The 144179-nt window shown below is 37.3% G+C and overlaps 6 protein-coding genes across 6 annotated transcripts in view; 2 read left to right on the forward strand and 4 right to left on the reverse strand.

Moving 5' to 3' along the window:
• Positions 1-3561: 3561 nt before the first annotated feature.
• Positions 3562-37149, reverse strand: LOC145781066 (slit homolog 1 protein-like). Its single transcript, XM_082592802.1, has 34 exons — positions 37040-37149; positions 36510-36581; positions 33640-33711; positions 30839-30982; positions 30514-30677; positions 29731-29869; positions 29430-29501; positions 28552-28623; positions 28385-28456; positions 27841-27912; positions 25895-25966; positions 25083-25249; positions 23732-23876; positions 23072-23218; positions 22266-22337; positions 21642-21785; positions 20842-21077; positions 20414-20558; positions 19808-19951; positions 19280-19351; positions 18957-19120; positions 18487-18603; positions 18174-18273; positions 17608-17745; positions 17089-17199; positions 16222-16368; positions 15694-15859; positions 15456-15560; positions 14744-14905; positions 6535-6727; positions 6188-6394; positions 5033-5146; positions 4676-4810; positions 3562-4384 (listed from the first exon to the last, which is right to left on the reverse strand). Exons 1-34 carry the CDS (start codon positions 37087-37089, stop codon positions 4065-4067), a joined length of 4452 nt encoding a protein of 1483 aa, XP_082448928.1. The 5' UTR covers positions 37090-37149; the 3' UTR covers positions 3562-4064.
• A 3391-nt stretch (positions 37150-40540) lies between these two features.
• LOC145772871 (multiple PDZ domain protein-like) lies at positions 40541-59763 on the reverse strand. Its single transcript, XM_082584758.1, has 13 exons — positions 59759-59763; positions 58647-58863; positions 52605-52786; positions 48861-49048; positions 48383-48439; positions 47385-47489; positions 46757-46904; positions 45757-45939; positions 45450-45566; positions 44953-45060; positions 44644-44768; positions 44173-44357; positions 40541-43116 (listed from the first exon to the last, which is right to left on the reverse strand). Exons 3-13 carry the CDS (start codon positions 52734-52736, stop codon positions 43025-43027), a joined length of 1440 nt encoding a protein of 479 aa, XP_082440884.1. The 5' UTR covers positions 52737-52786; positions 58647-58863; positions 59759-59763; the 3' UTR covers positions 40541-43024.
• Positions 59764-64877: 5114 nt separating this feature from the next.
• LOC145781072 (DEP domain-containing protein 1A-like) lies at positions 64878-81009 on the forward strand. The gene is made up of 21 exons (XM_082592815.1): positions 64878-65143; positions 66488-66637; positions 67019-67134; positions 67495-67642; positions 67770-67900; positions 68029-68243; positions 68513-68677; positions 68857-69009; positions 69276-69321; positions 69728-69841; positions 70536-70708; positions 71126-71683; positions 71940-72174; positions 75155-75339; positions 75818-75896; positions 76257-76347; positions 78083-78259; positions 78725-78802; positions 79424-79549; positions 79679-79800; positions 79971-81009. The coding sequence occupies exons 1-21, from the start codon at positions 65087-65089 to the stop codon at positions 79975-79977; spliced, it is 3126 nt and encodes a 1041-aa protein (XP_082448941.1). The 5' UTR covers positions 64878-65086; the 3' UTR covers positions 79978-81009.
• Positions 81010-84829: 3820 nt separating this feature from the next.
• On the reverse strand, positions 84830-99889 carry LOC145766380 (divergent protein kinase domain 2B-like). The gene is made up of 10 exons (XM_082578082.1): positions 99687-99889; positions 99169-99242; positions 96107-96210; positions 91561-91672; positions 89902-90150; positions 89491-89684; positions 88128-88274; positions 87094-87253; positions 85925-86118; positions 84830-85298 (listed from the first exon to the last, which is right to left on the reverse strand). The coding sequence occupies exons 1-10, from the start codon at positions 99887-99889 to the stop codon at positions 85047-85049; spliced, it is 1689 nt and encodes a 562-aa protein (XP_082434208.1). The 3' UTR covers positions 84830-85046.
• Positions 99890-114897: 15008 nt separating this feature from the next.
• Positions 114898-116909, reverse strand: LOC145781197 (serine/threonine-protein phosphatase 2A 56 kDa regulatory subunit alpha isoform-like). The gene is made up of 2 exons (XM_082592978.1): positions 115767-116909; positions 114898-115384 (listed from the first exon to the last, which is right to left on the reverse strand). The coding sequence occupies exons 1-2, from the start codon at positions 116730-116732 to the stop codon at positions 115037-115039; spliced, it is 1314 nt and encodes a 437-aa protein (XP_082449104.1). The 5' UTR covers positions 116733-116909; the 3' UTR covers positions 114898-115036.
• A 23311-nt stretch (positions 116910-140220) lies between these two features.
• The window catches only part of LOC145775535 (uncharacterized), a 12616-nt gene continuing 8657 nt past the window's right edge, over positions 140221-144179 (forward strand). The window contains exon 1 of the mRNA XM_082586835.1: positions 140221-140676. Coding sequence (XP_082442961.1) covers positions 140263-140676 — 414 coding nt within the window. The 5' untranslated portion in view covers positions 140221-140262. The remainder of the gene's footprint in view (positions 140677-144179) is intronic.

Consider the following 144179-nt stretch of genomic DNA (forward strand, 5'->3'; position numbering starts at 1 on the left):
TGAGAAGCACTGAGTTAGGCTGTAGCGCCCGAGCACCCTCTCTCTGACGTCACGCGCGCTGGAGTTTATACTTGATTAGTACAAATAGCCTACCGATAGCTTTTAGCACAATCCTATGCGTCTTGCTTAGAAATCTAGGGAATTGAATTTAGGAAATTGTATAAGCAATGAATTTTTGGAAGAATGCCTAATCGCATTCTGACTAGTTCTTCATGAACACATCGATTTGCCGTTATGTTACATTGTATGGTTGTGTAGTGTACAGCGTTTGCATTGCCCTCAGTACCGGTAGCGCTTTACCAACCAAGACTGGGATCCTTAAGAAACTATAACCATGATTCCTGACTCACCTTTGTTACTTAATCTGACTTAGAGACAGGCCTATTCACTTTTACTCAGAAGAATTCTTAATTTCTGAAGTCAAGCTAACCATGTAGGACGACAGCGTATTGTGCTGAGTTCTGGTGGTGGAATCGTTAGTTGTTCTGGTGTTTTCATTTCTGTTCTTGTTGGATTCTGTCGTTCAGCGCTACTCAGTTAAAATAAGTCAATAAACGAATCATTAGTGAAGTCCTGGTGTTCCGGTCGCAAAGTTTTTTTCCCACAAACTTTTTGTTACTTCACATAGAGTTTGTATTTATAGCCTACAGTGTGAATGCAAACATTTTTCGCTGGCGTGTTTGGTTCAGTGGTTTCGTCTTTTGCCTTATAATCGTGAGGACATCGGCTCGACGCCAATCGAAGTCGATTTTTTTTCTTCAAATTAATTTTTGCGGTGCACAAAAGCTTTTCAAAAAAAAGTAGGGTTAAAGTTAATTCTTAATCAATTCGGAAAATCTTACTTTTAGAGTGACCAGAATCAATTTTTTTTCTCAACTTTTTTAAACTTGACTAGACTAGGCGTGTCTCCAGGCTACGCTTTTTTTCAAGTTCAATGTTTAGATTTGGACCTGAAGCATGAGTATCGGCTGAAAATCGGCTGCTGTGAGGGCGAAAATTGGTAAAAACAATTACGGTAATGGCTACACTTATGGATTTATGCAAATGAGACAAAAGTTCGTGAAAAAAAGGTCACTGCTCACCATTCAATCATGCCGAGGAGTGTCGCCTTCCTATTGACGCCTGTGTATGGGCGGGCATGATAATCAGCAGCGTCCACTACAAGGCCAACACTAACACAGCGATGTCACGTAGCCTAGTGGGTAGGCCTACCATATTTTCATCATCCAAAAAGAGGACATGTTTAGTAAGCAAGTAAAATGCAGTGGATTTTTACGTTTAAACAATTTTTACATCTTCTTAGATGATTATAGGCTTATGTACCGTAGCAAAAGTACCGTAGCAAAAGTGACAAGTCTGTTCAGGGGCGCCGGAACAAATTTTGACTGGGGGGGGCAGGATTACGAAAAAAGGGCACTTTTGTTTACTAAAAGGCCAATTTATTTTCAAGTTTTAAGATAAGACATAGCGATAATGCTAATCTATCAGCTCACTGTGTATTGAGTAACTTAATGATAGCCTACAAGTGTCCGGTATACAAAGAAGGGCATCATGCTATGTTACTGTATAATGATGTAACCTACTGTCAAGCCTTAAAGCAGCCTGCGGCCATGGCCGCTAAGTAGTAGGCTACTTGAATGACCGTCGATGCTACCTCCTCAATCGGCCAAGTTTGACCGCTGGTTTCTTCTAGCCAATTACTTAATTTCGCAATAGAATGATCGTGGATTAAACTGTCGAAAATATGTAGTATCAAAGAGTGACGCAAAATTAGGTCAGCGCGTCATAATCGCCACTGTTGTATTGTGCGGGAATATTTGTTATTGATGGAATATATCCATCTGCGATCACCAGCGCCGTAAGTCTTGTTTGTAATTCCCGACGTTTATTTTAACAAAGTGTTAATCCGAAGTGCTAATTTACATCGGCTGGCAATATTGTCGTTTTTATGTCGATTCGATGTTGTCGGACATTGAATCGTTGTTAAAAAGGAGAACTAGGTTAGTTGACATCCGAGGGGAAAACAATTTTTGATCATATTTTGCAAAAATTATGCTTCATTTAGTAATGTCCTTCACATCATTGAAATACTTATTACCTTGCCGTCACCGTCAACACATGTCGAACGTTGTTTTTCGTTGCTAAAAAGAATTCTAGGGGAGTGTCAAACTTCTTTAAAATCAGCCACATTGAAGACACTCGTGCGAGTGTCGTTAGATGGCCCCGCAGTACTGGATTACAATCCCGATAAAGCAGTTATTGCGTGGTGCAACGATTCTATTGTAGGACGTCGCCCAGACTTCAACAACACTAAGTGATCATTTTGGCATTGTTGCAAGACAGTTTAATTCTATTTACTTGTGCTATCGTTATTTTGGCCTCCAAGCGCGCAGATTTGGCCGCCGAGAAGGAGCTCTCGGTAGGCCACGATTGCTGACGAAAAAAACGAATTTTAAGGCCTGTAGCCTACTGTGTTGTAAAATTTTGTGCCGTAAATATTATTTTGAGGCAAAAATGAAAGATTATAATTAGGCTAAAAGCGAATAGCAGAAATTGTTATATTGCGAAATGTGCAGTAGCTTAGGCCTACATGACTTTAAAAGGGCACCATTGCCCCCTGCCCCTCCATCTGCAGAACAATTGAGGGAAGGGGGGCATCCGCCCCCCCTTCCCCCCGCTTCCAGCGCCCCTGAGTCTGTTGCAGATAAAGAATTGCTCGACTTTTAACACTTTATAAAAAAAAAATCTATAGTTCTGCAAGGTTTGAACTACTGTATTCTGTCCATTCTCTAATGTGCCATCATTTAAAAAAGCTAATGCAAGCTAGCTATCAGGTTTAAGACGCCTTTGCACTAGCTTTGGTATGGATCGAACAATTTAACCTCATCAATGCCAACATTTTTGTCTGACAAAAAAGAGGACATTTGAGCATTTTCAAGTGTCCTCGGAGGACAATTCATTTTTTATGAAAAAAGAGGACAAATCTTTCTAAAAGAGGACATATGGTAGCCCTACTAGTAGGCAAACTACGCATAGGCTATGCATCAGCACACCATGAACTATGATAATTAAGTGGCAAACTTTGAGGTTCAAAACGTGGGAGCACCTGGATTTGAACAACCGCATTTTTTTTGGTGCTATCAGAGTGGAGTTTTAACATCAATAAAAGTGATAAGTTATGTTTCCTTCGCTACATTGAAATGAATGTGGAGCTGTACTGAAATAAACTTGATTGATATTGCCTAGTTTGAGTCGGTACGGAAGTTAAAATAATGAGTAGCAAGAGGTGAAGGTAGTTCTTTCATGAAGTTGTTGAGGTTGGCTACTCATTAAATGCAATCAATAGTTTATATTTAACACTGGTTAGTGGTAGTTGACTGCATATAGTTTAGCCTTAGCTTATCCTACGCATGTTAGATAATATAAGCTTAATCTTTTTTTTAAAAAAAGGAATAGACCTGACTAAGATTTCAACATAGACCAATAGGCTACCGCCCGGTACCTTAATCAAAAATATTTTCTTTATCAAAATTATCCAATTTTTTTTTTCAGACTGCTGTTGAGGAATCTTACCGAGTTGAAAATGATTAGTAGACAACAAAAACTAAATTTTGCAGTCAATAAGCCTACACTGATATCTGCGAAAATACTTCTAGCCAATGATGAAAAAATGAAACTCTCAACTATCCAGCGGAAGTTAGTAATTGAAGATCGTAAACGGTCAAATATAAGCGCATGCAAAAATATACAAAACTCTTAAAGGACACTTCATTTGGAACATCAAAACTAAAACATCACAATAGGTTATATGTTATAGAAAGGCTACTTTCAGGTATGCGGTCAATATCACTAAAATGTATCGTAGTTCCCAGATACTGTGCTAAAAGTGTGCTAGTCCTTGGCAATTTGTTTAATGCCTTTTGTCTTGTCTGGCGTTAGAAAGGTTTTTTGAAGTTGAAATTGCAAGCTTCAAAAACTGCAACCCAAACCTTTAGTGCTTCAAGTCAGTCGGTGAACTACTACGGACATTCTAACTATGTTCTCAGCAACAAGTAGCGATTGTTTTATGAACAAGATTGGCAGCCGCACCGTCGGACTTTTTGCACAACTTGAGTTGCCTCTGTCCCATCGTCACACGTCAGTCGAATTGTTCTCGTTACGGTACGCATGGGTCGACAACATGATGAACCGGGGACATCAGAAAGTCCGAAAACAACCCCCCGACTTAGTTTTCTTCTTTTGACAAAACAAAAGCCGTCACAAACAATGTTTGTAAATCGCTTTCGGCTTTGGCAGTTTGTCATGCCATTATCTGTCCCATTAGAAGTGGTTCGACTGTCACGATAAAATTGTCGTATTCTCCGACCTAGACATTGTCGAATACCTGAAATTATACTTGCAAGATATGAATCATTTCAGTTGTATCGTATGCTAAGCCACTTCATAGCCTATATAGCTTGTAATTAAACATTCATACTGTAAGATTGCAGAATAATCTCCTACTCAAACTATTGAGCTATAGGCCTATTAGCTAAAATACAGTATTTCAGATGAATAAAGTTGCTAACACTACCAAACCAAATCTCTACCAAATTCTGAGCACAAGTTAAGCTTATTCAATTGAGTGTAATATTTTCGCATAAATTGTATAAGTGAGAAAAACATTGATAGTTACGTTTCTTGCAATTGTGTCCAGTAAAGTGTTTTTTGCACTTGCAATGGAATCCTTTAGATGCGGGAATACAAGTTCCCCTTCCACAGTCTACACCGCTGCAAACGTCCTGCCTGCTACAATAGGTGCCACTGAAGCCTGAATAAAAACATTTCTATTTTTAACAAAAAATGGTACCGTTAATATGTTGTTAACCAACGCATCACTACACCAACTCACAGCACAGCTTAAGTTACATATGGTCAGCTCAATGAATGTACATTGTACAGTGTACAGTACACTGTACACTGTACAGACTTATATGACAAATTTTTATTATACACTATGAGTGTAGTAGGCTACAAATACACTACAGCTTACCGATGTTGCATTTGCATAAATACGATTTGCCGTTTTCTCTGCAAGTACCATGTTGACATCTATGATTGTCACATGGTGAGAGTGTAACATAGCTTCTTTGATCACATCGTTGCCCTAAATCCAAAGACATGTCTTGTACAATGTAGGCCTACATCTTACAAATTTATTTATGATAACCATGGCCACCTGGAAATGCGGCCTAATTTGTCACATTTTACAGATTTTGATTACAGCTGCTGCTAGTGCTTGACTGACATTTTTTTTAGATGTTTTTACTTTTTGCGGTTTCCTAATGACAAAAAACTTTTTTGTTGCCTTGGGGAAGCAGTAGCAAATGAGAAAAACTAAGTTGAAAAACGCAAAATCAGACTGTTATTGAAAATTAACAGTCTGACTAAAATTTTCGAAATTAAATTTTCTTTGTTTTTCAACATGTAAAGATGTTAAAACCTATCGTGTCATCTGGGGAAAAGAATAAAGAAAGCGTAAAAATCTAATTTTTAGAAAAATTTATTTAAACGTTCGCCCAAAGTTAGAAAAACCTGGAAATTTCTGCAAAATGTGACAAATCAGGCCGTATTTTTAGGTGGCCATGTGATAACTTAATTTAGCTACATATTTAAACAATTCGAGGCTGTAAAAGATGCCAGACCCTTCTTGAAGGAGAAATCATAAATTATGATCAAACATGCAAATATTTTTTGTGTATTAAATTCAAAAAATCTTATAACTAAATCTAGAAAAGCAAAAACGATCAAAGAACTGTCTACACGCACAGTTGACACAAAGTATTGCGACGTCTGCAGGTGATGTGAACTCTTGGTCAAAAGATTTTTTCCTGTGGTTATCAGCAAAATGGCAGTTTTTTCTTTTTTCCACATATTATATTTGTTAATTTAGTTTAGACATAAAGGTATGTAGATAGAGGAAACGGGAATGTACAAAATAAACATGGAAAGAACAGGTAAAGAATGAGGCAGACAAGGTCGGACTAAAGGAAGAAGATGCGATGGACAGAACGAGATGGAGAATAGGAGTGAAGGTAATGCTGCAAGGAAAGAATTGGCCACCCTCACTAGGGGACAAAACCGAAGTTGTATGACGATGATGATGATCATGACGATGATGATGATGATAAAAGCTCAGAGCACTCACCAGAGTAATCGGCATCACATTGACACACAATTCCACGACCACTCACAAACCCACATTTCCCGTGGTCGCATCTTGCTTTTGAGCACAACTCTGATTGGTCGTGACGCACACAACCAGGCCGTACGTCATGTGATGCGTCTTCAGCATCAGGAATGAGATCACCAAAGTTTATTTGAGTGTCGTTGATATACAAAGCATGAATGCATCCTGTAAAAAGTTTGGATTTTTAGCTTTTTCTGGTTCTTTCGATGAATGCTAGCATGGAGATCAACTAAAATCCCTTATTCTCATACATAATAAAAGATTTCAATCTACCAAAGCCTCTAACTTCTAGCATAGTAGCATACCAATGAAGCTAGTGGTTTTTCGAATATGCCACATGCTCCGAGCTGACTTGAGAAAGTTGGTTTTCAAACCACCAACAAAGACACGAGAGTGGACATTCAAGATGCTGGTCGGTCCAGGTTTAGTCGCTTCTTCAAGTGCAGAGTTATCATCGATTTTCAACGATATTCTGGAGTTCCAAATGGAAACTTCAATCTTGATAAGAGAAAGCTTTAGTTATTACACTATTGTATTTACCATCCACCTACTGTTAGAAACGATTCCCCGCCCATTTAATATTATTGTGGTATCTCCGCTCCATTCTATTTTCATGCTTGAGTGACCCGGCCATGCATTAACAATTTTGGCTAGTTGATCTTTCTTTTTACGTTTTGGCATGGACTGGAGTGGTCATTGTTTTATAAATCTGGAGAACTGGAGATTTGGAGTGACTAGGGAATATGTAAGAATTCGGTAAGCAACTGTTTGTTTCGTTTTATTATTGTCGTTTTCAATACACCATTTCTTCTAATAAGTAAGGCCTGCACTTTATCCAGTCTAGGCAAAAAACGTTTTAGACATCATTTATAAAACATACCTTTGCTTGGTGCAAGGTTATGCCTGTCTAGTTAACTCTAGCTAGTTGTGTAATTTGTTTGTTATCCTAGGGTAGTCTTTTCAGGTCTGCCAAGGATTCATTTATGGTATGTGCCTTTGTCTAGCTCACTTTAGCTAGTTGTGTAATTTGTTTTGTTATCCTAGGGTAGTCTTGTCAGGTCTGCCAAGGATTCACTATTGGTTTGTGCCTTTGAGCCTGCCATGCTGTAAAGTTTGTTTGAATTTTGTAATTTGTTTGTTATCCTAGGGTAGTCTTTTCAGGTCTGCCTAGGATTCATTTTGTTGGTGTGTGCCTTTGAGCCTGCCATGCTGTAAAGTTTCTTTGAACTTTGTAACTAGTTGTTTGTTATCCTAGGGTAGTCTTTTCAGGTCTGCCAAGGATTCATTTTTTGGTTTGTGCCTTTGAGCCCGCCACGTTGTAAACTTTGTTTAAATTTTGTAAATAGATCTTCACTTTGGGCAGTCTTGTCAGGTCTGCCAAAGATTGAAGCTTCTAAGCCTGTACTCTGTCAGGCCATTGTTCTAGTCAGGTAGAACTGGTTACCGTTAAACCCTGTAATTTTAGTAGGTTGCTTACTGACATTCTCCGTAATATCGTGAAGGTCAATTGTCACCTCACCTAAGGTAAGTACCATACAGATTTTGTTTTTTGTAGCTGGTATATTGCTGTGTGTTAATTATGGCTCGTAAAAGGCCCAAGCAAACCCCAAGACGGGGTAAGCCAAATGGTTATGCTAGTGGCTCAACAGAGCAGCATGAGGCCGCCTCTAATATTAGTGGTCAACATGACAGTAGCGAAGAGCTGCCAGGTCTCGTTGTGTTAGAACAAGAGCTGGTTGAAATCGAGCTTGGCATAACTTCCATCGACATGGAGCTATGCTCAAGTGATGATTTCCTGAGTTCTTCTGAAGTTTTGGAGGTAAAGAAAAGATGCCTTGAACTTCAAAGGAAGCTCTCCCTTAAACGTTTAGATTTACTCAAATGCAAACCACAGCAATCAGGCTCAATAGAATCTAGGATGAACCGTATGGGGGAAAGCATTTATGGTTTGCTTGAAGCATGCTCTACCCTCATTCGAAGCTGTCGAGAGCAATCCAAGCAAGTGTCACATCAAACATCATCGGTAGTTATGGATGCAGGCAGTGACACAGGCAAAGCTGCTGAGTCTAGCAGTCACGTGACACCCCGTGAGAGTGGTGTAAAGATACCACCTGTAAAAGCAGAACAGGGTATCCTTCAGGGCAGCAGTAGTGCTAGTAATATTCTTAATCCTTACACATCTCCCTTTCGCACTGAAGCTAATAATAGTAGTGAATTTCCCATCGTCGTGCCTCAACCCCAGCTCAGTGCAGGGTTTCAAAATGTTCATGGTCCTCGGTTGTCGCTGGAGAAGTTTGACGGCAATGTGTTAAAGTTCTTTAACTTTAAAAGGCGTTTTGAACGATACATTGAGTCAAACTATCTAAGCTTTGAAGATCGCATCGCCTTTTTGGAGGACAATTGTGTAGGCCAGGCCTTGGAAGTAATTTCTGGCCTGAGTTGCTTGCAAAATAGTGAAAGAGCATATGGAATGGCATGGGATAGATTGAGAAAAAGGTTTGGCAACCCTGGAAAACTCATGGCCAAAGTGAAGGAAGATTTGCTGCAAGGACCCCCTATTTCAGAGTGGGATGCGCCGGGCCTCACAAAGCTTTGCGACAAGATGTATAAGTGTGAAGTCAGTTTCGATGGCTGGGGTAAGTCTCACCTTTTAAACAGTGACGAGGTGCTTCAACGGCTGTTCCTGCGACTTCCTTATAAGTTAAAGGAGCAGTTTGTTCATGTTAATCACTTAGGATCGGACTGTGCCACGTTTGGTGATTTAAGAGTCTTGGTCGAGGATGCAGCCTCTCGAGCCGACAGCCAATATGGCCATCTTATGCAACCAGGCAAAGATGTTAAGAGAGCTCCACAACCATCGCTGGCTCGATCTAATCCGCAAGGTGGCTACAAGCGTGCTTCGGTTTGCACAACCCAAGAGCAGATTTCCCCATCTGCCAACCATAAGCGAGAGTCCTGTTGTTTGTGTGCAGAGTCGCATGCCCTATGGAAGTGTGAGATGTTTAAACAAAAGCCTGTTACAGAAAGAAGAACTCTGGTGCAAAAGCATAGACTGTGTTTCTGTTGCTTGAGAGCAGGCCACAGAGTGGTTGATTGCAGATTTAAGAAATCTTGTGCAACGTGTGGATCGAGGCATAATTCACTTCTGCATGTAAACCGTGTGGAAGAGGAAAGCCCCTCTGCTCTGAAGAAGGGCATCTCAGCAACAACGTCCGCAACTGTGCCAGCAACATCTGGGACAACAATTTTTAAGGTTTTGCCAGTTAAGGTATGGGCTGGGGACCCCTCCAACTATACCTATACTTATGCTTTTATCGATGAAGGTTCTAGCGTCAGTCTATGCTCCTCAAGCCTCGTATCTCGCTTAGGGGTTGCTGCGACAAAAAGCAATGTGGAGTTGCTGACCACCAATGCTGTCTCCTTTCATGACAAGAAAATTGATTTTTTGGCTGTGCAGGGAATGGAAGAGCAGGCTGTGTTTTCCGTTGCAGATGCTCTGGTGATGGACCAGATTGTGGATGTCAGCCACAGTATTCCCACCGAAGCACTTAGTAGTGCATATAGTCATTTGGAGGACTTAAAGTTCCCTGAACTAAAAGATAGGAAGGTTGAGTTGTTATTGGGTAGCGATCTTCACCAGGCTTATCTTTTGCAGGAAGTTCGTACTGGCGCACCAGGAGAACCATGCGGACTGCACACCCTTTTGGGTTGGACCATTTATGGGAAAGATGGTGGCGATAGGCAGCTCAACTCACCAGTAATGGTAAACTTTCTTAGCGTAAAGGAGTCTTGCGATGGTATGTTAAATGTATTGTTGCAGGATTTTAATGACATCGATGAGCCACAGGTACCCTGTCCTTCAATCGAGGATAAACGTGCGCTGCAGATCATGCAGGACACGGTGAAGAAGGTGGATGGACACTATTCTGTAGGGCTGTTGTGGAAGGATGAGGACCCAGACCTGTGCAATAATCGCTCTATGGCACTCAAGCGCTTAGAGGGAATGAAGCGGCGATTTATTGCTGACCCGGAGTTATTCAATAAGTATCGTGGTAAAATGCAGGAATATGTTAAATGTGGCTATGCTGTGCCACTTGAAACTGGTGTGGTAGACACACCAGGGAAGACGTGCTATGTGCCCCATCACTGCACGACCAATGCGGCCAAGTTTAGAGTCGTTTTCGACTGCAGCGCGAAGTTTAAAGGCGTGTCATTAAATGACAAGCTGCTTCATGGCCCAGATCTCACCAATAACCTTGTAGGAACATTGTTTCGCTTCAGGCAACATCCGATCGCTGTTGTGGGCGATATTAAGGCCATGTTTTCCCAAGTACGCGTAGACGAAGGGGACAGGGATGCCTTTCGATTCTTATGGTATCCGGACGACGATCTCAAGCGGGAACCTATCGACTACCGCATGCAAACACATGTGTTTGGAGCAAAGTCGTCGCCATGCTGTGCTGCCTTCGCGCTTCGGATGACTGCCAAAGACAATGAAACAGGTGCCGATCAAAACACTGTTAACTCAGTTTTAAAAAATGTTTATGTTGACGATATTTGTCATTCATGTGAATCGCCGGACCAGGCTATCGAACTAATACAACAACTGCGTGAACTATTACAAAGTGGCGGCTTCCATTTAACTAAATTCCTGTCTAACAGTGCAGAGGTCTTGAGTTCTGTGTTGCAGGAAGACTTGGCGTCGAAGGTCGATTTGCCTCAGTGCCAGCTTCCAACGCAGAAAACCCTTGGTGTTGTGTGGAATGCTGCGAGCGATTGCATGGAGGTGAGGGTGAGTATCCAACAAAAGCCTAACACCCGGAGAGGCGTTCTCTCCATGATTTCGCAAACATACGACCCACTAGGTCTAATACAACCCTTCATTTTACCTGCTAGGCAACTCCTGCAGCAGGCATGTGACGCTCAACTTGATTGGGATGAACCCCTTAATGGCCTTGGGCCAGTAAACATTAATTGGGAAGCTTGGTTAAAGGCCCTTCCAGAGCTTGAATGTGTTTCCATCGCTAGAAGCCTGACTCTTTTTGGTAAATGTGCTATCCGCTTTGAATTGCATGGTTTTTGTGATGCCAGTACCAGTGGCTATGGGGTCGTGTTTTATGTTAAAGTGTTTTATGATGATTCTGTAGTAATTTGTAATTTTCTATTTGGCAAGGCTCGAGTGGCTCCATTAAAGCCTGTTAGCGTACCTCGCCTGGAGCTCACTGCTGCTGTGCTCGCTGCCAAAGTCTGCAATTTTATCCTGACGGAGTGTGATTTTAAATTCAATTGTGTTGTCTTATGGACAGACTCAACTGTTGTGCTGCGTTACATTAATAATACTTCGACTCGTTTCCACACCTTTGTGGCTAATAGGCTGAGCACTATTCACATGCTTACCAGTGTCAATCAATGGCATTATGTACCGACTACTTTAAACCCCGCTGACCTCGCGTCTCGGGGAGTTTGGCCTGATAAAGTTAATACCGCTAAGCTTTGGTTTAATGGTCCTAAGTTTTTGCATGATGTCACGAGCAATTGGCCAAACCAGCCCGACTTTGTTGGCGGAATTTCGTCAGACGATCCAGAGGTTAAAAGCATTGAACATTGCTCAGCTCAGCAACACGCGATTACGGACTCAGACTCTCTCTGTCGGTTGTTTACCCGCTACTCGCATTTCCACGATCTGCAAAGAACGGTTGCATGGTTGCTTCGCTTCAAATTGTACCTGAAAAGGAAATGCCGAGATGACTCCTTGACTGTTAAGACAGATTCGCTCAGTGTCGAGGAGATGGACGAAGCTGAACTTGCCATTGTCACAGCCGCCCAGCATCAAGCATACCCGACGGTGTTCGCAGTTCTCCATAACCACCCAGGATTTGACGCCCCGGTGGAACTCGTGTCCGACCTGCAGTTGAAGAAGCATGTGGCTTTGAAGGAGCTACAGTCCCTAAACCCCTATGTTGTTAACGAAACGTTAAGAGTTGGTGGGCGATTGCAACAATCTTCTCTGTCAAGCGGAAGAAGGCATCCGATCATTCTCCCATATCAGCACCCAATCACCGATCTAGTGATCATGAGGTATCACGAACGAGAAGGACACATGGGATGCTCACAAGTCCTTACCGCCATTGCTTCCCGTTATTGGATTGTCAAAGGGCGATCAGCTGTCAAAGGGGTCTTGCATTCCTGTATGAACTGTCGTTTTTGGAAAGCTACCGCCGGAAAACAGCAGATGGGCAACTTACCTGCTCCACGCGTAAACAAATCCATTCCTTTTCAAGCTGCTGGCACTGACCTTCTTGGTCCATTGATGGTAAAGAGCGGCCGCAGCAGTGTTAAGCGATATGTTTGTATTTTTAATTGTTTGGCGACCCGTGCTGTGCACTTTGAGGTCGTGCAATCCCTGGAGGCAAGTGCGTTCATTCAAGCCTACCGAAGATTCTGCAGCCGTAGAAACGTTTGTCCTACTGATCTGTACAGTGACAACGGAGGAAACTTTGTTGCTGCAGACCGCGAACTTCGGCAAGGACTCAAGAACCTCCATCAAAAGAAAGTCACCGATGCCTTACTTCGGCATGAAACGAACTGGCACTTCAACCCTCCGCGTGCTTCACATCAAGGCGGCTTCTACGAAATATTTTTTCGTTTATTAAGAAAATTGATGCGGTCGCTGGTAGGAAACGCTACGTTGGATGAGTTCGACCTTCTAACGCTGGTAGCAGAGATTGAAAGAATTTTAAACGATCGTCCCATCACTTCGCTCCCATCGTCACCAGATGATCTGCAAGCCCTGACTCCAAGTATGATACTCACCGGATCAGCTTGTGACACCCTACCGCCAGATGTTTTTATGAAGGCTGACGGTTATCGACGCTCTTGGAGAAAGACCCAATACCTCACAAACAAGTTTTGGGAACAATGGCTGTTGCAATATCTCCCTCTGTTGCAGCCCCGACAAAAGTGGTTTGGCACATCTCCAAGCTTGAAACCAGGCGATTTGGTACTGGTAACGGACGAGGCAACTAAACGTGGGCACTGGCCCAAGGCTATTGTAAAGGAAGTTATGCCGGACACTAATAAACTTGTCAGACGCGTGCGAGTAAAGGTTGCTGACGGTACAGAGTTTGTTCGCGACATCAGAAAGATCTGCCTGCTAGAGGGCAGTATGGACTTTTAAAATGACAATTTTGTTTTCTAGGCTGGCTGGTTGGCACGATTGCACAACTGACATTGCTCATGCTGCTTAGGTTTCATATTTGAATTGTATTGCGTGTTTGTGTTTATTTTACTATTATTATTCTTTTGCTCCTCACTACCGCAGCTAGCGCGGCGTCGTCGATGCATTTGCATCCAGCAGTTCTGCCATAACTGTGTTATTGACTCCCATCAATAGTGTTGTTTCTATTTGCATCCTGCAGTTATTCACACTGTAGTAGTCTAGCTCTGTTTTTGGTCTGACTATTTCACACACCTGTCTCACTACTAAAGCTTTTGCTATGTGCGATATTACTATTATTTTATTTTTTGTGTTTAGTCAATTCATTGCTTAACTATCACGACTCGACTTAACAGTCGCGTGTTATTTCTGGTACTTTTGCTCTGACCTTAATGTCACTTGCGTTAGTCATAGCATTGCGCAGTATTAGGTTGTATGTGTGCTTTTGTTTATGCCATATCCCCACTTTTGCCACTGGTACCATGTATGCTATCATTTGTTTTTCGTGTATCCGTTTATGCTGACTTCCAGTTGTCGGTAGACTTATGTTTTTGTGCTTAATTTTAGCAATCGCTAAGCATGTTGGTCAAAAGGGTTTTTTAACTCCTCTTGGGCGTGTCTTCGATGTCCTTCTGTAGGCTACTGTTATGCATGTTCTATTAAGTTTGTGTGTAATGCAAGCCAGCCTTTATGTTGCAATTGTGATCCTTGCTAACCGCGAATATTTTTGATTCTGGTCGACATTTGCATAATTCATGTCAATTGTCGTTTATGTGGCCACCTTGTGGCAATTAATTGGTTTGTGTTTTGCTTCATTTTAATCGTTTTACATTGGTAAAACCCTCATTTGTTAAACTCTGGTTTTGGGGGTGGGTATGTTAGAAACGATTCCCCGCCCATTTAATATTATTGTGGTATCTCCGCTCCATTCTATTTTCATGCTTGAGTGACCCGGCCATGCATTAACAATTTTGGCTAGTTGATCTTTCTTTTTACGTTTTGGCATGGACTGGAGTGGTCATTGTTTTATAAATCTGGAGAACTGGAGATTTGGAGTGACTAGGGAATATGTAAGAATTCGGTAAGCAACTGTTTGTTTCGTTTTATTATTGTCGTTTTCAATACACCATTTCTTCTAATAAGTAAGGCCTGCACTTTATCCAGTCTAGGCAAAAAACGTTTTAGACACCTACTGTTTACACTGTTGTAACAACTATGTAAGGAAATTGAATCGAGACAAACGATACGATTTATCATCTAAGTTGTTACAATAATTTAGCATGTTTCGCTAGAGTTACCTTATGAGTTTCTCCATCATTAATTGGAATTTGACTAAATATAGTCGATCCAGGAAATTTTCCGAGATCGTAACTCAACCTCACGTGACCGGAAAACAACTCGATAGTAATGTGTTCCCTTGTCAGAGATTCTTCGCCGTTGTACAATACAACTCCGTTAGGCTGAATGAAAACGCTTAGTGTTACAACAAGAGAGGTACCAGAACTTGAATGAGCAAAATTCCGATTTTCACATCACCAAACATTGTTTGGATTTGCTTCGATCTAGTAAAGCTACAGAAAATAAATTCGCTTAGCAGAAATATTGCTTTCCTTGAAGAGAAACAGTAACTCAGGCCATATAGCTACATGCTCAGGCTTTCTTGTATGAAATCGAGTGCAACTTTAGCACGACTGACCTAAAGACATTACATCAGAAGTCACAAAAGCTTCACATATAATTTAATCTATTTTGTTGTTTTATTGTTAAATTCAAGTAGAAGCAACTCATCAAAGACTAGAAAACAATTTTGAACAATAAATGAAGACCAATGACTGAATGCCTTCTGGTAGGCTAAGAGAAACATTACCAAAGGGAGATGATAAAAGGATAGACCCTGGGTTCAATAGATGACAACGAAAGGCTGATAGCACTAATTGCCAATCCGAAGTTATAATTTAAAACAAGTAAACGCAATGAAAATTATGTCACAACCTACATAAACCCACCAACCTGTATAGTTGAGAGCAACAAAGTAATGTTTGTCTTTTTGAAGCCGCCCAAGGAGCCAGGAAGTTGGACGTAGCTACCATTGCGATGAAAACTAACACTAAGCAGCTGAAATATAAAACAAATCTAGATTAAAAAAAACACAAAAAATAATTTTGTTTTTACATTGATAAAAAAAGTCTTGAAACCCTGTATTATGAAACAAATTAAGAGAATCACAAAAGTTTGTTTCAGAAAGCACCTTTTCACATTTTTTTCCTGAGTAGCCAATCAAGCAACGGCATTCAAAGTCAGAAGCACCAGGAACAATGTGACATTCAGCTCCATTTACACAATCATGCTGGGAACATGGATCATCCTGCAGTAGCTCTACCGAGGCGCCAGGTGTAAACGTGCAGTACTGACCACTAGAAAGTATTAACACTTAAAGTCAGAATTTTTTATTGTCGATGTGGTCGTATATGCTATTGCTATTGTATTCGTTGATTGATTTTCGTTGCCAGTTTTGTTTGTAACTTAGGCTACAACCCCCGGCTAAAACCGTTAATATTTTCTACTTTGAAAGTTTTAAAATCAATGATTAAGCCTATTTGTTTTTTAAAACCTATCTGTGTCTTTAATTGTGGTTTTGAAAGGTCTATGGTTCGACTAAAGGTTGAGTAATCATAGCAAAATCGATGAAAAACATCAGAACTGGAAAAGGACACACCACTGCGTTACTGTACATATAGGCCATTTATGAAAGTTGGCCATTACAATAGAAACTAACCTGTATTCTCTCTGGCAGTTGCATTGGTAGCCAACGGCTGCTTCTCTATTAATCTCACAGCGACCTCCATTTTCGCACTTGTGGTTCAAACAAGGATCGTAACGTTTGCTGCAGTTGACACCACGAAAACCAGGCTCACATGCACACCTGAAAGGCTTTCATTGTTCTGTTAAACTGAAGTTAACTGTTGCGGTGCCACACACGAAGCAAGTTTGGACATAGAGACTACATGAAACGAACTGAGTTAACAACGCGTGCGAAGTCAATGTATCTCCAAACATTGTCATTTAGTCAGCAGAATCATTTTTCAAAAAAAGTGTTTAGGCTACTGATATGAATTTATATCTATGATACTTACATAAAGATCATTCCAGACAAATCAGCAAATTAACATGCTTAAAACAAACGCATAACTGATTCCATCCTAACTCAGTTATGTTCTGCCAAGTTTGTTATAAAAACTAAAATTTATTATCAGGTTATTTAAGTCACATATTTATAACAATTTTTGGGATAAAAAGCAGAAGTACTTACCATCCCACAGGGACAATATACTGTACTTTTGCTAATATTTTCAAGTTTGTTTACCTTTCGTAAATTTATAGATAGACGTAGGCCTGGCCTAAGTAATCGCAGGTCAAATGATCTTTTTGTTAGAAAGACAAAAGAATTTATAAAGATCGTTTTGCATGGTGTCGGTGAAGTGTTTTTGTTGCTTTTTAGCATTTAAAGGTAGAAAAAGTGTTTAACTGCGCTGCAGATTAGTCAAGACTGCCTTAATAGGCTTCTGGTAATCGTTAAAAAAATTCTGAAGGCATTATTGAACTTATTTTTGAACAATTTTTTTTTTTAATGAAATTATTTTACCTGTATGATATGGAATCAATGTTTAGTTCAGGAATGCAAGTGGCTCCATTCAAGCAGGGTCGAAGTAGGGAACATATGTCTTCTGCTCTTATGTCACAATTATCACCTGCCCTGAAAAAAAAATGCTCTGTTTTTTTTTTACAAAAACTTTTCAAGATGGCTCTAATTTTGCTATTTTGACTGCATCAAGCATTGCATAAATAAAAACGGTCATTTTTATCGTTGTGTACTGTAGTTCGGCTTGTTAGAAACTTGAGGAAAGCATTAACTATCAAATTGTTTAGAAATATATTTACTCTTGGGAGTACTTGCTGAATTTAAATTTGCAGACAGGCGATCTTATCATCTTATGCATAGAAGGTTTTAGTAGACAAGCTGCAGAAATCTGCCCTGCAAAAATCTTACTACATAAGTTTTGAAGATAATTAAAGCTTCCCAAAGCGCAAGAAAAAAGTGCAAAAGTAGCTAAGTTATAACATTAATTAAGCAACGCATAGTTAAAACTAAATTTTTTCTCACCACCCGGGTACACACTGACACGAGAACTGATTGATGCCATCTTCACAGGTGGTATTAGGCGATGTACAGGGATCGGAAGAACATTCATCGATATTTACTTCGCAATTTTCTCCTTCAAACCCTGGAGCACACTCGCATCTGAACAAAGCTTATTGTTTAAAGCTGAATAAAAGAAACTTCAGTTTTCGTTACAAATTATATTTTTCGACGTTGTGCTGTCGTAGGAAATTGTAAGCACTCACACAAGGAAAGCAAAAAGGATAAAAAAGTAACTATTTTGTCGATTAATGTTTATATAACAGATGCTACGTTGGTTTGTTAACACAAAGTGACATCTGTCATAAAAATAGAAATTTTCCTCGTGACGAAATGATGCATTATATTAAATGAAATTTTTTTTTTCAAATCATTGAGTTTTAATAGGCTAAAACTATACTTTAGAAGAGACTTATTGATAAATTAGGCAGCTTTATACCGATCTTTCAAACTTTCCTTGTATAAATTAAACCAGTCTTGTATTTACAGTTTTCTAAATAATAAACTTGATAGACAAAATTTGTACTCACGAGTAAACAGTATCATCTCTTGATCGACAACCCCCTCCATTCAAACAAGGCTGCAACAGACAAGGATCTATAGCAGTCTCGCAATTCTTCCCTTTAAAACCTAAATGCATGATTTACAAAGACATGCTTTCAATTAGTCTGTTTTGGATAGTCAGTTATGCAGTCAAAAGAAGTATTTAATTACAACATATCTGAAGTAGGCCACATTTTAAATTTGACAGTACGTGTATGTCCCCTAACTCAGGATGTCTGAACTGCTTGTACAGTAGCCTATATAGGTACACAAAGCATAATCCGCTTATTACAGTAATACCTGGTTGGCAGTGGCACTGATAATGTTGAGTGGGGTGGACGGCACATGCTGAATTATGAAGGCAGGGCGATGACAGGCAAGGGTTACATTTCACTGCTATTGAAATATCCAATGGACCTGGAAGAGATGACATTTTCTTAAGACAGTGTCGATTTTTTCTTACAAATATCAAACGGAAACAAAGCATATCCTGACAACAAGGCGTTTAAAGTACCGTGCGCTATGCAACAATAGTTTGTTAACAAATATCAGCATTTTAAGCAAAGGCAGATAACTTTTGGATTAATATAAAATAATTCAACAATTTTAAGCTGCAGCTTATCAAAACAAAACAATTTTTGTAATAAAAGATAAACAAAAACCGTTAATTGCTCAAAGCTCGAATTTCAATTTTACTTCAACAGAACGAAAAATTTATTGTAACTATAAATAGTCTACTTAGCCTAACTGATGTCTAGATTTTAGACTACCTTGACAAATAAAAGTTTTGAGAGACGATGAGAGAATTAGCCGGCCTCCCATGCGCTCAGGCCCAGAACAACGAGCTATTCCAGATTCAAGGTTTCGAGATTGGACCCAATTTGCAAACCATCGTAAATTGCAATCGCAGTACCAAGGATTATCTCCAAAACCACTGAAATGTAACGGTGTTACAAATTGAAAGTAACGTTAATGCATAAAAATACAGCTAAATTTAATTACTTACGAAAATGAAATGTGGCCTATCGTTTTGACTCAACAAGCTAGACTATTTCATAGACTGACGTAGTTGAACGCTGGACTTAGAACTTACACGTTTGAAAGAGACGACAAGTCGTCAAAAGTTCCCTCTGGTAATGTCGATAAATCGTTGCTATGAAGTGATCTACAAAATGGATATAAACAATTATTCTTGAAAATTGTATTTTTTTGAGGCTTTGGAGAAGCACACAATGGCTATATACAGTACTGTGAAGCAACTGAAAAGAACTTCGACTGAATTTTGGAACACAGTGTGTTGAATGTTATGTTTATAAAGACAAAACTACACAGACTTTAAAATTTACACAGCAAACAAAAACAGAAACCCTCCACTCTTTTAACGTAGCTCAGACATTGAGAGTAAATTTAATAGGTTAGTGTAAATGATGTGCCATTTCACATTGTATCTGTAAACAGATGAGTTGAACTTGAAGAATTCTTTTTAGCATTATTATTATTTTTTTTTAAATATGTACCTGTTCAACGTATGCAAAATACAAAGGTCGGAATGCAACTTTTCTAGACTAAACAAACTTTTCATTTTCTGATAACAAAATAAACAGCAATACAAAATATTTACAATATCCTGAGAGAACGAAGCCCAGCGAATGCTTTTGGCGGAATGCATCGAAGTCGGTTGTAAGATAAAATCAGGGTTGAAAGTTGAGTAAGATTAGAAAATACCCGATTGCTGACAGATGAGATTTCATTATTACTGAGATCTCTGAAACATAATTGAAGAGTTTCAATGTGCTAAGTTTATTTAATTTAATTGAAAAAACTTAATTTAAACTTATTTAATTGTTTTAAGCGACGTACCTAAGAATGAAACTTAGAACGTAGCCTCGCTTAGACTATTTATAACACTCACTGGACATTGCTCAGCTTATTGTGCAGTGTTGCAACTTAAAAAGATTAACACTTCATCAAAAACTTAGCCCATAAGCTAACCTTCCGAGTTCTCTGGAGATTGTAACAGCAATACAAATAACAATTAGGCTATTACAGCAATTTATCAAAATACAGTCCGTTATACAAACGTTTCAACTTTTTAACAATAAAAAAATTCTTTCAAAACGTTATAGCACTGTAAATTTATTTTTAAAGTTTTTACAAATTTATTTCATCGAATGATACTTTTAAAATACAATAAACTGTAATTCAATAAGAAAATAATTTCCCATACAGAGTAGTTAAATAAATGAACTTTGTCAAGGAAGTCGGAATTTCTTGGATCGAATTCATTTCCAAATACAATTCGGTGACATCGTTTGGTATATCATTGACAGGCACTGTGCTCAAACCTCGGTTGCCACAACGGACAATGGTTCCTGAATGACATTTATTGCAGTTTGAAGTGATAAATTATTGGAGGACAATTTCTTAAATTAAAAAAATAGGCCTATAGTTTTAATATTTACACGTTAATCGCCATCTTGTGCTTTTTAACAATGCACAGCTTTTATTACGAGGCCTAGATTATTTTAAGACGTACATCCCCAAACAGCAAAATCCATCATTTTTACATTGATTCAACGTCTGCGGACGACTGACGTTGACTTGACGTTGACTTAATGTAAAAATGATGGATTTTGTTATCTGAGTGCTAGCCACCTTCGCAGTTGCATCGCTTCGGACATTTTTTCTCGAGAAAGCAAGTGGGAGGAGGCAAGGACGTTTGCTCTGAACTACAAACAAAATCTTGTCGATTGATGTCTCCGACTGGTAAACCCCTTAGAAAATTGGGCTCAGCACATCGAGGGTTGCCGGCTGCCACTGAACCGCGTCGAAGCCAAGTAGACATCCACGCCAAATGGCAATCACAATTCAGGCGATTTGAAAGAAGATTTCTGAAAAATTAGAGGTGAGTGATCTGCATATTGAAAAACAAAATGTAGCTTGAAATTTCATGGCCAGAGTGAGATTAGAATACATGAACTTTGAACAGGATTCAACCATTAGCGATTTTCTACGATTTCAAATTAAACATTTGGATATCGTAATAAATTACAAACATCACTTCACTTCACTTTATTGATTGCTTTTTATCCTCAGACTGGGAAACCTTCTTTGAGAGCTTCATCTTAGCATTTTTGCATACCTACAGAAGGTTTGAATCCTTGACGCAGACCCTGCCACCGACATTGACAGAGTGAAGTTTCGCTTGTTGTTGCCGGAAAATTATTCCATCCAACTGGTGCCGCTGAATGGAGAGCAGCTCTGAAATGCCCACACCCCCAGAGCCGAACCAGAGTCGCTTGATCTTGAGTCGGGTGCTTAACCACAGAGCTAACGCGGCGTACATGCAACGTAAATTTTAAGATAAGTTGCTTTTTGCATTTGACGGAAGCCTGAGTTAAAAAAATATTTTACTTGATATCAAAAGCGTAGTGCCAACGACAATAGTGCCTTACAAGGTGATCAAGGAGCTCATCTCTTCAAAAGCCCCACTTAGAACTGCAGATATCTGATTTGCATAAAGAGACAAGTAACTGACTGTCGACAAACCCGCAAAAGTGTGGTTACCGATGCATGACAACCTGTTGTTTCGCAGCATTCTGTAAAAAGTAAAACTACGATAATTTCCGAAAAATAACTTTTTTTCGTCTTGAAATGCCTTTTGAATTGAAAGGGTGAATAATAATAAAGAACTACAGGTAGCCTAGCGCCCAAGCAGGCTATACGTTTTAGCAAAATTAGAATTAATCAAAGTGACCGTTTCAAATTTAAATCGAAGCAATGGAGCAATTCTGATTTGTTATTGATGTTACTCACATCAGTGATCAGTTTCACTGTATAGGCATCAAGTGTAAGCCCACCTCTGCTTTTTTACACCAGTAGGAGAGAAACATGAGAAGATATCGATTTTTAGAGTAGATAACTCCGATGAAAAACAGAAGAGCCTACTTAAATGCTTAGATTGATGTGCTTAGATTTTCTAATGATGTCGAATTTAAGTTTATTGTGCAGCAAAAGAAATAAAGTATCTTGCAGACAACAGATTCATGAACATAAAGCAGAAAAAAAGCTCAACTCACAAAAATCTTAAATTGCCCAAGCCATTGAACATAGTTCCTCGAATATCAGCTAACATGTTGTTGTTAAGCCATCTGCAAATACAAATAGTTTACGTAGAATTTACGTCAAATGACGACTTGCCTGGATTGTAAAAAACATTTGTTTCAACTGTAAGCTATTCGCTCAAAAAGTAATAATACATTGTATTTGTCATGGTGCAGATATTAAACCAAACGTAAAATTCATTACTAACGATCGATTTTAAAATTGTCATCTGGTTTACGACAGCACCAATGTCATGGTTGATACAAAAATCTATCAATAACAGCCTGAGATCCTATTGCAATAAACACTACCATGACAAAACAGAATTTCTTGCTTGAGGAAACAGGAATAGGTTTTTATAGATCACGTCAAGGTGGCATAAAGTGCAAAAATTTGCACAACAATTTCTGATGCTTGCTGGCTGTTTTTTCTATTAGTGTGAACGGTCTATTTTTAAAACACCATGACCAATTATATCGGTTACAAGTCAGCCAAGAAGTATAGAAAACAAATCGGGAAGATTTGATTATATTGGTTCAGAAGCTTAATTGAGACAATTTACCCATGACAGTTAAATGACCAATTTGGAATGATAATCTTTATATTTTTCTACTTTTTATTTTTGTTTTGTGCTTTGAACTCATAGGTCTGCAGTCCCAGCAACTTTAAGTTAAATGAAAACTTTATAAATCTAAATAGGCAGCCATCTTGCTTAAAATACCTTGAAATAGCCGCATGGTGTGAACTACATGCTATCATGAAGAAAAACAAAGCAACTTACAGAGTGACGACACCAGCAGCTCCAGAAAAGGCCCCGTCATCGATTCGAGTTAATCGATTGCTTGATAGATCAATTTTCTTGAGATTGTGTAATTTTGTAAAAGCTGCCGATTTGGTGACAGCTTCTATTTCATTGTTGTTCAAAATCCTAAACAAAACAATAAAGTAGCCTACTTAGGAATGTTCATATGCAACTGCAAGTATGAATCATGGCTTTGACATAGCAAGTTCAAAAAAGCATAGAAAGAAAGTTAGAAATCCTTCTCCTTTTAAATTCATTGAGCATATAAATTCAGGGTTGGTCATTCAGCTGTTCATTTACCTTTATGACTCAAAGTACTTCTTGTGATATATTAATAGCGTAGCCTGCGTAGGCTACCCATTTATGAAACCAACAAACCGAAAAAACAAACACCACATTGACCTAATACACACAGCAAACAACGGAGAATGTGGGAAACTTTTCATGCAAGAAAGAGGCAGTCAATGCTTGGAATCAAGTGCGACAATAAAAGAAGGCTACTAATCCTTGCTTTTTCGCATGTTGCTTTGTTCTGTAGACGTCGGTTACAGTAGGCTACTTGTGTTGCGTCGGTTGTGAATATTGCAACGAAAAAGAACTAAACTGCTAAAGCTCCTTATGCCTATTCATAGAACTTACAATTCCACTGCGTATGGAGGAATGTTATCAGGCACTGATGTTAAACGTTGACCTGAACAATCAACCGTCGTGCCCTCACATCTACAGTTACTCGGACACTCTGCTTCTGGGGTGCATTCAGCAGACAGAGCAGCCCTGCTGATTCCTGAAAAAAGTAAAATAACATTACTAAACGTTTTAAAAACAATATCTTAATTATTTTTTAAATTTTTCAAAGCGTTGTTGTTTCATGCCACGTGCTACAAGCATGATTCAGGTAAGACCAGGTTCAATACTAATAGTCTTTGTTAAGATTGGGATCAATCTTTCATTTGATTAGACGTTCATGCTAGACGAAATATACAGTACTTTAACGCCTGCCAACGATGAAGTGATATAACATAAAGGAAGAGCAAAACCAGCTAACGTTATCAACTGAAGCTGATTGCAAACTATAGTCTCGACATGTTTTCAACATGCTGTTAGGCTACTGCATTATTATTTCATCTATCGCTAAGGTCCAGCGTAATTTGAGCAGTGCTTCAATGATATCAATGGCAGATAATAAAATAAACAAGCACCAAACAAACCAAACCAAGTCCAGAGATGGCAATTATGTTGTTATGTTATCAGATCACAACGTGCGATAAAAAAGATGTAACAAATTTACATCCAGCTAACTATCTTAACTTTCCGCAGGCATCAAACACACTTTTCTCAACTCAAATAAAATGAAGAGTTTAACCATCCTTTATTTGTTATTCCCTTCAACAACATCAAGTTATTTCTGATACGATACATGGCTTCAAGGTGTTATGTATTATGTATTCTTAGGTTTGGTGGCCGTGCTTTAGGTTTGGTGGCCGTGCTTAATTTACTTTCGTGTACGTAACCTTTAAATTTGCATCGCATGCACGTTTTAAACTTTTGTAGTTTTGCCACCTTTTCCTTTTGTTGGTTTTGTTCCCGTTCACTATTTGTAACTTTATCATTACTGTTGTTTTCCGACAAAGAAAAATAAATTGAATTGAATTGTATCAGAAAATTAAGATAAACCACCGTGAAGTGAACAACAATATGATGTCGGTAGTGCGACGCTAGAGCGCGGTGTTGTGTAAGGTTTCTGACCTTCAGGTTTTGATTTCTATTCAAGTTTTGAACTTGATTTGGTTTTTGATCTGAATTATTTCAAAAAGTAATCGAATTGGTATTGACACGATATTTTTGCAGTTACTGTACTTGCCCTTGCAACATGTAAAAACATTTACAAGCTTGTGCTGATATTCATTAATGCCAGGAGTTAAAGCAAGTAGGCTCACTGAAAGACATCGTGTTGTATAAAAGCTCTTTTCTAAACGCACTAGTATCTTACCTGAGGAACAACGATATCTCTTGCTTTTAACAAGAGCAATCTTCTTGCTTGCTAATCTCCGTGGTCCAACACATCTTGCACCGGATGTTTCAACAGGGTATTTTTTGAGATATTTTGCCAACCACTTCAAATTGCAATCACAAATAAACGGATTTTGAGCCAAGTGTCTGAATTCAGCAAAGTTTTGAAACAAAACTGATGTTTTTGCATACTCGATCATACAAATATACAAAATTCTACTTTATAGATTAATTATATTAAAGTCGTATTTTCGTAAAGCGGGACATGATCGCTATAAAAAACATGTTGCAGATGTATTGCTGTTAGCTTTCAGCTCAGCTGTAGGCTACAGTATACAGACGCGCAGCAAAGTATATCATTATCTAGGCTACTACACCACTCATTCAACGCTAAGTGCAAAGTGGAAATGAATTCTTTTGTTTTCATAATTTTTTGTTTATTTTTGTAACTTTTTAATATGGACCGGTTTGACCAGGTTTTAAATCTAAAGTTACCGATTTACAGAATTTATATTCAAGGCCAATCAGTCAGTTTGAATCGCCAGTTAAAATTCTATGTAGTTAGTCAGGAAAGTTTGAAAAATTTCATATGATTCTACTGTACAGTAGCCTACATCTTGCATGAACATACCATGAAAATACATGAAAATACCAGTACTTTGGTATTACCAGTAGTTTGGTATTACCAGTAGTTTGGTATTACCAGTAGTTTGGTATTTTTCTTCTCATTATACATTTAGAATCTGTATTGTTAATAATGTTATAAATTTAGTTCACTAGCCAATAACTTACAAAGTTTCAATAGAACCCAAGGAATCAAATGTCCCTCTGGACAGCGACTGAAGCTTGTTGTCGTACAAAGATCTGCAATATCAAGTCACAAACAGTAAAAATACGGTACATGCTCTACGCTTTTAGGCAAGTTCAGCAAAAATTTTTGACAGAAAATCAACTTGTGTTTTTCAGTTCACAGGTGATTTGTAAATCTGCACTAACGAAAAGATAATGCCATAAAATGTAATCTAACATCGTGTCCGGGTACGTTCTTAGTCATTTTCATAAATCTTCTTCAAAAAGTCATGAAAGTTGTCTTAATACCAGACATTGCGAATTTTATTTATTCAGTTTCATAAAACAGATGGCCTTTCGCTTCATGTAATCGTAAGTCAATTTCGAAGATAGACATTATACAAACGCAAATTTCCTAACGTGATTCTTTGTGCGTTATGACAAATGAAGAAGCAATTTTTCTCTCACTTTTTGCATCATAACCTACAGCCTTGAGAAGGTGTTTTTAGCGTTGCTCGTTTTGAAATGTAATATAGCATACAGTAAGACTATAAAACAATTAAGCAATGCAATTTTAACAGTGTTTCTATCTGTATTTCTCATTTACACAATGACTCATGGATCTTACGCACGACTATAACTCCCGTTATTTCAGCAAGTATGCTAGTCTGTTAAAAACTGCTTTTAGACATTATCTCTCAGAATGCATGGTTTTAATTTGAATTTTGGAGAGGTATAATTTAGTACAAACTGTACAAGCAGGTTCAACAAAGCACTGGGAATATAAAGTCATGAAAAACACAGGCCTAACACTTGTAAGGTCTGCAAAGCAAAACCGTTCTTGTTTCTTTAAAAAAGAAATTATCAAGTGAGGCTTTATTTACTCTAAGCAGATTTTAAACAGAAGCGTCGGTTGGTTCCTTGGTTTGCGAAACACATCGTGCCATGCTATCTCGCTTTGACAAACAGATCACCAAAAATATCAAAGCTTTTTCGCTTTTTTATGGGACGAGGTGGAACGCCATATCTCCTGCACATACTTTTATGACCGCGATATCTTGATTAATGCTGAATTATCTCAGAGTCATACTCAAACAGTGATTTTTCACCCTAATGAACATCTTGAGATGCGCAAGTTTACTGCACGTGCTTATCAGATAATATGCAATGTAATATTAGGGGAAAAATGCTCTTTTAAAATCTTCATTAATAAATGTTAAAGCTACATTATTGAAGCAACGGTATGTACGTGAGCGAATATGCGTTCGTCTGCACAACATCCTGCAGTAAGTGGATGTTTTTGCCTCGTATCATTCCAAAGAAAAAACCTCTTGAGAAGTAAAATGTTGCGATAAACACACATTCAATTTTTTTTTAATTTGTAGACAATGGTTATCAAGACGTTATACAAACGCCCAAATCAAAACCTAATAAAAACTGAATGGCGTTTAATGTTTGTGTGCTGTGTATGCCATTATCACAAACACTTCAAACTACATTTGAAAAATCTGTATAGACATATATAATTCAAGTCGAAGCAATAAATAAACAAACATCAGTGGGTACTTACCTGATTTCACGTCTGAAAGAACTCGTAAGAATATGTTTGACTGTCGTTTAAAAAGTCCAATGTAACGTTAAGTAACCTCGAAATTCTACACTTTTCGACCACACAGACCAATTGAATGTCAATCATCTAATACTATAAAAACCTGCATGGAACGTACAGTATAATAGCCTACTAGGACAAGGCAAAAAATACTCAACGCATGAACCAAAACAAAAAAAATTGTTTGGATACGTATTAAGTTGCGCAATGAAAATTACGTTATTTTTTGGTCAATCAAATAACGCTTTTCAAGCATTTTCTCATAATAAGCAGCTAAAATTTGCAAGGTAAAACGTATAAGTGGTTTCAAACCACGCAGCGAATATAACTTCATACTTACAGCAATGTCAGCGATGTGAGGCCTTGGAAAATATCTCTTCTAAGACAGCTTATTGCATTTGCGTTTAACAACCTGAAACAACGCAAAAAAAAATTATGTTGAAGTCTCTCTCGCAACTTGTGACAACCAAACATAACGCAACCCTTATCGCGTATTCAGTTTGACTCATATAGAAGTAGCCTACACCTTAGCCAATGGAGTGAAACGTCAAACTGCTAGTTTCAGCATGTGTGTTGTATATTTACGTTCACTCAGAAATGTCATAATTTATTTTAGACACGCCACAAACAGTCAATAGATTTGTCCGTCTTTTTGAATGACGTTAATTTGCCCTTTTCTGAAAAAAAATATTTAATTTAATTTGTTCGCCTGTGCTTTTGTTAGCTCAGCACCAAGTTACATAAATTTGGTAAAATACTTCACTGCTCTCAAAATATCGAAACAAAAGCTTTCTTTTTGTCAACTATGCAATTGCGTTTCGAAAATTTACGATCATGTTTACCCACAGCAGATGGCCACATAAAAACTTTGACGTGTTACTCACAAAAGTTGAAGACTTCTAAGGTCATCAAATATTCCTTCAGGTAATGATGTGATTTTGTTGCCGTATACAACTCTGCAGGAGGAAAACATTTTTTTTTGTAACATTATTCGCATCGTTGTATGACAAATAGCTAACAAAAGAAATTGCTGATGACGTAATAAACTTACAGTGATCGTAACTGGGTTAGTCCTTTAAAAGCGTTGCTTTCTATTTCTTGAATTTCATTGTTGCTTAAATCTCTGTGGATGAAAAACATAACAATGTCAATAGGACGTCTCGTCATCCAAGCATGACATTATCAAGAAAATGTTGAAAAGCAAACGGAGGATAATTTGTTCAAATATTTGAAGAAACTTTTCAGCAATCGATCTTAAATCGGAACAAATAAAACACTTAGACCGATGTTCAAATTAATGGCACAGAAGGAAACAAGTTGTAATGAAACGTTGGAGGCTTCTTGGCCGTTTTCAATGCTTAATCAATAGTGATAGTTTGATTTACCAGGATCTTGCTTGCTCAGTGATTTGTAATTGATCCTGCTTAACCGTTTGTAGATTTCTGACCTCTGATTATCTATTTGCGTGAAATGTTCCACACGCGTGTGTGACCACACAAGGTTCTAATTCAACAGGCAAATATGTTTTATACGTAATTACAACGTCTGACGACACTTAAACGACATGAAAAAGGGCAACTTTTGCTACCTGGGAAACGGAAAGCAAGTTTCAAGATTTTTTTAGAGAATTTTAAAAGTACAAGGAAGATAAATTTTTTACCATGGTTTATCAATGATTTGATAACACTAGATAAAGCCAGCAACTGTGAAAAACCAACAGATTATTTTAATTTAAAATACCGTATGCATTACTCAGTATGGGACTTATTGACCCACGCAAACATAGTAGAGTTGATAAAATTTTGATATAAAGAACTTGCAGTAACGTAACACTGACTTATTTGATGCGGAAATCGACGTCGTTTTCATGTCAAAGATTGATATATGGCGAATATGATAATTCTGCAAATTTTATCATTATGTACTTACATGCGCCTGAGATTGGAATAGGACGAAAACGCCAAAGATGGTATCACTTCAATGTTGTTCTGTTCTAGCCGCCTGTAAAGGGCTAAAAGGTTTAAAAAAGTAATAAATTAAAAATTGATTTAACAAAAATTCCAGAAATGTTGTAAGCTAGTAAAATTGCAACAACATTGGGACATTTTTCAACTTTCAGTCACAAAGCTAAAAGTTTTTGAATTAAAACAGATATATAGCTACTTTGCAAAATCAAATTGCATAGTTCAATTGACAACCATCAAGATAATTTCTATTTTGTTCAACTCACAGTTCAGTCACGTCAGTCGGAAAAGATACGGGCAACACTGTTAGTCCGCTGTCTCGGCAATCCACCACTCCATCGCTGCATGCACATTGGGAGGGGCAAAACATTAGCTCACACGAAGGCGGGCTTTGAGCAGTTAGCACTGCAAGGATACACGATAGGTTTGAAATACAAATAGTAAATGCAATCTCATACTAATGTAGACTCCATAGTTCTTGCAAAGATCTCTCCAGTGCTTTCAAAGCCTTGCTGCATTTTCAACTCCGAATTTTTTACGTTGTTCAAAAGTCACAAAGCTGTAGAAATGTGATCATAAAATCGTCAAAATTATTTCGATATTTTGCACGAAACATTGTTTTTTTTTCAATATAAAGTCACACGCAACAAAGATTGCTTATTCCTAAAGTGATTTGACGATGAATTGGATTTCACGCTACATTGTACTTTCGCGTTGCGTATCAGAACGAATAACTCGCAGTTCCGGAGATCCTTCCAGCAAGTAAATCAATAATTGTTTACATCGATGTAACGTCCGAATGTAATAAAAAGACTGATTTTCTGGCTGGAGTATGTCCCTGGTATGTAAACGAAATATTTTCCCTATCGGCTACATCGTGCATAAAAATGCTCCAGGCTCAAACGTTGAAAGGCATGCAAACTACAATTGAAAAGAAGCAATAGCCATTTATGTTTATGAGGTGCTGAAAATGTCTAAGTGATTATGCAACGTTTTTGTTGTCATTTCACTGCAAAGAACATTAAAAGATAAATTGACAACGCACTTACTATTGCAAGTAAAATCTGACACAGGGGCCACTGCCACGTTAACACCTCGTAAAGCTGACGGTTCGTGGCACTGTGTAAAGACTGCCATTGTGACTCGAAGCTTCAGCCACTCAGCCAGCCAAGCCAGGTGGCAATCGCAGCGAAGAGGGTTGCCATGCATGCGACTGAAATATGCAGAACAGTGGCTTAAAAAGTAACAATGAAGAACTTGTACTAGATTTCAGAAAACCTAATTTTGGCAAAAAAAAAAGATTATTACAAGAAAAGTAAAATCAACTCATTTCAATTATACAAAACTTAACAAAAAAAAGATGGATTTTCTTACAAAGTTCTTAGATTGTCTTTTCCTTGCAGAACTTCTGGTGCAAGAGTGGTGATATTGTTGTTATTTAACGTCAGAAATTCCAAGTCTGTCAATGAACTGAACGTACTGGTTTTGATGCATGAAATGCGGTTATTGTTCAGGAGTCTGTAAAAAAAACATCGAAGTCGTTTAAAAAATATGATGAAGTTTTCAAGGTATCAAAAATTTACAAAACTTGATTATTATTAACGTGTATCCAGCAGTGCGACCTTAAATCTTCCCAAGCTGCTTTTATAACGCCAAGAAATACAAAGATCGGAACTTTACGTAGTTTGTAACAAGATGTTCTGATCCAATATCTGGTTCTTTTTTTAATTTCGAACACTTTAAAACCCAGTTTGTACGAATCGGTTCAAAATACCTAAATCCTACCATTAGGAGTATCACCACTTTTTTACAGTAGATTAAATTGAAGCCTTCGAAACAACAAGATCTAATATGCATCTTCCGTTGTAGCATAGATGACTTATAGCAAGTAAATCTAAGAAGATTAAGTAGGCTACGCCTTTTCACAGTACAAACTGCTTTTCAGCTTAGGCTACTGGCTACTATTTCGTACAATCTAACAAACAAAAAATCTTACTAACAAAAAAAAAATACGATATAGCTCCAAAGAGAAGAAGCTACCAACAGAAATTTATGCATTCGGCACATAAATGTCAGCATGAAAAGAAACTCATTTGACGCTGTCAGTTTTAAAAAGTAATAAGAATCCATCAGTCAATACATTGAGGTGGACGTGACGTGACAGTATCCAGACTGCAAGAAGACGAGTTTTTGCTCGGTGGTTTGACCAAGAGAAACAGGGACCTCTGCCAAATCAATTGCCTTGTGATAGCGTGCTACAGGAAGAACAGCATCACCCAAAGTGACTTGAATTCAACAAAATGAATTTAATGCTATTGGTGATCATCAGTTTTATGAACTTTGTGTTGTAGAATGTAGACGAAAGTAATCGGTCTTAAAAATCAAAATTCAATTGAAAGCGAAATAAGCGATGGCTGTTTCAGTTATGAGATTTCTCGTTCGTGGAACAATTGATAACTATAGTTTTTCAATGTGCTCATTATATCGAGAATAGTTGCTGACAAGGAACTATCACGGAGACGCTGGCGCTTAAACAATTGAAATTCCAGTAAGATAAAACGAACAAAAGTGAATCACTTGCAACAAAAATGACATGTAATTTACACAAAGCAATAATTTTGAAAAATCAAACGACGCCCATCAAATATTATCTCGAATTAATCAGAAGCAAACCACGAATCATAGTCACACACTGGAATGTCATGTTTCTTTAGTCTGGCCGACTCCATGTATCAAATTGTTTTGCGTACGGTAATTCTAAAATGTTTGACTGAAACCAAAGTGAAACGCACCAAACCAACGTGAAACGCAATTTGGAAGAAGATTTGCCTGGTATTAGCATGCATAATAGAGCAAGGCATTACAATCTTTCCACAAAATGTCACAATTACCATTCAACACTCTGACAAAAAGTCTAGAGAAACACTGCCCATAATTAACGTTCTACTTAAAAAACATTAGGATAATATACCGCACTTAGCACATGATCATTTAAACCAGTGCATCGTTTGATGACGTCATATCTAATGTTTACTTGTGGTTGTAACACACACGAGCAGGCTCGAATTACGATACTATAACACCAAAACGATGAGAAATGCTTTTCTCTACATTAAAAATTCAACAATAGCTGTCTTACGCCGTTTACCTACTTCACCATATCACAATCTTTGTAAGTTGTTACACGCGCTCACGAGGCAGCATAGCGTAGTGGAGAGAAATAATTCTGTTGTACTTTCACCTTTTGTGAAAATGACTTTTTCTACTCTATTTTTTGTTTTGATCATGACTAATTTTTAAATGCAGGCTATGATCAACCCAATACACTAAAAAAGGAGGAGTCAATGATTTTTTTTCCTTTTTTGTTCCGCAATGAAGGATATAAAGGTACTCACAACTCACCATATCCGGCCATACGTGAGAGGCCAACAAGTGTACTACTTGCATGCAGCCTCGCCACACGCAGCCACTGACAACCTACTGGTCGTGATGAACAGGTGTTGGCAAGCCCTTCATCGTAATAAAGTTCAAAGAACAATATCTGCAAACAGAGCCTCTGATTCGACCTTTTGGGTCTCATCAATGCAGTGATTGGTGGAGTTGTTTTTAAAAGTGTGTCAATCTGTGGTGTATCAAGTAATTCTCAGAAGGTCTTATTGTCTTATTGAAAAATAAACAAACAAACAAACAAACAACAGGTCGAAGCAAAAGCTCAGTCTGCAGTTAATGTTCTCTTAATGAAATATCGACTATTTATTGCATGAAAACAGTCAAGGATGAATTTCTATGTGTTATGTTGATTTATGTGAAATTTTCAAACAAGATTTTTTTGATCTCCCTTCCACTGTCCCTCTAATACCAAAGTATCACCAGTATTGACCAGGATACGGCAGCCCATTCTGTAGTTACAGCATATTCTATGTTCTTTAAGCTCAGTAGATAGGTGTTGCAATAAGATTGGGCGATTTCAATAAAATCTTGCCGATTTGGGCAAATTTGCCATTTGAGCCCTCCCAACATACTTTGATTTTGTACGGTTATGCACGAACTTCATATCAAAGTACGCTAAGAGATAGACTACTCCATTCCTTGATTAATTTAAAGCAATTTCCCATCTTATCCCAGTTACGTATTTCGCCCCAATGCATTTGACCCGACAATATAGAGAAACTTACAGAAATCTCAAAGATGTTAAGTGGTCAAAGGCTTGATGATCAATTGATGAGATTCGATTGTCGTGAAGTTGTCTGAAAAATAACAAAGCAAATGACCAGCTAACGACAATAAATGCAAAGAAAACAGCTCAAGAGCAAATATGAGAATAGAAATATAGATTTTCCCCCTGACGTTAAATAAAACTTTCAGAAAAATATTTTTAACTAGTTGCGAAATGCCAAGAGTCACTCCAAGCAACAGTTCTGTATTGATTGCAATGTCCAAAGCTAGTCATTTTACATCCAAGTGAAAAAAACGATTGCTTTCGCCTGCTGAGGTGATAGAGATCTTTCTCTAAGTTGCTGGATGTTGCAAGAAATAGACGGAAAAACAAATATTGAGTAGGCTACTAAAGTATTCCTAAACGGTGAACTCTATTCATCAACAACTCAGTTCAAGTAAAAGGCGTTTTCATCTATGGACTGCGGAAAGCAATATGATGCATCAGAGGAAAGCAGTTTTTAAGAGCCTTAATCCATACTCAAGCAAAATTAGGAAAATGAATAATTAGCTAGCAGTACGTAATTATAGGTAACCAATCAAAATAACTTAGACAGCTTTTCTTTTCAATTAGGTAAACAGTTGAAATGTAAATTTCTTACGTCTATTGAATTTGTGCTTCATTGCGATTATCTTGATTTGAGAGACGAGCAACTTTACATCAAATCACAACGAAAAGAAATAACTCAGAACATAAGCTTGATGTTAATAAGCTAAGGCAGTGGTTCTCAACCGGGGTGCCATTTACGCTTTGCAAGGGTGCCGCAAGTTATTAGAGTAGCGTTATCAAATATGCGCCCAGACATTGAAAGGGTTTGCGCTAAAACCCAGCACAAATTTCGCACTGACTTTGTTTGAAACGAACTGTATTAAATTGTACATGATATGATACGGAGCTGTAGTTAGTTTTGTTTTTGCGAAAACTCTTTTCAAAATTATTTTTATTTAATGCAGAAACTTTTTGGTTTCACTATGGGTGCCGCCAAATTATTTGGTTGTTTGCAGGGTGCCGTAAGCCGAAAAAGGTTGAGAGCCCCTGAGCTAAGGTATCATTTGTGATACTAAAGTGCGTTAATGCAATTTAAATACGAATGTGATTACAACTCCATGTGTTTGAGTGCAACGCTTGAAGTTCATTTCTCACACAAAGTCATTATCAGGCATAGTTTGTGATGCGTAATGAAGACAAAGAAAATAGTCGTTTCAACAAGACAAACACAATACACCGTTTTTTATCCAAGCCTGCAAATCGGTCCTTTTTAACGTTGATTTAACGTTTGCAGACAAAACAAAAAACAAAAGAATCAACCAACAAACAAATCATCAAACAGACAGACAATCAATGAATCAACTGTTGGATCGACGTTAAAAAGAATTGATCTTCTGGCTGAAGAGTTTGCTAAAAGTCTACCAAAGAACTCATGTGTCATCATTAGAGGCTTCCCAAAGCATGAAAATAACTTTGCAAAGAGATACATTTTGTGTACATACATTAAAGTAAGTTAGAAAAATGCGTTAAAAATCACATAATTAAATTAACTCCTGGCAAGCCGTGTAGTAGCAGACATAGAGTAAACTTTCAATGCAAACGTTCTGTTCTTAAATTTTATTTAAAAGAAAGTAGCCTTGTTTGTTTAAGTTTGAGGCAATGAGACATTTAATCAGTGAAGCTTATTTCGCCTAAATAAGCATGAAATTTACTTCCAGTTGTCAACAACCAGCAATGTTTATAGCAATGCTTCATTAAGACCACAATTTTTTTTTGGTTAAAATAAGAACTATTTTACTATATGAAAAGCCGGTTCAAATCGAAAAGTCGTTGCAAATAATTCTCGGATCAATTTTGCTCAAAACACTCGCTGGCCTGAATTCATGTTATCAATCGACAAAACATAGTACAAGGCCACAAGCACTTAGATTGCTTTCTGCATTCAGATATTCTGTTCTGTTTCATTTTTTTGTTTCGAGTTCGCAACAATTGTTTTTCGAAGCTCGTCTTCTTTGACATGAATAATTATGACTTGTAACAATCAACAAAACATCAATGCAAGCGGACGTTTTTGTTTTGAAAAGTACGAAAAATCAAGGCATTTGAATAAAGTTTTGTATACAGTAAGTGGAACTTATTGACACAGAAAAGCAGAGGCGGCAACTTTCGTGATACAAGCATTAGTTAAGAAAATATAATGCTTGCTGGAGTGGTCGCTTTGTAAATAACCACAGATCTACACTTTTAGATTTTACTAGACCGTCCTTGCAAGAGCATGCAGATATAAAATATCATTGAAAACACGCACACACGTGAATATTCAAAGAGAAGTTAGTGAGATGGTTGATTGCGTTCAAACAGGTGATTGAAAGAGCAAAAGCTATGAATGATGAACACGCACATAACATAATGAACACGCACAGTCGCACACGCTGGTGAAAAATAGCTGGAAGAAGAGGAAGGACTGCACAAACTGTGAGAAAGAGCCGCACGTTGTAACAGAATGAACATAACTCATTCAGTCAGGTGCCGAAGGTTGAAATGTTCAAAAATGCACAATTAAACCGACAGCTCTTTATTTTCAAGCGGGAGGCAAACGAAAATGATTTTGAAGAGTAAGAAAAGCCTTAGAACAATTATTGCATATTTTACTATTTTTATATCATTTTAAGAGATCAGCCTCTCTTTCATTTTGCAAACAGCCAGAAGTTGAAAGATTTAAGCAATGAAATCACAAACGAGCTCATATTTCTTTTCCAGATATAATGAACCACACAATCCACACATGTTGCTCCAAAGATAATGGGATCAATTTTTAGATAAAAAATCCATTCAACTTACAGTTTTTGAAGCTTTTTCAAGCCAATAAAATCCGTGCGACTTATTTGAGAAATGTTATTGAGCTGCAATTCTCTGCAAAAACAAAGCACGCAGCAATGAACAACTTTAGTTTACGTTACAAAAATGCAAATAAATAATTGAAACTACTTTTCAATTCAGACTAGACGAGAAGTAATTGAGTTGCATAACTATTCAAATTACGTAGAAACTAAAACTGAGAGCAATTTCCAAGTTTTGTGGAACAAATAACCAGCTGCTTTGAAAAACAGTCGTAACAATAAATAAAATGAGAAAAATGCAACTTCTGCTAATCAAACCAGTATTAGGCTATTAGGCCTTCTTATCATACTAAAAAAGTTTGATAAATTTAACAAGAAAATACAAACCGTTGGCTTATTCTATTCATTTAGAAGTGTAGGCTAAGTTTGCAAAATTGACCGCTTAGTTGTAAACATTTAGACCCTTTTTTGAGATGTAGCCTACAGTAACACGATTCTACTCTTGAAAATTATTCAACAATGTTTACTTACAGTTTTTCTGTGTCTTCTGGAATATTCTTTGGAACAAAAGCTAATCCCATGGAAACACAAGAAACCCGTTTTCCGATGCATTGACACTTTCGAGGACACGACAGTGCGAGTCCGACTTCACAGTAAAAAATTGACAGCAAAATGACACTCAAAGTTAAAGAGATCAAAAAACTTCCACAGCGAAATGAACTTACGCTCTTAAAATCACTCATGATGGCATTGCAGTTACAATAAAACTTTAAAACTTAACCTTGTGTGGTTGCTCCTTCCACAAATTACAAATAGTTGCAATGTTTTGTTTTTTTTGAATAACAACGTCGTAGGCTACTCGATTGTAACTCAAGAAATTATTGATGAATGATGTAACTTAAACAAGTTCTTTCACCTCTCAAACTCCACTTTTTGCGTCAGCAGTAAGTTACTTTACAAAAATCTAGGCCATTTGCCCAAAGATGTAGAATTTTAGATAAACTGCAGAACAACAGTTGTTCTCAACAATACAACAATCAAACAGCACTAAAGTGATAGTAAAAAACCGCTTCTACCCTTCCGCTTGAGCATCGCACGCGGCTCAGTGTGAGTGACACAAATAGAAAAAACGCAATTGAGCGACTCTGTCTGTCATATCTTAACCTTTTCTAATGGAAGGAAAAAAAGCACGGAGTATAAAACAAGACCTGGACCATAAGTTGATGGCGACATAGTCTACGCTTTACAAATATACGTTTTGGAAACAAGCCTACATTATGATACACCTGATGAGAAGGACGATAAGCAACAGTACGTCACTTACATCTCACTAAATCTTAACTAACTGAACCCAGTAGGCTACATGATGGAACTGCAGTAGCAAAGTATCAATCTGCTGTGCATGGCACAAAGGTACAAAAATCAGGTAAAAGTAGTTAAATCTGTAAATTATTGTTTCTGAAACGAGGTTGATACTTGACAAAGTTAACTTGATGACGAGTAGCCTAAAGGACTTGGTTACCGACGTTTATACGTATTCTTATTTCTTATTAGGACAAGCGGTACATGGAGCTATACGCCCACTTAGTAGGGTAAGCAGGAAACTGGGCCCAGGCAAGTATATTAAAACGTAAGACTATGATCCATAACTTTTAATCCATTCATCTGTAGTTTTTCTTTCAGATCATTTTTTTGCAACAAGGCGCCAAATTTATATGTTTTTAAGTCAGGGGTCACTACTGCCACCGATTTATGTGTGGCCCGTGGAGGCAACAACATACAAGTATAACCAAAAATACCAATCAGATTGTAGTTCTAGAAGGACGTCGGTTAAAATTACTGTAATCAAATACGATATTGATGACCTCTGTTCTAAGTCTTTTAGAAAAGCGTTGGCTACAAAAAGATATTTTCCTATTTAGCCAGTGGCCATTCAATAAATTTGGCATAAAACGAACCATTGTTCAAATTAGGCCATAAACAAAGCTATTTTCAATTTTCTGCTCAAATTTAAACAAGGTTAAATAAATTTTATATTGTTTCTGAAAATACGACAATGCGATCACATGCACATTGTTCTCTCCACAGCCACAGTTAAAAAGCGAACACGTCGCGTGGCGCAGTAGCTATCTGATGGGTGCAACTTGTGGTGTTTGATAACATGATGCGTTCTACTGGTGCAAACAATGTTTTTTTTTTAAATAAATGCCTAGTGAACAACCTCATTCAATTTTGAGGTGTTTGACTTGCAGAAGCACCTCTAAAACAGTTACATTAACCTTAAGTTAGTGTTCTTTTGACTGCCTATAAACAATGACCTTGTTCATTTAACTGCCAATGGGCTGGTCTGGTGGCGCACGGCATGCTCCGTTTCATGCGTCATCCAATTAACTACTATGATTAGTTGCATGCGTCAAACCGTAGCGTACTACTATCGCACTACCTACAGTAGGCTTATCTTTCAATAGGCCTAGTTGCAGACTTAATTCTTGCACTTTGCCAAGTTTTACAGAAAGGGAGTTAAGTTCAACCACTAAATGGCATCTAAAGTAGGTTTTACAACTGCACCATGTCCAAAGAAGAAAAGGTGCTTTGAGCGATCTGCGAGTGGTTCTGAAAATCAAATAAAAGTTGTTACTTTGCAATTTGCCGTGTTATTTGTTTTCAATGCAACCACTATCTTAGTGGTTCTCAAACAGGGCGCCGCTGCGCCCTGGTGCGCCGCAAGGTTTTACCAAGGACGCCGTGTAAATGTGGGAAAACTGTTGAGTTGATGTTTTGTTCGCATCTGCAAGAACATGAATTTAAGTATATTTTGGTCACAAAGTTGTGTTTCAAAAATGAATACAAACTATTCACGCCATGTTTAGCTGTAAGAAAATTGACGTTCACCTTTTCGAACGGCTCCACATGTATTCGTCAAATGTTAGCCTATTTAAGCTAATTTTATTACGAAGACGCAATCACCTTATGTTTTCAAAAACTTTAAAAAAAAGAAAAAAAAAAAAATTTTTTTTTCAGAGCGGCCTGTTTCTCAGTTTTCCTGCGCAATCGGACTAGTTTTGTTTCCGACACGCAGAATAAATTTAGCAGTTGTGATTTGTTCGTTGACCTGTTTACTTTCGTTCATTTCGAATCGACTTTCATAGAATAAATACCAGTTCTAATTGCAAATTTAAAACAAAATGTCATGGAAACTCCAATATAGTTTTGTACATTAAACAGAACCCAATACGTTTTTATTTATGTATTTATTTTCCTATTTATTTTGAAATATTGGTTTTCATTAAAACTGGCTTAGCGTTTGTATAGTAGGCTTAGCCTACTTTGTAGTAGGCTTACTACTTCACTACTTTACAAAAAACTGTAACTTTAACAACAAAATATTTTAGCGTGCACGTGCAAATCACTAAATCGACTCCGAACCGGTCGGTTTTGGCGTATCAAATCTACCATGGTAAAGTGCAGATACAATACACGTATTAGCGGCACCAAGCCCCAATTAACAGAACATTTTGTGTGCCCTCAGTTCACCATCCAATGCAGTAGGTTGGACTTTTTAGAATACAACTCTGTCGCAGAAGAATGTGTCAATTTGTGACGTATCAAATTCAGATTGGCTAGTAAAAGAAACGACAAAAATTGCCTATCACTAGTAGCCTACTGTAGGTGTAATTTGCTCTGTTCCTTTTGATTGCTTTTTCAGTAAGTCTATTGTATGCCACATCGTCTCATTAAATGCTCAAAGCGTCACAAGCCTTGCTGCTTTGTTCTGAGTATGTTGTATGTATATACAGTATAGCAGTCAGGCTATTTTCTACTTATTTCTTTCCTCTTTAGTCATTAATTTTAAGCCACCAGCCTAAGTTCGTCCTCTCCTGTAACATTTACAGCACCTTGAAGCATTTCTTGATGGTCCACAAATGGTCCAATTATTTAATATAAAAGCAAATATTTAAAAAGTGAACCTGTCAGACTGCTGAAGCTGTCAGTGAATCAAATCCACTAAACCAACGGTTTGTTTCTTTCTGGTGTATAAATTTAATGCCGAAAAAGGTTAAGGTAAACAAAAATTCAGGGACAATTATTATTGTATAACAGCAGGAAACCACATCGCAGCTGAAGAAAATCAAAGGATAACATGAGGTTGGAGAAGATTGTGTCATGGTTTTGTTTGTTTGAAGAATCAGTATACTGTAGCTATTATTGCAATTAGTTTGAAAGGAATGATCATGGCCAATGTAATATTCGTTACCATCATTGATCTATGGAGCAGAAACGTGGTCACTTAATGAGCGACAAACAAGAAATTTGGCAACAACCCAAACAAGCATGAAGAGAAAAATACTGAACACAAACAGAAGATCACAAATGGGATCATCAGAAAAGAGCACACATCAAAAATGTTGCACAGACAGCGAAACAGTCTAAACTTCTAAAGTGGCCACATGCGAACTATGTGCAGGTTGCAAAAACGAGAAGCAACACATTGGCTAAACTAAATAAAAGCTGAAGTGCTATCTCGTAGTTTCTAAATTTACCGTCTGCAATTGCATTAATAGCTTTTTATGTAGGCCTAGTTCAAAAAGGTCTGCTTTGAAGACAAAAATATGTTTAGCCTGTGCAAACGATTTTGCAATGCCAAAAGCAATGTGGTAGCCTATGTGTGTTATTGCAACGCTGGTCGGCCTACAGTTTCTTGCTTAGTGGATTTAACCAACTGGACATGTATGCAGAAAAGGAGACAAGTGTTACTTGCAAGTGTAACCAAAATGTGACCGGAAGGTCAATTTACGTTTCCCTGCGAATGCAGATGATGCACATATTCAAAATAACACTGGTATTTCGTCCATGATGCAGCGAGGAACAACAGGCGGTCGTAACGTGGTGATGTGTGAATAAGATACAAAAACAACGTTTGAAAAAATACATTCCCAAAAATACTCGTGATTGAAGAGCTACAGTACTATAAGCAATCATACCATCGCTGTTATTGTATTGAGACGACAAACTGCTTTGCATGGCGAAATATAATGTTAATTTAATTGCATTTCATAACAACATTTTATAATAAAAAAGATTCGAAGTAGGAATGAATCAAGCCAGGTCAGTTAAGCAAAGAAAAGTTCGACTGCACGAAGCTCGAGAAAAACTGTCAGTCATGAAGAAATCTATTTAAACAAAACTTGTAGCGTTGAAACGATGTCAAAATTGAAAATAAACTTACAAACAAATTTTTTATTGGAAACATGAAATTAATTACTTTTCACCTCGCTTGGACAATAATTTGTCAACTGGTTTGAGCAGATACAGAACATAACTAGCCGAAAAATTCTTTTCTACACCATACCAACGCGGCTAGACATTGAAATTATGCAAAGATGGCAATTTTTATTGGCTGGGTGAGAGTGTTGTCAGTGGAAGTTGAACAAAGGCTTTTTGTGATATCCACATAGCCTCAACAAGCGGATAGTTCACTGAATTTTTCTAACGATACAATTTTAAAGATACCGAGGTTTAATAGATTGTATATCTGTTCTACATCGAAATGATATGTTTTTCAACAATTTTATGACTCAAAAATGGCTTAGTTTAAATCTCAATCACAACAATTTTTCTACCTGCGAAATGTAGGGTGCATGCAGTCAGCATAATCAAATCAACTGTTCTGTAGACAAGATACAGTAGCCTGAAAAGCTACAAAATTCAAACCGTCAATAATATATGGTGATTATAAAATATCAAAACATTACTTTCTTGATTTCAAACGATCGGATCATCAGTCACGAATGGTGATAACTGAACATCAAATAGCGCATGTTTGTAAACGAAAGCTCAACAGTTCACAATGAAAAACAAACTTTAGTAGGTTATTTGTAGACTCGATCCTAACAAATCGATTATCCTAACAGTTTCTGTAATCTTGTGAAGTTGTACTGTCTAAAATTTCTGCTTATACAGGCTGCAGTTATTCACCAGGCATTAAAGTTTTAGATTTTTCCGCAGTTGAGATCATTCAAGTTTTAACTCATGGGCTTCCAGAGAGACCTTGAACCAACGACTTATCTTAACACCAAATATGGCTTGAGCAACAACGCCACATGCATTTATTTATTTTAATTGCTTGCATCAAAAATCAAGACATTACTTTATAAATTATCTTAGTTTCGCCACTTTATTTCCTGATTAAAGCACGACGTAAACTCTTTAGCTCAATTCGGTTAAAATGCTATTGTAAGCAGTAGCTTAATTTAATACATTGAAATACTGTAGTTTGAAATAGAAATAATCTGGTTTGAAAGCAACAAAATACAAAAAAATTAAAAATGGGCCATCTGGAAAAGAGAGCCAAACTTTCACATAAAAATGAACGAATATGCATTGAGCAAGACCAAGCTTATATTCACAAAAACTACAGTTCCGAAAATCAAACAAATAAAGCATAAAAGTAATTTTTCAACAAGTTGCAGCTTAAAAAAAAAAATTTGAACAAACAGCTGTACAAATAGGAATGGCTTAAGCAGGGATAATCCCAAGGATTACTAAATTAGCTTTCCGCTTGAGCACGCGTGCTGCTTCTTCATGAGTGTAGCCGTCCAGCTTTTCACCTAAGGATTGTTAAATGTTTGTGATATATTTTAAACACAAAAAGTAGCGTACTGTAGGCCTATATTCCTTTCACAGGTGAGCGAAGTTACATTTTTATAAACAATCGTTTTAAAAGATACCAGTAGGCCTATCGCTGGGTGTAGGCTCTAAGTTTCCGTTGGTGTATACAAACCTGTTTTAAAAGCGTTTGATGAAAAAACCAGAGATAAAACCTTGTTACATGAATTAAAGGTAGGCTAAATATAAAACAAATAGTAACCACATCACCTGATAAAGAAGAAGAAATTAAAAGAAAAATTACATTTGGTTGGCAGGCATTTGGAAGAGCGAGCTCAATATTTAAAAGTAAATTACCGATCTCAATGAAAAGAAAAGTATATAATCAATGCATTCTCCCAACAATGACATACGGAGCAGAAACATGGAACTTAACGAAAGCACTAACACTCAAACTACGCACTGCGCAAAGATCACATGAAAAAGTACTCTTAGGCATTACATGGAAAGACAGGAAACCAGCCAAATGGATACGACAACAAACACAAATCAAAGATATCATTCAAACAATAAAAAGTTTAAAGTGGAATTGGGCAGGACATATCATGCGAACAACTGACAACAGATGGACAAGAAGAGCTACTGATTGGATACCGCTTGGCAATAAACGCAAAAGAGGGAAACAGAAAACTAGATGGCGAGACGAACTCTACCAATTCGACAAACACTGGACACAAACGTGCAAAGACAGACAAAATTATAAAGATATGGGGAAGGCCTTCATCCTGCAGTGGAACAACAATGGCTGACAATGATGATGATGATGATGAAATATAAAACCATGCTTGATTAGGCTACTAAAAGTTGGATTAAACCTATACAGAAATTACGTTTTCCCAGTTAAAAAACAGCATTTTTCATTGATTCAACGTGTGCTGATGACTGTACAATTTTGTGCCAACTAGGTTTTAACAACTTTTAGTCTGGAGAAAGCTTAGTGTTGCCCATAATTTTTATCCAATTCAGTTTTCTTGAAATGCACAACTAATTTTACCTACCATTAACTTCCACTAGTTGATCTCCGCTTTTGAGCCGCCCGTCAGCTGCAGCTGCTCCTTCAGTGAAAATGTTTTTCACAAAGATGGGGAGGTTGCCTTTGGGTGATGCCATCCCCCCAACAATGCTGAACCCTAAACCTTCAGGTACTCTGTGAAGCTCAATAGTTGTCTGTGGTTTCTTTGATCTGAAATTGTGTAGGCTACTATTTAAGTGTATTAAACGGGCAGATAACGTACTTTTATATAAATGTTACAATAGTTTTTGCAAGAAAAAATCGTTTTATAAATATTATTTTAAGACAATTCCAGAAAAATATTTTTTTATAGTTTGAGATTTTAGTAATATCTCAATAATTAGAGTTGTGAATTTGTGTAGTATCTCATGATAATAAATTGATTAAGCAGACAAAAGTAATATGGAAATGGAATATTTTTCCCGCAGAAAAAATTCCAAGTAAAAAAATTATTTACTTTGTGAATTGTAGGTCTGTTTCTGCATTCGTCAACGAGGATGATTTGTCAAAAGTATTGAATGTACTTGAAGCTTGCTCTAAATATTCGCACAGCTTTTGAATTTGCTTCCCTCCATCTTGCACCTAAATAACAAAATTCAAATTATTTTATTTCACCATCTTCAAAACGTCAACGATTTGCCACAAAACAAACAATTTCACCAGTGTTGCCAATCATGTTCTTCACCATAAAGAAACAACAGAAGTGGATTACATTAAACGTAGGATATGAATATGTTGGATATGGTTGAGTTGAGTATGGCTATACCTGCATCAAGAAAATTTTATCATCGGTTTTCTTCATCATTTCGACTACTTCGTCGTGACTTTTACCATCTGTGCTCTGCCCATTGACACTAAGGATTTTGTCTCCAGCCTGAAATAAATATATCAAGTCACAAGATAGAAGTGCAATCTGATTTATTATTTAGTTTAAGTAATCGACAAATAGTAGGCTGCTGAATACTGAAGGTACTTGCTGCATTCGAGGTTGACTGAAAAAGCTTATTTCCTTGTTGCGGGATGCTTTAATGAGGATCATGTCTCTCTGTACGCAGAGGTCGAGTTGATTAATTAAAAATCTTAAAGTCGGCCATTAAACTAAAGATATGATTATGTTTTCTTCTTGACAGGCTACCAACATTATCAGCTCTCAAATAGTGAATTTGAAAATGTGATTAGGCCACACAAGTAAAGCATAACTTATAAAAATAAATCAAGGCATGGTATTATTTTCAACAGTAGATAGCGATATAGATTGGCAACCTTTAGCTTTCTGACAGCAGCTCCGCTTTCATGTACCACCGCAACAAATATAGGCACATCTCCGAAAGGTGAACCTATTCCTCCAGCAACACTAATGCCAAGCGACGAGTTTGGCGTCTAAAAAAGAAAGAAAAATCAAAGACGAAAAGAGGTTTTCACACTTGAACTAATTGATGCCTTGTAGGCTATCAATGAAAAAAAAAGAAAACTAAAATGACGGATTAGAAGCAAAAGTTATTCATCATTCACACGTAGGAGCTTTGTGTGAATAAAAATATGACTAAACAAATTATGAAGAAGTGATTACTTTCTCGATTTCTACAAATCTTGAATTGTGTTCTTCCCTTTCCACAGTTGTGATGGACGGTAGGACGAGCTCTTCTGACGATGAACTCGAAGTGAAAGTCATTTTGGGCAGCACAGCAAGGTCTGTGGGAATGCCGGTCTTTGGTCGCCCCATCTTTAATTTCACGCTACCTCCTTTTGCATTCTGCAAAATTAAAATAAACTTACTGACCAAACAAGCAAAACGCAAAACATTCGGTCACGGTTACCGGCGCGCTATTGTTAGTCATGACAAATAAATACGCAAACTGTAAGTTCAAAACTGCTGGTTGGATTAAACAAGGCTGAAAATTTCACGTCAGGTCTGCTTCGACAGCTCATACAATTTAGCAACCTATAGTTAAGAAAGAACGGCACGATCATGGATCAACTCTCTCAACTCAACTTACAGACAACACCAACCCAACAAGAGGACCTTTACTTAGTCAATTTCAGTGAGTTTGCGTCAGTGGTTTAAAATCTCAACTAATATGCGAAAGTGGCAGGATTAAGCTTTCGAAAAAGTTTTATCAGCCCGATAGTTTCCACAATCAATCACATGCGTTGATGATTATTAGAAAAATAGAGTTTTTTCTGACTAGTAACGAAAATATTGAGCAAATACTTGTACGGTATGTTATCTTGCACATCACTCATTGCTACTTTTGTTAAACCTTCAGGGTTGGGTTATGTTGTACTTTCGTAAATAAAAATCTGTGGAAATTATCATTTTACGTCGTACGGTCGTGTTAGTCCTTGGCATGCTGCTTGTTCTTCTGGAGAAGTGAGAATCATATCAATTTTGGTTAATAACATTGTTTTATTTTGTGCCCATTGCGATAACATACACCTACTTTTCACGGCAATTACAAGCGTAACACAACAAAAAAGAAGCAGCGAAGGGACATATCGTCATCGAATCTACTGTTCCCAATTGTTTTGGCGTGACTTTCGTGTCCATTTTAGCGAAAAAAAACTCTTACTTTGAGAAGTTGAGCTCCCACTTCTTGGTTGGCCATTCTGATGTCCGCTCCGTTTATAGCCAGTATTTGATCTCCTTTCTGCATCGTGCCTTCCTTGTCAGCAGCACCGCCTCGAATCACTTCATTTACGAACACTCCAGGGTCGTTTCTGGAAGTGAGGTCAAGGTTTAATAGTGAGATAAAAATTCCAATACTAATAAGACCGTTGATTTTGGTCGTTTGGGGAGATAGTATGTCCATGATAAGATTACGTTAAAGGCATTGTGGAAATAGTAACGGGCACAGTAAAGCTTAACTGTTTTCATCGCAGAAATATGAGAAATGAAATATATTTCTACAATAGTTTTTGTTGGCGTTTTTTAGGTTTTTAGCAACTATTGCTTGAAAGCGTTAAATACATCTTTCTTTTTAAGACAGTTAATCACATAAAGAAGAAAGCACTTGGAAACCATTTAATCTTTCTTGCATAAATATTAATACTGTATTATGATTTGGGATAAACAGAATGTGCAAATGACTGTGTGATAACTGACAGCTTGTCACGTGGTTAAATGGCAACAAATCCCCACCGCTAGTCGTTATGTGTAAGAATTAAAAAAAAACTGTTATCAAGCGACATCGCAATTACCTTCTGCCAACAATGCTCAAACCAAAACTTTTTCCATTTTTCTTTGTTAGTTGAACATCGTATAAATCATAAAAATCTTTATCGTTATTGCTGTTAATTCTTTCCCTGCATTGTAAAAAATCTCATATAAATTAAACGTAATTTGATTCACAATTGTAACGTATCCAATCATCTTAATGGATTCCAAATTGAAGCAGGGGTCTAATTTTGATAGCGTGATACAGATGAAAGAATTTGCAAAAAGATTTCATAGTTTGCAGAACAAATTCGTTTTGCTTCAATAAAGTTTGCACACAAAAAGATTACAATATATTATATGAGACGGTTAGTTTACAGTTTGTGAATAAAAAGTTTTGGTTTCATCTGCCTTTGAATTGACTCTCAAGCTAGCAAGAACATTTTGTTTGTAATCGTTCCATATCATAGGTATAAGTTTGTCGCTTTAGTGGTTTGGCTGCAATCTGCAGCAAGTCGAAAGGCTCATGCTTCCAATAAATAGCTCGGAAATTATTAGCAAACCGGAGATAAACATCTTTCTATTAATTATGTTGAGATTTACGTCTATTAATCTGTAGTTATCGCAAGAGGAGGGGGACATCCATGATCTCTACTGATTGTAGGTTGTTTGTTTTTAAATGAGATCAACTGCACAATTTTATAATATTGCACAAGATTACACATTCCTTTAAAAAAATTAAGACATGCAGAATAGTAATTGCTACCACTTTAATTGACGGTAAATTTCAATTTCACTGAATTACTTTCCAAAAAATCGTGTCTTTTAAAGGCAACAAACAAATATTTAGTTTAAGTGGAGAAAAATTGCATCTTTCAATTTGTAATTTCAGTCTTTTAATTGGTTTACAATGCATCTATAAATCATTTGTCTGCCGAGTCTACGATTTTATTTCTGATCAATTAATTGTATATAATGCTGAATCACTTCCATTTCACATCTACTTTAAACCTCATGCAAGCAATACTAAAGCGTATATCACCAGTAGGACATCGTTGGCAATTTGATTTTTTTCTGATATTTATGAAACCGCTTGGACCTGTTAAATATGTTGAAATTTTCCGTTAGATAAAATGACTTAACCTATTGCCAAAAAGATACCGTAACTTAATTTGATAGTTTTGATCTAATTCCTCAATTTTTGATACATTGCAATAAAATTTTAAAGCTTTCTAAATGACGGTTTCTAGACCTAATTAGCCTTGTGTTAATTAGAAAAAACACATAAGTACGGTGCCGTAAGAAAATGACAGGTTGACATTAAAGCCACAACACAATTTAGTTTATTTATCTTCAAATGAAAACTTTATGGTTAAGACCTAGTCTATGTATCTGCAATAGCAATATCATTAAAGTATTAAAAGCTTTTGTACTTATGTACCTATCTATTAGCAGCTTAGCTGTTAGATTGAGTATCGTTATTAAGCCTGTCATTGATAAACTTTCAGCTTTTTACAGACCTGCTTTCATCTCGTAGCACAATCAGATGAAACTTTCCCGTTGCTTGACGTAATGTCTCTGTTGCTTCATCATGTGTCGCATGTCTCAAGTCTCGATTGTTGACTGACAATAGTTTGTCACCTGGCCACAGACGACCGTCTTTAGCCGCTGCCCCATCATCGTACACTGAATGCACTAGAATCGAGTTCTGTCAGAAAAGTTGCTTTACAAAGCCGGCTTCAAATTAAGCAAAGCTGGAATCGTATTTGATCAGCACTTTACATTTTGGGATGGACGACAAGTGGCTACTCGTGCCCCATCCTGTGAGTAACATCTGCACCTAAGCAGATGCCAAGCGAAACTTGTCAACTAAGAGCTTCCACCCGGACAGCACAGGTGAAGGGGGCAATGGACAAGTTCAGACGCCCCACCATCCCGCAGCTCAACATAGAAGGCTTCCTAACAAGCAAGATCAAAGTTGTGGAGCAGCTTGCCTATACCAACCGGGCACTCGTCATCCTCCTCCAGGAGACCTACTGCAACTCTGCAGATAAGCTAGCTATCCACAATTACACGCTTGTCGGGTCTACCCTAAGCAGGAAGCACGGAATTGCCACGTTTATGCATGAGAGCCTGAAGTGGACCTTTGTCGATCAGTCTCCGACTGATGCCGAGATTGAGTGGGTGTCCGTATGTACTCAGACTACAACATCGTTAATATCTACAACCCTCCACCATCGCGAATTTTGTTATCATCTCTCCCAATCTTTCTTTCCCCCAGTCTCTACGCTGGCGACTTTAACTGCCAGCGCATCGACTGGGGCTACAACAAAACAAGCAGCGACGGAGAATCGCTAGTTGACTGGGCCTCCACGAATCATCTTGCCTTCCTATTCAACCCAAAGGAATCAGCCAGTTTCCACTCTGGTCACTGGGGAACTGCGACAAATCCTGACTTGGCCTTCACGAGTTTGTTTGTTTGTTTGTTTATCTTTATCCTGCATTGCGAGAAAGCGAACGATTGGTGTACGCCTTCCGACGTACACCTGACCCACGCTGCAGCCGACGGCAATGTCTGTTTCCGGTTGTCTACTCTACTTACGACTTAAATTTGGTACTATCGGTAAATTTGGTAAATTTGGTACTTTACTCGAAATTACTCACTGGGTAGGCTACAAGTCAAGTATCCATTACTCGAAATCGATCACTGGGTAGAGGCAATTATCGTAAAGTTTCTTGCCCAGAGAAACAACAGCAAGTGCGGGTGGCTGGAGTCGAACATGCAGGCTCTCGACTGCGAGCCCAACGCGCTAACCACTCGGTCACTGCTGCCGACAAAGTGCCGACAGCTTTCTTCCAGACAGACGTGTGCTTGAAAAGTTTCCACAGTTCCAACATCGGGCATCCCTTATTATCACCCTAAAACTCGTGGCACTTGTCTCGAGTGCACCGATGAAGCAATGGTACTTCAAAAAAGACGATTAAAATCAACACAGCCCCTTGACCAACGAGTCTACTGCACAGCTACCATCACCTGAAACGTGCAACACAGACGAGGCAAACCAGGACTTCTGCAACGCCATAATATTTGCGGCAAAGGCCACAATACCATATGGCCGCCAAACCAGCTACCCACCATGCTGGGACTCTGAGTGTGAAACTCTCTACCCCTCCTACCTAAACGCTACACATGGTACTGCTTCTAACGCTGCTGCTACCGGATTACTTGAGCAGCTGGATGCAAAAAAGCTTGAGCGATGGAACAAAGCCGTCCAATACATTAACTTCTCACACTCAAGACACAAAGCATGGAGCATCAACAACCTCACTGGGCCCTCATCAAACTCTTTTCGCTAGTGCCCCGTTTCTGCAAATGCCATCGCTTCCCAGCTAATGCAAAACAGGGTTTACAAGACAAAGGACTGCAAGGCATCCCGCCTTGTCACTAAGGAGGCACTTGCTCTCTGGCGAGTGGAAACACCACAAAAAGAAACAATCTCTGAAGACTTCACTCAAGAGGAATTCACCATTGCCTTCCGCCTAGTGAAACCACACAAGTCTCCAGAGCCGGACAAGGTCTTCCCTGATTTTGTGTTCCATGCTGGCCCTACCCTAAAGTCCTGATTACATCGATTCCTTTCATCCTGCTTGCACCACATCACAATTCCAAAATCTGGAGAAGAGCTTTAGTGGTTGCTATCCATAAGCATCAAAAGCCACCAGAGGATCCAAGGGGTTATCGCCCGATATCTCTCCTTTGTTTTTCCTTCAAAAATCTTGAAAGGCTAATCTATTCCTGCGTCAACCCAATCATTAACCCGCTCCTCCTAACGGAACAAGATAGGTTCCGGCGCGGAATATCCATTGTACATCAAGACACACTCGACCCAAGACTTGCAAGCTGCTTCGTCTGCTTCCAGACCGACATATGGTCCACATAATCATGGAGCTTGTCAGGAATCGAAGCTTCACTCTCACCACCGGCAACTCACGACAAACGACAAAGCAGACTGGGACGCATGAAAAATGGTGTCCCACAGGGATCAGTTCTAGCTCCTCTTCCTTTTAACATCTACACCCACAACCTGCCAGGCACGGTCTCCGCAAAATACGCATATGCGGATGACCTGGCAATTCTCCATTCAACAAAGTTATGGGAAAACCTAGAAGACACCCTGAGGGTTATAAGCGAATTTTTCGTAAACAATTCTTCGTAAAACAATTGTTCGTAAACAGTTGTTGGTGAAATGAAATCCCTAAAAGAATTTTTCGTAAAGCATTTCTTCGTATACATCAAATCTCCATTGCATGCACGAATAAATGCTTTGGGAAGAATTGTTTTACAAAGAATTAACTTTACGAAGAATTGTTTTACGAAAAATTGCTTACGAAGAATTCCTTTACGAAGAACTGTTTACGAAAAAAACGTCGGACACCCACCCTGAGCCAGGACACAAAAACCCTCTCAGCTTATCTCCAGAAATGGCGACTGAAACTCAGCGAAATCAAAACTGTGGTAGCAGATTTCTATCAACACAATCGGGAAGCTGATCGTGAGCTGAATATCCATAATAATGGAAAACGTATGTCTTTCTGCCCCGAACCAAGATACCTTGGGGTGACATTAGAAGATCGCTCATGTACCGCCACCATTTGGTGTCACTACGCAAGAAACTGTCATCACGCGTTGCGCTACTCAAGCGCCTGGCAGGTTCCAGCTGGGGAGCGACATTGGACAATTTCCCTATTCTTGCAGCCATACAACCCACTGAGCGTCGCCGCGAAGAAGCCACTTGGTCTCTCGGCCAACAGGAGAATCGTGAATTTGGAGTGGAAAAAGGATAAACCCTCGGCCCCAGATGCTCATACGACGACGACGAGCATATTTTACAAATACAAACAATCACTGTGTATGATTAAATCTTACAGCATTGGACTTAAACAGAAACACTGCTTTCTTAATAATGTGCTAAATTAACAAAAATCTTTAAAAAACATCTTGGGCATAACAATTATAAACAATCACGATAAGTACCGGAACCAACAGCATTACAAATATCAAGGATTTGGTCTGGCATCCACAAACGTGATGCCTTTTGTGAAATTATTCAATTCATTTCAAAAAGGTTTAAAGCAAAACCGTTAAGTTATATTTTTATATAGCTTCGTCCACAACTATCCACACCCAATACGGAAAATATTAATAACACACCAAGTAGGCGATCGTAAAGTTAAAATACAGAAATTATTTTCTATAGACTCACCAAAAGACTGTCCGACCCTCCAACGATGCTCACCCCTAGGCCAGAATGCCCCCTGCTTATTTCTATTGTTGTCTCGTGACCAGGTAGGATGGGACATGTTGATGGGTTCACATTCTCTTGGTTTGCCATCATCGATATAGGGCTTAATGCTCTGCTTTGTCCTGATGATACTTCAGACTCATCTGAAGATAAAGACATAACATCATCGTCAGATTTCTTTGCTACCAACTCAGCTAAGGCAAATTTTTCCTTTTGGGCGTCTACGCTAGACATTTCCTTTGGTGGATCCACTACGAATTTGGTAATAGGGACAAAGATTGGTTCACTGCTTGTTATAGGCATAATCTTTTGGAACGATGTGACTGTTGATGTACGAGTAGAGTTGTTGGAGTTTGTGCTGTTGGATTTGATAAAGAGTTTTTCAGCTTTTGTTTCCACCACTTCTACTTTGTGTTTTGTAGAAGAAGATGTCGTTTCAATTAAAGACACTGGCCGAGTTTTCATATTATTGTTGGCTTTCACCCATCCATCGACATTAACGGTGTTACTAGAGCTACTCAGAACATCTGTGGTGGAATAATGCGAATGAGATATCATTGACATGGATTTCGGTCTGAACCGTTCCTGGTGCTTTTCGCTTGTGCTCCGACTTCTGCGTAATAGAGGCTGAGTGCTGTTATCAGTGTATGATAGTTGAATAGTTTCTTTTCCAAGCAAAGGTTTAAATTCAGTCATTCTAGACGTGTTTGAACATTTTTATCAATGAAACAGTAAAGAAAAATGTTCACAAGCTGATGTTTAAAATATGAGTAAAAACATAACTTTATGAACCACTTTAGGCATTTTCAAAAACTTGCATTTCAAACAGTTTGTAGGCTATCCTGCTTATGATAATCCTGCTCGTCATTATTCATCATCTTTCGAAAGTCAAAAAGGTACAGCTTTGTAATAATGTGCAGTGGTTTTCTGTTTTGTATCACCAAAAAAAATTGCATGGCCTGCTATCAATGCCATATCGATAAGCTATGTCAGGGTGGTCCAAGACTGCGAACATGAAGGGCCACATTAGGGTCTGAGAAAAACTTCACGGGCCGCATAGTGAAAAATGATAACGCGTTGCTGAAAGTAGAAACGTTGTTAAATAAAAACTTAACTAGGTTGCGACTTTGAACTTCTTTTCTATAGATTTCGATCTGTTTTAGCTACATTCTTACTGTTCGCAGGCTATGAACATTAACAAATCTTGTCGCTGACAAAATACATTTGCAATGAAAAGACTGAGTTTGCTGTTCTAATCGACCTAATGTTTTGCTGCACGCCTAACTTACTTTTTAACCTCTGCTTGCGACTCAAAAAGTGATTTTCAGCTAGTAAAAAAGATACGATACAATTAGTGTTGGGCGATATTGCAAAAATCGATACGATATTTGAAAAAATACTCGATATTTCGATACTTTTTGATATTTTTGTTCTAATTAAGAAAAGAGTTTCTCTGTCTTCGAAATTAGTGCCGGCAATTGCGGAGGTGATTGCCGACGCAGATGCATAAATGGCACATTAGCGTCGGCAATAAAAATGCCGAGGCCAAACGAGCGCTTGTAAGGTTAGGGTTACACATTCCTCCCAGTTGTTATGCCACAGCCATAGATTTGCTCCGTAGTCAACACCCTGATGGAGCTCTACGAAAGAGGCGTGTGGATGGGTATCAAAGCAAGAAAGTGGCAAAACGTGGACGCTTCATTGCGAACGGCGAAGACAGTGTAGATTTACAACCAAGCGATGAGCCTCTTGATGTGTCGGATTCCAGTGATGACACGACAACCTCATCCTCCGATACAGCTTTTGATGATTCCGATTCTGACAGCTAGTTCTTCATCAAACAGACTTTGTGTTGCTCGCAGTATCCCAATTGTGCCGAAATTATGTGAGTGTATACGTAAATCGAGGCAATCTTCTCGCAGGGAGCTATTGATTTGTTACCGGTCGGTACTTAGTTGAGCAATTCACGTTATTTTATGATAAGTCAACGTCGCTAGATGTCGAATTAATGTAAAACAAACGTAAATTTCTTATTGGGCATTGTTGTTACGCAATATAACCCGACGGGAAAATTAAATCGATTTGTGCTGACTAGAACGTTGAATCAACCCAAGATTAACTTACTTTTCCTCCCCGTGAGTTATTTAACGTGAATTACCGTAACAGCTTGCGTATCGCGTTGTTCGCTTTATCCCTACTTTTGGTATTATTACATCACAATAAATCAAACAGTGCGGTCGTGATAGACTATTCAACTTTTCGCTTCTCGTTTTACATGTTTTGGTACAATTTTTTTCGTAATAAACGTTCACAGCAATTGCCGAGGCAATTTCAACTTTTGCCGTTTGGCCTTGGCAACGTTTTTGTAGGGGTTTGCAGTTACAAGTTATAGCTGTAATAGTTAAAATATCGAACGATATTGAAATAAATATCGATATTGAAAAGATATCGTATCGTATCGAAAATTCGATATATCGCCCAACACTAGATACAATACATAACACGTCAACAAATTAGCAAACCAAAACAATTTATTGTCTTTTGCTTTTGCATATAGTGTCGATCTCTGGTTTAAATTCAGTGGTCGACAGACGTAAGCAGGCATCCAGGGTTTCATCAGCCATTCTGTTCCGTGTTTCGCTTTTTAATCGCTTCATAACGGAGAAAGTGCCTTCATAACGGAGAAAGTGCTAGCAACAAGAGCAAAATATCAACGCACGTTTGTGTCGTCACAAACGGACATTGTTCCCTTATAGTTACCTATTGACCTGATTAATGATTATGCGCGACTTATTTAGGGTTGTGGTGAATGTAATGTATTTATAAAACGTAGGTGTATTTTTAAACCTTGGATTTAGCACTGATAATTCCGGGCATGCACAAAGTGTTCGCGGGCCGCACAAAAGCTTCACGCGGGCCGCATGCGGCCCGCGTGCCAGAGTTTGGACCACTCTGAGCTATGTCAAGTAGATGACAACGAACCGGGTCTGAAAAACCCGAGTTACAATCTTGATTAAAAACATTTGGTTGGCGCATTTTTTTTTAACAAAAACATTTTACTTTAGTTTCTTATCTTCAGCCTCAGGGTAAAACAAAAGCTGGCAGCTTATCACTCGTTACTTGATATCACTAGTTTACTTATGTCAAGAATTTTGCATGTTGAATATTAACTGGCAAATGCGTCATCAACAAAGTCAATCAAAGATTGTTTCTTTCACTGTTGTCTTTGCGCACATTAGCAGAACTAGCTTTGTGACTTAGAAGCTTTTTGGCGTAGGAAACTATCCAAACCATAAGCGACTACTCTTGGGTTTTAAAAAATATATATGTACAGTATATCTACCACCCAAAGATCTTTACTTTTTTGAGCTGTTTACGAAATTGCATAATTATGTGAAGATTAGTTTTGAATTAGTAGCTTACACAGACACAGTTTCCACAACTCAGCAAATACAAGATATCCTTCAATAAAAAAAGCTTGTTTTTGCTGAGCATGCGTTGTGCTATATCAAAAATATCTAGTTGCATATAGTATGCTACTCCACTACATCTGCAAAAAATATTTCATCTATGCAGGACTTTTATTCTAAAAGATTGCAGATAGTTGGTTGTAATCATTGCCAAAAAACGGAAAATAAGATTTGGACGTAGGCCTACTTAATGTTGAAAAGATGGAAAACTAATTACAAACAGATTTTAAAACTTTTTCCAAGTTCTGACTGCTTGGTATAGGCTACTCTTCATCAACTTGGATTACTTCTCTTGCCTGTCTGTGATTAGATCTAACCTAAAAGCCAGACGAAAAGTAACAAAAACAAAGTTTGCTCAAAAGTGATGCAAAATTTATAGACAGAGACCGAACTACTCTTTGACTCATATAAAATATTGTAATGCTGATACCTTGCCACAAAAAGCTATTTTATGATTGATTTTACGAAATGTCCAACGTGTCCAACCATTGAATTGTTCTGATAGAATCAATAAACTGATATAACTTTTTCAAACTTTCACTATCTTCCAACTTGAGTAGCAACGTATAACGAAGAAATATTTTGGTAGAAGACTAATATTCTTCGATGGCTTTGTTGATTTAAGCTGACAATAAAGATAGTTTAGTTCAAGACACGACACGCCTTTGTTTGCTTCGTAAGCTATTTGTCAATACTCAATAGCTGTTTTTACAAAAACTAGAATATTTCGAGTTCTTCTCTACTCAGCTCTTTGTGTTTTATATAATGCAGTACAAGTGTAAACGCAGCTTAAAATGCAGCCTACGCAAGTGTAAACGCAGCCTTTACATTGCAAAATAGAAATTTAGTTTCTTGCACTGTATTGTTTGGTAAGTAGCCAATTTGATAAAAACCCTTTTCCACACAATAGAAACGTAATATCCTACACTTGGCCTCAAGTTAATCCGGGAAGTTGCTTCATTCAGCAAAAATGAACTGGAACAAAACAAAGCATAAATTAAATAGAAAACTCAAGTTGATTTGGCCACTTATCCGCTAAATTCGACAATTCAATTTATCCGTTATATTTTGTCAAAATCGAAAAGAACCAAGTGGCCGAATTAAGCGGAGTTGATTGCACAAGCAGTATCTCTGATGGTTCAATGGGACAAAGCGACGTGAGTTTGACATTGACATGAGGCAATGTCAAATGCAAACAAGTAAGCGCCCTGAAAACATTTCAAAATTTATAAATATTTCTAACTTGCTTTTTCTTTAAGTTAGTATCGTGCATAAATTCAGTAGTTTGATTGAGTGGCAAGAACCTAATAAGAAAATACCCCGATATCTCAACCAGGCATTTGTACTTGTAGGCAAGAACTGAAAGTGTCTAAACCTGTCTCTTACGAGCAGGGCCGTTGAGAGGGTAATTTGGGCTCGGTATCAAGAAAATCTATATGTCACAAAACACAAATAAAGACATTTCTAAAAAACAAGAAATAACAAGACACTCCTGAAAAATAGAAAAAAGCTCCCGTTAAAGGAAGAAGAAAATTCATTGAGGAAAGAGGTAGTTTCCACAAAATCAGGCATTGTCTTTACAAAATAGGTTTGCTACAAACGCCCTAACTCACCTATAGCGGAAGAAAATGTAGTGTTTTCTAGCTCAGACTCCTTAATATATCCCAGTCCCAGCAGGTCGAAAAGTAGCTACACTTGAATCTCTTGTCAACGCAAATGCTTACGAGCAAAAGTGTGATCTAAGATCTAATTGTCTCATGTGGATAGAGTGCCACAACAACGTTTCGATTGAACATTTTAAAGTCAAATGCAGAAGCAAGTCGTGAATTTCAAATGAAAATTCTTTAATTTGTTTTCATATTAAGTGAAAAAATCTCTCGTAAAACGAGCAATTGTTCCGTTGAGGCTGATTTTTTTAATGTGCAGATTTATTTTTGATACTTCATGCGACCTAAACCTATTCTTTGGAGGACAGACAACAATGCTATGCAGATGTAGCTTAAATAGAAGATAAGAAAATGCTTCAAAAACACATTGAATAACAACAGTTTACGCATCGCCTTTTTGCGCTGGTCCATAATTCTATCACTACCTGCGGCATTTTCCAATAGTTCTTCAGCTTTGTTTAAAATTGACGGAATTTAATAATTTTATTGTAAATGGAATGAAACAAGAATAGTAACTTTCTTATAATATTTTATAGCCTTAGGACGAGAGAGGTGCAGTTTGCATTAAACTGTAGAAAAATGGGAGGTTGCTGAAGTTTAGATATTCATGAGCTGTATCCGTATAACAAAAAAAGGCTTAGCCTATGTATGGCTGGCCATACATACATTATTAATTAAGCTACAAACGGCTTTCAACAGTTTTGAATTTACTATATGATAAAATTTAGGAAATTAGAAAGAGTGTCAGAAACAAAATCATACATTCCTATCGATAAATGACTTATAATAATATGTTACGAAATTGACAAACAAGCAGATTGCTAAAGCAATGAAACTATGATTGAAACTGTTCTAGAAAATCAAACCTGCTGTTTTAAGCTGAAGGATTTCCTCTTGTGGGTGGTGTGCTGAAACTGGAGAATTATATCTTTGAAGTGTATCTAAGAACTTGATATTCGCTTCAACCTTATCATCATCCAAAAGCAAAAGCACTTGTTGCAGGAAAATTGAACAATTCTTTGACCGACTTTTCAAAAACCGTTTACACAAAAAATGTACATCAGAATATTTTAGCTGCCGTAACTGAAATGAAATAAGGGAACAAGTTAAGGGGAAATTTGAAGTTAGAATTGAACGGAAATTAGTGTTTTCTTTTTGTTTCTACAAACAGTAGAACAAGCGTAAGACACCGAGCCAAAGAAATCAATCCCTTTTCACATCCATTCATCTCTGGTATGTTTGCTATTGGTTGGTTGGTTTTGAATCTTTATCCTCGGACTGACAAAGCCTTGATAGGTTATTCCTGGTAGTTTCGCATACTTGTAGAGGCTCTTAACGCGGGGCCGGTTACCGAGATTGACAGAGTGAAGTTTTCCGATTGTTGAAGTGTTATTGCCGGGTAATTATTCCATTCACTAAATGCCACTTAATGGAGAGCAGTCCTTAGAATGCGTTGCTCAAGCGCATACCCCGAGAGTCGAACCAGCGCCGCGTGATCTTGAGCCGGGCGCGTAACCACTGAGTTAACGGGGCGGATTAAACATCAGGGCACCGATCGCCATACGTTTGCATCCCTAGACAGCAAATCAGTCCTTTTTTTACATTGATTAGACGTCTGCTGACATCGTTTGTCGTTGCAACATCACAATATGTGAAATGATGAATAATTCAACTTCGTTTATTATTGCTGCTCCTCAAATGGTAAAATCCTTCCTTTCTACATTGATTTGAAGTCTGCAAACGATGTTGAAGACTGATAATACTATCTGCATCTGGGTGTCTGAAAAATTGCCTGAAATTCACACCAGTTAGTAATTTCTCATCACCAACACAAAGGTCATCATAACATTGCAATAACATCTGCTGGCCGTTATGCATCATCTTTGCTTTCTAGCTATGGTTAACAGTCAAAAGAATGTTAAATTCTATTTGATAGTTCAAAGTTGAAATTACCAAGACTAAATCGCCTCAACCTCACCTTCATTGATCGGATTATCCACTTTGGTAAACTTATAGAACAAGCGTTCAATGTGCAGTAGCTTGTTTCACGTTTACAACTTCTTTCACTCTCAAGTTAAAATTACTTTTAATCACTGCATAGTGTTGTAGGTAGGCTTGACTGATTTGTCATAAAAACTAAATAAAAAAGAAAGCTGTTAACTCTTTTAACTCAACTACAGACTGGCAGGTATTGTAAACATCTCTGCACTTATTTTGTATTGACCTTATTTTAGATGGACACTTTCGCCCTGCATTAAAGTCACTTACAATAATTCCGTTTGCATTTCATGAAGACTAATAACTGCGGTTAGTTGATGATGATAGTGCAAATTGCAGGGTTATAAAATAAAAGCAATTTGATCTGATTCAAGCCAGCAAAATCTGTCATTTTTACTTTGGTTCAACGTCTGCAGACTGCCTGTTCAAAACGACTGGTTTTGCTGGCTGGTGTAACAGTTTTATGTCTGAATTTCGTTGGTGTCGTCTTTTGATTCTATTGTACAATCCTGTCTCAACAATGAATTTAATCGTAACTTCGTACAACCGTAGGTATGTTTTTGTTGCATTGCTGTACCAGCCACTTGTCAATCAACCAGAGAAAACAGAATGTGTGTGCAAACTGCGTGACTAGGAATTTCCTGTAAACGACACTTCAATGCTCATACACACCAGAAAATTCGTGCTAAATGCTTGCAAACAATGCAATGATGACAGCTTCAATTAAAAGCAGTGGCGCGGGAACTATTTTTCTCTAGGGGGGGCTGAAGCTGTCGTAGTGCTGTCAGCTTCTGGGGGGCTTCGCCCCCCAGACCCCCCTTATGTGGAATTGCCAACAAACGAAAAGCGGCAACAACAAAGCTGCTGTTCAGGAAATTCAAATGAAAACGAATAAATTAGAAAGTGATATGGAAAGAACGGTTTGTGGAAATGAGCTTTCACAAGCTTCCGAAGATTGATTTTCGCTCAAGTGTTTTCTGTATGAACTGTGTCATGAGTTCTTTGACATCGACAGTGTATTGGTGGACATGCATCAACGCAAGATGAGTAGCCTAAGTCTTTTCTGTGTCATTGAGCTTCTCAACCACGTTTTCAGGCGTCTAGAGCAGAAAAAGAACTTTTTGATGATGCAGCTCAAAACGGGAGGCAAAGGCAGAGCTCCACAAATTTTCGCGTTTCTTTGAAAAGGTCTCGTGTTTGAGGGTGTAGTTGCGATAGTATCTCAGCAACCTTTTGAACGGAGTTCGCGGATTTTCCACATAACATCGCTGAGCAAAGTAAGTTCCGTTTGTAGGCTATCTTTTCTGATGGCATCGGGTAAGCTGATCTCAGTATCAGATCTTTTCTCACCGTTTGCACAGCTCAGAAGGGCCTTCTCTCTGTTGGCTACTGTAAGCAGATCCGCCTGGTTGATCTTCGATCAAGCTCAATTTGAACCAAATCAAGGGCTTCGATGTAGGCCTACGGCCTTATTGCCGTTTCCACGCTCCTTCTCCCGCAGACGACAAAGCATCCGATTCCTCTGTGTTTCGAAATCGAGTTTTGTTCACTTGGGGATCCTTTGGCGTCTTTAGGTTATTGACAGACGCAAAGACGTTCGCTACTTCCATAAGCTTAGAAACGGATTCATCTTTTCTGAGATTTTTGACTCATTCGCGGAGAATGGTGATTGATTTTAAAGCTGAAGAAGCAGAGATCTTGTTTTGGAGCTGTCTTGCGACGGCTTCTGCAGGCTGAAAAACTTCGCCGCTGCAGGTAATCGCAAAATAAAGCCGCATTGCTTATTTTACCAAGCCGAATATGTTTGCACGTGCGTCTCCTCTTATTGCATTATCTTCTGTCATGTCGGTCAGATATGACAAAGCAATATCATGTATTACTGCAATGTTCAGAAGTAAAGCATGAAATGTAGATATTGCAGAATGATGTCCAATAAACGATGGACCGCCGTGTTAGTAGGGAGGTTGGCTAGTACTGCTACTGATACTGCGAGGTATAGCTCCTTGTGATTGATGACTCATTATTGTGAATGATGAGCGTGACCACACGTAACAGGAACTCGATTCATCGTAGCAATTATTGTTCAAAATTTTTCTGAAAATATGTTATGTACCTTAAATTGTAAGAATTTTGTAGGGGGGGCTGAAGAAATTATTGAAAATTCCAGGGGGGGCTGAATTTTCTCTAGGGGGGGCTGCAGCCCCTTGAGCACCCCTACTTCCCGCGCCCCTGATTAAAAGGTTTTTAGTTCAGATAATTGTGGAGCTAACTACGTCTACGCATGTGACGTATTGCCTGGTGGCAAACACGATAATAATAGTTTTGAATATAAAGTGGCGAAGCTTAATTTAAATTAATACTATCTGTTTGGGTGCTTGAGCTGTTAGAGAAAAAATATTTCAAGTTTCGACACAAAATCTCTTGCCTTGATTTCGTTTCATTTTGCGCTAAAGTTCCTTGCATTAGATCACTGATACTTGAACCGTTTTGCTCCATTCTTCACTTCCTTCACCTGCATCAAATAAACTTGGGATCTCTCGAAGGATTCATAAGCAGGTTTTTTGAAAACTACAAAAGCCTCTCTCGTGTAGTGTTTTCAACGCTTCTTTTTCTATTTTTTGTTAAGTGTTTGGTAGATGGTAGGTGACTTCTGGAAATGGCTTGAAAATAAATAACTTTTTTCGGATGTAGGTGATTGAACGAAATCACTAATGCAAGAGTAAGCTTGCATTTCAGTTTGTGCTTAAGTTAAGTGGCCTTCACAAAGCTTTGAGAAATGCGGTATCGTCTTGCAGGGGTTGTCAACTTTTTTTTTAAGTAGGCGTACCGTACCTGGTAGCCTACCTCCAGTGGCGTAGCCAAAGGGGAGTTTTGGGGGTTACAACCCTTCCTTTGGCTCGCGTGTGACGTCACGATATTGAGAATGATGCTTTCAGTCTCTATGTCTCTAAAACAAAGTTTGCCTAATTGTAAACGAAACTGCATTAAAAGAGCGAGTTTTGCTAATACCAAACATTCAAATATCTCAGCCAGGAATTAGCAACAAGAAAACATAGCGACTTAGCTTTATTACCAAAAAATGCCCAAGAAAACAAGATCTTATCCTTTTGCTATGTCACCGGACAGCACCATTTTACAGGAATATTTATAGCCTACCCACATTTTTGTTGAAAATGCTCTCAGAATGCATCAAATTCAAATTAATTTTTTAAAATTTTTTGGGGGAGGCCCTCCCAGACCCCCCGCTGCTGGGTTTCTCCTTTGCCGAAGACGCCGTCGGGCTTCGCCCGCCGGCCGTCAAAACCCCTCCCCTTTCAAAATTTCTGGCTACGCTACTGCCTACCTCTAAGTCATAAAACAAACAGCCCGAACCCTCAGTAAGCTTATATAAAACAAAATCTGCTTTTAATGTGATATGTGCTACAGAACAGTCGATTTCTATGGTTTCAATCTAATTTGGTCATGTTGCCATTTCAAAATTCAAAAAGTCTTCTGTGATGGTCAAAATAAAAAAGTTAACTTCAGCTTATACTTTATGTTGAGGTATGATATAAAATGATTCAACTTTGTTTACAATTCTCTTTTGTAAATTCTGAAAACGTGTTTGCTTTCCTTAACCCAATTTTAGATGTTCAAAAAAGCTAAGAATGGCGATGCTGAAAAAACTGAACTTTATAGCCGACTTTGGTCATGCAAAGTGGTTTATTGCAACAAATGAACTAGACCAATAATTGTTTGAAGTCTAAGTATAAACAAATACATTAAATGTGAAAACATACTCTGCTTCCTAGGTTTTTATTTCAAATTCCTAGGTATGGTGCTGATTCAGCAAGTTTAAGCGCTTATAACTATTTTATTACAAGTCACATCTTTGTCGTCTTTTGACAAAAGATAGAAAATTTATCTTGAGTTATGAAAATTGTCATTCAATTGCTTAAAAAAATTCTTACTTTGAAGCAATATATCAGGGCTACTCAACTGGCGGATCGCGGTCCGAATCCGGACCTTCTGGGTGTTTATGGTGGACCTTGAGCTTTTGGTAGAATAACCTCATTGCCACGTTTCAGGGCTTCTTTAAACAGATTTCTACTGGGAGGAAGCAGTTTTTACTGTGATTATCTTAGTTGTTGGGGGGCTTCGACTCCCCTACATTTTCTCAGAAATCTAATTCGAGTTACATTTTAACTAAAAAAGTGGTTTTGTACAAATACTGTAGTTTAACTTTCGTGGTTGCGTGTGGAATAACTTATTCACTGGACCGCTAAAAATATTCAACTTGTCAAGCATGACCTGTGTTAAAGTTAGTTGAGTAGGCTAACCCTGCAATATACAGACGAGGCTTTTTTTCAGCATGTTTAAAATAAAGAAACACTGCTCTGTTCGTTTTTTCTCACTTTCTTACTTCATCAGCGTTTGCAGTTTCTCTCGTGGGATTGAAAGCTGATAACGATTTTAGGATTTCCCAGTCTGCGATTGTTGTTGAAGTGTTGTTACCGAGGAATTATTCCATCCTTGACAACTTTTGGGAAACCTTCATAATAAGGAAAAAGTGGAGACATTCTGGACGATTGAAGTATTTTTGCTCTTTTTTCAACCTTCATCAGTTGCTAAGAAAAAATCATTATTTCTCTGTTTTTTGAAGGCTTATGAGCAAGTTTTTTTTTCTCGTTAAATCCGTTCCTGACTTTGAACACCTGTCTCCATTTGGCGTTGGTTAGATTAATTCTTAATGTAATGTGATTTTAAACGAACCAAGAGCATGCAAGAAACTTTTTACGATAACATAAAAAAAGTTTTCTTGATTTTGGAGGGTACGCGTGTTCAAGTTACCCCTTGGATTCGCTAATAATTAAATATGCTGCAGATTAATTGACAATGCTAAAGTTATGCTTAATTTTTCTTCACATCACTTAATATCTTAATGTTTTGTCCATTAGCTATTCAACATACGCCCTGATTAATTTATCATGCACAAGTTTTATAGCTCCACCTAGCAGGACAAAAACCAAATAGCGCCATATACAAATACAAAAAAAAAAAACTTCTCAAAATCTCAATTCTCAATCCCATCCATCCAGTCCACAATCCACAAAGTAAAGCACAAAATTCATATATTGTTTGTGGACAAACGAAAGTATATTAGGATTTTTAGAATGGTTTGTTGTTATGTTTCTGATGGAGCAATTAGATGTTGAGGTATTTGAAATTGTGTATAGCAACCACAGTTGCTGAGATTATAAACTATCCACCCAGTTGCTTCTTGTAGACTCATAAAAGAATTCTGATTTCATGTTTAGTGATTACAAGAATGACACCACACCCAACAGGTATCATTGTTTCTGGACCATATCGTGCAACTAAACTGGTAAGGCAGTTTTGATTTTGTTTATTAAAGTACCGTATCAGCTATTATTGTTGCAGTGCGGTAGCTTATAATCTACGGTACCGTATGCGTGCAGCCGTGCATTTGAAAGCATTTTTTTAAGGACCTCTGAAAATTGTAGTTATTAACTTACTATTATTTAAAATTTGATTCAAGTATCATATGAAATTACAAATCTTAAAAATACAAATTTGAACCAATTTAAAGCCACAATATTGTATTTCTGCTATTAGAATTTGAACTATATATAGGCTAAAGCAAGGGTCACCAACCTTTTTTGCATGCGAGCCACTTTGACACTAAGGAGAGCTGTGGCGGGCTGCACTAATAAAATTTTAGGTAGGTTGACTCTTATACTAGAAAAGAACACATTTCATACCCAGTGTCCAGCGTTACATGTTAATAATATTTATCTTAGAATACCGCAGCAACAAAATTAGTCGAACAACGCTACTGCCAGGCCAAGCTCCTTTACAACACTTTTGACTTCTTTAATAATGTATAATAAACAAGGCCACTTGTTTTGCGCACTTATAGTAAAGCGAGTGGTTTCATCAGAATATTTATCGCCAAGCAAGAGTGGTGTTTACAAAAGATATCTTGCAAGTAACAGTTTCAGTAAACAAGGAAATATTTGACACATTGCAATACAGGAAACAATAGTGATCTGCAAACATATCAGTGAAAATAGGCTCCAATAACAGGGAGAAAGAAACCTGGCACCATGAAACAAATGCTTGTTTGTGGAAATCACTGAAAAACGTTTCTATCGTAACTCAGGAACAGTGTTACTGTTCCCTCTAAAAAAGCAATGAGTTGGTTTTTCATCCTTTTTGTGAGAGTCTATAAAACTGTTTTTCTTTGATTATTGTTAGACAACAGTCACTTGCGGTGCTTATCAGTAGCCTATGGCAAGAATTGTTGATTAACAACATATTTGCAGTATATACTAAGCTAAATATTTTTCAACTGCCCAGAAGCATAATAATTTCACTTTGTACGCGTTTTAATCAACCACTGGGACAGTGTGGCTGGACATCGCATTGAAATAACTTTAAGCGACCCTCAGCTAGAACTACAAGCTGATTGGTCGGTCAGTAGAATCGTATGCAAAGCGAAAATATACTTCCCAGAAAGTATTTTTTGTCTTCATGCTCTTTAACTCCTCAAGAAAAGTACTTTTGGGTATACTTGTATGCTGATACCTTCTGTGGGCCGCCAGTTGGTGACCCCTGGGCTAAAGTATTTCAAATATAGACATAGAAAATTTCGTTCTTAAGCAAATATAAAAGTTTAAGTTCTGATTGTAAGTATGTTATTTTGCAGTGGAATGAAGTGGTTCATCTATTTGAAGTCGGCATGACTACTAAAAAGCATCGACAACTGTTGAAAGTCCATCAAGACTGTTTTACAGCGGCTAATGCAATTGAATGGTTACATGCATTGCTAAAACAGAACCCTAACTTTGGACCCCATGTAAGCTTTTAACTTACAATAAGATTTATAGATTTGTATGCAAGCTAGAAAGCTTTCAAAGAGAGTCAATTTTTAAAATTTTAGGGTTAGCTTGTAAGGTTTTTATCCCAAAGTATCAATTTTTTGATGTATATATAGGCTACTCAATACTTAAATTGCACAGTGCTCCCATTTCATTGGAGTTTTTTGTGAAGCATTTTCTTTAACAAAACACCTTATCATAGAATCATAAATGATTATCCTTCATTTTTGATAAGCAAATTGATTTTTTTCTTGCTTTTGATAAAAAACTTCTATTAAACTGTTTTATTAGTTTGTTTAAACTTTGTTGAATAGATCAACTTATGAACACTTTTTATGTAATATTCTTTCAATACTTAGGTTACGAAAAAGCAAACTGTCCAGTTGCTGAATAAATTTTTGAAGAATCATGTAATCGAAGATATACAAGGACATTATGGTGAAGAAACTTTATCTGATAATGGTCAATTGTTCAGGTAAAAGGTTTATTAGACAAAACTACTTAAAATATGTTTTAATTCTTAGTATCTTGGTTAATAATTGCAGACAGTGCACACTGTTTCGGCCTTCCGGTCTCCTCAGTGCAATAGATTCTTTAACCTTCAAGCATTTATAAAGTTAACTAGTTTGCACCATTTCTAGTTATCTGCTTATGGTGTTAAAAAGCATATTCTGAAAATGTTTTTGGTTCAATGCCAGATATATTATTATGCCAAGCATTTTTGTTGTTTTCACGAAGTATTTTTGCGTGTATGCGTCTGAAATTACATCCTTTCCCTGTTAAAAATACTCGCTAACCAAGCAATTTCAAATCAGTGTTTGTAGTTTTGTTGTAGATTTCCTGCTAAACCTTCTGGAACACCTATAAGGCAGCCGTTTTCATCAATATCAACTAATGTTATGAAGGCCCGAATTCATGGCAGGTCAAAAAGTTTGAAATCTGTGCCATCTATGTCACCAAACTGTGATGCTATCTCAAAACCTGTGAGTTTTTTCTTAAGAGAGTAGTTAGATTTTATAATGTATTACTGTATTGTGCATTGTTTAATGTGTATACGGTAGTCGGTAAGCTACTGTATATTCATAGCTGAGTAAAATCTTGTTTTTGTAGTTTTCTCCAAAAGGTATCAACATCAAAGATAGTGCACTCCGGCCGCTGGTTCAAGACCCGAAAGTTACATCAGTGACCAAAGTTTCATCGTCAAACCCTGAGCTTGTTTGGGAGTCTTTGTTTTTATCCAGGTAAGACTTAGGTTCAACTTTAAGATATACTAATCTTCTGTTGCTAATCTTCATTTTTTATTGTCGTGGATACAGTAACTTGATATGGACGAACTTATCATTGTTTAGCTGTTGTTCTTTCATGGCAGCTTGAAGCGTGTCTTGCATCTGCGTGACATCGATGACATCATTGCAAAGTTAAGGCTGAATTGTGATTGGCTAATTCACAATACGACTAAAGTCGGTTCATCTGGGGTGGTGCTGTCACCTCCCAATGAAGAACTTCCATGTTGGCTCATCAGTGCTATGAAGTGTCTTTCCAACTGGCCAGATGGCATCGATAGTGGCCTGCCCACTTACGAAGGTTAGTTGATGATTGCTGCTAATGGTGCAAGGTTGCGATATTTTGATTAAAAACTCTGTTTATTGACTTTAGTACTGTTTTCAATAGATTCCATCTTTTACCTTCTTTGGTCTGGGACAATCTATGCATAGACACAAACTTTCCAAAAAGCCAATGAGTAAAAAAAATGTTTTTCTGATAATCTAATTCTGATAAAAGTTTCAAGTTGTTTGCCAACTTTGGCTTTTGTATGAGTTTGCTTATTGTCTTTGTACGTACATCGTTTTTAGGTTTCGAAAAGGATGTTTTCAAGGCAATATTGGAATATTTCAAAGCGCTCCCAGAACCTCTGATACCATCACATCTCTACGAGTTGTTCACTTTAGTCCTCATCAGATGCGAGATCTTGGACGAGATGTGTGGAAGTCACAGACACAGCGTTGCAATTGAGGATGGTAAGAAACCTTATCACTTTACTATCAATGTTTGTCTGATCCTTGCCTTTGATAGTCTTTTTAAACAATAGATTTAATGTGGAAAAAAACGCTTACTAAACAGCAATATAATATTTCACTTAAGTTCACCTATTCATTTACATTTTTAACTTCATTGGTGGAATACTGATCATGTGCAGGAGAATCACTTAGAAGGAGCAATCAGGGTGAAGCAAACACTGCTGCGGATAGAATCTACAAGCAGTTGATTCAAGCTCGAATGCGACATGAAAACATAGCTCTGCGTCGACAACGTAGTGGCCGGTACAAGAAACAGCTGTTCAAAGATGATGGTGAGAAAGTTATCGGCAAAACATAGTTTCGTCATTGAACACGTCGCCGCGGGAATACAATTATTTACATACAATCTTTAATAACATATACAAATCTTTTAATAATTTAATAACCTAACAGCATGAGTTGCAACATCATTATAATCAGCACCAATACTTTAGAAAAAGCTATTTATAAAAAAAAGTTTATGTTTTGTACGTTGAATTGATGACCAATGTTGTTTGCTTGTAAAGCTGTCTTTGTTTATGTTATTCTTGTACTGTAGTTCCCCAACCTCTTCCACGGGATGACAAGAAAACAGAATATTTGAGGTAACCGTTTCATATGTTTTCAAAACTGCTTGCTTTTACTTGATGCGATACTCAAGCGAACAGATGCATAATTGCATATGTGTCTGATGTTCCATTTAAAATCTTTTATCATCTTCTTGAAGTTCGACGTCATGGCCATTGGCCATGTTTCTTGATAAACACCCAAACTTTTCCGTATTCATGTGTATATCTATTTATTGTCCACGGATCTACCCTTATTCTTTCATTCAGTTTATAAATTGTAACTTGTTTTTTTGCTACCATTCCATTTAATATGTTTAAAACATAACTTTAGTTTAAACGTTGTTGTTTGTATATTGTAAGCGAATCATCATTATCCTTCTGTTTGTAACATGTTTTAAATGAAATTTACATTTTATTAGCAATGCAAACATTTCGAATGTAGGTTACACCAACCGAGTTCCAGGATGAAACGACACCCATGGAGCGCCAGTGCTAAGACCCTGGATGCTGTTAATGAGGACTTTCCTTATGATCCTATCCCAGATGCCTTCTCAAAGTAAGGCTGGTTGAAGTAAAATACTGATGCCACCACTCATAGTATATTCATCACTTTCATTTTGTAGGGACAGAAAGCAGTGACTCTAAAACGTTGCTTATAATTTCGTTCTAGCGTTATTCGATTTGTCATTTTGTCGTGAACGATAATCCAGTTGTTCACTGTTTCGATACAAGATAATTTACGTCTTGAAATATTTTGATTAATGGTTGATCTCTATTGCTTTGCACTGGTAGAAGGCTGCGTAAGACGTGGCAAGTTGTTAGCAGGCCTTACTGCAGGTTGGGTTATTAGTGACATGACTAACAACAACTCATGATGACCTCTCGAACATAAAATCCTCTCAAACATAATTTTCAATCAAATCTACTCACTCCACATCTTCTCCTGTTCCCCGAATTGCGTGGGACCAAAAGGGCTTTTACAAAAAAAAAATGTCCGAAAGTGCATAATCTTACCTGCACCATGTGCTTGCCCCGACAGCAAATCAATCCTTTTTTTTACACTGATTTAACATTCGCAGACGTTGAATCAATGTAAAAACGGTTGACTTGCTATGTGGGTGTGATTCTTGTATATCTTTTGTTCTCTCCGGATTTGAATTCCTTTCCGTATTACTCCAAGTATTTCCGGTGTTGTAGCAAACTGAAACATTTTGTTGGCATACAAGTAAAAGAACCAATCAATGTCGCAGGGAAGGTGATATTCCTTGTCACATCGGTTCACGCTTAAGTGTGAACGTTGGCTCATTACCGGAACTGAGAGCTTGTGAAGATGATGCTTTTAGTGGAGAAGAAGAAGTTGATTTCAGATCTCGTAAAAAGGCGTTCAAGAGCGAAATGGACTTGTCATGCGCCACAACGCTTGGTGAGTTATTGGATTAAATCCATTTGCATCTCGAAGTTTGCTATGTCCTTCTACGACTTGCGGTGATTTGTTTTAAAACACTTAGGTATAAAATACTGAAGCATTAAATACGTAGACCATTAAATAGAGATAGTCTACATTTGTTGTTAGTTCAAGCAAGATATGCTACCAATGTGATCAAAGATTTGGAATTCATATCATGAAGTAGCCTCGGTCTGTTCCTTAAATATGATGCTTTGGCGATTAAAAGATTTGATTAATTGATCATGAAGACATGGAAGCAAACCTTTGTGTCCATCTTCAATTGCGTTTTCTTGACTAGCGTCGAGCAGACACACCCGTCGCTTTCACCACTCGGCCACCCAGCTATGTGTGGTTACACTAAAGTTTTAATCATTTGTTTTATGACTTGTTCAGACAACAATCTTCAACTGAACAGTTATCCTCTTGAAGAGAACGTGTTTTCCTCTGTGGAGGATCTCCTCCTTAACATGAGCATCAGCATCAGGCAGGATGTCGAGACAGCCACGGAGAATGACAATTGGAGAGAATGCGGGGACAATGCAAAGGAGTTCAACACGCGCGTTGAGATACGGCCACGTTTAACGTCACATCTGCAAACATTTTCTACGGAAAGCAAAGTTATGAAGAATTGTAATTCTCAGCTAAAATACGACATCCCTGATGATCTGTGTTACTGGAAAACTCCATTGCATCCACCATCTGCACCATCTCACAGAAGGTTTCATCAACGATGCTCCACTGACGATTCTATTTTAAAGGCTTCAACTAATTTCACATACCAAGCCACTGAACGTAGAGACAACAAAATGGTCGGTGGCAACAATTCTGCTTTCAAGGCATACCACAAGATGGCAGGCAACAGCGGTTATCAGCACTTGCAGGACAGAGATGATTTAACAAGGAAACATCTTCAAGGAGTTGTGCGCAGGAACCGGCCTGCTGTTAACCCATGTAAGAATTATTCCTAATTAAGTTTTCTGAGATATTTTGCTAATAAAACCTTTTTTTTGCAAGTCATCTGATTAACTGATATTGACAATGATGGTGCTAATGCAGAAATACCCATATCATTAGGTTAAATTTTAGATAGGTGTGATAAAATCTGTACTCGTCGCTCGATCAGCTTACAGCGGTGCGAGTAGTAAGAAATTCCCACAGGCCTAAAAAGTTACCTTCAAAGCCTGTCTTTACGCCACTGTCGTTCCAGGCAAGGCAACGTACAGAACTTCATGGTCCGGAAATGAGGTCACACGTTCCAAGTCCGACATCATCGCTCGGCGGGAGGTTCCTCCCTCATTTCCTCCGAGGAAAGCGGAGTCGACCAATCACATTCGAGAGAGGATCGTGAAGTTACCCTACGTTTCAAGCAGCACAGAGAACCCGCTACAGCGAAAGAAATGCGAAGTTGGTCCCCAGGGAAACCACTTTAAGCGACTTTCCAAGTAACGTAAAATAAGATTCATGTATATAGGTTAGGGTGTTTCATTTTTTCACCATTTTTGAAATTCAAAATGCCTGGGGTCCCATCTGGTGGTATTTGGGGAAAAAAGTTTACACCCCAAATTTTTTTCAATTATGACGTCATATTGAGGTGGTCCACGAGGTTTGAAATTTTTGGGCCTCAAAATCTCGAAATTTGGGCGTATCTCCGGAACCACACATCATAGATCGACAAAATTAGTATCAAAATGCGCAGAAGGGTCGGTTTCCTATACCTGATGTAGAGAATATGAAGGTCTATCTGCTTGAGAAAAAAAGTTATTTCAAAAAATTTGATTTTCGGTCTATTTTCTCCTGATGAACAGAGATCAGGTGATCAAGATAATAAGTTTTTCTGTATTTTTCCACTCTTGGAAGCTGCTATTGCGTAATAATAGTCCTTGTTCGTTTTGCAAGAGACGAAAGGGTAATAATTGAAGGTAATGCTATTATAATGATGATGATGGCTATTCCTCGTCGAGGATATTATAATGTAACCGTTGAGGAAGAGGTATGTATGCTCACCTGCTTTAGATTTTGATTAAGTGTCATTATGGCATTAAGGCCAAGTATTAGTAAGTCGATGCAAAACTTCAAGGAATCGGAGAAAAATGTGCTTCCCCTTAATTCAGATATAATCATCACTATTTTTACTTGAGGAAGAGAGTACGGTAGCCGAAACTAATCCCAAGTTTTTGAAGAAAATACGGTACTCTATTTCAAAGATTTGAAAGATGAACTGCTGAAAGATGTAGTTGGCATATGGAACAAAACTGGTCTTCCAGTGCTTAGCAAACAGAGAATTGAAGCCAAGTTAAAAGACGTGATAGAGAAGTACAATGCAGCAAGAAAAAAAGAAATGAAACGCAGAGGTAATGAGGTTAATCAAGAATGGTTACAGAACTTGTTCGATATATGTGCATGTAAGTGAAGTGTTCGATCTCCGAAAATCTGGTTGTTTTTCAAAAGAAACTCTCTTGCACCTGTGAACTCGAAAACCGAGTCCAGGAGAAAGAAATCGCTTTCTTGAAAGATCAGCAAAAAGATTGAAAAATGCTTATCAGTGGCGTAGATGTCAACCATGTAGAAAAGGCTTTAGAACGGGAAAATCATAAAAGGAGGTGGGAAACGAGCAGTGAAGTTGAACAACCGAGCACTTCTGGCATACAATCTGCCAAAGCATCGGCATTACTATGTTCGAAACAAAGAAAAAGAAATGAAGCAGTTAGATGTCTACACAGTAGCGAAAGCGACTCTGATGGGGATATGAATTAGGAAGATGATAGGGAATACGAGCCTCTGAAACCAGCTATTGGGGGAAAAGTGTACAAGAAAGTACATTCTTTTTCAATAAATGATAGAAGTTGTTTACTTGCTGATCGTAGGATGACTTCGGTACGCCAACAGTCAGATCTTATGAGGTCGGTTCTTGGAAAAGATCAAATAGCTGCAGCACCTTCGACAGTATACCGCCAACGACAAAAAACAAGAGAAAAATCTCTGATGGAAAGTGAGAACCTTCTCAACTCAGCTTCTGCCATGCAGTTATGTTATGATGGGCGCGTTGTCGATAAAATAGATCGATACGTTTTCTTGGGTCAACTTGTTGATGATAATGGCATGAAGCACGAAAGTGTGCTTGCTGTTAAATATTTTCCCAAAATTGTGTCGGTCACTGCAGCACTGATTTTTGACACCATCATCCAGGAGGCTTGCAGAGTTCACCTATCCCAAGTATATTCAGTCATGGCTGATACGACTGCTCTCAATACAGGAAAAAAGTCCGGAGTCAATACTCGACTGGTCAATTATTATAATGATGAAGTTGGTCATGATATTCATACCCTTAAATGTATGTCCCACATAAACGAAATATATCTTTCCCACGTCATTTCTTTTGTGGACGGCGCCAAGAAGGGACCCGGAGCAATGCAAGATGGGGCTTTGCTTAACCAGATAGCAAGACTAGACAAGCCCAGTACTGAAACCTTAACACCAACTATTACTACGCAATAACAGCTTCCAAGAGTGGAAAAATACAGAAAAACTTATTATCTTGATCACCTGATCTCTGTTCATCAGGAGAAAATAGACCGAAAATCAGATTTTTTGAAATAACTTTTTTTCTCAAGCAGATAGACCTTAATATTCTCTACATCAGGTATAGGAAACCGACCCTTCTGCGCATTTTGATACTAATTTTGTCGATCTATGATGTGTGGTTCCGGAGATACGCCCAAATTTCGAGATTTTGAGGCCCAAAAATTTCAAACCTCGTGGACCACCTCAATATGACGTCATAATTGAAAAAAAATTGGGGTGTAAACTTTTTTCCCCAAATACCACCAGATGGGACCCCAGGCATTTTGAATTTCAAAAGTGGTGAAAAAATGAAACACCCTAATATAGGTGGTTCCTTTGTTAACGTAAAAACTTTGTAGCCCTAGACTGTTGTAGGCAATTATCATCATTAAGTTCCTTCCTTTCGTCGAGGGTTGGAGGCAATGAGGCCCCAAGTTTCTCTGTTGTGAAATTTTTCTACTGCAGTTTTGTAATTAAGTCCTGACCAGTCTTCAATATCATTAGTCCAAATTCTTGGTGGTCTGCCCCTATTTCGTTTGCCGTTCATTTTTCCTTCTATTAGTTGTCTTTGAATAGAATCATTGCGAATCATGTGGACAAAATATTTCAATTTTCTTGATTTAATTGTTTTTAGAATTTCCATGTTGGTTTGTATTCTAGATAGTACATCTTTGTTTGTGATTTTATCCTTCCATGAAATGTTAAGCATTCTTCTATAAATCCACATGTTAAATGCCTCAAGTCGTTTAACCATTTGTGGTGATAGTGTAGGCAATATTGTTTGAAAAATGCAATTTTGAGATAATAGTTATTTCACCCTTGCCAGAGATTTTCAATGAACTAACAGCTATTTTTTATCAGATCATACAGCAGTCTTCATCAAAATTTCGAATCTCTTCCTGATCGTCTTCCTCTGCATCATCACAAGAGCGAGCGACTTCTTCGGGAAGAAAGCAATGTTGCCAACAATCCTGTTCGAAGTAGGGAACCACAATCTCCTCTCAGTGCAGCTTTAGACCAAGCTCGAAAAAACATGAGACGGATTGGTATGTTGGACGATATAGTTGAAATAACATGCCGTTGCGTTGTTTCAACTAACAATAACCATAAAGTAACGTTGAACTTTGAGGTAATTCTGTAGAGCGACTCGCTTCACTTGTGGAGATTTTTTATCGTGTGGTCTTTGACGTGAGAGGCATTTAAGTAGTTTTACCAAATGGTAAAATTAAATTTTAAGTAGTTTTACCAAGTTGTTTAAATTGGTTTTCAGTGGTATCGGCAGCATCACACCTCTCTTTTTTGATGTTTTAATTCCTAAATTTTAGGTCAATAGCAATAATGTAATATGCAACCCACGTTGTTGATGCTTACGAAATCGTGGTTACAGCTAGCGGTAAAATTATCAATGTATATATTATATATTCGGATTATCACTTGCTACACCTTACTTATTTCACACCGATGGAAGATACTGTGGTTTATCACTCACAATTTAACAATTATTTTAACTTGGTTTTTCTCCAGCTTCTACTTCGGACAAACCTGTTCATCTCAACGAGTCGTTTCAGCTTTGCCTCTTACTGTTATCTCCAGCTAACCGCAGGTTTGTCCATCCTTCAAGTCTCATTTTTGTAATCGATATTTTTGTGGTTTGGTGACGCCCACTTTGTACGACTGCAAGGTTGCAGACATGAGATTGTCATTTTTACGAGTATAATGTTCGATCAACGTTGAAATACTCGTGCAGACTTTTTTCACATATTTTTGCTCTTTCTCTGTACAAAGAATTTAAAGAGTACAACATCAAATATAGTTATTACTATAATTATTTATGTAGTTATTTATGTAATTCGCTCTGCTTGACTTTTTGCTTGGCATTGAGCACTTTTTGTAGTATTAATAGTCTTTATTGTTAAATTTAAACAGTATATATTTGGCATAAATTTTTCATTTTTATTTCCAGAAAACTTCATTTGCTTCTACGAATGATGACGAAGATGATATCCAATCCTTACCTCCTTACGTTTGATGAGAGTCTTTCTCTTAAAGCTCTGGTGCGTATAACACATGTCATTATTGGTTATGCGTCAATTCAAATCCGATAATTCAAAGCGGTCAATGCGAAGCTATCAATTCAAAGCCGATAATTTATTTATGATAAAGACAATAACCCTAACCTGAACCCAGGGACCTCTGAAGAACAGAGATTTTTTTCTTCAGAGATCCCTGCCTTAAAATTTCGTCGTTGAATCATCGGCTTTGAATTGTCTGCTTTGAATTGCTTCTTCTAAACTAACTTGCTTTAGAAAATGTTATTAAATTTAGCATGGCTGCATCTCTTCACTCACGTCTTCACCTAATACATCTGAAGAGACTCGTATCTTACAGTTTTTAGCAAAAGTTGTTTCTCAGATTACACGGTCAACAAAACAAAAACTGCTTTTAGTGCTTGGGATGTTAGACTTATTTTTGGGTATGGTTTTGGTGCTAATTTCAAACATGTAGTCATTTTTGCCCATCATTTCTTGGTTTTGAGATATCATATCCCCTATGTCGCTTTTTATATACGGTAGGCAGGTCAGGCAGCACATGGCGGAAGACCTCATGCTGTAGTATACCACCAAATGGACGTAACCTTAGCTTCGACAAGAGATCGTATTCTTCTTTCTGTTGACGTTCCTGTTTCTATCTTTGACAACCTACCAGTGCTAAAAAAAGCATAAATTAAATAGACTTAAAAACAGCTGTAAATATAAGTTTGAGAGGACTTTGTTCTGATCCTTTAAAACAACATTTTAATCACACGAACAAAACATATTTGGCCACGTATTTGTGCTGGTTATTAATTTGTTTTTGGACAACCACAGGGCAAGCAACTATACTGCACTTGTAGGCCAAATGGAAACCAACTTCAATGGTCTTGATTGTTACAGCACGAGCACCAAGTGTATTCTTTATCTTTACTTCTAGGATTTCCTTTAAAAAAAACTTGAGCCAAAATTGAGTGTAAAACAAGTTAATTTTGTTTTCGTGATAATAGCGTAATAGAAGCGATTGAGGTACCAGGCAAGATAGAATGGTGGCTGTTACTGTTCACTGTTCAGGCATCAAAGAAGCTGCCTTGATTCTATGTCCTCAAGGAAGTCCCCCAAAAGCCAGTTTTTGGTGTTGTTTAATATAGAACTGATATTTTTACACAGTTCTTGCGTTTATTATATCTCTGACTGCTTTACGTTATCTAAAATACTCCTACCACTTTTATGTTTTGCAAATAAAACACCTTCATAAAGTTTAAAAGAATTGTGGTCATGTAGAGAAAAATAAAAACTTGGCAAAATCTGACGTCACAGAGGGTATGCCATTTCTCAAAAAGTAGAGCTGATGAAAAAAATGATGTCATTTTCGGAAATAGCGCTAAAAGTATACCTCGAAATGAGTCTAACATTCTGTTCCAGGCACCAAATTATGTGTTAGCCGGTGTTATATTTTTACATAAGAGTTCTCATGTGGTTACATTTCATGTCTTAAAGCTTTGTATTGATACAACATGAGAAAAGTTTTGTAATTTCTTGCAGAAGTACGGTTGAGTGGACTCATGCTTCTATCTGCCAAGGATAAACAGCGAGATCTCGAAACATAGCCTTGTCTGCTATTTTGATGTATTTATTAAAAAAAGTCGTTTGAAAAGCTCTTATTATTTGGACAACAGTCGTTGTCTCTTTTGTGTTGCTGGAATTGATATCATTGTCGTGTTGGTAAAAGATTTTCTCAGAATTGTCATCTTTTTAGCTTGTGGAGAAATTCACCGATTGTGTGATCCGACCTCCGGGAGATTCCACTGGGATTGGTAGAAATTTATCGGAGCGAGTTTTCCGCGTCCTCTTGGACAACGCATCAGTTGTGATGAAACCACATGAAGGATTGAAGCTGTCTGTGGAGAAGCATCAAAAAGCAACTCGTATGAAGGTGATGGCCTGCTTAAGCTGGTTACTTCTATTTATGCAGCAAAGCAGCTTTTTCATGTTGTTTTTGTCTGCGAAATCGTGTCTTTCATTTGTATCGCGGTTTGTAAACGGCATTAGCCTCAAGATCCCTCTTATATGTTGGCTGCATAGCCGAGTGGTGAGACCACTTTGGTCGACGCTCCAAAAAACGCCTGTTCGACACCGCTCAAGCACATACTGCTGCATCTTTGGCAGAACACTTAAAAGCGTGCTTGAAGGTTGTCTTCCTTGCCTTCCTGTCCACTTAATCTAAATATTTATCCACTGGTGTAAGCCTGGATACGAAAGAACATTAACCTCATCCTGTGGGCCAATGTAAACTCGCCTGACTTTTACTAGAGTTGTATACAGTTTGCTTTAAACCAGAAATTGGATTTTTTTCTCTAAAATTAGTCTATATTTTTCTACTTTTATTATTTTCGATTAGCCAACTGCAGATCCGAGTGACAATAAAACATCAATCAGTGGCGGGAAGTTGAAGAGACAGTATACCTTCTGCCGGCAGGTGCGTCATGCATTCTTGTATTTATTTGCGAAGATATGCAAGTGTAAGCGATGCAGTATGAGTGGCTGACCACTTTCTTGGTGCAAAGATGGCATCCACGACTTGTCGGCGCATGTCACGTATGCGCCCACACTCTGAAGCCGAGCAAGTTAGGTGCTGGGTATTAGTTTCGGACATCATTGTTACTAGACCTAAAATAAATACATGAAATATCATAATGATATATAACTACTAATACGCGTTACTCGGAATAGCACTTGAATCGCACTTCGCCAGCTTTCATGCCTTCGCATTGTTGGGTTTTGTCACGCAATTAAAGCTGTCTGCGGCTAGCTTCGAACTCATATTCATCCGCTTTGATTTGTAGCCCTAATTCAGTTTGGAATGTTAAGTTAGTCACCAACTAACTAAAAACTTTTATCACGCGACAAAGCATCATGCCATAGAAGCCATTTTAGTTATGGAACCTATGCCGTGATTCCTTGAACGTTGTATGTAAATTAATATGAATTAGCACGTTACGACTTAGTAATATGTTAATACTGTATCAGTGTTTAATTTCTTACTGACTGCTGTTTGAATTATGCCTCAAACCACTCAGCCAACTGAGGTCTCGTTCAGGTGACAAAGGCAGAGTACGAAAGCGACAATGGAGCTCATCTGCGCAATGCTCTGGCAGGTCTTCTGCATGCCATCATCAAAGACGAACATCTTTCACTGAAAGAAAAGAAGAAGAAACTGAAGCAGGTAGTGGCATGATGCGGTACTCTATGAGCATCTGGAAAAATTGACATTTTTTTCTTTTGATACCTTTCTTGTGTGCGACATATCTACTAAAATATTGACGGTCAACTGAATTAATCTTCGTATGTTTAGTTTCAGAAATCTCATCCTGACGTTTATGAAGCAGAGTTTCCGTTCGATGAGCCCATGTTGCCAACGGCTAATCAAAAGAAGCCTAAATTTGGAAGCGCTTTTCGAAAGCTGAGAAACTTAAGGTGAATTTCTTACAGATTTAATAATTCTATTGATGCAATGTAAAAGTAACAACTACCCAGACAGCAAAAATGGCTAATTTTGCTGTCTAGGTATTTTATGCCTGTCGCAATTAGACCTAGATTTTATCAATGTAAATGTCAACAATTTGTTGGTATTTTTTCTGTTTCAGATCATGAACCTTGGTTAGAGAGCACCTTGTGTCTTGGTGTCGCAGATGTGCCTGGATCATTTTTGTTCTTATTTGAGTGATGTTTGTAGTCGTTTTACATCTCCTTCTGTTAGCTTAAATTTAGATCCTGCCTTTAAACGTAGTACTGTAAATTATTCTCGGTCATATCTTAAGTGACAAACATGCGGAGGATTTTCGACAGGATCCAATATCAATTTATTGGACGTGTTACTACTAGGAATGTTTATTCTATTTGAATAAGCTTCGATAACCTCATGGTCTTAATCGCTTTTGTGGAACTTAAAGCCGGCTATAAGTGAACCGTGCTGCTCGGTGGATATAGTGCCCGCTCTGCCTTGTAAAGCGCTGAGATCAACGCATATCTGCGATGGATACAGCGCTGCACAACTAACACTATTATTATTATTAACTGATTTTTTTATCTTAAGAGGATGCTCGTGTTAGTTTTATTTGTTTCTGAACTCTACCTGCCTGCTCAATTGTATTTTATTTTTTCACCTAATTTGGCAAATCTAAATTATTTTAACCCAATCACAAAGCGGTCAAGTAGTTTGCAATTTTCTCCGTGTTATTTCTCCAGCTCACTTTTTGATTATTGTTTTTGTTTTGCAGTGTTACTATTGTGAAATTCCGATCAATTTCTGTTAATTAAACATTAAATTCAAACGGCATATTGTATCTGTATTTAAAAGCTGTAACATCTACTGCGAGCTGTTGCTTTGTTCATCTAAAGATAACTCAAATAACAAAGCCCAGTGAGTGTGTTTTGCTAACTGGCGTTTTGTTCTTTATGCACCTCTACTATCTTCAACAGTAGCCTACTTAGCTTTTTTCATCGTAAACAGTTTCATCAAATACACTGGTAACAATCCTTTACAATAAAATTAGTAATTATCAAAGGAACCGCATCAACTTACTGCTTCTCAGTTCAGGCAATCTCGTTTTGGTAGGGCACATCATGACATGTTGCGATCAAATGTTAATCAGACTCTCAAAGACTTCATGAAGTCGAAACTACAGATGAGCATTTAAAGATATTTGTTGAGAAAGTAAAATGTGCTCGATTTTTCGTCACACAGAATGTAGAGGAAGGAAAAGTAATTTGATGCATTTTTAACATTTTTGCCTATCTGAAAATTACGTGACACAAGCTATTTATTTTAAGCTGAAATGAAAGTCTGATCCCTTACACACTTTTTAAAAGCATTTTATATTTTGTTACTTTTATTTTAATTGAAATATTAAAAACGTCACTTAAAGTGCCCCTGACAGGTTGGATCCAAGTATAGTAACTTTTTAAAGCATTTCCTTGCGCAGAATCATACTTAGCGAACTTTTTAACCTTAACCTCGTAGCTCGACTGGTTAGGGCAGTGGTTCCCAAACTTTTTCAGCTTGTGGCACACTAAAATAATTATAAAATGCTCGCGGCACACTTAGGTAAATTTTTAAGCTATTTTCTGGAAATTAGAATGAAAACCGACTTCTTGACGTTTTTTCATCTCAAACATTTATTTCAATAAAGTTGTTAGAAAAAATTTAATTTCTATGCGCACAGTACACATGGCTATTATCTTGTAAAATTTTTTGGCTCTGTGATTTTCATAGCTCCCGCATGGCCACCTAAAGATACGGCCTGATTTGTCACATTTTTCAGAAATTTCCAGGTTTTTCTAACTTTAGGCGAACGCAAATAAATTTTTCTAAAAATTAGATTTTTACGCTTTCTTTATTCTTTTCCCCAGATGACACAATAGGTTTTAACATCCTCACATGTTGAAAAACAAAGAAAATTTGATTTCGAAGATTTTAGTCAGATTGTTAATTTTTCAATAACAGTCTGATTTTGCGTTTTTCAACTTACTTTTTCTCATTTGCTACTGCTTCCCCAAAGCAAAAAAAAGCTTTTGTATTATTAGGAGACAGCAAAAAGTATAAAAATCTCAAAAAATGTCAGTCAAACACCAGCAGTAGCTGCAATTAAAATCTGCAAAATGTGACCAATCAGGCCGCATCTCCAGGTGGCCATGGCTCCCGTTATTAACGATTAATTAGCACGGGGCTAAGATAGTCCTTGACGTACTTTCCGCGTACGAAAACAGCTCGTAGCCTACAAAGATAGGGTTAAGTCGCATATGCATGTCTGCATGCCGTATTTTAAATATTTATACAGTTCTTTTCCAAAATTCCAAAAAGATTTGCGGCACACTCGAGAATCTGTGGCGGCACACAGTTTGGGAATCACTGGGTTAGGGCGTAATTTACATCAAACGACGGCTCCGCAGCGCCACCACAGGCGAAACTCCATATTTCACTGCTCTGGGACGACTTTGGTGGTATTACGTCATTGTAAGTCGGCGTTCTTAGCGACGGATGAAACATACGTTTCCTAGATGTGATTGCTGGATCACAGTTTAGTCGGAGTTGGTACAAGCGGTTGCTTTTTCAAAGATCTGTTGTTTTTTACAGTTTAATAAAACTGTACTGGATACGTTCCTACAAAACCTAAAATATACTTGAAGTGAAAAATGAAGAAATTGTACGAATCATCATTCATATTTAATTCATCATCACTATTCATAATAAATAAAAGTTCTCTCTCTCTCTCATAATGTGCCCTCAGTACGTACATAGCAGAGTCTATACATGTAAAAGCCTAGTTTACCTGTACAAGGGTACATTTTTGTAAACGTTGTTGTTTAGAAGTGTTGAAATCATCATCAGCAACTGGTTGCATCTTTGCTGTTATAGATGGTAGCCTATGGCAGATTCCTTCAAAATGTAAAGTTTGCTCAAGCCCATTTTTACTTGAGTAGTATTAACAAAATCGTCTTCAGTGAAGTGAAGAGAACAGATATGACTAGTTTTGTATGGCCCATCCTACTTTCGAACACTTGAAGAAAACTTCTACCATTTTCTTCTCAGCACCTTGTTTTGTGGGAAAGCGTAAAAAGAAACCACACGGTCTTTGTCACTGACACTGTCACATATTTATTTATTATTTATTTGCGTCAGACAAAGCTGTCCACATCGAAAACAAAACAACGAAATACTGTAATACACAAACTGAAAATGCACAAAGATTACAGAGAGCCACCTTGGATGCCGTCGGTTTAAAAGCTCACTAAATAGGCTATCTACTGTCACAAATTTACATAGAATGAGCGTTGGAAGAATTGAAAGCATTCAGAACAATAAAAATAATCAGATGACATCATGTCTGATATAAAGCGATTTGAGGAGTGTATGCAATCGGTTAATAAGTTACAAAAACATGTTTTTTCCTCAATAAAGCATCAAACGTAGTTACATTATTCATTACTTGATATTCACGGGCACTGACCTAACGAGGCAAATTGTGCAATACAGTATTCTGAAAGAGTCATTGTAAGCAACACGTAATCGTTTTATACTAGAAGATCTAAACTTGTTCCACAACTGGGATAAGTAAAACGACATACAATAAGAACGAAATAAACTGTTTTTACAGCGGGTGAGCATTTAGAAAAATTGAGATTTTGCATTATTTGCAGCACAGTACTGAGAGCGTACTTGCCTTGAAATATAATTTTCGTATGAGAACTATCAATAAATACACCCAGATATTTTACAGAGTCTGTGAACACAATTTCAGATTTACCTAGATGTAGCAGAGGAGCACGTAAAAGATAAAAGTTTTTTGGGGAGAATAACATACCAAATGACTTTTTAGAATTGTAAGTAATTTCATGTTCAACAGCATACTTGTGGCAAACATCTAACAAATTTTGTAAGCCACACAAACTAGGCGAGATGCAGCAAATGTCATCAGAAAACATAATATGATTTAGACAAGAGTTGCTAACATAACAACCAACTTTAGTTTTATTGAGATAAGAAAGCTGATCAATATATATACGGCAAAAAGATATGGGCTTAACACCCCACCTTGTCAGACTCCGCTGGACACAGTAAATGATTGGCACAGGTGACCTTCCCACCTCACTTGCATGGTTTTTTTACTATAAAGGCACAAAGGTCACCAGTATTCCAATAAGCGAACAAAATAGATAGGCAGTAGGCACGTTACGTGTGATAAGCGTTTTAAACAATAAATGATGATTGACTTTGTCGAAGGCTTTTGAAGCATCCAAAAAGACAGAATATACAGGAGTGTCATGACTGATATAAGAGGACACTGGTTGTTTTATTAAAAAACACTCATTTCAGTACTATGACCAGACTTAAACCCAAATTGATTGTCACTAGTATTCCAGAAAGGCAATAGATGATTCACATAAAACGTTCAAACAGTTTTGAGATTACTGTGGCTAGAGCAATAAGTCTATAGTTACCTGAATCTTGAATGTCGCCATTCAAATTCTTTACAATCGGGACTAAGACAGTGTTCAAGCAAGAATTTGGTACAGTGCCATGACTAAGACACATATTAAAAAGTACACTAATATAAAAACAAATAATCAGCATAAACAATATGTTCAGCTGAAATTTTGTCAGCACCAGCAGCGCGGTTTATGGCAGTTTGACAAGCAAGGAACCAATTGTGTCCATGTTGCAACAAAAGTTGTAATATTTATATATCCCTAGAAGAAATACATGAGTTAACAAATTTTTTTTCAGTGTTGGTTTTGCAGCAATTGCTTCAGGACCTTGTGCTCCACCAACATTTACAGGAAGAGAACTCTTTTTGCAAGTAGACTTTTTTACTTTCTGCCAAAATGACTTATGTGAGCTGTCCAAGTTGAGTGCTGAGGCAAGCACATTTGGCTTCCACAATAATTGATTCTTAATTGTCATGTACCCGATCAAGCATTGACTTAGTTTCAACGGCGAAATTCTTTTGAAATTGTAACCTTACGGCATCATCACACAAACAGGCTAATGCTTGTAGCCGACATATAAATAATTTGCAAACAATCTTCATATTACAGTCATGTAAACTTAGCACTTGTACGCACTCAAGGCGACGAATGAATCGTGGTAATAAATTTCTGACATTTTCTGCAAAAAAAAAAAAGCAAAATTGTCAGAATTATTTAAACTAGATTGAGGGCTGTTAGCGAAGCCATTGCAGTTCAAAGGCAGGAATAGCATAAATTCCCTGTTTTAATGTTTCGTCATAAAGCTCGCATTCCGGATATCGGTACAGGTATTGCTCTCCACATTCTCTCTCAGTGGAAAGTAAAAAGCGCAGTTTCTTTGCAGCCAAGAAGCGAGTTGGTTTTCCAGATTTCCTGAGGCTTTCTGGAAGAGCCAATGGACCTCGAGTACACAAGTCCAATAAAACGTTCATCTCTGACCTGAAACTCTAAATTGCAACTTGTAGTTATGTAATGTTAAAATGACACTTATTAAAGTCTAAACACAGCTTTACTTTTGAGTGAAACAAACTATTTTAAACTTTTTTTTAATATGATATTACTTCTCTCCACACTTCCACTATCGTCCTCCTCGATAGCTCGGTTAAGCGCGTGACTCAGAAACTTCAAGATCAAGCGACACTGGTTCGAGTCTCGAGGTATGTGTGCTTGAGCAACGCATTTCAAAAACAGCTCTCCACTCAAAGGGATCTAATGAATGGAATAATTCACAGACAATGCTTCAACGACAATAGAAAACTTCACTTTGTCAAACTCGGTGACTGGGCCTGAGTCAAGGTTCTACATTCTACAAGTAGGCTATGCGAAAATTTCAGGATGAAGCTCTTAGAGAAACCTTTGTAGTCCGAGGATAAAGATTCAATCAGTTAGTAGGCCAGCAATAAAAATCCTCTAAATATGTGAAAATTGTTTGTCAAAACTGTTTTACTAAAGCCAAAGTGTAAAAATACTGTTAAACATCGTCTCCAGTGAGTTACATCCGGTTAGCACTACTAGGTAGGCTAATATAAGTTAATCTCATTTCTCTTGATGCTTGCTAACTTTTCATACTTACTCCAAGTTCTTCTGGTTTGTGAAGCAAACCTCCTTCCAGAGTTTCTCCAGACAATCCCTTCCACGAACCACTCAAGAAGTAACGACACACGACGTAATAATTAATATCGCTTCGGTTGTACCGACATATACTTTCTTCTTCCACTCTGTATCGTGATTTATCATAGTTGGCCTCGAACAAGTTATTAAAATAATCTGAAAATGCAAAAATTAGTTAGACTAAGCGACTAATAATTGATAAAAAAGCAAAACCAATGATGAGCGAAGAGATCAGTTCGTCCACAGTTCAAACAAGTTAGGCTAGAGTAGCCTACGTTGAGACACATAATAAGCCTACAACATTTTTTTAAATTAGGATGATAGCCTATTCTACAGTAGTAAGATAAAGGTAAAATAGCTTTCTTAAAGGCATACTAAATGAAAATTTCAAACGGGAATTAAGCATTAAAATGAGTAAACTGAACATTCAAGAATACATTTAAAAAAAAATTACCGAAAAAAATTTGTTTTCAATGGCGCTGGTAAGGCCCAAAGTCCAATGTTTCATTTATTTTCATTTTTTTCAAAATGACCAAAAAGTGCACACACTGCTCGAGAATACGTCACAAAAGACAGCAATAACAAAAGCCACGTTACCACATCTGATGTTTTGAGCAAAATGTCTGATGTTTTAATGTTGAAATGTGTTGTTTTGATGTACATACATACATAGCCTACAGTCAAATCGCCCGCAGTAACAATTGTTGCGCGATTAGCTGATTGCTATAGTCTTTAGTGACGTAACTGTACGGTCGCACGCTTCGCTGCTCAGGCCAAATCTCGTTTTGAAAGCTCTGGCAAAATCACGCGCGCAATGGTGGTCAGACCGCAATGGGGCAAAATTTTATTGAAAATCGTTTTATGGTAGCATGTTAAACACAAAGAACGTGGAAAATCGCCAAGTCAGGTTTTTCCTTTAGTATCCCTTTAAAAATCCAGTGCTATCGTTGTACCGTACACTTTATTGGCCAGTTAACAAACACATATAAGCCTACTGCCTACCCGGATAGCAGACAGGCCTACCACATATGCAACAATACCTTGTAAACTGATTATTGGATATCGGGAGTTCACTCCACCCGGTACATTTTAAGACAACCTTACAGTTTCCATAGTATGTTAATACATTACTTTGCTGTGCATCCATGGTGTCTACTATAATGATATTTTCGCTGTTTCCAATTCTCAACTTTCCCCGTTTTGATATTCCAATGTCGTGTGTTGTTAAGCGATGGAAAAGCAACATGAATTTAGAATCATTTTCAGTGAACGAGTGCGCTAAATCCAAAAGCTGACAGAAATTATTTAATAGCTTAAGAAAAACTATTCTATTTTGAAATGTTAACAATTTACATTTAAAATATGTAGTAGTAGTAGTATTCAGTGATAAATTTAGATTTTAGTGTGCCAGAGTAGAAATTTTATGGGATGCCTACTTTGGCAACCGTCTATTACGTATTCCCGTTGCAATCCCATATTAGCATGAAATGAAATTTCTGTACCACAAAAGAGGGTTCAGAAAATGGGATTTCTACCTATTGCGTTATCTTCCGATAAAAGCGTGTGTTAAATAAAACGTTTTAGTGTTTTGTCAAATTTGAAACAGAAAGGATGGTTTAATGTAGACAAATGCCTAATGGTTGCTCAAAAGAAAGCTCATCAATATTATTAAAAACAATCTAAAATTTGAGGTTTATTTATAAATTACATACATTTGCAGTTTGTCAGATAAATTTAATAAATCAGTAATGTTTTAGCATATTTAGCATGAAAATTTCAATCTAGCCTTGTTTATGGCTTGTTTAAGCAACCTGAAACTGTTTTAAAAGAATAAAAAATATTTTATGCATAAGTTTTGCAAAAAAATGCGTGTAAAGTTGAAAGCGCATCAACTGTCTGATGGGCACTCTCTCAAAAATCTAAAGCAGCTGCCTCGTTTGCCTTTACATAAATCCACCACTGAGTCGAACTCCAGAACTTAATAGGCTGCATGGCACATTTTTATCAAAAACCTTAACCCACTAATACTATCAATATAATATTGTTTACCAATTTGTATGAATTTGATGGTGTGATTATTCATTTAAGAGATTGGTTATTTCCTTTGATTCAAAAAGAAAATAGCCTACGACTTTAAAGCAGTAATGTTTTGTTTCTCGATTTACCTGAACAGCAACGTCCAGCCTGACTTTCCATGGAGCGTCATACAGTTCAAATAGAGTTTGTGAAATTGCTGAACTTGTAACCGTCACTAAGCCGCAAGTGCCCAAAGCATTTTCAACCAACCAGCCTTCGTTTGGAGGAAACAACTTCTGCATAACAAACCAATTTCAAATGAGAACAAGGATTTCTAACGCTTGCTATCCGTAATTATATTCGGATGGACAACTTTGATTCTTCAAAAAATCAATTACAAGAGCTGAGAACACGCTTTCGGAATTAAAGTTTTGCGTTTGATGTAAGAAAGTTTCATTTTGTCAAAATATTATCCTACATATTAGCGTGAAGTGATGGAATATCACTTTTGTTTTAATACTGATGATATTGAAAGTATTGACATTTCTTGAACTACTATAGTTATTGATTTAATTATTTTTTCATATCTTTATCCTGCATTGCGGGAAAGCGGACTTGAGCGCTATGCATCGGTGTACGCCTTCCGACGTACACCTGACCCACGCTGCAGCCGACGGCAATGTCTGTTTCCGGTTGTCTACTCTACTTAAGGTTTAACTTTAAGTAGAGTAGTTAACTTTAAGTAGAGTGGTTAACTAAGGTTTTGCCACCTTTTCCCGTTCGTTAACGTGCTGGTAGGTTTATATCGATTTTTGTAGTTAGTATCTTTTTCGTCCCGGACGCGTTAATGACGAAAAAATAAAATAAAATGATTATGACTTAAATTTGGTACTATCCATTACTCGAAATCGATCACTAGGTAGAGGCAATTATCGTAAAGTTTCTTGCCCAGAGAAACAACAGCAAGTGCGGGTGGCTGGAGTCGAACATGCAGGCTCTCGACTGCGAGCCCAACGCGCTAACCACTCGGACACTGCATGCATGCCACATTTTTGCATGCCATATTTTTGCATGCCACAATAAGTTATTAATTCCATCACTGAATGTTTGAATATCTCTGGTGAGTTTTTCAAAGTTACTGTGCAGATCGCCTAACGAAGATAAACCAGGATTTGTGTGATGAAGCCTTGGCACTGTGCCATTGTTTGAAACTAGAGGTCATCATGGTTTGATATAAGCTATCCATGTTTGCTGTCACCCGACCGAAAAAATCCAGGCCTATATTTTACTTACCAGTGAGTTGTTTGAAACTAAAAAAAATTGAAAACCAGATATCTGAAATTGCAACAATATTTTATTCTTGATGTATTTTTTAAATTGCCACCAGACAAAAAAGCTTCAAAGCCTCTCATTTTTGAAAGTAATTCAATCATTCTTTTTCCACAATAAGCTTGAATGATAATTCTCGTTGGTCACAAAAAACAAAAAGAATTATTTCTAACTTTGGCTTACCTGCACTACTGTAGCAGGTGATAGTTTACTTGTAAAAATCATTTCTGCTTTCTCCACGTCTGTGTAATCCTTGAGCGCAACACTTCTGATACCTTGGACCCCTAACACACGGCGAACAAAGCGGTTTGCTAGTCTGGGTGACACGCATGTCAACGGTGGGGATAGTCCTTGAATAACTTCCGGAGGCAAAACACCTGTTCAAAGTTCATTATGTGAGATAAGTGAAAGACAAATAGTATTGAGCATCATATCAAGTTTCGGAGTTTTTATGGCTAAAAGAACTGTGTCTGGCATTGCGTTTTTGCACACAGGCTATAGGCCTACTTGTTTACCGTCTACCAAAGTTAATATTTATGCAACAAAAGCGGAAAAAGTCATTCTCGCAATAAATTTTATCGGATCATGTCCTACCGTTTGTTGACATTATTCCTTTGAAAGGCTTCGAATTTTTAATGATTTCTTGAATGTTGCAGTTTTTCACGAACCCCATGTGGTTGCACACCCATGTTTCGTAGCTTTCTTTGGAAAACAACCGCTTTGACAATTCCACCGAGCATACATCGCCGTTACATGTTTCTGACAGGGGTATGCTGAAAACGGCTTCACCAGTGGTTCCTTTTTTGTTGATTGTACTTCCAGTGATTTTTAACCAGTTGTTTACTAAAATCAGCATAAAATTCTATCAAATTCATGTCATCAACGATGCAAGAGCAGACATTGAATTCCTTTGTGATGAATATCGACATTCACAACAATGCTTATAAAAAAGTTTAAAAAGCAAAGGATGGGCTACTAACTGTAGCCTATTATTGGATTCGAAATGAAGTCCCCGGCTCACGCAGAGCAAAGATCCGATCCTTTTTTACCTAGCAAAATCGGCCCTACCTGAACAATTCGCTCCCCGATAGCTCAGTTGGTTAGCGTGTGGTTTCGTGAGCGAAGAAGCTTCAAGATCGAGGGGCGCTGGTATGACTTTCGGCGTGTGCGCTTGAGCAACTCATTCTAAGGACTGCTCTCCATTCAGGGGCACCTAATGGATGTAACAATTCCCAGACAACAACACTTCAACAATCGGAAACTTCACTTTGTCAACCTCGGTAACCGAACATGTGTCAAAAGCCTCTACAAGTATGCGAAACTACCAAGAATAATTTATCAAGGCTTTGTCAGTCCGAGGATAAAGATTCAAAACCAACCAACCAACTAATTTCACAAAGTGATTGACGGTTTTGAGACGCCACAACTATTCGGCTGTCCATGGCAAGACACCTAATAATATGCTTATAGTTGTACATAAAGATTGACTATTATGCCTTTCTGTCATGACCTGAAATCTTCAGCCACCGTTATTGAGCCAAGATACAAAAAAATAAACTAGTCACCACTCTCAAAGTTGGATTTCTGTCACAATCAAGGTGCAATGCCTCGCGATGGCTTGCTTTGTATCTTCAACGAGCGTGTTGTTTTGGTTGTAGAATTCTGGTGCGATGTGTTATTATAGGTTATGACCTGAAGTAACCTCTGATTACGAAATCTGTATTATGTAAATTGTGTTTTCTGGAATAATTTTCTCTACGTGACATTCTAGAGACTTCTGTTGTTTACATTTAAATGCTGCTTGATAGAACAATGGTTCTTTATGATGTAACCTTACGTAACTTTCTCGAAGTTACTGGACTGAACAACCAACTATAAATAGTGGTGTAGTTTGTGTAATGTTTATTATTATTATTATGAGTTGATTATGAGAGTTGTGCTATGAGTTGTGGATTGGTAGTTGATGCAGAAATTATTGGTGATTGAGACTTGAAGTAATTGAATACAAGTAGATGAGAATTGGTGCTGATATAAATTGTGTTCGAATTTAGAGTTATTTGAGAAGCCGTTCGTTAAAGTTCTTCAAGAAGTCAGATTATCATTTCACTAGTAGAATTATTCGACATTTAGGCTAATTGACTGCTTTTCGGTTTGACCCATTAAACTACGTCATTGAACCTTTCCAAGTCTTTTTCCTGGTAAGAGATAGAAAGAAATCGTAACAATTTCTAAACTTCACAAAAACAAACCTACTTCCTCGAACAGAGTTTTTTTCAAGCTTGATTTTGAAGCCTGGAACGTCACAAAGCGCACTTCCAAAGCAGGGAAAATCTTTGCAAACATTTGCTCCTGTAAACATGAATAACTTTGTAAAACAATGAAAACTATTAATACTACAAAAAGTGCTCAATGCTAAGCAAAAAGGTAAAGCAGAGCGAATTAAATCAAATATAGTTATTACTATCTGAAGCCTTTACAAATTGTTTCATCTAACGAATCATCAGAAGGTCTTATTCAAATAGAATCTATTTGAACAAGACCTTAAGATTCTATTTGAATAAAACCTTCTGATGATCCGTTAGGTGAAACAATTTGTAAAGGCTTCAGACAGTAATAACTATATTTGATTGAATAACTTTGTAGGTGAGTAGGCTTTTTTGTGTTGAAAGTTAAATCCCCGCTTATTTCATAATACAGTACAGTGCCTTTTTTTTTATCGGTAATAGCCTATGGTGGGAGTTATGAAAGCGGAATGGTTACACAGTTATGTCGTTTCAGAAATACGGATGTGATGAGCTAAATTCCGTGAGAAGCAAAAGTTCTAAAGCTTCAAGTAGCCTAAAAGCAGGCGCGAATCTAAGAGTTTTTTTCGGGGGGGGCCAGAAAATTTGAAAATTAATTAAAAAAAAAAAAAAACTAAACAGATATGAACAATGATACTACGACATATACGATATGCTAGAAAATAGACATTAAAACAACCATTTTCATCAATTGTGATGCCGAGGGACTAATATCAGCTGTTTAGAAGCATATCAAACCATTTGATGCGGAAACATACAATTTTTCACAAAGTTTCGGGGGGGGCCCGGGCCCCCTGGGCCCCCCCCCCATAAATCCGCGCCGCGACAGTATAATCATCTTCCTACTCCATAACTACTGCAAGAAGGCTAAAGCTGCTTTGGTTTTGCATTGCTGTCAAGGAGCATTATTTTGTAAAACAGCTTTAATCGCAGGAATACAAGAAATAGAACTTGTTTATAAACAATCCTTATTTCTTCCATACTTCCTCAGTTTATTGGTCTGGTGTCTTTAAACATCAGCGTTTGGGCAAAAACTTTAAATTATTTCTGATATTTAGAATTAGGAATAATTTGTCTAACATTACGCAATGAAGCATTTTATCGTCTAATACAGAGGTTCTCAAAGACTCAAACTGTGCGTCCCCACGGTCTGATGCGTTGTTTCAATTTTCCAGGGACGCTGCAAAGTGCACGATGATTCGGTTTTGTTTCTTAACTTAACTGTGGTAATAAACTGCCTGCAGATATTTTTATTTCCTCACATTCTATATTGTTAAGGACCTTCTGATGATCCCCAATAAGGGTGAAACAAGCTGAAGAGGTTTTTTGAAAATACTAAGTGAATTTGATATATTGTATATTATATATATTATAGGCTTACCGTATATTATTATTTATTATTGTCTTTTGATATTCGAATAACCAGAGATATACGTATACGCTGCAAATTCTACGTTGTAGACTTGCGGCGTAGACTTTTTGTTTACGCTAACGCTTACAGCCACATTTTTTTGGATAGTTGTCGCTTGAGGCTACGCCGTAAAGTTTTCGCGTTTTTTTTTTTTCGCTACAACACGCCAATACCTTCCAGCGCTGCAGTTGAAAGAATGTTTTCAATGGGCAAAAGACATATTGAAACCAAAACACAGCAAAATGTCAGATGAACACTTTCAGATGCTTGTGTATCTTCGTGGAAATTCAAAATAAAACTTGTTTGTTTCGAGTGGTTTATACCGTGTGAATGTTTGGCACCTAGCAAACAAAATGAGTTTACGCTGGTGTATGCGCTGACGCTGACGCCGCCAACTTTTTTTACAAGTTACGTTGACGCATACGGCGTATGGTTTTTCGAACGTTTGCGTTTACGCTGACGGCGTTAATGTTTTATGTATGCGCGTACATCACTGCGAATAACACAGTTTTTATTCACTTCGCCGCGGGTCAAAATAATGAAGACAGGAGACACACACAAATAAATAAAAACTATTAATACTGCAAAAAGTGCTCAATACCAAGCAAAAAGCCATACAAAGCAAATTACATCAAATATAGTTATTACTTTCTAAAACCTCTACAACCTGTTTCACCCTAAAAGGGGGGTTCATAAAGGTCCTGAAAAATATGCAAAAGCAATAAATCGGTAATACCTGAAAATATATTAATTATTATAACATTAATTCAATCTACAAAAAAAACTCAGAATTACAAAGGGCCACCTCCACCAGTTACCACAAAAGCCTTAAATTGAGACGTCATACATTCCTATCGCTGGGTTGTAGCAAGTCCAGAAAACTTTTCTAAAGGCGTCGCAACGAAAAAAAAATTGAGAACCACTGGTTGAATAAACAGTATTACGTTTACCGTCGTAATGTTTCCACAGTAAGGGCTTAAACAATTTGAAATGTTAAAAGCGTTTATTTTGGGCTTATGGTTGAAACCTGAGTGTGTGCAGGTAGCGAGGAATGTGGCTTGAATTTTAATATGAAACGGAATAGAAGATTTTGAAGAGCAAAGAACAAGAAATTTTATTGTTAAATACTGTAATGTCACATCATCATAGTGTACAAGTACTGTAGGCTACATGTTTTAAGTCTACGTTGGCTATATAGCTCAATTAATTACACTTATACTACTGGCAACACTTACACTACTGCTACCGGCTTAATTCTACGTTGGCTATAGCTCGATTAATTACACTTATACTACTGACCATGATTCATTTTATTAGACTGAACGAGAATATAAGCTACATGTACTTCACAGTTTATAACATCTTTAGTTTTTATATAATTGAGTTTATTCAGTAAGAAAACTTTCAGAAGTTCAAGCAAGCAAAAGCATTTAACAAAGCTATCACATGGAACCAGAGTGCTATACTCCTATTACTGAACTTGAATGAATAGCCTACAAATTTCAAGACAAAAATTAAAATTCATTGCAACAGCTGGGAAACACTAGTAGGCTACACTACTTTTTGCTTAATATATAGGCTGCGTTCCTTAATTCATTAGCAAAATAATATTTCTTGACTTGACTCTATAGCAGAGGTGACAAACCTGCGGCCCCCAGGCCGCATGTGGCCAGTTAAAGATTTTGTGCGGCCCGCAAAGCAAATGCTTCGAAAATTAAACTGTCTTCATTATCAGTGCAAGTACTGTTGCTTTATCCTTTTTGCTCAAGTTGATTTGTTTTTTACTGTTGTAGCCTATGTTTCAATTTTGCGTAAGATAAAAGTAGAACTCGGTTAATCCGGATTCGATTTGACCGGCGATTCCATCCGGATTAGGCGAAGATCCGGATTAACCGATGACGGTTCTATCAAACCTGATTCATTTGTACTTCCAGTTTCATCCGGATTAGGCGAAGATCCGGATTAACCGAATCCGGATTAACCGAGTTCTACTGTAATTTCAACTGTGTAGGTTTTATTACTTTTATCGGCCGTTTGTTACTTTTCATGAATAATATCTTGAGTCGCATCTAAAAGATTTCATGGTAGGTTATGATTAAAAAGTTGTGTGGCCCGATAACTCATGTGTAATTGACGAAGTGGCCCGCGACCTCAAAGGGTTCGTCACCCTTGCAAAGCATGTAGGCTATTGTTTCGACAACTCACTTTACAGCACTTTACCTGCAAAATTATAGTGAAGAATGTTTTCTTCTAAAAGTTTAAAAACGTCTTCTTTCTTGAAAAGGATCTTTAAAAGGAGATGTAGACACAAGGCAACAAAGCAAAGTTCAAAAAAGTTTGTTCTTCGAGATTTGTAATTTTTCCATTTCAAAAACCGACGTATTATGACCATTATTCCAAGTTTTGCAAACGAAAATTGTATTAACCATGTGGATTCTGCAATAGCCTACAATGTTGTAGGGCACAGTTTAGTTAAAAGTTCAATTTTTAATTTTATTCACTTGTTGTTGCAACATTACACATGCAATGATAACTAAACAACTGTTTGTATGACCAGAGCCGTTGAGAAGATAATTTGGGCGCGGTACCAATAAGATCCTCGGGCCGCACATAAAGACACTTCTAAGAAAAACACACTATATCCAACAAATACGAGTTGGTTTCTTCAAGTTACCGGCCCCTTGATATGGTTACGGGCCCCTAAAAGTATCCTGGGCCCCGATCTAAAAATACCCCCGGACCCCCTGCTGTCAACGCTACTGTGCATGAAAAAGTGACCGGCTATCGAGTTTTGCAACCAAATATCAAAAAGTAGGCTACCGTAAACTTCACCATATTTTGCTTTTAAAATTTGTTATCTGCAAAGCTCATTGACATGCGATGAAATTTAAATCAAACATTTTATGAAATCTCTTTTCTCAGCACCTTTCATGCATTGTTGTACACTTGCAATCTGCTGAAAAAGAATTTATTGTTCCCAAACCTCGAGCACAACCGGAAGTAATTGCATTTATTAAATAAATCCAATGCCAGTTCGAGACTGGCGCTTTTTTGTTTCTTTTACGTGTCAACGAATATATATCACTACACTTGAGTGGAGGTAGAAAACTGATACTTTGTTTTCATAACATAATCTGACGATTTTTTTTCGAAAAGTATGGGGCGTTATCGCAAAGTCGATGGTGTGTTCTATGAAATGAAGGTTTGGTTCTAGGTTTGATTAACCGCATAGCCGTACGGGACCAAAACATTTTTAAGGGGCAAAACAAAAAAATTGCCTAAATGTTACCAATTATAACGGAATTACCCAAACATACATCGAAGCAGCTTTCGACTGAGCTCAAGAACAACTGTATCAGATTACGCTCATTCAGTCATACCCAAACGGCATAATACAGCATACGATCTGTGTTGCAGGATATACCCTATGTCCTATAAAGCGGACAACCACATGTCACATTGGACAATGAATAGATCGACCAGATTGTCTTTTTGGCAGCTGCCATTTTGCTCCCTTGGCTCGTAGGCTACACGTATGCTTCAACGTGCGCCGTCTTTATGCTCACATTTCATTACATAAACAAAATTGATAAAATTAAAGCGATATTTTGTATGTGAAGGGTCACTCAAAATAAACTTCAATAGTTTCACATCGATATACTTTTCTCAAAAAAGGAAACATTCGTTTATTTTCACAAATTTTATCAAAACTACTATCAAATTAAGTAAAACTTAATATGGGCATTGTGTTCTCGGTGATTGTCAAAAACGAGTTAGGCTATGACAAATTAATTGTTTGGTTCAGGTAGTTAAATACGAAATGTCACAGAATATGTATGGATGTTGCGGTGTTTTTGTGCGCTGAAAAGTTTTTTTGAGAAAAGCAGCTGCGATGCTCTGGAGTGGAATTTAACAAAAAATTTGCCTTCAGCGCGTTGTAGGCTACAGTATAAAAATGAGACATGGGCTGCCAATAAATTTAGCCCATAAGACAATATATTGTGAGTTCTGGTTGCGCTTGAAACATGTTGCAGTTGCTACGTACAGGAACATAAGCTGCACGCCTTGTCAAAGAAGTTTTCAAATTGGCATTCATCAAACAGTAGAAATTTCTTTGATAGACCAAACTTTGAGGTTGTAACTTGTAAGACAGAACATGCACTGTGATTGTCGCCTTGTTTAATTAAATTATAAAACAACCTTGGCTTTAGTATACAAATTTAATTCACAAAAATACAGTGAATTTTGCGCTGCATACAATGTAATTTGACTGCAATTATTCAGTGCATTCGCTCCAGACATGACAAGATACTATGCATTATGTACAGCAGGGCTACTCAACTAATGTTAGCAAAGGTCCGTTTTGACAAGTTGAATATTTTTGCGGTCCGGTGAATATTTCGTATGCAACCACGAAAATTAAACAACCAGTAGCCTATACGAGCACCGAAATACTTTTCAGGTTGTATGTAACGCGACTTGGATTTTGTCTGACATAAACAAAGAAATAAACAAGGAAAAAATGTATTGTGTTTCTTTGTAGTGTAGCTGTGTGGATCGCACATCAGAGAAGACGGCAAAGCGTTAGGGGGTCTGGGGGCAAAGCCCCCAGCTCTTTGGATAATCACAAAAAATTGCTTTTCCCTAATGGAAATCTGTTTAAAGAGGCCCTAAAATGTGGCAACGAGGTTATTCTTCCAGAAACCCGAGGTCCACGTTCAACACCCACAAGGTCCGGATTCGGACCGTGGTCCGCCAGTTGAGTAGCTCTGATGTACAGCCTCAATTTGGAGTTAAGAGTAATGTAACGTTATTGAGAGAGAGAGATACGTCTGCTTTATTTGCGTTTCAAATACGAGTAGATAAGGAACACAATTAGGCTACACAAAAACATAGCAATATAAAGCCGATAGAAAGGCCCGATAGCAGTTGGTTAGCGCGTAACTTCTGCAACGAAGAAGCTTCAGTCGAACCATCGGCGCTGGTTCGACTCTCGGCGTGTGCGCTTCAGTAACGCACGTTAAGGACTGCTCTCCATTCAGAGGCATCTAATGGATGGATAATCTCCCAGGCAATAGCACTTTAACAATCGGAAACTTCGCTCTGTCAATCTCGGTGACCAGGCCTGCGTCAGTGGTTCAAAGCCTCTACAAGTAGGCTATGCGAAACTGCCAGGATTAAGCTTTAAAAAAGATTTCCCAATCCGAGGATAAAGATTAAAGATTCAATCAATCAAAGTTCTGGCTGCAGCGAACAACCTAGCGGTTTACCAGTCAAGATTGAACTTAGTTTGAGCTGTGTAGCCAGCTTTTGATATTTTTATACATCCTACAACAACAGAATGTTACTCTTTTTTATGTGCTTTTGACGTCATGCCCGTTGCCATATTTTGCGGATTTGGGCTGCCACTGCGTCGTTTGCGTCACAGTGGCGATCTCGAAGGTTCGTCGCATTCACGTTTTCCACAGGAGGCAACATCTCAAACGAGAGCGCTACAAAATAAAATACAAATAAACGTGGATTAGCTTTGTTTTTAATGGTGCAGAATTGATGTTGGTCAAAATTTACCATATATCAATCACGAGGGAATGTTGATTGTTGACAGAAATCACTCCATGGTAATAAGCGGGTCACATATCTTAAGCTCGAATCCACAGCAGTTACGAACGTTACAGTATAATGGTCAGAAACAGAAACTAAAGAAATATTGGCTTTATCTCTCTCTTTTCAAGGTAAACTCCTACAAGTGTGCGCTGCAGAGAAACACAAAAATAAATAGAAAATTTGTTTGATGGTAAAAAGTTTTTATCTTCGGACTGAGAAAGCCTCCTTGGAAGCTTAATATACTTTCGCATACTTTGAAAGGTTTTAAATCACTGACGAAGGTCCAGTCATGGAGATCGACAAAAGAAGTTTCTGCTTGTTGATATAATATACAGTAGGCTACTATTCAACTCAGTTGTTGAAAATGTTGCTCAAGCAAATTCTGAAAGTCGAGCTGGTACAGATACAGTCAGTGTCCCTTGTTCTTACCGTCTTTTCGTTCACAAACTCGAGAGCTGAACCAACCGAGCTCTCAAGGTGAACAATTCAAAGAAAACAATAAAGCTCCTCTATTGAGGTCAAGTCGATCTTGGCTGAACTTACCTGACCGACACAACCATGCACTTCCAGTGTTTGAATTTGTTCGAAAATTTTGCTTGTCATATTTTGAGTAGAATCTAAACAGTCATGGTTCAAAGTGAAAGTGACAATGAATTGGCTACTTAGCAAAATATTAAATAAACATGGAGAAAATGTAGGCCTGCTATTAATATTTGAAAAACATAAAAATAAAAAGCAATTTAAGTTAAATTTAAGAAATGTTAAAATTGTCGTCACATTTGAAGTATAAACCATACACTCGGTAATTAAGGAAAGTAATGGTCTCTGCATGCTCGTATCCATGAGCAAGCAGAGATCTTTATTTACTCGTATTAAATAAAAAAGAAAAACAAAAAAACACCTTCCAACAAATGGACATTTCAAACTGTTAAACTCAATTACCAGGCCTGTGATGGCAGTTTAAAGTCTCTAAAAGTATATTAACTTCTAAGCTGGAGGCTGCAGAAAAAAGTTCTTTAATTCATGAATATTTTTTAAATCTATTTAATACCATCACCTACAGATGTGGCTCGGATGCTTCCTTTTGTCCATCACGACCGAAGCTTTTATTCGTTTGATGTGTTGGCGATTCTTTTGTTTTTCGTTTTGTAACTCCAGTTTGATAAATGCAAGGTGCGGTTGCTGTTGGAAAAGTAGCCTCACCGCTTTTTCCGTGGGTGTTTATATTAAAACAATCTCTCCTTGAAGAACTGTCATCATTCATTTCACAGTTGTCATCAGTATTGTTGTTTACTTCTAAAAATTGGTGTTTTGAAGGCAGAGTCTTCATGAAACTTTTAGTTGGAGCTTGTTTCGCACGAAGTGGTACAATGAAAGATGTTTCTTGTTTATGATTTCGATGAACATCTGAAAAGAATTTTTTTGTAGTCATCTGTTATGAAAACTGTGATTGGCCTGCCCACCAACGCATCTTCAGGATTCCACCATTTGTGTGTTGTTTTATCACTTTCTCTCACACAATAAATTTGTTTTAACACAACTAACTCGCAAACATTTGTTTGCATGTTATTTATCGATTTTCCTAAAAATTACACTTCAGCAGACTTCATTTATGATTACCTTTATCATTTTCATCATTGCTGTAGATTTGGCGTAGTTCGACTTTACAATCAGTAGTCCCGAAGTTAGCTGCATTATCACCTGAGTATTCATTGGATGTAGTAGTTTGCTTTTCCTGATTTTTTGTTGTTTTCCAGATGGAATTTCTGTCTATAGATAAAGACTTAGTTAAAGACGACTTAGTTAAAGACTTAAGTTAAAGACTTAGTTAAAGACTATAGTTAAAGACGATCAGTTAAAGACTTAAATCTCAAAGTTTTTCCGGCAAGGCTCGAAGTGACGATGGCTCAAATGTCAGCCAAAAGTCGAGTTCTCGGTAAATGTGTAGTAAACCTAAATATTCTTGATCGCACGTATAACAACGTTGAACTTTATATTCTAAAGAACTCATGCTCTGATATAATTCTTGGTTTAGATTTTCAAAGCAAGCATAAGCGTTTAGTTTTCGAATTGGTTGGTCCTAAAAATGACCTCATCATTTCACATAATATGTCTGGGACATGTGCCGTAGCCGCCGCCCAAGTAGAGTGTCCATCATTATTTTCAAGTGTGAAAGATAATTGCAAACCCGTAGCGACTAAATCTCGGAGGTACAGTCACAATGACTTAAAATTTATCGATTCAGAAGTTAACAATTGGCTTGCTGAAGGAATCGTTCAGCCTAGTAATTCGCCATGGCGTGCTCAAGTAGTCGTAGTAACAAATCCTGAGTCTGGACGTAAAAGACTTTGCGTCGATTACTCGCAAACAATTAATCTATTTACTGAACTCGACGCATACCCCATCCCCCGCATCGAGGACATCGTGAACAGTCTTGCACAGTACAATAGTTTTGCGACTTATGATCTTAAATCAGCATACCACCAGATTCCTTTGCTTGACCAAGATAAACCTTATACTGCCTTTCAAGCTGGTGGAAGATTATTTGAATTTAATCGCATGCCGTTTGGTGTTAAAAATGGTGGCCCAGTATTCCAAGGCATAATGGACAACGTTGTTGCTTCGGACAAACTCGAAAACACGTACGTGTACTTTGACAACGTCATCATTGGCGGTCGTAATTCTGAAGAACTAGAGAAGACCGCTGCAAAATTTCTACAATCCATGAAACGACGTAATATGACGCTCAATAATAACAAAACCGTCTATGGTGTGGAGAACATTAACATCCTGGGTTACTGCGTAGGAAATAGACAAATTAAGCCCGATCCTGAGCGTTTAAAAGCTCTTTGGGATTTACCACCACCCACTTCTAAAAAATCGCTACAGAGAACAATTGGGTTGTTTGCCTATTACGCTAAGTGAGTTCCGGGCTTCTCTGACAAAATACAAAGGCTAAAGGGAGTTGATGCCTTTCCTTTAAGCACGTTACAAATAAGCGACTTTCAATTCCTCAAAGAAGCTATTGCTAATGCATCCCTTCAAGCAATTGATGAGAACTCACCGTTTACCGTAGAATGTGACGCATCAGATGTAGCAATATCGGCTACTCTAAATCAAAGTGGGCGACCGGTAGCATTTATGTCTCGGTCATTACAAGGGAGCGAGCTACACTACCCTGCCATGGAAAAAGAGGCTACGAGTATTATTGAAGCCGTAAGAAAATGGTCCCATTTTCTGATTCGAAGGCATTTTATATTAATTAAAGACCAAAAATCAGTAGCTTTCATGTTTGACAGCAAGAAGCGGACCAAAGTCAAAAACAATAAAGTGCTATGTTGGCGCCTCGAACTGGCATCCTTTTCTTATACTATTCGTTACCGTCCCGGCAAAGACAATACAGCACCCGACGCTTTATCGAGAGCATTTTGCGCAACGGTACCTGCTCGAAACATTAAATGTTTGATGGATATTCATAAAGAATTGTGTTGCCCGGGTTTAACTCGTTTGTTGCATAATGTGCGTTCGAAAAATTTGCCTTACTCGACAACTGATGTTAAAAGAATATGTGAATCATGCAATGTATGCGCTGAAGTTAAGCCACGTTTCTTTAAACCCGTCCAGAGTAATTTAATCAAAGCGACTCAGCCCATGGAGAGGCTAAACTTAGATTTTAAGGGCCCCTTACCATCATGTTCTCGTAATATATATATATTGTGTGTCATTGATGAGTATTCGCGATTTCCGTTTTGTTTTCCCTGTGTTGATACGTCGTCTGGCACAGTAATCAAGTGCCTTTCTCAACTGTTTGCAATGTTCGGTACTTGTAGTTTTATTCACACTGATCGAGCCCAAAGTTTCATGTCTAGGGATGTTAAACAATTCTTGTTGGAAAGGGTTGTAGCTGTGAGCCACTCAACACCCTATCACCCGCAAGGCAATTCGCAAGTTGAACGTTACAACGGAGTAATATGGAAGGCGATACAATGTAACCTCAAGTCATTCGGCCTGCCTATAAGCAAATGGGAAAATGTCCTTCCAAACGCCTTACACGCATTGAGATCGCTACTGTGTACATCAACAAACTTTACCCCGCATGAGCGATTCTTCAACTTCTCTAGACGGTCGTCACACGGGAAGTCCCTTCCTGGTTGGTTAAGCACTCCTGGCCCAATCTTACTGAGAAAGTTTAACAGGTCTAGCAAACACGACGATCAAGTCACGAAAGTGTTCTTAACCGAAGCCAACCCGTTATACGCTCGGATCAAATACAGCGACGGCCGAGAGTCTAACGTGTCTCTAAGAGACTTAGCCCAGCATCCTGCTAATAATACCCCTTACGGGGATATTGTGGATTCTCCTCAATCATCGGAATATATTGGGGATTCTCCTCAATCATCGGACACAGACGAAAAGTCATTCACACCGAGTGATAGGTTGCCTTGCAGTGGCGCTTCACCGGGAAATAATTTCGATCAAGTCGAAGAAGTTGTTCGCGACCAAGCGATCGACTGCGATCCAGCAATCAATCCGCAATCAACAACGACTGGTGACCTAACCCGATCAAGCCTTTCCAATGAAAATCCAAGAAGATCGTCTAGGTCCACCAAAGGGGTTCTTCCCGTTAGATATGGGGATCTCATTACCTTTTAGAGTGGGTAAATGTTATAATATATTGTTTTACGCTATTTCTACGTACTTTGTTTCTGTACTGCTCCTTGTTCTAATGATTACTTCGTTGGCGTGTTTTGTCCTTCTGCCTGTTCTCTATTTTGTGTTGCTTGTTGTTGTGAGCTACCTGCCTTCATTTTTAGTATGTTTTGAGTTGGGGTGGCCGCATTTTAAGTTGGTTAAAACTTTATGAATAAAATCATCTTTATTTTCATGACAGACATGAAGACAGGACTCTTGACAATCGTGACAAAACTAATCGGCAAACCGAAAAAAAAAAAAATAACTTGCGGCGTTTAGGTTTGTACCAGGTTTGCAGAATGCAGGGTCAAGGTTGTTGAGAGGTTAACTTGGGCACGATACCAATGACAAATCTGATCTCTAAAAATATGCTTCTTAAGAAGTAGCTTACTCAAGGAGGAGAAATACCTGTAAAACATTAGAAGAAAGGGAAAGTTTTTTTCCCCTATAGTCAAGATTTCTCTCTAAAGTAAAGGAAACTCGATGTAAATGCATTATCGTGAAAAGTCTGCGGCGTTTTAATTTCTCTGATCCGGTTCGCTGCTTCTAAATTAATTCCAAGGCCGAATTTAAAAGATACCTCTTAACCCTTTGTCAACTCTACTGCGCAGAAAAGCTCCTGTGCTTGAATCTTTAGTGCAAATCTTATGAGCACGTTCAGCGTTGGAAGTTCAATTACAATTGATTTCAGTTATTGGTATACTGAGCATCTTGTTCGATGAAGCAATCATTGAAAAGAAGTGAATGTATATCTAAAAAGCCTCGAACATACCTTAAAGTGTCGTTCACAAACCAGGTTATAAAGTGGCAAAAACAAGCAAACTAATGAATAGAGAATATAGGTTTTTTATTAATATAAAATACGTTTAGAATTTTTTTGTTCCAAAGCTGCTGCCATACAGACTCCTAAGTTATTCGTTTTCAGATAAAGATTGAAAAGTCATTATGGTATAAAATGTTGTACCTACCAAATAGGATATATGACTCTGCATTATCTAAATCAGAGTAGTAAGTGATTTCGATGTTTCAATAGGAATTTAAAGATACAAAATTGGATTGAATTTCTTCAAAATGACAACCAAACCAGATGATACCACGTTATCACCTTTTGAATCTTCTTCGTCTTCGTTTTCATCTTGGAAATCATGGACTTCAGATTCTTCATCTCGCATTTTCCTACAAAATTTCTTTTTGTATAAAAATAGTTGACAGTTTCATTTTTTGTTTATTTGGATCAATATAAATAGTTTACTACTATATTTACAATACAATGGATGTTCTGTTTAATCTCGTGTGACCTTGACGTTTTTAAGTTTTCTTTCTTGTAAGAAAACAAACGTTGTTTATTTAAAAAAACTTGAAAACTGCTATCGATTGTAATAAATACTTCAGAAATAAGTTATAGCTTACATAATTCCGAAGTTAAAATTTTTCATAATGAATTTGAATGGCCTAGCCTGCAGTATAGTATGAAAATTCTAGAAAATTTATAATTGGAATATGAAAATGCAGAATGAAAGACAGAAACAGAACGAAATCATAATTTGCTAAAAGACTCATTTCATTTTCAACCACAAGTTCAAAAAATCTAAGTAAAACACCACATGGAGATTACCCTAAAGATACTTCAAGTGGCGTCAACTACCTATAACATTTGGTACCTATATCTTTTTGGTACCTGCACAGATTGCAATCCCTTTGTCCATGGTAAACTAACGTAGTAATGGCCCGGTTTAAGATGGAATCGTATGGAAAGTCTTTCAAATCATGATGATAAAATTCACTTGTCTGCAATAGCCACATTATTCAAAGCAAATTCTGAATTCATACTTTATTTTAGGCTTTTATAACAAATGTTCAATCACTTTATTTTTTTTCATTCGCTATGTGCAATTTGTTTGCTGAAATAAAAAGATTGCAACACAGATAAATATCAATTGGTTTTTATAACAGCTAGCTGAAATCATTTGCGTATAACCAGCTATTTGATCAATGGCCATATTTCTGATTTAAATTTAATAATATCGTAGTATATCTTAATAAAATGCCGTTATTTTGAATATGCCATGTATGATATTGTGCATGAGTGTTCTTTGCAAGTTTAGATAGAGGACTAAAGTTACTACAATACCTTCTGTGTAGGTGTTACTGATGGTGAAAATTTTTATCTTCGTACTAAGAAAGCTTCTTTGAGAGATTAATCTTAGCGGTTTTGCAAACTTGCAGAGTGAGCTTTAATCGTTTGAAGCTTTCGCTTGTTGTTGAATTGTTATCTGTGAATTATTCCATCCACTAGGTGTCGCCGAATGGAGGGCTGTCCTTGAAATGGCCACTTTTGTTGTCTCACAGAAGCCCGCTCGTAAGTTTAGTATAACTTGACTTCCGGTGGACTATCAAAAAATAAATGTATAACTAAGGTCAATTTAATTTTTCTAACCATTTTTTTTTACTTAAATGAAATCGATCCTGTGATTTGAAAACAATTACTTATTTTATAACAATAACATTGTAGCCTAAGCTGGATCAAAGCTAAATAATGTACCTGCTTTTGCAACCGTTTCCTTTTTTGTTCTTCTTTAATTCGGCGACGAAATAAAAAAATAGTCAAAGCAATCGCCATTGACATCCCAAAACTTACAACAACCAATCCAATTGCAACCCTCACTTTAAAAGTCACTATCAAGCCAACTGTTATGACCAAACATGAAGTTATAATTCCAATCCCGCCGGCAATGTAAGTCCAGCTTAAATCTGAATCGGCCTTCTGTGCTTCTTTAAAGCTCTTTCGATTTGCCTGACGCGTAGTTTCTTCGCCATTGGGGTTAGCTTCGTTGTGGTTTTTATCCATGCGGAGATACGTCTAACCAAGGAAACAATAGATTTTAAAGTAAATAGTTTTAAATTTCTATAAACTTTAGTGTTTATATTATATTTTCTGTACGAACTAGTCTACTATGTGACTTATATAAAAATGTTTATGCAATGTTAATACTTGTAAGGTTGACACGTTTTACTTGCAGTGCATGGCAGGATGAAGAGCTTTTTTCTTTTAACTTGACAGACCGATTCATGAATTACAGTACAAAAATAAAAAATAATTACAGTAGCTTACTTCCTTTTTCTCTATTTGTGTTATTGGCTAAGTGCGACTACTTCAAAAGCATTGTGATGCGGATTTTCTTTTATCTTCTGTGTTGCTAAGGTATCTACTTCCTTTCGACTTTTAGCAAATATTAACTCACGCTATGGCCAAGCGGTCTTCAGCAGGCTAGATTGAATGAGAATATTCAGCTGCTAATTATTATTTGACTGGCTGATGAGCGAGATGCGCATTCGTAAATTTCAAGCGAACAACATTTTAGTGGATAGGTGATGTTTTAAATAATTCAACAGTCAACGCAGTCATAAATTAGCTTTTGCCACTCATTGCTATGGAACTGTGTTCAAATCCAGACCAAGCGAACTATACTGCAGTTCGAAATGCGGGTAATTTTGTGCTTGTGGGGATTTCAGATGCGCGATGAACTGATTGTGTCTCAAACAACATTTAGCCTATAGTTTACGATTGCGTCTGTTCTGCGATTAAGATTACGATAATTTGAATTTTTAAAACAATGGACGATAGTATGATATTTAAAACACTGAAGCCAATGTACTGAAAACTGCTTCGCAATTGGAAGATAGATTCTGCTTCGTTACTACCAGAGTAAAAATCAACTAAACACTTAGCCTACGATAAACAATAATATGCCAAGTTGATGTACTTGGGAGAGTTAACATTGCATCTCGCCTTCGTTAGACATATTGCTTCATGTTTTTGGCTTCATGTTCATGTTTCATCAACCAATAAAACATTTTCCCGAAAGATTACGGATACGTTACTGGATGCAAGGACTTATAAGATGTCAAAAATGTTGTAGGCCTGTAGCATAGCAGCACATAGCAGCGGATGCTGCTTCAAAGCTGCGCTGTCAAATTGTTGGATTTCAGAAATAGAATTATTGCTATTAAAATAGTTTTAATAATTATATTTCTACCTTTATTTGTCCCAGCATTCCCACACGAGGAAGATGTAGCCTCGTTGACACGCTTTTTCCATTGTCCGTAGTCATGACTATCGTGTTAGCTTCACAATGACAACTCGTTCCTGAGTATAAAAACTTGTGAATAATATCGATTTTCTGCAGATGCCTGTGTGAATTTTCTTGATCTTGTACTTTATCCTATGTGGTTGGAAGCAATAATAAAATCAACAAACCTAAAGAAGCAGACATAGCCTACGTTAGCCTACAAATTTTTTTCTATATTCAAAATAATTTCTTTAGTTAAAAATACAATAAAGTTAATAGTCTTTAGATTAAAATTTCCGACGCAGTCAGAAAACCTGTGATAAGTTCAGGATCTGAATCTGATTTTCCAGTTAGCCTACAAGTCTTTCCAGTTTTTTTGGACCAGCATCTGGGTAGCCCCGAAAAAAAAAAACTAAGACCTAAATCCATTATTTTCATACAGGAAGCTACAATATGTTCGCACTTCTCTGAAAGCAATCACAGCTACACCCAGAAAGTTTGTTGATAATACAACTGACTTCTTTTCTCCGACCGGTTCGGTTGCATAAGCACATAATCATTTAAACTAATATAGGACTTTAAAATATGAATTTAGCTTAAAACTATGAAATATTCATTGGTTTAGTTTAAATTTTTTACAAGTTTGTCATTAAGCGACTTAATTCTGCTTAACGACGTGCGTAATTAAACTCTGAGGTGACAAAGAAAATGGTTTTCGTTGGACTACATCATTATGCTTTAATTAGCATTATGCAATTTTAACGGCCTTGCTTTCTTCTATGAGTGGCTAACTGCCGCAATTATTATTTCCATACAGCTTGTATAACAAAAATTAAAAGTCATTTATCTCCATCATTCGTACATGAATGGAAAGAATAATTGAAAACCCGAGTTGTAGAACTACTCAGGTTACATTTTGTGGAAATTTAGTTATCACCAAACACAATTTGTAAGATGATGGACTGATGGTCAATGCCTGTCTCCACGCAAAAAAAAAATGATTTAGAAACGGATTAATTTCAGTATAACATTAATTTCAGTATATGAAAATAAAATATTAAACAACGTTGAAAGAACTTTAACTTGCTTTATCTCAAAAGTTGTAGATTGGACTTCAATGGCTTTTTCAAATGAGGTCTTCATATGTTACAATGCGTGGCTTTTCAAAACCAAAAATTCAAAAAAATAAAGCATTAAGTTTCACTAGTTTCCGTGTTTTTTGTGTTTTGTTGCCAAATTTCCCGTGGAACCGTAGGCCTATGCGTATTTTAATCTGCAGGTCACTGCAGCAAATGAGGTTTATTAACCAATTAGAAGGCAAGATTTAAACCAGCTGATTGCAGCCCAAATGACTCGTGGTTGTGATAGTGTAAGTGTTCTTCTAATAGAAAGTAAATTAAATAAACTTTTCGTCGTCGACTGCGTGACATAGTAGTCCCCAGGCACGTTAAAACACTCCGAGTCTTTAGAATTATTTCGGACCTTAGTTTAAAAGTGCCCTTAAAATCCCAATCTCAAAGCCAGTGGTTTGATTTATGATAAATTATCAATATAACAAAGATAAGCTAGATACCAAACGCTCAAGACCAGCATTTTGCAAGAGCTGGAGTAACATTTATTGTTATTATTTGCCACGTTTGTTGCGCGCTGTACCCCTCTGATTCAGTTCCTATCAAACAGCTAAGAAATAAACAAATTTAAAATGCACATTTTTAGAAAATTTTAGTATACTTTCGACCTAAATTGAATAAAAGCACAGCAAACCGCTTTTAAAATAACTAAAATTGAATTGTGGCCTACCTGGTTTAAGCTCAAAGTCCGACATTTTCATTTAATGTAAAGATTTTAATTGTACTTTCCTTTCTTGTTCCACTTTGTACAGTCGATGCAAAATAGATTACATTGACCTTTGTAAGGAAATAAGTAAAAAGAGAAATAGGAAATCAAATTGCACTTAAACCAGGCATAAAAAAAATGAGAAACTGATCTAAGCTTTTCGTTAACATCTACCTGCTATACTTTTCGAATGAAAAACTAGTAGGCTACCTTTCAACAGGGTCTAATAATCTTTCAATGTCATGTTGAACTGATATCAGAAATTTGATATTTTAGGTTGCTAAGCTCCTGAAAGATGGTTACTTTATTATTGTTGTAACTGTCTCCGGCGCCAGTGTAGCCAAATCGTTTGGCATCCGCTGGCTTCGATCAGTCTTTCAACAAGGTTGATAGGATCTCCATTCTGTTTTGTCCTTTGCGATGTTTTGCAATCGATGATGGTTACTTTAATTCAGTTAATGTTTCAAGATTTCTACTGGTTTGTCTTTGGTAGCCTATATTGCAACCTGCATTACAAGATATTCAAAATGTTTACATCAATAGCCAAAATGATAATGAGACTCAGGAGTTGGCAGTTTCTTCAATTGTTCACAGATTCTAACAGTCTCTTCAGTAGTTGACTTTACTAAGTCTTTAGATGACTTCCTTCCTGTAATGTTGCCAGAGATTCCGATATTTTGCTCAAAAACGATCTTGAAATTATACTACAACTTTAAGCAACTAAAGAGTTGATAAAAAAAATATTGTTTGAATTTTTCATATTATTACTAACAGAGCAATAGGAAAGTTGAAACAGACAGAAAAGCTTGAGGCAGCCAATAACCTTGCTTTCAACCACAGGTTACCATCTACCGCGGGGGTCCTTTCGGCAAAAGTAAGTCTCTCGCCTCCCTGGTTAGAACTATCCATGTAAGTATGGCCATATAAGTATGGTGTGCCAGCCGAGTGTTTGGGTGTATGGACGGCTTCTTGAGCGGTTGCACTGATGATGAGTCAGGTAATCAATTCCACTTTATATAGAACAAAAAAGGAAACCTACAAGGTGATGTAGTATCCATCTTGAACTCTGAGGGTTGCGCTCAAGAAAAAAATGAAGTCTCGAACGAAAACAGAAATCAAACACATTTGACTTTTGTTCAAATTGCCAGCTATAAGAATAATTTTCATAATAGGTCATGCCATGGTCATGCTCTTTAGGAAAACAGCACGTGATGTTGATGAAAAAGAAAATGTTCAATTCCTTGCCATGTCCAAATGCGTGGAAGCTTTTGGGCAAGAACCTATTGGATATCTTTCGTGTAGCAAACCAAAGAAAAAAAAAATGTCATAAGAACAGTTCATTTATGTTGATGCAACAACTAAAATGAATTAGAAGATTCTATCAATTATTTTTATATAAAAGTGTAAAATGTGTGGATTGTTTGTCAAGGTATTTTGACGTTGCTTTACGCCAAAGCAGGCATCCCAGCGTACAAAAAAACGCAATTTCACTAAAATAACTTGATAGTCCGAAGCAGTGGCGTAGCCAAGGGGGGGGGTTTTGGGGGTTACAACCCCCCCTTTGGCACGTGTGTGACGTCATAATATTGAGAATGATGCTTTCAGTCTAAAAAAAATTGCCTAATTTTAAACAAAATTGCATTAAAAGGGCAAGTTTTGCCAATACCAAACATCTCAGCCAGGAATTAGCAACAAGAAAACATAGAGACTTAGCTTTATTTCCGAAAAATGTCGAAGAAAACATGATCTTATCCTTTTGCTATGCCACCAGACACCACCATTTTACAGGAATATTAGTAACCACATTTTTGTTGAAAATGCTCTCAGAATGCACCAAATTCAAAGTAATTTTTCAAAATTTTCTGGGGGAGGCCCCCCAGACCCCCCGCCGCTGGGTCGTCAAAACCCCCCCCTTTCAAAATTCCTGGCTACGCTACTGGTCCGAAGTTCAACCAAGTATTTCACTCTAAATATACCCATACGTTCGATTTATTAGTTGTATTTTAACTTAAGTTCAACTGCATTTTTTAGCATCAATTTGATGTTGCGCCACTTTTTTGAACAAAACACAAATAGAGCTACTGGCAAAGAAAATTGCCATCTTGTTGATGTAAAATAAAGGCAAACTATAAGCGAAAGCAAAATTTAACTCTTATTTTCAATACTAATAAGGTGAATTGCACATCATTGGCTCAGAGTCAATAGGTCTAGTGGTCGATTTCTTGACTGGCGGTGTGTGTTTTAAATAAGGCTTTTAACATGAGTAACTTTTTAAATGCTGCAAGTCCTTGCGGTAGTTTTAACATGTAGAGAACTGTATGATAGTGATTGCTACTGCTTGGCTCGTACTTTTCTGATCTTCTAACGTGCAAAGTGTACAACCCTTTTATCACTTTGTGTCACAAGCTATCATTAGAAATCAACTAACAAGCACTGATGAACATATTCTTGGCTTATCTTGCTTTTGCCTAGATATTTTTCACAATAAATTTTATGTTTTATAAGAAAACCTATACTGAATAACGACTTCCAGCACCCAACGTGGTGTATTCAGTAAACCACGAGTGGAACAATCTTGTCTAAAACGCTGCACTAAAAAACGCATTTAAAGTGATTTTTCGTGTTTTATCGATTGAAGCGGTAATAGAAGTTTAGGCAAGGCTACTTTAAGCACGTGGCATTTTTGTAGGTTATATTTTCTTTTGTTTATTCAATTTGACGCTCATAAGTTTAAACCCGATTTTTTTATAGCTTTATAATCTTATCACTACATTTTCTAGTTTACATTTTATACAAGTCCGCCCGTATAGCTCACTTAGTTAAGCGCCTGACTTCAAGAAAATATAAACTTCAAGATTAAAAGGCGCTGGTTCGACTTTCGGAGTGTGCGCATGAGCAACGATATCACGGGCAGCTCTCGATTCAGCGGCACCTAGTGGAATAACTTACAGACAACAACACTGCAACCACCGAAAACTTTACTCTGTCAAACTTTGTAACCGGGCCGCGTATTTGTAATCTACAGATCGTTGCAGCAGATGAGGTTTATTGCCTAATCAGAAGGCAAGAGTTAACCCAGCTGTGAAAAAAATTGAGGGGAATAGTTTAAAAGACCAGGTTTCTCACAACTTGCAATATTAGTTTTTAAAAGCTTCATTTGGGAAAAATCAGAAGCCGAGTTTTGAAAAAAAAAAAGTTGCAACCAGTGTTTTTTTAAGGTGTTTTTGGGGACTGAAACGGTCCCCCAAATTTCTCCAGCGGTTTCCCAAAATTTGGACTTGCAACTACAGTAGAAAAGTAAAGGTTGTTTCTCGCTACGGTATGTCTTAAGCAAATATGGCTATTTTTTGGTATTTAAATGAAACACTTGCGGTCTCTTAAAACTACTTAGCGGTCACCCAAACCAAACCTTAAAAAAAAAACCTGGTTGCAACAAAAGTTTAGTAAATAAGATTGGTGTACAAATTTTCGAATGCTAACTTTTCAAGTAGACTATTTCAGATTTATAAAAAAGTACTGCTGGCATGATTATGGAAATTTTGACATCACAGGCAAGTGTTGCGAGTTGTGTCAAATCCAATTTACTAAACTATTTCCCCCCAAAATTCCTTTCGGCCGCGTTAAATCCTGCCTTTGATTGGTCAAAACACTCCATCTGCTGTAGAGACCTGCAGATTACAAGTATGCGAGCGGGCCTGCGTCCGTGGTTCAAAGCCTCTACAAGGATGCGAAACTGCCAGGATTAAGTTGTCAAAGAAGTTTTCTCAGTCCAAAGATAAAAATTCCTTTATCAATCAATACACAACAGATTTGTTCGAGGAAAAAATAGACATTTTTGCTTTGAAAAATTCGTTTGGGTGTATTGTTTCGTTTTAAAAATAGCTTCTAAATTGTTTCGCTTTTTCTTGCCCTTGAAACGAAAACCAGATTGCAAACAAAGTCAAACCTGAACACTGTGAATAGCCTCATCGAGTGAGTTTTTGTGATCCGGTCAGCATTGCTTTCCATACCGTGCAAAGTTTCTATTCAACAGTTTCTGTATCGTTCAGGTTTGCAAATCACAAGTAGGCTTTTACTTCTTCGAAAGCTAAGTTGTGTTTCTTTGAAATCTCTTAAATGTTTACTTTTCTTAACAAAGAAAACAATACATTGGTTAATAACCAACCAATATATAATAATCATTGAAACGTTTTTTCCTCTTTCTGTTCAAAACGTTTTTGCGTCAAAACGAAACAAAACCAAGCAACAAGTTTATGTCGGAACAAATTTTGAAACTTTATTGTAAAAACATTCAAACTTAGTATTTACAGGATTACAGCATAGGCCTACAAAAAATAAACGTTTTGATGTGCCATGGATGTGCTCATTAATTTTCTTTAATTACAGCCACATATAATAAAGTTAGAAGATCAATGTTGACATGCGCAGTACATGAGAGAAAAAAGTTTATAAAGCTTTGGTCTCAAATAGTAAAGAGATTTTTATAAAGTGCAACCATGGCATGCAATAACTAAATCAGTGGCTGGTAGTCACAAGCACAGGGCCTTGTTAATCTTGCTCTCCGTACCCTCGGCAGGGTAGAGACCCACGGCTGTTTAGAGGCCAATTCCTTTTAGTCTGTTCAATACTTTTTGTCTATTTAAAAATTAAATAAAAAAAAGCTACAGAAGCTCAACATTCAATTGCTTAAATCACGCATGGTCTTATTTAGCTCCTTTCACACCTCCAACCAGCTACCACTTTAAAAATAACAACAATCATGCATAGGGCTATTCATGTTCTTCTGGTAAAAAGATTCTATTTGCAAGCTGAAAAAAGGCATTAGACAGATCGCATCCACCATACGGACTAGAGCGCTTTACTCCACCTGGCTACGTGGCATGATTGCGTCTTGATGATGTTTCCCAGACAGCACAATCAATTATTTTTACATTGATTCAATGTTTGCAGACGTTAAATCAAAGTAAAATTGACAAATTTTACTGTCTGGGTAATTTAAAAAAGTTACCGCTATTTTGTGTAATTGCTGCTGCAGTTTAATGTCTTTCAAGTATGTGAACATGTTTCATATTTTTTGTGATAAGTATCGTCCAGAAGCCACGGCATCTTTATTAAGAACGATAACAACCAAAAATGTAACGTCGTGTAGATGTGGCTTAACAGCGTTGGTTTAGAATCGTGGCAGAAACGTAACTATTACTATTCCATTGCGTTTCGGTTCTACCTTTGCAATGAAAATATTTATGATAACACAGTCTGCAATTCAGTTTTTTATATTGGTTCAACTTTTGCAGACGTTGAATCAATGTAAACATGGACTGTACTACGTTGTTTGAAGCAATGCGTACACACGTGGAAACAACGTGAGGTAAAAGTTCCAACGTGATTTTAGATAGATGGGCGAATTCCAAAGCAAGAAGCATGTGCTGAAAGCATGCAAACAATTGCCATGCGTTTCTTGAAGATTAGATGCAGCTCTGCGCGATAAAATTTGCTGCGAAGTTCAGAATTACTGTTGATTTTTTGACATTACTTTTTAATTTTGCTTTTTATGTGCTAATTAAAAAACGTCACATAGATAACTTCCATTTACAGAAAAACTTAACTTCCATTTTTCATTAAGTTTCATTTTGGCAGCACCTACTGTATACCAAAAAGAAATATTTACTGTAACTAATGCCATCATCAGGTATAGTGCTTATTTCAATGATAGCAGCGTATGGCAAGCTTTTACTTAGCTGATTTGTTATGTTGTTTTTTCGGTTAACATTGCAGGTGTATGGTCAGCTTTGCTTAAATGTATGTCAGCCTAATTAAGTGCCCGATGAACTGCTGGCTTTATTTGCGTATAAAACGTATTGATCATTGCTCATGGCTAGCGATTCGACTTTACTCCATTTTTCTGACATTTCAATCTTTTTGATATCGTCCACATGTTTTTTCTGCTTGACTGACTTCACTACTTGGTCAAACACTTTTTGATTTGTAGTCATGAAGTTCTTCAGCACGTTAGTCGCCATAGTAACCACTGCTTTGTTCCAATGGAGATTTGAAGCGTCAATCAAACTCGGTAAAAGGAGTGGAAACAATTGACCGGCACTGGCTTCCAGTAGACTGACAATGTACTCGTTTTCCCAATAAAATAAAGCTCTTTCTGCGACCTTCAAAAAAAAGTTGTATATTGTAAATTAACATAAATGCGTATATACTAAAAATTTTATTTTTAAAAGAGAGTATATGCAGAAATGTTGAATACCCTAGTTTAGTGCTATGGGAGTAGGCCATAGGATATATCGATATATTGTAAACACTCTACTTTGGCAGCACCTAACCGTACAGTACACAAATATTCCACAAAGGCATTTTAAATATGCTATTTAGAATTTTAAAAGTTCCCTGCTCAATAATTACTATTCAAATCATACGTTTCATTAATCATGTCAAAATTGAATGTTTATGTTTTATAAAATTTGCTTTGGCAATCTCAACTAACAAAGCTCGACCCTTTTCCAACAAGTTCCAGACATCGGGTAGCCTATTTACCTGTGATTGCTCGCTGCGGACGCATGCAGCGACTTGCATGAAGATTATCTTCTGAACTTTCGAAAACTCTGCAGGTTGAAGAATGTCGATAAGTTCTTCTAACTCATCCAAGAACAAAACTTCTTTTGAGCTTGCTGTTTTCGGCCATCTCTTCAAAAACCTTTTTATAAATTCTTCTGCCAAGGTTGGGTCCTTTTCAAAGTACTGAACAACGCAATATACCAACTGAGCATGAAAATGCTGCAGTTTTGGTAGAGAATGCAAAGGAAGAAGAATTTGGTTTAAGAATTGAATATGTTCTGGTTTAATTGGACAAGCAAAACCATTAATCACACTTCCCAAGACTTCTAAAATCTCAGTTATTCCAGGAAAGTACAAATTTTCGTAAATTAATTCTAAGCATTTGTTGTTAATTTCCTTTCTGATGAAAGACCTCAGACCAAGAAATTTTGCGTAGATGCGATGCAAAGTTGTCTTTAGGCAATCTCTCTCATTGTCATCATCACTGGCAAACATATCCATTAATCGTGCAATAAAACTGTGATCTAAAAACTTTTTAGCTTTGCTGGGTTGAAAATCTGGCGACTCCAAAACTCGTATGAAAAAAGCATAGACAAGCTGAAGATGGGGCCAAGAAGGCACAGAAATCATTTCGTCTTCATCGGGATCATACAATTTAGTACGCGGGGGAAGATTCCTAAACACGTTGTGAGCAAACAGAGCAAAAGTCATCGCGTAGATCGGCTCTATCAGAATTCCTCGTCTATCTTTCACAAATTCCACGCATTCATTTAGATAGATTCTTTTTAATTCTTTTTTCTTTAAATCTGCCGAGGCGTCATCAAAATCGCAAAGCTGACAACAAAAGCGCATCTTTTTGGCAAATAACTCCAAGCGTGCCGATGGTTTGGCATATAGAAGCAGTGGAAGAGGAGCAAAATTCGGGGATGATGCATCGTCACTCATGTTGTGAAATTCTACAAAATGACCTCACTTCACAAGTTAGATAGAGCCTTTCTCCCTGCTTCTTCAGATCATCTCTGTAGCATCTGCACGATAAAGATGATGTGCAGTTGCAAAGCAACAGAGCATCTTACGTGACAAGTCGATTTCGCCAGCATTAAATACAATAGTCTGCTGAGAATAATTCGTTTTACCTGATTGCTTTAATCATTTTATTGTTACCATTCATTGACTGTTGTTACGTAATAAAGGAAAATATATCTGCATCAAAATCTTTCATAATACAAACGTCACTGCATGTCAAAATTGCCAGATAAAATCATGGTAACCAAAGATTAAACAAGGCCGTTCACAAGGTATTATTAAATTAAAAAGGATACTGCGGTCTTCACTATAAAATAAGTCAAACTAAGAAACACTTTCAACCAGGAGCGTAGCCACGGAGGGGGCTTGGGGAGGCAATGTCTTGCTTTCTTTCAAAAAATATGTTTTAAGATATTACAACGCTGTGATAATACCATTATAATTCATGTTGATTAAAGTTTTTCTTTGGTTTTTCATTACTTTTGGCTATTTGAAATAAAAAAAATAAAAAACTCGTGGTACAAAAGTCGATATTTCGTAATAGCATAGTAGTAATCATAGTAGAAGCGTTCACGTCGCGATCCCTGTCAGCACACTACACAGGAGTAGCTGAGTATTCTACTAATACTTTTAAAGATACTTCCAACAAATTTAGAACACTCAATAGAAGAAGAATAGTTCATATAAAATATATCATGAGGTTTTGTAATGTCAGTCATCATTTAGTAGGCTACCACAATTTCCTATCAGCAAAAGCAGTACATTTATGTGATTTTGTTAATTTAAAGAAAAACAAAACAGAAAAAAAAACATAATAGTATATACTCGCTTTCTTGAGAAATCGAAAACTTATTACAATACGTACTAGGAGGAATACTCTTTTTGCAAAATTTATGCTTGTGCAACCGCAAAGAATTTGAAAATTGACATTTAGTAACGATGGCAGGAGTGGTTCATGAAGTGCTTTTGGTATTTTTTATTACTGTACTTATTTTTACAGCATTATTCGTTTTGGTGAGAAAATCGTGGGCGGTTTATAAAAGTTGAGAACCTGTGAAGTACAGCAGCTACTCAGGTGCTCTGTTGCTGTCTATAATCCCTAATCAGTAAGCACAGTTTATTCTTAGCCAAGCAGTGTGTACAAGCTCGGTTGCTTGAAGGCGAAACGGATGTTTCAGGTGGCACTTCTTGCAAAGTTTGTTGAGTTTTGATCAGTTGCTTCACTTTACTTTTATGTTAGTTTTGTGCGGATTCGTTATGAAGACTTTTGTGTTTGTAAGGTAAGTTTAAGAATTTTAAATCGGTTTCTAAATAAAAGTGAAAGATGATGTCCTAAAACAATATGGGATAATAAAACAGTGGATGAAATATAATCTTCCATGGATATCTAGCATTCATCAAAGGTAGACGAATTGTGCAGAAAAGAATAGTGGCAACTCATAAAGACAGGCTTTGGCAGAGCATCAGAGGAAAATGTTGAACAGTAGGCTACTTCGATTGATTGATTGAATCTTTGTCTTCGGACTGGAAAAGCTTCTTTGAAAGCTAAATCCTGACAGTTTCGCTTACTTGTAGAGGCTTTGAACCACTGATGCAGGCCCGGTCACCGAGAGCGTAAGCCCGATCACCCATTGAAGCATAGGTTTGGCTTTGGAGGTAGCCTAACATTTAATAGGGCACACGTAGTTCTAAAACACCAGTTGAGTGCCCAATCAGTTATCGCCTTCGGTTATAGTGCGTGTATGTCTGGGTTTGATTCCAGTTTAGGTCATACCAAAGACCTAATTTAAGGCGAACTTCTATTAGGAAAACTAGGCATGATCTTTATATCTCGCTGTGTTCTTGTGTCATCAACTATCACATAAAAAATCAAAAACCAACAGCTATAGAGCTGTTTATCGCTTTTTTATTCATTTAACATGTCTCTTAATAACAAGCTCGATTTTGTGACTCGCAATGTGTGATTATGTGAGGTAGCCTACTCTAGGAGCGATGACTTGCCATACATGACTTGCCGCACTGTTTATAAATGCTATACTGTATATCTGAATATATCTGTTGTTTAATTATTATATTCACGTACAGTATTATCAATGTAATATATTCATATATTTTGCCGCCCTCAATAATTTTTCGCCCTAGGCAACTGCCTACTCTGCCTACTGATAAATCCGGCCCTGTGTGTTAGTCTGTTGCGTAGCCGACCGCTAAAAGCGTTTAAATTTCGTTCGAAAAGACGCCTTCTGGAGAATAAACGCTTAAACATATAGAGACAAAGAAAAGTCTCTTTGGCTTCCCATTCACTTAGTCTAACTTTATACCGTCACCACCAGCTATAAACCTGGACTCCATTTTTAACATTGCAATCAAACATAACTACTGTATTTGTGAGTGAAATAATGGACATGACCTTTATTTACTGACTGTCAACATAATGCATTATTTAGAAAAGACGTCAGTTGATAAAATAATTGTTCATCCAAATTCATGCTTATATATCAGTCGCATAGCTTACCTAACTGCAAACAGTGGTGCACCATTTCGGCTTCAGTAATTTTGCTACGCATTCAGCTTTCGTAGCTCCAAAGAGGTTTTAATTTATGGAAAACAGGTCCAGATAGCTCTTTATGAAAGTTAAACGCTTGGTCTAGTTGATGTGGACTCCCAATAAAATGATGCATGATTAAATGGCTTTATACCTACGTTGAGTAAAAAGATGAGTCTCATATTTGATCCAAGCATGGGAGGATGAGAATGAGAAGATAAGGTTCTCGTTATGCCAAGCCATCCTCACTAACAAGAGTAGAGTGGCCAGTTCTTTTCTCTCGGCCGGCTTTCCTTTGGCCTACGTTGAGTACTTCGGTTGAATTGATCGTAATTTTTGGTCTTATATACTTACAGGATTTTTGTTTTCTTCTTTCTTTTTGTTGTCAAGTCAGAAGCTACTACAGGTACGATTTTGACTTCATGCATTGCGTTTACATCAAACTGACGTTTCACTGGAAGTTGCTTTTAAAGTATTTGGTTATGGAAATGCTATACTGCTGTACTGAAATATTTGATTTTACTCGTGTGTTTTAACCAAAATTATGCAGTCTTCGTATCCAACAGTATACAATCTTCACAGTTCAAAATTCTGCCACGTGAAACGAAACACAATGTTTTATAAATTTTGTCTTGAAATGGTTCCATAGCAAAAAGGGAACGTGTAGGTGTGCAGTTTACATTGATTCACTGTAAAACTAAGGGTAGAAAACAATACTGACATTATCTTTACAGTCTTTTTATCAGTTACTAAACAGTGTCTTTCAGGCTGACATTTCAGAGTTTTTGTTTAGAAAACTCCAGCACCCAAGGTGAAGAGAATTGGATTCAAATAGGAGATGAGTATTTATCGTTCACTGATCTATCTGGTTCATGGGAGGAAGCAAAAGAAAAGTGCAAAGAAATGGGAGGAAAGTTGTCTTTTCGCGCAGTCAGAGATGCATCAACATACATGTAATATTGATTCAAAAAACAAGTTGAAATTATTTCTGTTTATAAATTTGTTGCAACTGCAGTTAGACAAACAATTTTAAGGAGTAGCTTACCCAAGTGGGGAGAGCCTGTGATTGACACTCTGGACTCTAAAACGTTGGTTCGATACCGCTTAAAGACATGCGACTTTATCTTTGAGGCTTACTGACATGCTTGCAGGTAGACAGGACGATTGACGTCCTTACTTTTTCTTCCACTTTAATATAAATCCTTTAACTACCAAACATAAACCTAAATAAAGAAAAAAAAAAATTTCATATGCCCAATAAAAACAGCAGAGCAACCTTTCGCTTTAATTGATATAGCCTGCAACTTTTTTAAGTGTTATTTAAAATAAATATTGTAACTAAAATGTACCAATTATTTTATTAGAAACGTAACGAGCTATTTGGTTCCTGGAAGATCTTATTGGATTAACATGAATGATAAAGATGCAGAATCGATGTGGAGGTGGGGCGATGGAGAGATTCTTATTCCAGCGCTTTATGATCCATGGCTCCTAGAAGCATTAGGAAGGTGAACAATATGCCATCATCATTCCCATGACTTTTTCTTTTCCGCACCAATTACGTCAACCGTTCTGATCACTTGTCTCATTGCAGATTCTTAGCTTATAGATTTTTGTGTAGACCAAATTATTTAAAAAATTCATACGGTGGTCATACCAAAGATTTCTTAAAATATTGTAAGCCTCTGCAGAAAAATATTTTTTTAACCTGTAATTTTAAAAGATCGACGTTTTTAAATATAAGCATTTTTTTTTTGTCCATGTAAAACGCTCAGCTGATCTTTGTTTAAGAATCTATTTTATATCTTGTATCTTGATAAAACCAACTGAAGTTGTTTTGAACATATGTCCTGTGGTGTTAAGTTTATTTCAGGTTTCATTTAGTGATCATAATGATGATGACGAAAACGACTGTGCTTACATTTCCAATGATCACCAAAGATCCTGGAATGATGACAACTGCTATCTTGGTGTGCACTATGCGGTTTGCGAGAAAGGTGATGCGTACTTTATTTATTTAAAGCCCAGTTGAGTTTTACTATGAAGTAATTTTATAATTCAAGTTTACTACAAGTTCAACTAAGCAAAACAAGACTGACTATGTTTTGCGGTGACGTGACAATTTATCGCAAAACAAGTTATAGAACGACAGTTCATCGAACGACAGTTTATCGAAAGACAGTTCATCGAACGACAGTTCATCGAACGACAATTCATCGAAACGACAGCTCATCGAAACGACTGTTCATCGAAACGACAGTTCATCGAACGACTGTTTATCGAAACGACAGTTTATCGAACGACGAAGCACATATGCAATGGAATACTCAGGGGTTAGGGGTTATGTACTAGGGGCTAGGGTTAGAAGTTAGGGGTTAGTGGTTAGGGGTTAGGAGTTAGTGGTTAGGGGTAAGTGGTTAGGGGTAAGTGGTTGGGGTTGGGGTTAGTGGTTAGGGTTAGGTTTTAGGTTAGGGGTTAGGTTTTCGATTAACTGTCGTTTCGACAAACTGTCGTTCGATTAATTGTCGTTCGATAAACTGTCGTTTTGATAAACTGTCGTTCGATAAACTGTCGTAGTACCATGTTTTGCATACTTGTATAGGCTTTGAATCACTGACGCAAGCCCTATTTTCCGATTGTTGAAGTCGTGTTGCCAAAAATTATTCCATTCATTAGATGCCGCTGAATGGAGAGCAGTCCTTAACGTGCGTTGCTCAAGCGCACACCCCGAGAGTCAAACCGGGGCCTCTTGATCTTAAAGTTTCGTCGTTCCAGAAGTGACGAGCTGACCAACTGAGCTATCGGGGCGGATTGATTTATTGAACCTGCCAAAATTAACAGGAATCCACAGCATTCTGACGTTTGAACAATGCAAACTTGCTTTGATACTGAGAGGTTTTATTTTAATAACATCTTCATTTTTAACTTATTGCAGACTGGATAATTTCTTCACAGTTGGAAATTGAGCAGAATGAAGTGAAAAGGAAGGAAAAGGCTCAAACAAACGTCACCGATTCCATTTTCAACAAAAAGTCAATTAGAGAAATGTCGTCAAAAGCAACAACTCCATTGATATTTTTAAATGAAGGTTCTTCTGCTGATGATTCAACGAAAAGCGATGAAAATGTTTTAACAACTGTAATGACGGGCAGTGGTGCTGCATTCGAAATGACCACACAAACTTTGGGGTATGAATCGACTACAGTTAGTGATTCTGATTTGATCTTACTTGATAAAGTAATAGCAACTGGCCCTGATCATCCACTTTCTACTTCCTCAAGTAATGAAATGCATTCGAATATTCATGAGCTCGTGGCAACAGAATCAAGTTTAGCGACACTTATATCAAACTCTTTCGCACCACCCCTGTTCGACCAAAACACCGCTACGCCATTTTCAATCGATACGACTAAGTATAAACAAATAACCGACATACCTACTCTAAACGAGACAACAGAGAATCTTCAATTTTCTGCCTCTAATGATAGAACAATCACAACTTCACGATCAGCTGTAAAAGAAACATCTTCCAATAAAGCATTGGTTATGGCCACCGAGGACGAGGAAGTCATTGTTCCAAACCGTTCAAGTGTTATCGCTTCGATTGAAACCAACTCAGTTGAGAGTTCGTTAAAAACACAACTCATGACAAAGGTGTCTTTGAAAGATGTTGTAACGGACACATCAAGTCCAGAGACTATTTCATACAAACTAGAGAGAAACAATACCTCTGTAGCGATGCCTGATACATTTTCAGAATTCACTGAAGAAATAACTCAAGATCAGTTAAGCCTATTTCTTGGTTCAAATCCACAAACTTCTCTGGACTCTTTCACTGAACTGATCTCATCATCATATTCAACAAACGGAGAAAATGCAGCAACAACCAATGAAATGTCTTTGGAGTCCGATTTTATTGAAACTACTGAATTTTCAAAAGAAGATGTTTCAAATACCCGAAAATCGGACAGCAGCAACTTCATTACTGGTGGTAGTGGTTTCTTCGACCAAAACACGGACGCATACAGCGGTGAACATGCCACTTTGGATGTCGCATCCAACGAAGTGTTTGCAGCCCCATCTATTCTTGATGAATTTCCAACTAAAAACCCTTTTGATGAAGGTTCAGTGAACATATCATATAGTGTCACAATCAGCTCAGCTTCGAGCATACCTCACTTACATTCAGCTATCACAAATGTGGACACGAACTATGAGCTCAAAACAAGCAAAATGGACGAAAACTCGTCCACAAGAAGATATTCCGACAGACCAGCCGTCACAAGTGAAGAATGGCTAATGAATGAGATGGCCTTCGAGGAAACTGGATCAAGTCCTTTTTCAACCCATTCAGGAATTGGGTCAGAACCACAAACTCATAGCACTTTTGCATACGCTTTTCCCGATATTCAATCTGTGACTCAAAGTAGGCCTACCCTCAAGGCGCCTTATTTTGAAAGCACGTATTTTCCAACCAAAAGTGAATTTCACGAAGGAAGTTCCTCTGATGAATTGGACAAATTTCATATCCATGCAAAAGTGACAACAACTACGTTTCTCGTAAATGACAGCGTAACACTCAAAACACCCGCTCAAGATTTGATGACTGATACTTTTGAAAATTTTCTTGAGCGTACAGAACAGCCAATTGAGATCTTCTTACCTTTCAGCTTTGGTCATGAAAACTTAACGTTTATTCCAGCAACTGAGGGCTTAAACGTATTAAATTATACAGATATTTCTTTGAACAAAAGCTCTTTCACACCTAATGATTTATTGGTGAAAACATCAACTAATTTGGATCGAGCATTTTACCACACCACATCTTTACCAGTGTTCTCAGCAAGTACAAGCGTTTCGAAATCAGACGTTCTACTAACTTCTCCAACAGAAAGTTTAGCTGTTACTTCTATTCAACACGATATAAAACACTATGACTCTGATGCAACGTTTTCTGCGAATTCAACATCACTTCAGCAAACAACACAAGAGGTTAAGTTGGTGTCAGACTTGAATGACCTGACTTCAACAACACTTCCATCGGTGGCATCATCTGTTTCACCATCAACGAGTTTATTTCATTCTATATCAACAAAAGAAAAATTAGAAAACCCTTCTGGTGAGCATAAATTCTCCTCAAATAAGCTTTTATTTTGCAATGCTACTTTCTCATGATGGTTTAATCATTAAAATACAACGAAGGTAGCAAGCTATATCTGCAAAAGATAATATATTAACATTTTCAGCAATAAATTGTCTACAATCTTTAATAGGAGAAAACTAGGCCTACTTAGTTTGAGATGACCAAATAGTTTAAATTGTCTTATGATTGTTGTTTTTAGGACAAGCTTTTCATTTTTCCCCCTGATCTCTTGGCTACCATGTCAGAAAATGTTGTAAGTGATAATTTGTAGTTTAAATCAGTTTTTACGCAGGCATTTGTATTTCTACTGGCATAAAATGTTAAATACAACAGACCAATTATTTTGCTGACGTAAACACTACACAAGTGACGTTTCTAGATTCATCCGCTTGTAATCCATCTCCTTGTGACAATGGATGTCAATGCGAGACTTCATGCCAACATAGTGGAGGATATTACTGCACAAATTTATACCAAGAAGAATACCTGGGAAAAAATTGTTCTCATGGTAATGGTTTCAGCTGGTTTCAGGACTAAAGTTTAACTGTGTCAAAGCTTTTTGATTTGGAAAATGTTTATTATAGCTTATATGTACAGTACAGTAGGTTACAGCAAATTGAAATTTCTCAGAAACTATAGTTTTTGTTTTTCATTTCAAATTCATTAGGCCATCTTGCGTTTGTAAGTTTCCACAGATACGTCGTAGCGGGCAAGACCAACTTGTGTAAATCTTTACTTGAATTGACGAAAATTATAAAGATTGTCTTCAGATCCACCAACTGTCGAATGCGGAAATAGTGCAATTACCATCAAAATAAGTAGTGAGCTGATGAGGGAATATGAAGGCACGAACAACAGAAATGGAATTCTTTATCTTGGCATAAACAACAAAGATCAAAGATTTTTGAATGATGAGTGAGTTTGCTGATTCCAAGGAAAGATTGGTCTACTTTTGTTTCAAGAATTCTTTGAAAAATATTGTTGTTGCTTTATTTTCTGTATATCCTGGAAAAAATTTAAACCTTTGTTAGATGACTGGAAACCATTCAATTGGTAAAATGCTAAAGTAGGCTAATGCAGCTTGTCTTAAAATTAGGCACCACACGAATTAACTTAGCAAGCAAGAGTTTCATATCAAGTAGCCTACGTTTGTCGCACAACGTGTTTTGGGCTTGATAGGCTACTTTTCTAAGTTGGTAGGCCAACTGTACGCTAAGCGATATTAAAACATTAGTTTTAGCAAACATAAGTAATGCAAGCAACCGATTTTTTTCAGATGCGTCTTAAAAATAGTTGCTTCAACAAGCTTTTACTTCATCAAGCTACTCCCACCTTTCAATCAATGTGGCACGAAGCAGTTTCACACAGTTGAGGGCTACATGTTTTTTAATCGGGTGAGCTGTATATTTGAGATGCTATCAAGGTAATAATTGTATTTTGTTTCTGTAAATGTTTTTGCACATGTGAGTGAGACTGGCTATGAGTCACTAAAGACGGAACACTCACAGGGGGTCTGGTAGGGCTTCCCTCAAAAAATTTTGATAAAGTATCTTAAAATTGCGCAGGAATTTGCCGCGAGCCAAAACGTTTGAGCACGCAGGCCACAGTTTGCACACGCCTGCTTGAAACCTATGGAAAGATTTTATTTATCAATAGGTTTATTCAAAAACATCACCACCTTATAACAACTGCACAAATTTGTTAAATTTTTCTGTAGGCCTACAAGTGTATTTTAAATCAAAATACTGATAAAAACTGACTCATTTTCTATACAAGCTGTATTGTATGACATAGCAATTGATTCTTTTTAGATTTGGTGGGACAGAAACACATCGAATCCCATCTTGAGCTTTGTGAAGCCAGTCGCTGACATTTCGTGCCTTTATCGACAAGACTACAATGCTTCTCATTTTGGTTTGCTAGACCAATCAGTGTAAGATCAAATGTTTATAGGCCGTTATTATCTTTTTATGTTTGTAGAGCCTACAAAATACGTTTTGGTGAATAGTTGATTACAACGTCCCTGATAAATAACATGATTTTTTGCAGTGCAAGTCCTTATATATAGGCTGATTCCTTTGGAAGTCGATTGTTTCTGATTTAGGAAAAATCGAATAAATGCTGATTGTTCTTAGCTTAGAGCAGGGGTCACCAACTGGCGGCCTGCGGGCCGCATGCAGCCGCCACGCTGTTATGTGCGGCCCGTGGAAGGTATCAGTGCACAAGCAGGGCCTCCAAAAGCCCTGCCGGGCCCCGGTGCAGATGTTGCTGCCGGGCCCCGGTGCAGATGTTGCTGCCGGGCCCCCTAGCGCGACATGTCGCGTGATATCTCACCAATCACAAGCAAAATTTGCAGTGCGCATTCTTACAAAGGATAAATTAGGTTAAAGTATTAACACTCCATTATTTCACAAACAATGCACTATTGTAAATATAACTTTAAATTCACAGATGCACACTAGTTATACACAAAGATAAAATGCTGTAAAATGCTAAAACACTACATAGTGTAAATATAGCCTCAATAGCGTTGTCAGATATGGAATTCTGCCCTAATTTGAGGAAAAGTTTATAGCTGTTGAAAACAAAAATTTGTATTTTGGAAATTTTTTTTAGTCCTGGGCAAAGATCAAAACCCTAACCTTTCCTAACTCTAACCCTTCCTAACTTTAATTCTAACTCTGGCAACACCTGATTGTAACCATGGCAACAAGTGGGTAAAATCAGCCATTTCAAAGATAAAAATTGCAATACTATCCGACATGGCTGACATAGCATTGCATATGTGTGCATACAGCTTTACATTAACATACAATACCATTTCTGATCTTGAAATCTGCAGAGACTAGAGGAGCAAACTTAGGATGAATGCATTGCTTTTGTTCATGACATTAAGAAATACCAATGTCATATAAGAAATACCAACTTCAAAATATAAAAAAGCATTTTATGCAAAATTGACCTTAACACGCAAATTTAAGCATTTTACTGGCCCCCTGAATGCAAAAAAATGAAAATTTTATTGTTCTAAAAAAGGACATACCTATGAGGGGGCCCAATCAAAATACAAAACCAATATAAAAAACAATATTTTATGCAAACTCGACCTGAGCAAAATCGACCTGAGCAAAATCGACCTGAGCAAAATCGACGCAAATCTAAACAGTTTGTCGGGCCCCTCTAAACTCAAAAAATTGAAAATTCTGCAATTTTAAAAAAGGGCATAGCCTAGGCTATACATAAAGGGGATTAGCCTAGGCTATCCCCATTCGACATACGGAACTAATATAAAAACAATATATTACGCAAAATCGTTGAAATCAATCAATTGTTGGTGCCAAATTCGTGAGTTTACTTTGCTGTTCTCTACATGTTCGCGCCAGCAATGAAAAATAAATTGAATTGAACAATCTTTTTATCGCGTGAATTTAGACTTTTTGTCGGGCCCCCTTGAACTCACCGGGCCCCGGTGCAATGCACCGGTTGTCCCCCACCCCCCTCTTGTGGGTCCTGTGCACAAGTATAACCAAAAATACTTTTCTTGAGGAGTTAAACAGCATGAAGGCAAAAAATACTTTCGGGGAAGCATATTTTCGCTTTGCATACGATTCCACCGACCGACCAATCAGATGATAGTTCAATAAGGTAGGGGTCGTTGAAAATTATTCCAATGCGATGTCCAGCCACACTATCTCAGTGGTTGATTAAAAGGTCTGTTTTGAAATTTCGAAAATGTCTGTGAGCATAGGGTTTCTTATTTTAAGTTTGTAAACGTCCTGTGAACACTAGTGTGCCTTTTACCGTTATTGGGTTTTGCGAGCGGTGTTCCCTTTGTGCAAGTTTTTGTTGGCAAAATAGGTCGGTGTGCCAACTCAATTTATAACAAATTAGAAAAAATATTATATATAAATTTAAAGACTTTTTCTGGTATTATGAAAATATTTAGCTTGGTACTGCAAAATGTTGTTAATCAACAATTCTTGCCATGCTGATAAGCACCCAAAGTGACATTTGTCTAATAATCAAGGAAAGACGGTTTTATAGACTCTCACTAAAAGAATGAAAAACCAACTCATTGCTTTTTTAGGGAACACAAGCGTTTGTTTCATGGTGCCTGGTTTCTTTTTCCCTGTTATTGGAGCTTATTTTTCGCTAATATGTTTGCGGTCACTATTGTTGTCTGAATTGCGATGTGTCAAACATTTCCATGTTTACTGAAATTGTTAATGGCAAGATATCTTTTGTGAAGCGAAGTGACAACACCACTCTTGCTTGGCGATGAATATTCTGATGAAACCGCTCGCCTCGCTATAAGTGCGCAAAACAAGTGGTCTCGTTTATTAGGCAATGTTAAAGAAGTCAAAAGTGTTGTTAAAGGAGCTTGGCCTGGCAGTAGCGTTGTTCGACTAATTTTCTTGCTGCGGTATTTTAAGATAAATATTAACAACATGTAATGCTGGATACTGGGTACGAAATTGATTTTTTTCTAGCATATGAGTAAACCTACCTAAAATTTAATTAGTGCGGCCCGCCACAGCTCTCCTAATTGCCAAAGTGACTCACATGCAAAAAAGATTGGTAACCCCTGGCTTAGAATATCTTGATGGTCTAATTAACTATTAAGACGTATTACCGTACTTTAAATCAAATACCTGGCGACCAGTCTCATTTGATATCGAGTTCCCTTGCATCGTTCGGATGCAACAATTGAGATATCACTTGATATCGAGATACTTTTTTATTTATAAACAGTTGCGAGAATCTTTTTTGCTTGGTGAGTGTCTACTAAGGTTTACCGCAGAGGAAAAATATCTTGAATCTATACTTCAAAGGATTGTTCAGTGTTATTGAAACATATTCTTTTTTGTCAGGTGTTGCGATACTCCTCCAGGACGATTAGTTTCCCACGGCTTCTTTCTTTTGAATTCTTCTTTACACAAATATCCTCCAGAATTAAGAGAGTCTTTTAGTCTTGACTTTATTGCAGCAATGAATTCTGATGGAGTGGTTGCTTACACAGTAGGGCAAACTGTATTTGTTACCGTTAGATTAGAAGTTGAAAAGCAAAAGAAAGAAAGTGATTTCTCTGGCGATAAACGTCTCTCTGGAAACCTTCTCTCTCCACAGTTCAAACGCTGTTGGTTTTCAGAATACAAAAATAAATCTTTTCTGGAACGTCTGGATGTTTTGCTGTATCCAAGGTATTCGTGCTTTGTTACAATTTTGTGTTTCCAGTTAGTATTTTGCTATTAACGCCTACACGGCTAACAAAATTCAAAACTACGTTTTAAGCGACGTAGCATATTTACGACTTCGCGTCTTGGAAATTTAACACCTTCATTAAATTTGTTTGGTAGAGAAATTACGCTTAAATCAAAGATTTTACGTTGTCTTGATGTAATCGGTATTTACTTTATAACTTCACCAAGAAGCAACAGTAACCGCTTGTCTATTTTTTTTTTAGTTCAAACAGATTTTTGCTTACATGGGGACCCCGGACTGATGGTCTTGAAGCTCATGTAGGTTTCAAAGTAATGCAATGGAGTCATTCGCCAAACAACTTGGTCTATCTTCACTGTCAAGTCAGCATCGTCATGGTAGAAACTTCATAAAAGTTGACTTTAGCTTTTCCAAAGTCAAATCGTTTCACTTCTGTGTAAACCCTAATTCATTCACACTTTTACAGCATGATAGAGAAAAACGATCTCCAAACCACAAAGATCAAGATGGTTTGGTTGTGAAAGGGCCGATTCAAATACTGCCAGCGCAAAGCTTGGGAACTCTTTTGAATTTAGATGGCCAAATTGGTAAGTACTGCAAAACCTCTTGTGCTTCGAAATGAGAGTAGTGGATGACATGTTTGTTCTCAACTGAGAGGTCAAGTTATAAGTATCTGCTTACTTTAAAGCCTTAAAAACTGCTAATAACAATAGGCAAGCAAAAAACTTACTAACTCCTCAGTGTAATGCGCTTGGTTTAATATGTGACTTTTGAGGTCTGTGACTGTCAGTGTCTTTTTGTCGTACATAACGTTTGGACAAGTGTAAATATGAAAAGTGATATATCAGTGCAGTTGTGTTTTTTTTGCTTATTTCTAATTACAGTAATTGTTTCAATTTGCAGCTCAGACCACTCTGGCGAAGTACCGTTCTCCACTTGTTGCCCTAACAACCCTTGTTCTTGTTGTATGCATTCTTTTCATCAGTTTGTTGATGCGTTACGCAATTATTTACAAATATTCCCGTCATCCTTCAACACAAGAGAGTGCCATAGAGCAAGCAAGAACAAATATTGTTGTGTGAAGGTGACATTGATTCTGATTGTGGCAAATTCATTTTATGTCATTCAATATTTTTCGCACTGACATTAAATTCTGCTTTGTTATGATAAGGTCCAGCTGTGGAAAACACCGTATTTCGTTTACCTATGCTTGCATAAAACGTTATCGATTTGAATTTAACCTTTTTCAGCAAAGATGGTTTGTAAAACTAAATGCACAGCTAGGCTTCTACACAAAGCCTATTTCTTGTAGTTTAAATTAAATGATAAGGCAAGTCATGTATCATGACACTTGTGCATTTTAATGCAACTAAACTTCTAAACATTGTTGGGCTGGTAGTTTTAGCCTTGGAGTAATTGATAAGAATAATAATACAAATTCTGCCAGAGTTTTTCCTTTCTATTTACTGCCATTGTTTTGCATAAACTGCTGTACCATAAAATTTGATGCAGTTTGGTGTGAAGCGATTCTTGCATTTTTTCTATTATTAAATAATATATTTTCATAAATCGATGTAATGTTTCAAACAGTGTAGAAGTAGACAGTAATAAACAGGAGGTTGCCTCGTGGCGGCGTCAGTTTTTTTGGGATTTTGTGTCTTACTACTGAAGAAAGGTTCCTGACGACATTTCTTTATAAAATAGATTCAGTTCAGAGGAAAATTAATCTATACAGTAGACTAGGCTACAACATTTTTTTGTAAAGTTTGTTTTTTTGAAATGTATTTAATGTAAAGATCAAGCTGCAGGCGAACCAAGAAAAGTTCTGTGTTAAATTTTAAGGTCAAAACTAATTAAATTATTTAAACGAAGTATTATTGTTCACAGCTGTGGCAATATCGACATCACTAATTCACAATATTTTTCATTGAAATAATTTGATCAGATTTCATTATTCATGTATTAGATGTAAATATCGCGTCTTGATATCAAGAATCTTATGTTTGTTTACAGTGAAGAATTGAAAAGATTCTTCGCTATTGTCTATTGCCGTGTTATGTTTGTTTGACAATGTTAATTTTCAAAGTCAGGACAAGAGTTAAGAGAACGAATTACAAAAGAATACTTTATACCACGCCTTTCCCTTTTCATATCGAAACATGAGACGGACACACAATTAAGAAATTATTGTTCGTAGGTGACTGTTTATAGATAGCAATATATTATGTTAGATGATTGCGATAGTTTTGGAAGAGTCATCCATTGAGCAATGAGCATGGGGATTTTCCGATTACAAGATTATGCTGGAAATCACATAACCTGCTTAACTTATCGTGTGAGTCGTGTAGTGTTGTAGATAGCTGTTAGTTTCGGATAGGCACCACGTGGTGCTCTGAAACTAGTTTGAATGTAATAAATTTGAAAAAACTTATTCCTTATAACAAGGTTTGCATTACATCTGGCAAATCAAACTTAAAATGTTTTGAGTTAGTCATCCGTTCATAATTATCAGACAGACGTTGATCTTGTGCTTAAGTAGAAAATTCATAAACGACCAAAGGATAGTGGAGATTCATTAAGTCAGAACTTGAACAGGGTTAAGCACTAAGGATGGTTACAGCTGCAAACAACCTAAAAGGCTAGAAATAAGCACGACAGTTAATTATCAAAGCTGAATGGATTTTTGAAATTCCTTTGTAAACTTTGCACCACCGAAAATTGTGTTGCATTAGTTGCATTGCAGTACTCCAGCTTAGTCTAGATTCGAAATAATTTGAACTTGAAGTCGCAAATACAAAACAAAGACTGAATCCTCCATTCAGTTAGGCAAACCCATCTTTAAAACAGTAGTTGAGGAACAAGTTTTTAATTTCATCGCAAATTCCTAAAATTCTGGTAGTGTCGTACTTTGCGCATTGAAAGTATTTCGATTTGAATTCATTCTGTGATAAAGCAGGCTATTATCAACTGATTCGAACGGTTAATGCAAACCTGTTGTTGGACGTAGCAACCAAAACGAAGCGATTGGTAACAAGCTGGCTATAAGTTATAAGGTAACAAGCTGGCTATAAGGTAACAAGCGTGAGCAGGTCTACCGAGTACAGGATTGTATGTGGCTATAATTTCATCCATAGCCTATCGGGGCAATACTGCATGCTATCATGAAGAACGCTCTTTTCTACACAAGATGAAGAAGTTGTTGGTAAAGCATTTAAATTCAACTTAATGGAAATTGTGGCGAAAAATTCATTTGGTACCGGTAAGGTTTTCTCTTTGCATGAATTTTAATCGGTCTTGGAATATAGGCAGCCCATCACTCAGTTTAACAACAAAGCAACATAACAACAAAACAAAATAACAACAAAGCGTAAGTTTTCACCAATTGTCTGAACGTTTATGGAGCCTCATAATTCATTTGGTCAATTTGATGGATGGCAACTGTTAAATGTGATAAAAGCTCCTGCTGAGCTCAGGTCTGTCTTTAATTGTTTTGTTTGAAATGATTTGAAAGTGAGAGCAACGGTGTTGACGCCTACTGCAATCTGTGAGTGTGGAGTGGATCGCGCCGACAAACACTGAAGTTGTGGTCTGTGAAAATGGATTGATAACACAACTCAACAATTTGAAATCGATTTCATGGAGATAGGGGTTTCAGAAAGCAAAATTTATTTTTAATACTATTCTCATCATCAGCAAAAAGCTTTACTTTACGAAACAATTGTAGGCTTAGGCATATATTGTATTGCGCCTAATCCTGACCAGATGGGAAAATCTGATGTAAACCCCCAAATAACTTCAAGTGGTGTTTTTCACGGACAGTTTGGCATTTATAAACACACATCAACCAAAACACTTCACCACTTTTGACAGAGCGCGAGATCGTGGGAAACGTGATCTTCTTGACCACAGTTTGAGCGCGAAATCGAGAAATAAAAGGTTTAGTGCAGGCTACAATCAAATAGGATTTTGTGGAGATGAAGACATTTTTCTAATCTCCTTAATGATAAATATCTTAACAATTCCTACTGTTCTATAGACTTTATACAAGTATAGATTAAGCTTCATCCAGATTAATGTTCTATTCATCCATCCACAGGGTCTTCCTTTTGAATTTCCTTGTTTGATTGCCGGAATAGCACTGTCAAAGAAATTAAACTACTTCCAGTAACTACAAATATGTTGAATTGAAATTAATAGACAGTTATTCACACTTTATCGTTTCTTGTTTGTCGAATCCAAGCTTACACCCGGTGGTTGAAGATTTAGATTAAGTGGACGGGAAGGCAAGGAAGCCAATCTTCGTGTTCACCTGTAGGCATGTCTTTAAGTGTAGGCTACTGCCAAAGACAGAGCTGCATGATCTTGAGCGGTGCCAAACCGGCCTCCTTTCGATTGCCGTTTCAGGGCTCTCACCACTCGGCTATGCCGCCGACATCGTTTCTTGATTAAGATTGACAATTTTTAGTTCGGTTTTGACGATTTTAAAGCTGTTGTGTGCCCAAGCATAGGCTGGTCTTAACACTTTGCTCCTCAAAGGGAGGCCGGATTTGGCCCCCCCCTCATATTTCCTTTAATTATTTGAAGCACAGTAACGCCATGCACTTGGTTTTTCTTGACTTTTCCTAAAATTGCCAGGCGGATCTGATGATATTAAATTTGATGCTAAAAGTTGTGTAGTTTTCTTGTAAATTCAAGATTTTGGTGAATTTTTGCTATTTCTAGCTAACTTCCAGCAAAGCGTAAAATGGATTACATTGCGATGACAAGCCATAAGCTCATAATTGCTTCGTGCATCGATATGCGCGAGCAGAGAGAAGCATTCTCTTGCTTTCTTTTGTTTGGTTTGACCTCAATAATACAAAGCGCGTTATTTCTTATGCTACAAAGAAAAGCCAGTGATCGCAAAGCTGTTAATTAGAAACAATAATAGCAAACGTTTTTTGCGTTATCAGCTCTACAAAGAAGAATAGCAATCCACGATCAAAATAGTAGGCTATGGAGGCCACAAACTATTCAAAACAGTTGTTTCAAGCAGATAATATTCATTGACGAATAAAAAACGTTACAATAAGAAATCTTCTCTTGGATAAAGACACGAAAACTTGGTTTCGAAATAAACGTTCTATGGAAATGCTCTCATTGACAAAACTTGCAATTGAGGAAATGTATCACTGCAAATGCTTTTGGGAGAAGCCGGAGAAATAGCGTTTTTGCAAACAGTAATTGTGAGATACTCAAAATTATGAGATAGGCTTCATTTACACGTAGCAGCTAACTCGATGGCGTCCCTTCACTGATTTATGTCGCCTACTTGTTGTTATGTCCTGTATTTTTGTTTCACAGTGCACTGTGTTTTGTTCCAAAGAGCGCAAAATAAAGATGATAATGCTTCATCTACATTACAAAATATTTTGTAATGTAGGTTTGTAGGTTTGTTTGTAGGTTTGTTGTAGGTTTGTAGGTTTGTTGTAGGTTTGTTGGTTTGTAGTAAGTTGTTGTAGGTTTGTTGTAGGTTTGTTGTAGGTTTGTAATGTAGGTTTGTTTGTAGGCCTACATTACAAAATATTTTGTAATGTAGGCCTACAAACAAAATGTACAATGTACACAATGTACATTACAAAATATTTTGTACTGTAGACGAGGCATAAAGTTAGGCGTCACATAAGACAAACAACAAATCAGCTTTCTTCATCATTGATTCAACATCTGAATACGTTGCGCCAATGTATAAGAGGCCGGCTATTGTGAAGACCCGCCATTTAGGCTATAAACGATCCGATTATACCAAAAGTGGGACAAACTAATGGATCAAAGAATGAATAAACAATGCTGAGAAAACTAAATCTAAGTGACGAACAATACCGATGTCTTCATTTATCTTGGAAAAATGCTGCCCAAACTTATCAACAAAAAATACAGTAAATAACGGCAAGGATCCCGAAAGCAGAATTTGCTCAACTTTGGCATGAATTTAGTCAGACATCTACAGTAATAATTCCACACATACAATAACGGGCTCTCAACTGCTGTAAGATAACACGATGGTTCTGGTTCTGGGCGATTTGTGTAACAGTTTAGGGGAAGACACTACTTGAAATGATGCACCACACAAAAGATTTTCAATGAAGACTGAGTCTAAAAACCGATGTGGATTGTGCTGCACAATGACTTCAAGTTCAGGACAGACAAGGCACAAAAATATCACGATAAAAATAAAGACCTTGTGGGAGATTTTCGAGAATCATAACACGATGCAAATACCAAAAACGCATGGTTTGCATGCTGCTCTAAGCTGGCCGGCAACCACAAAGGTAGACAATACAGGCAGTTTATAATTCGATAACAGCGCAATAAACATTATAAATACGTAAACCGACAATTTTCTTTTACAAACGTTTTACGTCTAATAGTAAATTTTCCCTCAACAATTTTTTGTGAAGCACTTGCAAACCACGGTTTTATAAAATAATTCATCATTATTATTTTTTACTTCTCGGATATTGTAAAACGTCATCAGCAAAATCACAAAAAAAATTTTATTACTTCAATGTAGTAGGCCTAAGAATTTCTTATAGAATTGTAGCCACGTTGTTTCAACAAAGAAGCCATTTTTTAGCAATATAGAGTTATAGAAAATAATTTGCAATCATGCAAATGGTTGGAAAGAATCTAGGAAGTCTTCTCACAATCTGGCACAAAATGATTATGTTTATTGTATCTCTGTAAAATGTTTTACGACAAACTTTGAAGCTTCGTTATAATCATTTTTATCTTTGAAGTCAAAAGTTATTTTTTTTTTTTTGGCCAGAAACATAATCACTGCCTTGCTGATGTTGTCGATATTACGCGTATTTTTAGTGCTTCAAACAATAAGGACCCAGTCAGCAATCCAGTCCTTTTACATTGATTCAACATTTGTAAACGTTAAATTTATGTAGATTTGCTGACTGTGGGTTATTTCACATTTCCTTTGTTTACGCACGTTCCTCAATTCGCTGTTGCATTATTTCGACGCTGGCGGCAATTCGCTGTTGCATTATTTCGAATTGATTGACACAATCTTCAATAAAAAGTGAGCTTCGAACTTAGCTTTGTTGATATAAATGCTGTATTTTTTGTGGATGTAATTTATGAGTCATGTTTATAAACACCCGTAAGCGAAATGACTTATGATGTGGCCTGCATGATATTTGTGATGCGACTTGACACAAATCCACAATTTCAAAAGCACCTAATTTGAACTTAGAAATTTCAGATAATTTCAACAACTTGTTCAACTGTCTTCTCTCTACTAAAAATATTCATACTACAAACTCAATTGTAGACCTAAATACACAAACGAAGATGTAAACAGCTATTCAAGCAGGCTAAGGTGTTACTTATGAGAAATTTGGTTCCATAAAACTAGAAGCTAGCCATGAGTTTGGGAATGCATTAGTTTAGGATAAAAATGTAAGACAACAAACGCAGTTTTGTTTTTTTTTCAAATTCGTGTAACAATGTTACTTTGATTGTAACTATTTTAGAATCAGTGAGTAGCTTACAATAAGATTTGCTCGCAAGTCGTAAATTCTAATCAATGCAATGATTCGGCACACCGCACACACACTTCGTGCGTTCGATCGAGCTCTTTGTTATTCAGAAGTTTGCATGAAATCGGATTAGCACGGTAATTAAATAGCGGCAAGTTAAATCAAAATTGTCGTTTTTGGGTACCTTTGCAAAAATTGAAATATCAAGTTTAACATATAAAATTTTAAAATAATGACTTTTCAAACTTATATACAAATGATTTGCTTTCACACCAGTGCAACTTCTGTTCAAATAGCATCAGCGGATAACACGTAACAGCTGATTGAATTTGATCCAAAAACGGCCCCCCCTTGAGCAGTTAACTTCCAAAAAAACGTTGAAAAGCAAAGGGTTAAGTTTGCATCATTGACCTAAGCGAAAACGTTGCATCATGCCAGTTGCCAGCTTTTGCTGAGATATTTCACCTGAAGTTAAAGTAGCCTAACAGTGATTTACATTATGACAAAGCTAGAAGATTGCATGTTCTGTTTGCTGCAAGTGACCGTTATTATATTACTTGCGTCATAAATAAAAAAGTCAAAATAGGCCGAAAATATTGCCTTAATTGCTTTTGTCCAGTACAATAGTATTTTATAAAATTTGAAAAGATTTTAAATAAAATCAATTTTAGTTTAATAGGGTGGAAAAGTTTCCAGCATCGATCAATTAGATTTGATTCAGATTTGCATTCACCAGCGACAAAAAATCTATGTATAAACATTGCCATTGCTATGTATACTGAAAAGTTTGGGTGTTCATCAGGACAATTATCGTTTCTAGCACTAGTTGCTACGTTCATCTGATAAAATTGAAAGTAAAATTAACAACAAACAAGATGGTTTATGGCTTCACTCACTGACTTATAGATGCAGTACAACTGAGGGCTTTGCTGCCGAGGGCTTTGCTGCCGATTCACACGTTGATGTGAAACTGTTTATGAAGTGATGATTGTTAGTCCTGATGTCAATTAAAGCAATACACAACCCTGACTGATCTTTAATTGCATTGTTCAGTAGAACTTTCTTCTTGAGTGGGATACCTGCCACAACGATAGGCTGCAGCGCAGCAGGATCTGCAGTGGCAGCACTAGCAGTGCGTTTGATTATTATGAAATACAAAAGTGAACTTCCAGAATTAGTCCATATCCTTTAGTGATCAGGAAAATTAAACTGATAAGAAATGTTTTTTTGTTGCCATTGGATTCTCCCAGTTGGAATTGATGTGTGCAAATTGGCCTTAGTTAGATTTCGGTTAATAATTTTCAAAGCATAAAAAATCAAAACTAACATATATTGAGACTGATAGCACTTTATGGCTATCTATTCATTTCGACTTGATGTAAATACCTATGGATCTCATCTCCGCAACCTATCGAGTAAAACTTTATCTTGAAACTGGATTTGAAAGTTTTACATACCAGCATAATGTAAATCAATTTCGATACTGAAAATTTGAAAGACACTTGTTTTCAGCTAGTTCTTAGGCACGTAATTTGACGCTTGACACTTATTGATGTGTTGGCGATGCAAAACGTGTTTTTACGTCATCACTTTTAATTAAAATTAAGAAAAATAATTGAAAGCATCAGTTTTAGGATGAGCAATGCAAGGTGTGAAGTTAAATGTTTTCAAAAGTCCAACAAAACTACCGACGCGTCAAATATTGTTGTCTTTTTATTGTATTAGTGGTGGAAAATTGTACATTTATCCGGTGATGGCCAAAGTGAAATCATAAAATGTCGTAATTCATTGATTGTTTTTTATGAATATGACTCGTTTTTAAATTTAAGACGTTTCGGGAGGACTGGCCAGAAATTAGGAGAAATATTTATCGCAGGTAAATGACAAATAGTTTTTTTTCTGTATATTTTTAGCACTTTAACGTTGTCACAAGTTGTACCAATAGTCGAAAGCTGATAAATTCACACGTATCGTCGTTGATATGATAAGACTTTGATTTTTGAATTTGTGCTTTGCCTTGAGCGACAGAATTGAACCACTTGAGGCTAAATTAGCAGTGGAAGCGATCCAAAACCAATAATTCGAGTGAAACAACCTGTCTTGATTCATTTCGTCATCAACGCTTCTCACGTGCTTTCACCACGAGAAAACGTTTTCTGGATATCTAAAACCATATGAAAAGGGTTACTTTTGTTTGTTTGAGAAGAATCATGTTTTAATGTTGACAATTGAAAATGGTTGAGGACAACAGTGATAGGATAGTTACTTTCGCCGATTTTTGAAAGACACAATAACTGTAGGAAGTAGCAATTGTTTCCAATTGCCGGTTTAGTTGGTTTAGTTGCATTGTTTAAAATCAAGTTGAAACATGTTAAAATCATAAAAAAAATTAAAAACAAATCATTTAATACAAACTCGATCTCAAAGTAAACTGAAAAGTTTGTTGTATTTTACAATGTAGTCTTATGCAAAAACATTTAGGGCTTGTTTTGATATTTTGAGAGAGCGTGACAAGCCAGTGTAAAAACCAGATCTGACAAAAATCAGTAAAGCGCAAGTCGTGTCGGATTGTTCCGCTTGGTATCACACGATGTCCAGACGCCGTTCAGTTGATTGTCCATTCTCGTGCAGACAGACAGTCCAAGAAAAGCGAGATTAGACAAAATTAGAATTGATTCGGTGTCACAGCTGGTAAAAAAAGAAGCCTTGAAATGAGATGGTAGTGCTCGAATGACCAGGTGACAATTCAGGATTTTGAGCAAGCGGCAAGTACTTATAGTTTAACCATTTCTGGTAGAGTCTGGTTTAACCTAGCAGTTGCCATTAGCCTACTGAACTGTGACTTGGTGCCTGGCTAAATTGATGTCTTGCTTAGTGAAAGTAATGTATTACTTGCTAAATAAATTTGGCTTAGCTTATTGTTAATAACTCGTTGTTGCATTTTTTTATGATGTTGCTTGTAGGTTAGTTAGATATTTAGTAAAGTTTTTGTTTTTCAAAATTGCAAGCATGTGGAAGGAAGACAAAGACGTGGATTTATATTTTAAACGTGATGACGACAGCGCGATCGGTGATTCAGCTAACAATTCTGCCGAAGAAGAAACCACAATTTCTCGCCGAAAATCGTCTATAGTAGACGATATAACTGATTTACAAACAGAACCCTATGTGCAATTGATGTCAAAACTAAGTACAAAGATACCCGATTGTTTGTTAAAAGACTCTGAAGAAAGTCTTGAAAGTTGTATGAAGATTAGCACGAACTCACAAGGCATTCGATCAAGTCCAAAACGTGTTATACATGTATTGCCTACAGCAGCAGTTCTCACGGAAAAACCAAAAGGAGATATTAAAAAGGGAAGGACATCTCAAGCAAATATGTCCGTTTTAAAAGCTAAACTTCAATATCTATTTTTTGAAATGGTAAGTTTATATTTTAAAATGCTAATGCATCTTGCGTTCTACAAATGTAGATGAGCTAAACCAGGGGTGTGCCAACCATGGTCCGCGGACCAAATGTGGCCCGGAAGCTTAAACTTTTTGTCTCGCAGAAAGGTCCTGACTACAAAAATGCGTGTCCTGCTGGACGATTTTCATTTATGTTTCAAGTTCGCAACGTTTAGTAAACATTATTTTTTTGTTTGACAGCCTGACAAGTTCAACCAGTGTGAAATTAGGCTAGATCGGCGTGAGGTAGCTGCGCGGTCATTTATTGACTGCACATTCGACATAGGCTTAATATAGTGAACAATAGATATTTCCAATGAACGCAGATACGGGCACTTGACAGAACAGTAGTGTTGTTCCTTTAAGGATATAGCTTAGCTGTGACGGTGCTGTTGGTGTGCTACCACACTTTGCCTACGACGAGGCTACTTATGTATTTTACATAGTCTATGTCGAACACAGTTGTGGCCAGTGGACCAAGCTGACTATGTTGGCCGAGAAGTGCTACAAGTTTGCACACCGCTGAGCTAAACTAATCGAAAGCATTTATCTCACAACATCTTGTATTAGTTTCGATTTAGCTCGTTTACACCAAAGAACGTACCATTCGTTTAAATTAGATAACAGTTGAACATTCTTGTTCAATATATGCCTTTCGGTGTCTCTGTTTCAACAAACCAATCTTATTGACATGGCTGTTGGTTGTATTAACCATTTCATTGTATTATTTATATGGCATTACGCCCTGGCCGCTGACACACAGATTCATTGTTATTATTATTCACGTAAGTAATCAATAAAATGGTCAAGCTGTTGACATTTTCAAATCATTGATTTGTAGCATTTGTTTTCCATAATATTGCGCTTGTACAACAAGCCATGAGGTCAGGCACAGGAAATGGGTGTCCCTCACATAATTTGCGACCTGGTTGAAGATTTCTGCAAGACTAATCAATAACATGATTAGGACAATAGTTAATTTTAGTTAGTGTACGGTTTTACATTCTTTGTTTCCCGTATTGCGAGGGTTGGACGTCAGTAAATTTCGATCCGAATTTGTTTAGATAGTTAGTTTGACATAAGAGAAGAATTTTTATTTTTAAAGCAGTGTTCCAGTGAAATAATGTGTGTATCGAAATGGTGTCGTATTAGGCGTTTAATCAAAGACTTAAGATTCGATTTTATCAGGTTTCCCTGAATATGTATCTTGTACAACTCTTCTGCTTTTCGCGCCTACACAGACACACAAATCACCACACACACACAAATCTGCTCTTTATAAGGTTAGCGTTGAGATATAATCACTTTTCTTGCAAAAACTGAGGGTTTTGAATTGCCTTTACATCGGCCTGTTTCCAATAAAACCAAGGCAATGCTTTACTCAAACATCTTGAACAACTAGAAAATATCTTTATGTGTGTTCTTGTAATAGTATTGTGTATAACATAAGTCAAGTTGATAAACACGAAGAATCCATAAATGTATTTGGGGTACAGCAGTTGCAATCAAAACTGCTCGATTCACCATAGCAGAGCCCATAAAAGTAAAACCTGGCCTAACAAAGTAAGCGCTGCCTGAGGTTTCTTGCCTAAGCAATCACCAAGGGCGAACATGTTCAAATAGAAAAGTCTATTTGAACTATTAAAATCAAATAATCAAAAGTTTTAAATCATAAACTGAATATTGAAATAAAACATTTGATTTAAATACTTTGGGCCTGATAATGTCTTCGGCAAGAAATTTAAGGTAGCCTATATGCCACTTTTTACTGTTACCTTATTAGGCTACATAAAAATTGTACATACAGTTTACTGTACATTGAAACATCTTTGATTCATCCGCTGATAAGAAATGTCCTTTGCATGTGTATACGTACAACCAACCTACGACATGTGACATTCTGTTAAGCAAGTTTTTTTACATCAACGATCTTGCTCGACAACATTATTTTGTTTATTTCACTGACGTCATTTAGGTTTTCGAGATATTGAAATGTTATACATAGGCTATCAAGATTTGATACAAACAGCACATTTTGCTTATAACAAACATAGCTAAACCGACAAAGGTTGTTACTTCCTGTAATAAACATGGTTTTTAATGAACATAAAAAAGCTGCTTACACACATTGAACGATCACAGGTTGAGCTAAATTTGTCCATTCGTTGTCCTTTAAAGAAGAGTACAAAGTAGCAATGGCTAGAGAAAAAGATCGGTTACCGTTCAAGCGTGACACTTTACAACACATCCTTGCAATTTTGTCATCATTTAGCAGGTGTTTTAAAGCAAGGTTTTGCTAACCTTTCAACGATGTTCGTTTGCTCGATGTAGGCTATGTCAGTGGTTCCCAACTCATGGGTCGCGACCCAAAGTTAGGTCGCCTGATGATTTTTTTGGGTCGCTTGTTTTTCAGGCATATAATTGTATCTTGGGCGAAAAAAAATAACAATAAAAAAAATTTAAAACGTGAAGAGATCGATCACAAAACTGGAAAATATAAACACAAGTCATGAAGCGTTTCATGTCGAGACATCGGAAAGCTTTGTAGCATGATCGTAGTGCATGAAGTTTTAACAATTTTCGCTTTTATTATTGTTATTATTATTATTAAATGTAAACCCAACAAAAATTTCAGTCTCAAACATAAATTAACTTGACAAAGTTACGGGATATATATTGTAACGTGCACTATATGTCACGAACGCTATGTCGGACAAACTATGACAAAGTTTTCCACACGTTGGACCACGCATAGTCTGGTGTGGTAAAACGCATCAAAGACAAAGCCCCGTGCTGTATGGACTTATTGCTTTCTCCACAGAGAGGTCTTTGCTGCAAAAAAGCTATCTCAAGAGCTGCACGAAGTGTTGAATGATGTGAAGTGTGTAAACTTTATCAAAACAAGTCCACTAAATTGGCATTTGTTTTCGTCTTTGTAGATTCTGATTGTTATCAAGCATTGCTGTTGCACACAGAAGTGCGATAGTTGTCACGAGGTCGTGTCCTGAAGCGAGTTTGTAATTTGCGAGAGGAGATTGCTATCTTCCTGAGGCAACAGAACTGTGTGAGATTAGCCGAAAAGTTTTTGCAAAAAGATTTCAAGGCAAAAGTTGCTTACCTTGCCGATTTATTTGACTCTCTGAATTCTCTAAATTTATATATGCAAGGCAACGGTTTTACGGTGATTGATCGCGCCGCAAAAGTTTCTGCTTAACACAAAAAACTCATATTCTGGAAAAGTTATGTCACCAGAGATGAGTACGATATATTTCCTCAGCTAACGCAATATATCTGTGGCAATGAAGTTGATATTAAGCAAACGATGTAATTAGACACCTGGAACAGTTTGCCAAAAAGTTTGTGCACTAGACTACTATGGAGAATCTCTAACACTTAAATAACCAAAATGATTGGATAATTGATCCATTTGTTGGAAAAGATCTGCCTCAATTTTCCATCCATGTTGCAGAACAGTTTAT

The sequence above is a fragment of the Aplidium turbinatum genome, chromosome 1 (genome assembly GCF_918807975.1).
Source record: "Aplidium turbinatum chromosome 1, kaAplTurb1.1, whole genome shotgun sequence".
NCBI classification, from domain to species: Eukaryota; Metazoa; Chordata; class Ascidiacea; order Aplousobranchia; family Polyclinidae; genus Aplidium; species Aplidium turbinatum.

Bases quoted from the DNA above. Each gene is read 5' to 3' on its own strand.
- LOC145766380 (XM_082578082.1), bottom strand. From the start codon at position 99,889: ATGAATGATGACAGTTCTTCAAGGAGAGATTGTTTTAATATAAACACC. The intron at 99,243-99,686 runs GTAGGTGATGGT...ATGACTGTTTAG, and splicing joins GAAGCATCCGAGCCACATCT to ATTCTACTCAAAATATGACA. The intron at 86,119-87,093 runs GTAATGTATTAA...TTGCATTTTCAG, and splicing joins CACCATGGATGCACAGCAAA to ATTATTTTAATAACTTGTTC.
- LOC145781066 (XM_082592802.1), bottom strand. From the start codon at position 37,089: ATGGGATTAGCTTTTGTTCCAAAGAATATTCCAGAAGACACAGAAAAA. The intron at 33,712-36,509 runs GTAAGTTGAATG...GTTATTTTTCAG, and splicing joins TTGAAAAAGCTTCAAAAACT to ACAACTTCACGACAATCGAA. The intron at 22,338-23,071 runs GTAAGTTGCTTT...TTGTATTTGCAG, and splicing joins GCTGCTGGTGTCGTCACTCT to ATGGCTTAACAACAACATGT.
- LOC145781197 (XM_082592978.1), bottom strand. From the start codon at position 116,732: ATGAGTGACGATGCATCATCCCCGAATTTTGCTCCTCTTCCACTGCTT. The intron at 115,385-115,766 runs GTAAATAGGCTA...TTTTTTTTGAAG, and splicing joins TCCGCAGCGAGCAATCACAG to GTCGCAGAAAGAGCTTTATT.
- LOC145781072 (XM_082592815.1), top strand. From the start codon at position 65,087: ATGACACCACACCCAACAGGTATCATTGTTTCTGGACCATATCGTGCA. The intron at 66,638-67,018 runs GTAAGCTTTTAA...TTCAATACTTAG, and splicing joins ACCCTAACTTTGGACCCCAT to GTTACGAAAAAGCAAACTGT. The intron at 78,803-79,423 runs GTGCGTCATGCA...GGTCTCGTTCAG, and splicing joins AGTATACCTTCTGCCGGCAG to GTGACAAAGGCAGAGTACGA.
- LOC145772871 (XM_082584758.1), bottom strand. From the start codon at position 52,736: ATGATGGCAAACCAAGAGAATGTGAACCCATCAACATGTCCCATCCTA. The intron at 46,905-47,384 runs GTAATTGCGATG...CCTCACTTCCAG, and splicing joins TTGAGCATTGTTGGCAGAAG to AAACGACCCTGGAGTGTTCG. The intron at 45,940-46,756 runs GTAAGAGTTTTT...TTAATTTTGCAG, and splicing joins TGGGAGCTCAACTTCTCAAA to AATGCAAAAGGAGGTAGCGT.